Source organism: Oncorhynchus clarkii, chromosome 16, assembly GCF_045791955.1.
Source record: "Oncorhynchus clarkii lewisi isolate Uvic-CL-2024 chromosome 16, UVic_Ocla_1.0, whole genome shotgun sequence".
NCBI classification, from domain to species: Eukaryota; Metazoa; Chordata; class Actinopteri; order Salmoniformes; family Salmonidae; genus Oncorhynchus; species Oncorhynchus clarkii.
Window position 1 is genome coordinate 58,370,358 of NC_092162.1, and position 121,896 is coordinate 58,492,253.

Sequence of the window (121,896 nt, forward strand, 5' to 3'; positions counted from 1 at the left end):
GTAGATGATAATACAAGTTATACACATGGAACTATACCTATCCTTAATGCAACCGCTGTGTCAGATTTCAAAAAAAGTTCACGGAAAAAGCAACCCATGCAATAATCTGAGACGGCACTCAGAACAGTAGCCAAATTAGCCTCCATGTTGGAGTCAACAGAAACCAGAAAATACATGATAAATGTTTCCTTTGATGAACACCAGAATGCAGTCCTAGAAATCCCAGGTCCACAATAAATGCTTGATTTGTTTGAAAATGTCCATTATTTATGTCCAATTAGCTACTTTGGTTAGCGCGTTTGGTAAACAATTCCAAAGTCACAAAGCGCGTCCACTATAACGTGAAGAAAAGTCCAAAAGTTCCGTAACAGTCAGTAGAAACATGTCAAACGATGTACTGAAACAATCTTTAGAATGTTGTTTACAGATATCTTGAATAACGTTCCAACCGGAGAATTTGAATTACTTCAAATGAGCGGTGGAACGCAAGTCCTTCCCCTGTGAACGCGCCTGGTGAAAGCATGGTCCAGTCATGGCTGTTGACCTGTGTCAAACGACGCCCCTTCACATTAGAGTCTAGTGGAAGGCTTAGGAAGTGAAAACTCATCCGTATCTCGCTGTAATTTCAATGAGACCTTGGTTGAAAATATGCCACCTCCAGAAAAAACAGGAAGTGGAATTTCTCAGGTTTTTGCCTGCTATATGAGTTCTGTTATACTCACAGACATAATTCAAACAGTTTTAGAAACTTCAGAGTGTTTTCTATCCAATACTAATATGCAAATATTAGCAACTATGACTGAGGAGCAGGCCTTTCATCCAAGCTACTCAATACTGCCCCTGCAGCCATAAGAAGTTAACAATCTAGGCTACGGTTGATTACTGTATCTCAGAAGAGGAATTCAAGACGAACCAGCCAGTTATTCTTTTCAAATCATCGGTTGTCTATACGGTCCTTCTATTCAAGCTGGGAGGGTCGACATGGCTGATTAGCCTCCTCAGAATTCCACTCTCACAGAAAGAATGCAAGGGAACAGAACACTAAGAGAAAGGACACTGACGTTGTGTGGACAATCAGAGACTTACACCCGGTAACGAAGAAGGTGCCACCATCGGAGGAGTTCTTCGGCTATACCTCCTAAGAGGAACTCAGTCCAGGAAGAGATATGCAATGGAGACCTTCAACAAGTAATTACATCATTATAATTCTGACACATAAGAGCGGCAGTTCGGGGCAAGGTGTTAGAGCTAAACTAAGCATAGTTTACAAATGTATCCAAGTGTACTTTTCTCTCGTGCACTCTCTCTCTCTCTCTCTGTCTCTTTCTAAATCCCCATCTTGTGTAACATGTGTCATATTGTGTTGGTCCGTTAGGGACCTGTTTCCTTGTACTAAGTTCTAATCAATAGTCTAGATTGTATGTTTGTGTATGTGTATCTTATATTATCATTTAGCTTGTTGTGGTACGGAATTATTTAGTGAGACTTAGGTTGGTGCAGATTTACAAATTATGCGACGTTCAGGATGAGACTGTAGAGGAAATTAATTCATTAGCGACGGCTGTGAAATCGATATTCTGATATTCTTTGAGTTATATTGGCAAACGGAAACTCATTAAAACAGACTTTTCCCATGGTGCCCCAGGTTACTGAGTTAATGATTACCTGATTACATGATTAATTTAATCATGTAGTTATAAACATAGCTAATTATTTGATAAACAGCAGTTATCACTGCTTTACAACATATTTGGCGCCCCCTGTGAGGAATCTAAGATAAAACTAGGCCTCACTTTTGAATTCATTCCATAGCAATTGGGTAGCAAGATGCGTATACACCAATAATAGCTATAGGCAGGATAATTGTTGAGAGGGTAATGTGTGTGGTTTTTCCTTTTCACCCAGATACTGGTAGGGAGAGAACCACTCCTGTGTTGTATATCTGACGGAAGTCAGTTTGTATGGGTTTTAACGAATACTATGAGCTAGTGCATATGAACCGGCCGATGTTGGGCCACAACGTAGTGTTATTTCTGTCTATCGCTAGTAGTATTTTAAGGGAGGACATAGGGCGAGCCGATAGAAATTTGAGTAGATTTTTTTATTATTATTATTTATTTATTTATTTTACCTATATTTAGTCAAGTCAGTTAAGAACACATTTTTACTTCCAATGACGGCCTATGAACAGTGGGTTAACCTCTAGCGACGAGCAATCCCGCATCAGAGATCTTAAGTATAGCCTCAAGCTCATTAGCATAACGCAACGTTAACTATTCATGAAAATCGCAAATTAAATGAAATAAATATATTGGCTCTCAAGCTTAGCCTTTTGTTAACAACACTGTCATCTCAGATTTTCAAAATATGCTTTTCAACCATAGCTAAACAAGCATTTGTGTAAGAGTATTGATAGCTAGCATAGCATTAAGCCTAGCATTCAGCAGGCAACATTTTCACAAAAACAAGAAAAGCATTCAAATAAAATAATTTACCTTTGAAGAACTTCGGATGTTTTCAATGAGGAGACTCTCAGTTAGATAGCAAATGTTCAGTTTTTCCAAAAATATTATTTGTGTAGGAGAAACCGCTCCATTTTGTTCATCACGTTTGGCTAAGAAAAAAACCCGAAAATTCAGTCATTATAACGTCAAACTTTTTTCCAAATTAACTCCATAACATCGACAGAAACATGGCAAACTTGTTTAGAATCAATCCTCAAGGTGTTTTTCACATATCTATTCGATGATATATAATTCGTGGAAGTTTGGTTTCTCCTCTAAACCACATGGGAAAATGCATGCAGCTGGAGATTACGCAATAATTTCGACGGGGGACACCAAGCGGACACCTGGTAAATGTAGTCTCTTATGGTCAATCTTCCAATGATATGCCTACAAATACGTCACAATGCTGCAGACACCTTGGGGAAACGACAGAAAGTGTAGGCCCATTCCTTGCGCATTCACAGCCATATAAGGAGACATTGGAACAAAGCGCATTCAAAATCTGGGGCATTTCCTGTTTGAAATTTCATCTTGGTTTCGCCTGTAGCATCAGTTCTGTGGCACTCACAGATAATATCTTTGCAGATTTGGAAACGTCAAAGTGTTTTCTTTCCAAAGCTGTCAATTATATGCATAGTCAAGCATCTTTTCGTGACAAAATATCTTGTTTAAAACGGAAACGTTTTTCATCCCAAAATGTTAATAGCGCCCCCTAATGCATAACTGGTTAACTGCCTTGTTAACTGCCGGTCAGAGTGTCAGATTTTTACCTTGTCAGCTCAGGCAGTCGATCTTGCAACCTCTCTGTTACAAGACCAATGCTCTAAACACTAGGCTTCCTGCCGCCCCATATATGGATTCACCGAAGCAGTTAAGTATCTCTCCAGACCAACTGTGTATTTCTTTGTTCTCCGCGCGTTCCGGTCAACATTGTGAAACATATCGTTGAAATGTTGAACGTTGGGCGTCACTTAGTAAACCTGGTCCATTGTTGGAGGGAAATTTCCTTGTGCTGGGAAGTGGAATTCCCGCACAAGTGAAGCTAAGCATTGCACCAAGTGCTAAGCTAACAAAAGGGGGAGCAGACATGTTTGTTTTCCCCTTTGTTGAAAGTGAAATCGCGAGCCGGGTGGAAATCCCGTATGATTTCAGCTTGTGCTGTCAGTGACCTCTGGTGGTGAAGAATCACCAGTAATTTTTTTTTAAATACTTCAGGTTACACTGTATGTTATCCACCCAATCTCAACTGATTGGATATCATTGTCTCGTTCAATCTAATAAATAAGTTAAATTGCCATCCTACTTTTCTGGGTCATTAATTGGGATAATACACAAACTGATTTGTTCCAACCAATGAGACAAAATTCAACTTTTCCACATTAACTTAGATACAGCAACGCTTTCAGGTTAATTAGTGTCTTCACTGACATTTTCAACCTCTCCCTGTCTGAGTCTGTAATACCAACATGTTTTAAGCAGACCACCATAGTGCCTGTGCCCAAGAACACTAAGGTAACCTGCCTAAATTACTTCAGACCCGTAGCACTCACGTCTGTAGCCATGAAGTGCTTTGAAAGGCTGGTCATGGCTCACATCAACACCATCATCCCAGAATCCCTAGACCCACTCCAATTTGTATACCCTACCAACAGATCCACAGATGATGCACTCCACACCACCCTTTCCCACCTGGACAAAAGGAACACCAATGTGAGAATGCTATTCATTAACTACAGCTCAGCGTTAAACAACATAGCGCCCTCAAAGTTCATCAATAAGCTAAGGACCCTGGGACTAAACACCTCCCTCTGCAACTGGATCCTGGACTTCCTGACTGGCTGCCCCCAGGTTGGTGAGGGTAGGTAACAACACATCTGGCACGCTGATCCTCAACACAGGGGCCCCTCAGGGGTGCGTGCTCGGCCCCCTCTGTACTTCCTTTTCACTCATGACTGCACTGCCAGCCACAACTCCAACACCATCAATAAATTTGCTGATGACTCAACAGTGGTAGGCCTGATCACCGACAACAACCAGACAGCCTATAGGGAGGAGGTCAGAGACCTGCCCATGTGCTGCCAGGACAACAAGCTCTCACTCAACGTGATCAAGACAAAGGAGATGATTGTGGACTACAGGAAAAAGAGGACCGAGCACGCCCCCATTCTCATCGACGGGGCAGTGGAGCAGGTTTAGAGCTTCAAGATCCTTGGTGTCCACATCACCAGCAAACTAACATGGTCCAAGCGCACCATGACAGTCGTGAAGCAGGCACGACAAAACGATTCCCACACGGGAGAATGAAAAGATTTGGCATGGGTCCTCAGATCCTCAATAGGTTCTATAGCTGCACCATCGAAAGCATCCTGACTGGTTGCATCACTGCCTGGAATGGTAACTGCTCGGCCTCCTACTGCAAGGCACTACAGAGGGTCGTGCGAATGGCCCAGTACGTCACTGGGGCCAAGCTTCCTGCCATCCAGGACCTCTATACCAGGCGGTGTCAGGGGAAGGCCCTAAAAATTGTCAAAGACTCCAGCCACCCCAGTCATAGACTGTTCTCTCTGCTACCACACGGCAAGCGGTACCGGAGCGCCAAGTCTAGTTCCAAGAGGCTTCTAAACAGCTTCTACCCCCAAGCCATAAGACTCCTGAACATCTAGTCAAATGGCTACCCAGACTATTTGTATTGCCCCCCCCCCCTCCCCTCTCCACACCACTGCCACTCTCTGTTGTCATCTATGCATAGTCACTTTACCTACATGTACCACCTCAACTAAACGTTGCCCCCGCACATTTACTCTGTATCGGCACCCTCCTGTATATGTTGTTATTTTTTACTGCTGCTCTTTAATTACTTGTTACTTTTATCTCTTATTCTTATCCATATTTTTTTTAACTGCACTGTTGGTTAGGGGCTCGTAAGTAAGCATTTCACTGAAAGGTCCACACCTGTTGTATTTGGCACAGTTGACTAATTTGATTTGATTTGATTGCCAAGAAGACTCGAGGCTGTAATTGATGCTAAAACGTGCTTCTACAAAGTACTGGGTAAAGGGTCTGAATACTTATGTAAATGTGATATTTCCGTTTTTTTTTATTTGTAATACATTTTATAAAATGTTAAAAAAAACTTGTTTTGCTTAAAGTTTCTCTAGTGTTTGTGAGTTATTTACTTAGAAAAATAAGTACCTAACACTAGGGACAACAAAAGAGGGAAATGTAATTTTGTTAACCAAGTTAAATTCTTCCCAAATGTTCTGTACAGCTGTATTCAGACAACTCAACATTTCTCCCATCCAGATATATATATCCCACTTAATATACTATGCGTCTGATCTATCATGTCTTTAATATCTCAATGTTCAAAGTGTTGATTCCAACAGTCCATCCTCTTGAACAATAGCATCCTAATGTTCAATTCATATAAACATGGAAATTACTAATAAATCTATAAACAATGACAATAAAACATGAATAAAAAAATTAACAAATGATTATAAAACTTTAACTAAACAAACAAACAAATTAACAAAGAATGAACAGTTACCGCGAGGTGTACAAATTCAGAAACTTATGGCCTCCGAACTATGATCACACAACGAAATGCCATTCCAGCTGAAGCTGCGGTCTCATTCAATGGCAGATGGAGCAGCCTTAGTTTCTCCACTTTCCCCTTCTGGTTCCTAAGAGAGTGATAGCACAAGACTTGGAAAGCAACAAAAAGACCCACAAAACATAACATAAGGCTCTGGACTGCAAACCCTCGCTGGAGGCTCTGGACTGCGAACCCTCACAGGAGGCTCTGGACTAGGGGTCGTCGCAGGAAGCCTGGTGTGTGGGGCCAGCGTACTTAGGCGCAGCGTACTTAGAGTTCCACATGTTTAATAAATATGCAACTCACCAAAAACAATACAAAAGAAAAAGGGAGGGTTGTGAGGTTTACACACACTGTCTACGGTCAAATTATTCCCACCATTCCCACCATTATTCCCACCAAAGAAATATCCTCAGCCATATTCCATACACTGGCGACATCGTGTGGAAGCGGTAGGAACTGCAAGTATGTTCCTATTAAATTTCCAATGGCAAAGACAATATAGGGAAGAGAGATGGGAAAAAATAATAATAATTCTGAACAGTTAGTCCTCGGGGTTTTGCCTGCTACATAAGTTTTGTTATACTCACAGACATGATTCAAACAGTTTTAGAAACTTCAGAGTGTCTTCTATCCAAATCTATGAATAATATGCATATCTTATATTCTTGGCATGAGTAGCAGGAAGTTGAAATTGGGCACGCTATTTATCCAAAAGTGAAAATTCTGCCCCCTAGCTTTAAGAGGTTTTAAACCTCTTGAGGATAGGGGAGACGCTAGCGTCTCAACTGGCCAATTTCCAGGGGAAATGCAGAGCGCCAGATTCAAATAAAATGCTATAAAAGTCAAACTTTCATTAAATCACACATGTAAGATACTCAATTAAAGCTACACTCGTTGTGAATCCAGCCAACATGTCAGATTTAAAAAATGCTTTTCGGCGAAAGCATATGAAGCTATTATCTGATAGCCTGCAGCCATCCTCACTAGCAGTAAACAAAGGGGCTAGCGTAGCAAGCGCTACACAAAACGCTGAAATAAAATATAAAATATGCATTACCTTTGACGAGCTTCTTTTGTTGGCACTCCAGTATGTCCCATAAACATCACAATTGGTCCTTGTGTACGATTAATTCCGTCCATATATATCAAAAATATCAATTTATAAAGCGAGTTTGATCCATAAAAAAACAGCTTAGAAAAATGCAACGTCACTACAAAATATTTCAAAAGTTGCCTATAAACTTTGCCAAAATATTTGAAACTACTTTTGTAATACAACATTAGGTATTTTTAAACGTTAATAATCTATCAAATTGTAGACGGGGCAATCTTTATTCAATACATGAACGAAAAGAAAAATCTCTGCTCCCCACGTCTTGTGCAACTCACAAATGTGTCCCCTGTTCCGAGTTGGCCTGCTTCCTGTTAACCTTTTTGGGATAGGGGGCAGCATTTTCACTTTTGGATGAATAGCGTGCCCAGAGTGAACTGCCTCCTACTCTGTCCTAGATACTAATATATGCATATGATTATTACTATTGGATAGAAAACACTCTGAAGTTTCTAAAACTGTTTGAATTATGTCTGTGAGTATAACAGAACTCATAGGGCAGGCAATCTTCCAATTTCCCTGTTGCGCATTTGTCTGTAGATATCCCCATCGTTCCATTTGGCTGCAGATGAAAACGTATGCTCCGGTTGGATCGTTATTAGTTCACTACTTAGTTCGACCTGGAATATATATTTTTGAAGTTTTCGTCTGAGTTCTCCTGGACCAGCGCCAGCTTTTGGGCACGGGAGCTGAAAGTGCTAGCAAATGCAGCTAATTGGACACTAGTATTGGACATTATGGAACAAAACAACCATTTATTGTGGAACTGGGACTCCTTGCACTGCATTCTGATGAAAGATCATCAAAGGTAAGGGAATATTTATGGTGTAATTTCGTATTTCTGTTGACTCCAACATGGCGGAGAAATATATTTACGTCTGAGCGCCGTCTCAGATTATTGCATGGTAGGCTTTTTTCGTAACGTTTTAAAAAATCTAACACAGCGGTTGCATTAACTTCTTATAGTATAGGGGACGCTTGCGTCCCACTTGGCCAAAAGCCAGGGAAAATTCAGCGAGGCAAATTCAAATAAAATTATATAAAAATCAAACTTTCATTAAATCACACGTAAGATACTAAATTAAAGCTACACTCGTCGTGAATCCAGCCAAAATGTCAGATTTTAAAAATACTTTTCGGTGAAAGCATAAGAAGCTATTATCTGATGATAGCGCAACAGTAAACAAAGAGAGTAGCATATTTCAACCCAGCAGGTGCTACACAAAATGCAGAAATAAAATATAAAACATGCCTTACCTTTGACGAGCTTGTCACGTTCTGACCTTAGTTCTTTTGTTATGTCTTTGTTTTAGTATGGTCAGGGCGTGATTTGGGTTGGTTGTCTATGTTCCTTTTTCTATAATTTGGGATTTCTGTGTTTGGCCTGGTATGGTTCTCAATCAGAGGCAGCTGTCAATCGTTGTCCCTGATTGACAACCATACTTAGGTAGCCTGGTTTCACCTTTGAGTTGTGGGTGATTGTTTCCTGTTGTAATGTTTGTTTCACATTTCAGGACTGTTTTGGTTTTCTTTTGTATCATTCACTTTGTTATTTTGTTTTCTTTGGTGTTCAGTTTAATAAACTAAAATGGACACTTACCACGCTGCACATTGGTCCGATCTCTCCTCCTCAGTCCTTACTAAGTTATGTCCAGAATATCAGCAGTTTATTTTTGGATGCAATGTTCAGGTATTCACAGAAGTAAATATAGCATAACACAATCATCCTAACCGGAAAAATGTAGGCTACATTTGTCCTAGCGCTGAGGAAAGATTGACCCAACACAAGCAGTCATATTTTCTAACTCTCGGCTGATATAAACTACAATATGAATTAGCTAATAGCAATTACTATATATAATTAATCACATCACGGGTGAGCTCACCATTGATCGAAATAACTAGGTAAAACACTTTATAGAAATGTAAAGTAATCCGACGATTAGTTTCAACGCGCAGCCATGCATTTTTTCCTCACAGAAACCGAAGATAATAAGAGAAGAGGAGATGAGTTTGGTCTGTTTATAGTATGCATGTTGAAGGGGTGTGTCATCTACCGTAGTTCACATCCCACCATTAATTTCCAGAACTCTTACTCACCTCATTTTGTTATAACATCTTTGGTCAAACAGACGTGAAACCCAGAATGCATTATATGTCAACAAACATGGCTACACAGCTGGAATTAGCTTAGCTCATCATAATCAGTACAACCTTTAAAAAAGTATTTTACACACATATATGTGCCCATTACAATCTGTGCAAGAATCGGAATGCATGATTTGTCACCTAGAATTGAAAACATGTGAATAAAACCGTAAATACACAAATAATTGCCACACAAAACATTATCTGATTTATTGATACAAGTGGCGCGTGCCGGCAGTCAACCAAGTAACCTCCCACTCTGCACCATTCAGTGTTGTTGTTTATGTATGTAGCTAGTGAGCTAAGCTGTAGCATTAACAATGTCTTTCAAAAGGTGACAACTCACAAATGTGGAAATTCTAGAGATTTTTTAAAAATTCTGACAATGAGTCTGAGTATGAAAGTCAGGAATCAGATTCTGACAGTGACAGTGAAGAGCCCCCCAACCTTGTAGCCATTGAGAACCCCGAATCTGAATTTCCCTTGTCCACTGACAAAGTACCAGGTCCCTTTGAAGATGCTGGTGGTGATGGACAGTGGATGAAGTACAGGAGTTCTGTGGTAGCTGGAAGGCCACCAGTCATTTTACCCCTCCTGGCCCTGCTGTTTGCTTGGACGAGTCTGGAGTGCAACGCCCCTTGCCATTTCCAACTGAGGCAGAGTGCTTCAAGTTGTTTCTGACAGAGGAGCTGGTGAGAGACATAGTTGAGGAGACAAATCGCTATGCCTTAGAGCTACAGGAGAAGAGAGAGCCAGGAGTGAGGGGTAAACTCGCTAAATGGGTGACAACCACAATTAGTGAAATGTATACCTTCCTGGTGACAGTCCTTCTCATGGGAATAGTAAAGAAGAACTCCCTAAGAGAATACTGGAGCACAGATCCTATGTTTGCAACTCCCTTCTTTGCCACCCTCTTTTCCCAAGACCGCTTCCTAGTTCTGCTGCGATGCCAGCATTTCGTCAACAATGCTACTGCCATCCTAAGTGACCCGTTATACAAAATAAGAAATGTTCTCATCAGCCTGACATCAGCATTTGGTCGGGTCTTTGTGCCATATAAGGACCTATGCATTGATGAGTCCCTGATGTTATGGAAAGGCAGGCTGGCGTTCCGTCAATATATTCCCTCCAAAAGGCACAGGTTTGGAGTCAAGTTCTTTGTCATGTGCGACGTGAAGACAGGATTTGTCCAGGATATTATAGTTTACACAGGGTCCACCACTGACATCAAACATTATGAGGGGCTTGGGGTGTCCGGGTCCGTGGTGATGACCATGCTGGCTCCTCATCTCGGCAAGGGACACACTTTGTACGTGGACAATTGGTACCGCAGTCCCACACTCTTCCAGCATCTGCTCTCCAACAGCACAGGTGCCTGTTGCACAGTCAGGTCGAACAGGAAGAGGATGGCAGCATTTGGATGCACGAAGATGCAGAGAGGGGAGGTGGAGTTCCAGGAGAACGGTCAACAGCTGGCAGTAAAGTGGCATGACAAGCGAGACGTCCATGTCCTCTCCACTGTCCATACAGCAACCATGTCGGCCACAGGGAAGGTGGACCACCTGATGGGAGAGAGAAAGATCAAACCAGATTGTGTACTTGATTATAACCTCAAAATGGGGGCCGTGGATAAGGCAGACATGATAAACAGCTTTGTGGAATGCACTCGGGAAACGACCAAGTGGTATAAGAATATATTTTTCCATCTGATCGACACTGCTGTCCTCAACGGCAGCATAGTTCACCGCCAACTAACAGGTAAGAAGATTACTGAACAAGGTATTTTTGTAATTGGATGTACAGTTCACAAACAAATTCATTATGCAATTATAGTGACAATACCTCACTGCCTCATCATCCTCTCCCTTTCCTCATCCTCCCCACTCCCTCATAGGTAAAGTAATTACCTACCAAAAATACAGAGAGAACCTCATGAGAGAGCTGCTAGACGAGCACCACAACCCTCGGCGCCCATCCACTGGGGGTCGTCCTGCTGTAGACAATCCCCTACGCCTCACTGCACGGCATTTTCCCTGCAAAGTCCCTCAAACTGCTTCTCAAGGTAGTCGCACACGGAGGCATTGCAAAGTCTGCCTGTCTGGCGCCAGGAGAAGTAAGCAGAGGAAGATGACAAAATACATGTGTTTAGCTTGTGATACACCTCTATGTATTTCACCATGCTTTGAGGAGTATCACATGCTCAATCATTATAGAGCACATCTGCAGCAATAAGTGGCTGACTGACCTGACAGGTGACTTAACAGGTGACCTGCCATGATACCATGCCTTTAGAGATGGGGGTGGAAATGCAGTTGTTGTTCAGTCACTGCATGGATATTAAATATGGGTTATGCATATTCAGTTTTTTGTCCTCTAGTAAAACAAGTTGTTGAACCAACTACCAATACTGCAATAAAATAGATGACTATTACTTATTGGCATATGTGTTTTCTTGCTGTGTTTTCATCCAGTAAAACTGTTAAGGAGTGTACGTTAGCATACAAAAGCTGTCCTCATTCTTCAGCTCCAAAGATGTCCAGCTCCAGTTATGATATTGGCAAATAATGTTTGTGATTTCTGAAAGTACAGAATAAAGAAGAATTATTAATTAGAATACAATATAAGGATATAGCAATAAAACAATACTACAAAGAAGTAACATAATAAACACTGCTATAAAAAATAGTTTATTGCATTGACAAAATCACAGATTGGAGTTATAACAGTAAGAAACTAACTTTTGAGCTCCACAAGGGGGCAAGGCAGGGCAGAACAGAGCTATGCTGAATAGACCAAATAAACAAACCATGGTCATATTTTTTATTTATTTAACTAGGCAAGTAATTTAAAAACAAATTATTATTTACAATGATGGCCTACACTGGCCAAACTCAGACAATGCTGGGCCAATTGTGCACTGCGGGACAGCCAGTTGTGATACAGCCTGCATTTGAACCAGGGTGTCTGTAGTGACGTCTCTAGCACAGAGATGAAGTGCCATAGACCACTGCGCCACTTGGGAGTCATAAGGCCAGGGTAGCTTCAAAATACAACACAAGCTAATAGTTCTCTGACGCAACTAGCGTTGTTTTACAGAGCTAATAGAATAATGTAGCTACGTAAGCATGATTGACTATAACACCATAAAAATGTGTAACGTTACCTTGTGTGTCCGCAGTTATAAGGAATATATTATGAACCAGACATACAGTGAGCTACAGCAGAAACGGCATACGGAAACTATTATAACTTAACAAGGCACTTACTTTGATAGAAACGCAGCCTGGATTTGAACCAGGGAGTCTGTAGTGACGCCTCTAGCACTTATGTGCTGTGCCTTTGACCGCTGCACCACTTGGGAGTCATAAGGCCATGTAGCTTCAAAATACAACACAAGATAATACTTCTTTGACGCATTTAGCATTGTTTTACAGAGCTAATAGAAGAATGTGGCTACATAAGCACGATTGACTATAAGACCATAAAGGTTATAAAATGAGTAACGTTACCTCACGTGTCCGCGGTGATAAAGAATATACACAAATATATTATGCTCCATACATACAGTACGCTACAATAGAAATGCGGAATGGAAAATGTGAACACATGTGCAGATCCTGTTCTGACGGGAGAGGAGCATATGTCTGCAGACGTGAACTGCACAAACAATTGGCAAGTGCCTGGGGAATTTTGTCCGTGTCAGAAATGTCCCAAAAATGTAATTGTCCGCAAAAGTAAAAATGACTATTTTTAAGTGAATGAATGAGGAGGCCTAAATTCAAACTGTTTTTAGAAAATAAAATCTTGTTAGAAAATCGTTTGAAATTGAAGTTGAAACAACCAATAAATATAAACAGGCTGCGTGCTTTAGTTTGAGGGCAGCGTGGATAAAATGTACTGTTACGTATCAATCACATTCTGGAATGGAGAGAACATTGTAACATCACGTGCATAAAAAAAACTCACGCTGGGGCGACCGTTAGAGATATTTGGAACTCACGCATGAAAGGGATAGAATAGCCACACAGTCAGATAGGATGCTGGAGATAATTTTGATGGATAACACAAGAGGGCAGCTGTAGGTGTGCAACGTTTCAGACTGATAACTTCAGGAATGGGTGAGCTACATGACATTTAGCATGAAGTCACCCAGGTGTCCCACACAAGTTGCCCAAATGTACCCAATTGGCCGAATTGGTGAAATGACCTATAACTATATACAACAGTGCAAATAACTATATATACAACATATCAAAAAGCAATTCTAACACACACACAATTTTTTTTTTTTTTTACAAATATTAGATTTTTCAAAAAAAAATTAAACAGTACACCCTTTGGAAGTCCTCTACACAATATTTTGCTGCCTGTGCCATGTCCCATAGCAGTATCTTTCTGATGTAAAGCAGAGGCAAACTGAGTGGTGCAGGTCATGCGACACAGAACACAACGAAGCCTCCATGCTGTGCCCTTTTGGCCCTGAGGCACAGTCATGCCTGCAGTAATGAACTGTGGCATATGAACACCACTGGAGGCAGGAGTAGAGGGGACAGAGGTAGAGCGGGCAGCCTGGCACCGGGGGCTCCCATTCGGAGTCGCTATCACTGTGAAAGAAAGCATTTAAAAAAATATTTGTATTGTATGAGCCTTTTATCATCACATAAAATAAACAGAAATGTATTGTATAGAGCAGAGGGAACAGTCACTAAGGTGAAGTGCTGTTCCATTCAACTCCGGCCATTGTTGTGGGCCTGCCCTCCCCCGAACAGCACCCAACGGCTATTTCATATGGAAATGGAGAGAGGTAGCAGGCGCAGTGGCCATGTGTGTTTGCTGTTCTACTCCATCCATTTGAATAAAAAAATGGAAAATATATATATCTGACATGGAATATATATATATATATACATATATATATATATATATATATACATATATATATACACACACACACACACACACACCAAGACAAACCAACACACACACACACACACACACACACACAAACACACACACACACAAACAAACCACACATTTCATACTTATTTTCCACCATAATTTGCAAATAAATTCATTAAAAATCCTACAATGTGATTTTTTGTAATTTTTTCTCATTTTTCTCATTTTGTCTGTGATAGTTGAAATGTACCTATGATGAAAATTACAGGCCTTTCTCATCTTTTTAAAGTGAGAGAACTTGCACAATTGGTGGTTGACTAAATACTTTTTTGCCCCACTGTACAAAATAGGTTATTAAACATAAAATATATTAGATAAAAAATGTCAAATACATTTCAGGTATAATACTACATATTAACAATACAATTAAATTACCTCGGCTTTTTTGACGAGGGCTGCTCTGACGAATCCCGGAAACCGGGGACTCTTGACTTTTTTCACCAGGTATTCCAGATTCTGCCGGACCTGTCTCGTTGGAGTCTGAAAAAACATTTGTCATTGTTTTAACATATTCAATCATCAAAAAATGTATAAATAATAAAATATGTATAACTAATAATATATATATATATAATGGCTTCATACCGTGTACATGTAGCGCCATTTCTTGAAGCAGTAAGTTCCCTGCCAGGTAGCACTTTTCGGGAGGGGGTGATTCTGCAAATCCTGTTATTTTCTGGATTTTTTTTCTCATTTTGTCTGTCATGGTTGAAGTGTACCTATGATGAAAATTACAGGCCTCTCTCAGATTTTTAAATGGGAGAACATGCACAATTGGTGGCTGACTAAATACTTTTTTGCCCCACTGTATGTATTATTTTCTTTCAGACTTCTCCCCGGCATATAACAGCACAGAACCCCATACACACCTAGAGCACACGGAGGATTTCGGCTCACCGGACATTCACAATAAAACACCGAAACCGGAGGATTTCACTGTTTTAAATGACATTTCAGAGGTAGACAACCTGCTATTACGGGAGGCGGCCAACCTTCTTGATTCAGCCAATTCTTTGGTGGAAACACCCGAACCTGAAATAGAACAAGCTAGGTTTTGCACAGCCTTTTCCAGGGCTCTAAAATTCCAAAAGGTTTTGCTCCACAAACGAATGGGGGCTTTACTCGAGCGACAATACCATCAGGATCAATCCTTCTGGCATAGAACAATGCCACGTTTGTTAAACAGCAATCCGATTAAAAAACGCAAATACAGGTTCTAAAAACATATATGTATCATGTATCCTTCCAGAATACCACAAGAACACACATCATTAATTATCCAAATGGCTGAGCCAACAGACATAACTGAGACAGTTGAAACCCTGTTATCCCAGATATCACCCGAACTCCAAGCTATAATTAACCATATGAATGAGGCTGGGGTAACAGACATAATACCGATAGATGAAAACATATTATCCCAGATTCCCGCCGAACTCATAGAATAATTAATCGTATGAATGAGTCAGGGACGACCGATGAAAAACTGTTATCCCAGATTCCTGAAGCCCTCATATCAATAATTAACCAGATGAATGAGAGCATAAGATCTTCTACATCGGACCCCCCACAAACCCCGCCATTAACGCCCATGTCCGAAGAGTCTGAAACGCAATACGATGGTTTTGAGGAATTGGAAAATTGTCTAATTAATGAGGCGGGAGATGGTATTGATAGAAGTGTTCGGGTTGTGTACCGAATTAAATTCAGCAATACAGAGATTCGACAATTTTTCAATTTCACATGGGTGAATCAGAATCTTGATTATGCAATGTTTTATGTGATGATCCTGGATACTCCGAACGAACTGTTAGACAGGGCAAGAGATTATGGTGAACCTCGTGATGTCTTACAGTAGGAAATTTGTGGAGATAGCCTGCATAACACTGTATCTCTTATTTTACCCAAGGGCGAAGCAGATCTTGAACAATTTATAGCCCTGCTGGAACGACTTGTTCAATCTAATTTATCCATCATAGCTGATAGGACCCTCGAGCTTGTAGTGCAAATAATACATCAACCCCTGGGTGGCGTGGGTCAGAGAAGTTAACTAGATAGCCTAATACAATCAGAAATCATAAGCAATAAAAGGGCATATCTCATAAACGTTCACAATCCTGGTAATAAGCTATGCTTTGCAATAGGCCTAGCACATTTACTTAACCCTGGGTGTACTGATCTAGCGGCATTACACAAGGCTAGAGAGCTCCAAACGGCCGTGGGTCTAGGTATACCGGATGCGGGGGCTTTCTTGGACATAGTCCAATTTGAAAACTTTCTGAACATCAAGATTGTGTTTTGTACCACAGTAGAGCTAATGCAGCTCTCTTGAAATTCCAAAACAACCCACAACCTCATCCTCAGATTCTGTACTTTTATGTGCAAAACACCTACTATTATGCTATTACCAACATCATAGCGTTTTTAGGCGCACCATATGTGTCCATCCTGCCATACCGGCTACACCCGAAAGGGGGGGCACTCGTGCCATTATAACTGTTCAGTATGTCTGGATGAAAATTGTCCGATGCAGCACTGACACCCTGTACGGATTGTCCCCGCACATGTCGTTCGGCCTACTGTTACGAAAAACACAAAATTGAAACATGACACCCCAAGGCCTGTAAATCTGTAAGCAGTTGTGACATTAAATGTGAGATACCTCTTTAAAACCATTTATTTAATTCATAATATTTAGTACAGACCTTTTTAAAACATCTTATAATTAATCCAAAACAATTTTACTATTCATTTATTACAGACCATCCGTCTCCAATTCACCAGCGTCAAGACAGGCTCTCTTCTCCAAATCGGAGATAGTTAGGAGCAAGTCCATGAAATGTTTTGTAGGTTAGCAGTAAATCCTTAATCAGCCCTAGTTTAAACTGGAAGCCAGCATAGAGAGTCTAGCACTGAAGTAATATGATAACATTTTGGGGGTCTAGTCAAGATTCTAGCAGACATACAGTATTTAGCAATAACTGAAGTTTATGTAGTGCTTTTCTCCAGGTAGCCAGAGAGTATAGCGTTGCAGTAGTCTAATCTAGAAGTGACAAAAGCATGGATGAGCTTTTCTGCATCCTTTTGGGGCAGAAAGTTATAGATTTTTGCAATGTTACAAAGACGGAAAAAATCTGCCCTTGATAGGTTCATCAAAACAGCGATCAGGGTTCAGATTAACGCTGAGGTCCCTCACAGTTTTATTTGAGACGACTGTACAACCATCAAGATTGTCAGATCCAACAGCAGATCCATTTGTTTCTTGGGATCTAGAAATAGCATCTCTGTTTTGTCTGAGTGTAAAAGTTAAACATTTGCTGCCATCCACTTCCTTTTGTCTGAAACACAGGATTCCAGGGTAGACAATTTTGTGGCTTCACACTATTTCATCTAAATGTACAGCTGTGTGTCGTCCACTTAGCAGTGAAAGTTGACATTGTGTTCCCGAATGACTTCACCAAGGGGTTGAATATGTAGAATGTATAGAATAGAATATCTCTCTCTTTCAGACAGATAAGATCTAAACCAGGCAATAACTTGTCAGTGTAGCCGTATTAGGGTTTCCAATCTCTCCAAAAGAACGTTGTGAATGATGGTGTCCACACACACACACACACACACACACACACACACACACACACACACACACACACACACACACACACACACACACACACACACACACACACACACACACACACACACAGTATTGTACAGCTAACCTTGTGGGGACACTAACCTTAACCCTAACCCTAACCTTAACCCAAAAGCCTAACCCTAAACCTAACCCTAAAACTAACCGTAGCTCCTGACCCTGAACCTTAACGTAATTCTAACCCTAACATTAATTTTAAACCCCATAGAACTACACACACACACACACACACACACACACACACACACACACACGTTGTTCATTATGCCTGTGAGAACCTTAACACATACCTTACTAAAGGTGGATTTACTCTGGATCTCCTCAACTACTGTATGAACATTTACCTGTGACATCTGACCTCCTCACCAAACCTCCTTACCAAGTAACATTACAGAGTATATTTTTGTATTGATTGTGGTCGTCTAACAAGCAACTGGGTGATCAAAGGTTGGTGCAGTAGGTGAAAGATGTGTACACGCCTCACACATTGCACGGGCACACACTCTGCAGCCTAGTCTTTGGTCAGGTAAGAGTTAGACACACCCACACTGTTGAAAAGTGATTTAGACAGTGTGTTGAAGACTGTGCAAGTTTGAGGTCAAAGAAAAGACAAAGACACTATCTACCCCAGGACACTGCCCACTCAGTAGCCTATCAGGTGAGTAAGTGTATGTGTGTGCTTTGATGGAAGGTGGGTGATTGAGTATGTTTGGGGTCCGGTCAGGTGTGTAAAGGCATCCACATACATAGGTTGGGTTTGTTCCTAGCAGAACTTGGCAAGGTGAAGCAAACGCCATTCACATGAAAAACAAGAAAAACGTGGCATATTTACCGTTTGTATCTCTTGAGGCGGCTTGTCAACAACATAGCCAGTGCATTTCCTCAAAATAGTGAGAATTGATCTAAGCTCATTCAAGAAATCTGTAATTAATTTGGAAGTTTTTGCCGAGGAGGTCTTAGTTGAGTAATCTAACTAAGAGATTTGGTGCAGTATTTCTCAAGTAAAAATTTGCATGAAAACTAGTCTTCTGACATGGAATGACAACAAGCACTTAATACAAAAATCCCAACTGTTGACCAATCACAGAAAAATGTCTAACCTCAAGAAAAAATGTTTGCTTGAATAGCCGGGAAAAAAACAGACCGTGCGGGGTTGAACACCAAAACATACAAAAACGTCACAAAATGTTGTCATAATATATGCGTGGACTGTTTCGACTGGGAAGCATATGGTAAACTTTAGGTAAAGTTTGTTTGCTCAATCCTGTGTCCAGCAGCCATTGCAATGGTCAGCTGCCAACCAGTGGTGTATTTCTGGTAGTGTCAGTGCCCCCTGGTGATTTAGTATTGACATGAAATACTGTGAGGGAGAGCAGAAAAGCCCCTCAACTCTGGAGTAGATCCAGAACAAACCCGACCCTGAAAAGCAAAAGAATGAAGAGAGAATGGGGGAGGAGACAGGAAAGGAGGAGCACAGAGAATAAAAGAGGAGTCATTTTGTAAGCAGTGCATTCACCCTGAGGTAACTTACTCAGAGAGAACAGGGTAAGTAAATTATTTTGGTTTGTAGGAATTGCTTTCACGTGTAGTACGTGTAGTTTTAACTGTCATAATTTGAGAAATATTAAGACTTAGTCTTTGTTAATATTTGTAGGCGATCGTATCAAAGGAGCAATATTCCTCTCTATGTTTGAATAATACAGCCATTCAGATCACTTAATATATCCAAGCATAAACAATACTGTGGTGATCCTTGATCGAATACATGTCCCACTTTTACAGATGGAGCTGCCACCTCGACCAAAACTCTTTGACTTCCATGGAGTCTCCATGACCAACTACTTCACTGACAACTGGGACAATGTACAGAACTTCCAGGCCAGACCAGATGACATTCTCATCGCTACCTACCCCAAAGCAGGTCTCTCTCAGTCTGAGGTTGATGTTTCATTAAAGATTGGGTTTGGGTTTGTGAATGACTGTGTACGTTTCCCCTATCTGTATTCCTCTCTTAGGAACCACATGGGTCTCCTACATTCTAGACCTGCTGTATTTTGGCCAGACAGCCCCTGAGCATCAGAGACCCATCTTTGAGAAAGTTCCTTTTCTGGAGTTGCTCATTCCTCTTTACCCTCCAGGTTAGAATAAAGCATTGGAAAACTTAATCATACCTCTACTATTTAGTAATTTCTCTGTAAAAAATGTTGCTGATGTCTTCAAAGCAGTAACTAAAGTATTTCATATCCATCAAACATTATTTTGCATTATTATTTTGTTTGTCCTAGGAGTGGAGGTGCTGGACAACTTAACCACCTCTCCTCGCCTCATCAAGACTCACCTCCCAGTCCAGTTGCTGCCCAAGTCCTTCTGGGAGAAGAACTGCAGGGTACAGTATTTGTAACTTGTTCTCTATGTTCCTTCACTATATAACCACTATATATAAATGCAATCTCTCTCTCTCTCTCTGCAGATAGTGTATGTGGCACGTAATGCCAAGGACAATGCAGTGTCTTATTTCCACTTTGACCGTATGAACCAGGCCGAGCCAGAGCCAGGAGTCTGGAACAACTTCTTACAGAGATTCATGGATGGAAAGAGTGAGTGAAGGAGAGAATGAACTAGTGAATGAATGAGAAAGTGATAATAGTCCCCATTCACACTATGAATTTGTCTACGCTGCACTTCCTCAGTGGTGTTTGGTTCGTGGTACGACCATGTAACTGGCTGGTGGGAGAAGAAACAGACTCACTCCAAAATCCTCTACCTCTTCTATGAGGACATGGTTGAGGTGAGTAGAATGCTGATGCTAATTGTGTGTTACAGTATTATTAAGATGCATCTAATGAGCTCAGTGCACACATATGCTCAAGAGCCATTCTAACTGCTGCTCTAGGAGGTTAGCTGTTTCTTCATCCAATGTGTATGTGATCCTACAGGATACGGGGAGAGAGCTGGACAGGCTGTGCTCCTTCCTAGGTTTGTCTCCTTCAGCAGAGGAGAAGGAGAGGGTGAAAGGAGGAGTGCAGTTTGATAATATGAAGAAGAACAGCATGGCCAACTACTCCACCAACCCAGTCATGGACTTTAAGATATCCCCCTTTATGCGCAAAGGTGTGTGTGTGTGAGAGAGAGAATGAGAGAGAGAAATAAACATTAAACTGCTGGAGCTCAGCTCTTCCAGCTATCACAACAGACACACATGAACACACTGAGAGACACAACGTCGTCACAGACACCAACACATATGTGCCTGTACCTGGTGTGGAGACATTGGAATACTTTGTCCTGGATCTACTGAATGATCAAACTATCAATATATCTGTCTGTCTGTCTGTTTGTCTGTCTCCAGGAAAGGTTGGTGACTGGAAGAACCATTTCACTGTGGCCCAAAGTGAACAGTTTGATGAAGACTATAAGAAGAAGATGGAAAACACTCAGCTGCGGTTTCGCACAACAATTTAGGACAGTCTTCATTATCTAAAGCACTCTGCAGGTCTTAAGAACGTGACTGCATGTAAAAATGTAATAACACATAATACTGTAAGTATGAGCAGCAAAGACATACTGTCTAACTACTGTAAATAAACAACACCTGATTTCAATGTTTATTTTATTTCTCATGTTTATTTGAAACCAGATAAGAGGCAGCAGCACAAAAATAATACAACTTCATATATAAACCGAGTCAATGAGCAAATGAATGTTTTAATATCTCTACTACTGTACCTCTGCACTGTCACTACTGTATGGAGAGGAGAACGGATTGGTTTACTGTAGTATGGCACATACAGCATTGGTGGAGGAAACACCACAAACATCCCCACAACTGTTAGTCACTGATGAAGGTTCTCCTCAAACACATAATGAAATAAAGGAGGCAGAAGTTGCCCCAGATCACTGATACAGGGTCAAATATTCTTCACCCACCCTAATGGTTAAGGATAGAATTGGAGGTAGGGTAATATGATCCTGGACCTGTGGTTATAAGGATGATTTCTACAGTACCTCGAGAGAAACAGCAAAGTACACTGAAATCAGACGGGGTCAATGAAATGTAGACAACAACAGAATCCCACTGTACTGTACTGTAAATACCACACAAGTCAACCATTTCACATCACAGGGAGAGACTGCACTGACCCTGAGGAAGGCAGGAAACAGGAAACACAAGATCCTGTCACACAAGGACCCAGGTTGTGTTCAGTAGGACACGTTTGGAAGGATTTTGAAACAGAAAAAAATGCATGAGTTTCTTATTGGACGGCTTCCGGTAGTACCTCCCCATTTCACACCGTTTCAAAACATGTTCTCTCATTTTGTGCCTATTTTACTCAACCCGGGTCTCAAGTGGAAATATGGGATTGACTTCTGAGCTCCGTTCAAGATCACTGAACAGTTTTGAACAGTTTTGAAATGATGCAGCTCCAAATGAGGACGTGCCATTGCCACTGCTCTTTAACCACTAAACATTAAACACTAACCATTGCAGCAGTTCCAGGTACAGTTGTGAAACCTTTTTCAACAATTCTATCCCTGAACATCCTAAATTAGGGCTGGACAGTCACTGTTTCCAATATTCCTCCCCAAGCCAGCGCCATTTATCACTCTCTTAGTAGACTGTTCTATACTTCAGCAAAACCACTTTCGATTGTCCTCACAGTTAATACCTTTATTTACAAACAGAAAAAAAGAACCGCATTTACATACCTTCTTATGTCACATAATATACTTATGATTTTTTTCTGTAATAAAAATACTTCAGTCTAGAGTGCTCAGATCTAGGCTTATAGACATCTGTAAAGTACTACTATAGTACAGGAGCGTTGTGCTTCACAGTAGGTCAGCGTTGTGTAATGCAACACAGCTTAACTGTGTGATGCAATGAGTACAGCTAAAAATAACTCAAGTCCACGGTATACACTAATATGCTGCAACTGATCAAATGTTGTGGATATGTTTACACTGTTGCCAGGATTATTGAATGTTAAAATGCAGTCATATCCTTTGACGGGCCGTGATGATAGAATGTACCAGAATCAGCAGGCGAAATGTACAAAAATGTCTTAGAATGTCTAGTTTTAGCAGGAACTATTTTAGCTAGAGCTCCAGGCATCAGCCACAGCTACACAGGTCAACTTTCTTTCTGCAGTAGTATCTCTAGGCGGTTGCTTTCCTTATGTAATAAACATCACATTTACATACAAGGCAGACTGCACTGAAACAGCAACTCAGTTATGAGCCGATAACTAGCAATCCTATGTTTTTGGAGTGTGGACTTCTACGCTACTTTCCTGCTAGAGGAACTACGGAAAGACACCATTGTCAGTCAGGTAATGCGTTATTAATGTATTTTGAAGCATAACATCAAAACAACCACCGACATTATCAATGTTTATGGCACATATCCTAAAAACACATTAACGTATGTATGCATCAAGTTGACATATCAAGGACAGCAGATTAATACTATCAACGCAAACAAAGTCAATAAATTCATATAAAGACATTTTCACAGGGAGCACCATGGCTTTCATAAAAGTAGGAGCTACCACGTTCATATTTTACATACATCCATAAAACATGGTATCTAAGAAATGGATCCTCAGAGGGAATTGTAGGGATGACCAATAGATATTTTAAGGAATCCCTGGGTTGTCATCAATATGAATCCTGTGCCCATTCCTCTGTTCTCTCAAGACCACCTTAAACAGAAGTGTTACAAAGAGTGAATGTATGCGCTGCAGTATGTGAGGCTTGAAATGTAGCGAGTTCATCAAAGGTACACGTGTGTATCTGTAGGCATGAGTGTGTGTGTGTACTGTTGTTTGAACCCGTGCTCTATGCCGCAGAATCTGATTCCGGTTAGCAGCCTTTGAATCACTCTGATTTAGAGCAAACACTGGATAATGTCCCATATAAGACAACTATTTTAGTCAGGGGAAGCTTTTCTGTATTTTCCCTCAGTTTCTTAAAATAAGTCCTCTGTCCATGATTCACATGGCAGTTTGAATGTAGTTGAGTCAATGTTTATGATAAAGTCTATCTAGTTGACAAGATATAGTTAAAGTTATCACCTAAGAGTTAAGGTATTACTTAAGTTTGGTTCTTGATGGTTTTGTTTGGGGCTTGGTCATTGGTCCAGATGTCCTGGGTTGGAGTTGAGGGTTCAGAGGTTAATAATCTCACTGCTGACGCTGGCAGAGTCATCCTGCCTGTTGACCTCCAGGTAGCTCTTCCCATCCTCCCTGCCTGCCCTCCCACTCTGTGTCTCAGAGTCTGGGGTGAGGAACGGCCTCGTGTCGTCTCCTCCCTCGTTCCCGAGATGTCCCGTGGAGGTTCTAGAGGGGCGCAGGGAAACGGGACAGGACACTGAGGAAGGGACACTGACCCCCCCATCCCCGGCCCAGCGATGCCCCTGGTTAGAGGGCGTGGGAGGAGCAGTGACCTGCCTGCTGGGAACACTGCTGAGCACACTACCCCCCAGTGGCACAGAGAACTCTGTACGGGCTGAGCGGTCCTCGCTGCTGTCAGAGATCTGGGGGTCGCTGTTCCTGCGGAGCCAGGGCCCCCCCTGGCTGACAGCTGATCCTGGTGAAGGAGTGGGTGAGGGGGCACACAGGGGCTGGAACAAGCTGCCCCCATGGAGGAGGTGCTCACGGTGCAGGGCCTCATCAATGCTGCGGCCCAGATCAATGGGGGAGGGGGGTCGCAGGTCAAAATCATACAGAGACACCCCTGACTCTTTCTCCTGCTCCAGGCTGCCGCTCTGAGAGTGCTGTAGTGGCCGGCCTAACGGCTGCAGCCGCAGCAGTGACCCTGTGGACCCGTCAGACATACCCCTTTCTGCAGACCTGCCCCTCTGGTTGCGGCCTCGGTTGCTGTCCTTGACACAGCGCGGCTGTGAGGGTGGAGCCTCACGGTTTCTGATCAGGCTCTTACTGATGTCTGCCCCCGAGCGTTCCTGCCCTGCCCAGTTATTAGGCAGCTCCCCTGCCCCTCCTCCTACTGATCCTCCCACTCCATTACTTTCTGACTTCCCACAGGGCTTTCCTGTCAGGCTCTGGACTATCTTGGCCCAGCAGGTGTGTTTGTGTGTCGACCCAGAGGACTGTCCAGGGGAGGGGAGATCTACTCCCGCCCTGCCCTCCCCTGCTCCTCCATCTCCTCTGTCTCGGGCCCCCCGGGGCCTCCAGAACACCCAGGATCCCAATAGGAGGAGAGAAAAGGCCCAGGCCAGCTCCAACAGTCGGGCCCAGAAGTGCACCAGCCACCAGCCCCAGCAGAAGCGCCTCCAGTCCCCCAACATCCCGTATAGCCACAGGGTGGAGTGGACATGGAGGCTACAGCACAGCACCCCCAGGAGGGCACACACTGCCAGCACACGACCCAGCACCAACCCTGCCCTCCTACGCCCCGGCCAGGCGTTAACGGCCCTCCCCTCCTCTAGGACAGGTGGCTGGGCAGTGGGATGGCGGAGGCGGGGGAAGATGTAGCACAGGTAGCCCAGACAGAGAGCCAGGCCCCAGCAGAGAGACAGGGACTGCAGGGTGACAGGCACGGCTGGGGACAGGGCTGGGGAGAGCAGGTCAGCAGCCAGAAGCAGGGTGCACTGTAACACAGCCAATACAGCTACCAGAGGAGGGCGCTCCAGAGCAGAGGGCAACAGACTCACTCCTGTCCCCTTCATGGCCAGCAGTGCCAGGGCAGCCTGCGTCCACACCAGTAACGGCAGAGGGAGGTTATAGAGAGCAGTCACCGCAGGCCGGGGAAGAATCTTCCTTGTTCCGTAGGGGTCAATCATGAACAGGGTTGCTCTTGCTGCGCCCACCAGGAGTAGGAGGGCATTAGCCAGAGTCAGGGCACCGCGGTGAGGGCAGTGCATGCTGGGGGATAGGGCCAGGCCCAGGGCGGCTCCAGCCAGGAGGAGCAGGAAGAGGCCAGCAGAGCCGTAGACATGGAGCTCCCAGGCGAAGGACAGCGTCCTGCTCAGGTCATCCCACAGCAGAGAGGTGCCGTTGGGGGAGGGGAAGGAGCTGGGAGAGGGGGGGGGGGTGGAGGATGGGGGGAGGCGAGAGCCGCCCACGGCGATGGAGTGGTTCCTCTGTGCTAGGCGGCTGTCATTTTTGGGGATGTACCGCCCTCTGACAATCTGTAGAGTAGGAGTGATGAGGAGGGGGGTCGTCCCTGGAGGCAGAGAGAAATTATGTTAATGAATCATATTGAACTTTCCCAAAACATCTGACTGAAATGATTGACATTAATAATAAAAAAACATTTTCTTTAACAGAGCAGAACCTAGCTATAACAAGTGGACACATACAGTGGAAAATCTACCCCACTAGAGGAGGCTAATTTCCTATGGGAAGTGTATCGAGAGCGCAGCAGGTTCTCTTCCACAAGGCATCAAATAACCCAAAGGGAGTTGATTATTTTGACCTTCTATTCTCATACCAGGCCAAAGGACAACTCAAAGGTTGTTTTTCTCCAATGAGGGCAAAAATTACATAGAGCAATTGTGAAATAGTTTACCTCTCTCAACCCCACACAAGTCTCACCTACATTCCAAATAGTAAAGTATGTATCTCTCTCTTGTTATCACCCCCTCTGCTCCTCCCCTTCACCCGATAGTGTGTGTGGCAGGTAGATAGTATGTCGATATACACTTCATATACAAAAGTATGTGAACACCCCTTCAAATTAGTGGATTTGGCTATTTCAGCCACACTTGTTGCTGACAGGTGTATAAAATAAATCTAGCACACAGCGATGCAATCTCCAGCGATCTCCATAGACAAACATTGGCAGTAGAAAGGCCTTACTGAAGAGCTCAGTGACTTTCAACATGGCACAGTCATAGGATGGCACCTTTCCAACAAGTCAGTTCGTCAAATTTCTGCCCTGCTAGAGCTGCCCTGGTCAACTTTAAATTGTGAAGTAGAAACGGCTAGGATCAACAACGGCTCAGCCGCAAACTGGTAGGCCACACAAGCTCATAGAACAAGCGCTGAAGGACATAGAGCTTAAAAATCCTCTGTCCTGGGTTGCAGCACTCACTACCGAGTTCCAAACTGCCTCTGAAAGCAAGTTCAGCACAATAACTGTTAGTCAGGAGCTTCATGGCCAATCAGCCGCACACAAGCCTAAGATCATCATTCGCAATGCCAAGCGTCGGCTGGAGTGGTGTAAACCTTGCCGCCATTGGACTCTGGAGCAGTGGAAACGCGTTCTCTGGAGTGATGAATCACGCTTCACCATCTGGCAGTCCAACAGACAAATCTGGGTTTAGTGGATGCCCCAATGTACAGTACCGAAAGTAAAGTTTGGTGGAGGAGGAATCATGTCCTGGGGCTATTTTTCATGGTTCGGGCTAGACCCCTTAGTTCCAGTGAAGGGAAATCTTAACGCTACAGCATACATTCTAGACAATTCTGTGCTTCCAACTTTGTGACAACAGTTTGGGAATGCGCTTTCCTGTTTCAGAATGACAATGGTTCCTGTGCACAAAGCAAGGTCCATAAAGAAATGGTTTGTCGAAATCGGTATGGAAGAACTTGACTGGCCTGAGCAGAGCCCTGACTTCAACCCCATTGAACACCTTTGGTATAAATTTGAATGCCAAATGCGTCCCCGTAGCAATGTTCCAAAATCTAGTGGAAAGCCTTCCCAGAATAGTGGAGGCTGTTATAGCAGCAAAGGGGGGACAAACTCCATATTAATGCTCATGATTTTGGAATAAGATGTTCTAAGAGCAGGTGCCCACATACTTTTGGTCATGTAGTGTATGTGTGTGGAGGGTAGATAGTAGAGGTTGACCGATTATGATTTTTCAACGCCGATACCGATACCGATTATTGGAGGACCAAAAAAGTTGATGCCGATTAATCGGCCGATTAAAAAAATAAAAAAATGTATTTGTAATAATGACAATTACAACAATACTGAATTAACACTTATTTTAACTTAACATCAATAAAATCAATTTATCCTCAAGTAGATAATGAAACATGTTCAATTTGGTTTAAATAATGCAAAAACAAAGTGTTGGAGAAGAACGTAAAAGTGCAATATGTACTATGCAAGAAAACTAACGTTTCAGTTCCTTGCTCAGAACATGAGAACATATGAAAGCTGGTGGTTCCTTTTAACATGAGTCTTCAATATTCCCGGGTAAGAAGTTTTAGGTTGTAGTTATTATAGGACTATTTCCCTCTATACCATTTGTATTTCATTAACCTTTGACTATTGGATGTTCTTATAGGCACTTTAGTATTGCCAGTGTAACAGTATAGCTTCCGTCCGTCTCCTCGCTCCTCCCTGGGATCGAACCAGCAACACAACGACAACAGCCACCACATCGAAGCAGCGTTACCCATGCAGTGCAAGGGGAACAACCACCCCAAGGCTCAGAGCGAGTGAAGTTTGAAACGCTATTAGCGTGCGCTAACTAGCCAGACATTTCACTTCGGTTACACCAGCCTCATCTCGGGAGTTGATAGGTTTGAAGTCATAAACAGCGCAATGCTTGACTCACAACGAAGAGCTGCTGGCAAAACGCACGAAAGTGCTGTTTGAATTAATGTTTACGCGCCTGCTTCTGCCTACCACCGCTCAGTCAGATACTTAGATACTTGTATGCTCAGTCAGATTATATGCAACACAGGACACGCTAGATAATATCTAGTAATATCATCAACCATGTGTAGTTAACTAGTGATTGTTATTGCGTTGGACTAGTTAACTGTAAGGTTGCAAGATTGGTTCCCCCGAGCTGACAAGGTCAAAATCTGTCTTTCTGCCTCTGGACGAGGCAGTTAACCCACCGTTTCTAGGTCGTCATTGAAAATAAGAATGTGTTCTTAACAGACTTGCCTAGTTAAATATAGATGAAATAAAGGTGTAAAAAAATATATATATATTTTTTTTTTAAATTGGCAAATCGGCGCCCAAAAATATGAAAACTTGAAATCGGCCCTAATTAATCGGCCATTCCGATTAATCGGTCGACCTCTAGTAGATAGTAGGTGTTTGTTGACAGTCGTCAGCTCTTACAAAAGGCACCTCCCGGCAGGGCCCAGCATGGGGCCTACCGACTTAACCTGGATACAGAGTGTCTTCTCCTCTCCACAGGTAGAGTCTGGACCACAGATTAGATAACACGCATCAAAGTGGTGCACGCATCACACACACTAGCATGTCAGACGCACGCACACACACCGCACAATTAATTGGAGGTATCTTGAGGTAAAGACACACACACACTACACAAACTCAGAGTGACATTAAGCTGGTAAGGAGGGCTGAGTCATCAGCCATTTATATAATGTATTTTAATTGGAGCTTACTGCTCACTACTAGATGATGTAATTGATGAGAACATCTCTTTACATAATATAAAAAACATATAGTTCATTAATATATCTGTGGGAATGGAAAACTGCATGAAGCACGTGACACATACTGAGACCATCAAAGACCTGTCACGTGGAATAAATCAGTTATGTACATATGACTGTTCCCCCTCCCTTCTCTGTCAATCAATCTCACTCACTCTCTCTCTCACACACACACACACACACACACACACACACACACACACACACACACACACACACACACACACACACACACACACACACACACACACACACACACACACACACACACACACACACACACACACACACACACTCTGCATTTCAAGGCAAAACAATCAAACTAACAAAGATCCCAGAGCGCTCCACCTTAAAGCCAACAACACTCAAATCACAATCCCATTCATCACCTCCAACAGCCAGAGCTTTAGCACTAAGATAACACTGAGAGGGTGAACTACTACAACATACCACAACTTATACTGTCCAAACTGGAAATGTATTGGGTTTGGTTAAACATTAATCCCAGACAATTTGTAACCGTACATTCTCTGTCTCCCCCAACCCTCTTTAAAGACTAGCACACACGCACGCACGCACACACGCACGCACGCAAACACACACACACACGCATACTTGGAGAAAGAAATGAATGGTGATCAATAGTGGAACAGGATCATCTGAAGTAAAAGTTTGACCGAAAACACTCAGAGCTCTTTGAGCTCCTAACTCACCCTGAAGAACACACCATAAACCTGATGCACTGACTGACTGAAGGCTGACTCCAACATGTGTTACACGTCCTGGCTCTGTCTCTGTCTCTGTCTCTCTCTCTCTCTCTCTCTCTCTCTCTCTCTCTCTCTCTCTCTCTCTCTCTCTCTCTCTCTCTCTCAATTCAATTTCAATTTAAAAGCTTTATTGGCACGGGAAACATATGTTAACATTGCCAAATACAGTCTCTCTCTCTCTCTCTCTCTCTCTCGTCTATCAAAGACAATATTTGAGGCACGTACATACGCTAACTCTCACACCTACTCAGGAAAAACCACACACACAAATGGTCACACATGCGCAAACACACACTCACACACCCTCTCACATGTGTGTAACTTCCTTCTCCAAACTACACTCCCTAAGCAGCAGGACTCAGAACGTCCCAGATGTGCTGATCACATTTCACAGCTGGAGGCACTTGGACGTCCCCACTCTGTAACACACAAACATCAAGTGTTGCACACACACACACACGCACACACGTGTTCTGACACACTAACGAGATCAACACACTTGCCAATACACACCAAGTCGTTCAGTTTCAGTACACTCCTGGCAGACCAAATGGAGGGTTGTTTCAACGTGGCTCAAATGTTTGTCCCGATGGTATCTAAGAGACTGACTCCTGATGATGTCTAAGAGACCGACTCCTGATGATATCTAAGTGACCGACTCCCCATGGTATCTAAGAGACCGACTCCTGATGGTATCTAAGTGACCGACTCCCCATGGTATCTAAGAGACCGACTCCCGATGGGATCTAAGTGACCGACTCCCCATGGTATCTAAGAGACCGACTCCTGATGGTATCTAAGTGACCGACTCCCCATGGTATCTAAGAGACCGACTCCCGATAGGATCTAAGTGACCGACTCCCCATGGTATCTAAGAGACCGACTCCTGATGGTATCTAAGTGACCGACTCCCCATGGTATCTAAGAGACCGACTCCTGATGGTATCTAAGTGACCGACTCCCCATGGTATCTAAGAGACCGACTCCTGATGGTATCTAAGAGACCGACTCCCCATGGTATCTAAGAGACCGACTCCTGATGGTATCTAAGTGACCGACTCCCCATGGTATCTAAGAGACCGACTCCTGATGGTATCTAAGTGACCGACTCCCCATGGTATCTAAGAGACCGACTCCTGATGGTATCTAAGTGACCGACTCCCCATGGTATCTAAGAGACCGACTCCTGATGGTATCTAAGAGACCGACTCCTGATGATATCTAAGAGACCGACTCCTGATGATATCTAAGAGACCGACTCCTGATGATATCTAAGAGACTGACTCCTGATGGTATCTAAGAGACCGACTCCCCATGGTATCTAAGAGACCGACTCCCCATGGTATCTAAGAGACCGACTCCCCATGGTATCTAAGAGACCGACTCCTGATGGTATCTAAGAGACTGACTCCTGATGGTATCTAAGAGACCGACTCCCCATGGTATCTAAGAGACCGACTCCTGATGATATCTAAGAGACCGACTCCTGATGATATCTAAGAGACCGACTCCTGATGGTATCTAAGAGACCGACTCCTGATGATATCTAAGAGACCGACTCCTGATGATATCTAAGAGACTGACTCCTGATGGTATCTAAGAGACCGACTCCCCATGGTATCTAAGAGACCGACTCCCCATGGTATCTAAGAGACCGACTCCTGATGGTATCTAAGAGACCGACTCCTGATGATATCTAAGAGACCGACTCCTGATGATATCTAAGAGACCGACTCCTGATGATATCTAAGAGACTGACTCCTGATGGTATCTAAGTGACCGATTCCCCATGGTATCTAAGTGACCGACTCCCCATGGTATCTAAGTGACCGACACCCCATGGTATCTAAGTGACCAACTTCTGATGGTATCTAAGTGACCGACTCCCCATGGTATCTAAGTGACCAACTTCTGATGGTATCTAAGAGACCGACTCCCGATGGGATCTAAGTGACCGATTCATATACCCCATGTGACGCTTTTCCTTCTCTGTCTGCTTTCCCTCTCTCCCACTTCTCTCCTTCCTCCATCACTCTCTCCATCCATCTGGTTTACATTATTCACCCTGTGTACTTTATCTGCCCCACCTCTCCTCCTGCCTCACTTTCTCTTTCACTCACTACCTCCTTACTCTTCTCTGTCCTCCCTATTGCCTTCTATCGTTCAAACTTTCATCTTTTATCTATTTTTCTTCTGTCCTCTACTCTACATTGTCGCTATCCTATTCTCTCTGTCCATCTCTCCCTTTCTCTACTCCTGTGCATATTTTCCTGCCTGAGTCTACCCTGCACACCTTCTCCTCCACTTTCCATCCCGCCCTCTCTCGCCCACTCTGTCTCTGCCTCTTCCCTCCTTTGAGCCTGTTCCAGGGACTTCCAGGAAAAACTCCAGCTGCATAAATAATTCCACTTTAAATCCTCACAGGAAAAGGAAACGTAGGCGCAGTCACAGCTGCCGTTGTTTTCCACCCAGGAAACTACAACATCCCAAAGCCCCCTCTCTCTACCTGTCTTGGTCGACTGTTTGGTGGTACTTGTTGTAGTTCTTTCTGGTTCAGTTGCCTTTTTCGGTTGATTGGTTGTACTTGAGGAAGTACTTCTGGGTTCTGCTTTTGTTGCCGTCTTATTGGTTGTAGTTGTGGTGGTCACTCCTAGTGTTGTGGTTCCTTGAGGCGTCACAGAATTTGGCTGTTGATTGGTGGATGCAGGGGTGATGGGTCTGGGTAACGGTGATGTCACAGTGGGGGTCTGTCCTGCTATTGGTCTGTCTGTTGGCGTAGTGGCATTATCTGATATATTACCTGAAGAAAGAGTCAAAAGACATGAAGCAGCCTCTCTGCTGACAACAACACTAATGTCACTCAAATACTACTTAAGAGTTATAACAACATGATAAAGAACTCAGTGGTTATAGCATAGTACTCAAGCTTCAGTTGTGGATGAAGGCGTATTACTCCACCACTCATAGATTGAAACATATTCCTCATAAACATCATATTAGCTACCCTTTAGTTACTCACCTGTAACTACTCCTCCAATGAAGGTTGGCTGTGTCACCACAGGTACGGCTGTCACTCTGTCAGGTGACTGTGTGGAGAGGATCCTATTGGCTATTGTCAGCCCAGAGAGGCGGGGTTGAACAGTGAGGCTGACCATTGGGGTAGTCTGAGCTTCGGCCATCTTGGACACCAGACCTCTGCTGAACTCTGTCTGAGCCTGTGACCGGAACTGTGGCATCTCATTTAGTGTAGTCAACGCAACCAGTGACTCCCCCTTCACAATCACTGTAGGGACAAGTTCACTTCCTGATCCAGTTGCCGGCCAGTCATCCAAATCCTCTGGTATGATTGGTCCATCAGAAGTCCTACCCCTTGATGTTAATTGTTCATCACCTGAGGATTTGGTGAGTGGGAGAGCCGTTGGTCCCTTTGCAGATGAAACTCCACTTGGCTCTGCGGTTACCATAGTACCTGTCCAAGCCTCAACAGAAGTAGACTGGCTTTGGGTTGATCCACTGTTGAGTTTCTGAGAGGGGGAAAGGGGTTGATTTTGGTCTGTAGTTCTAGTGCCCATTTCCTCCCCAACCTGCCCCAGGTCAGAGCCCACCTGCCCCCCACCTGCTCTCTCTGTGGGCCAATCTCTGTTGTTGACTGGCACATCACTCTGGCCTCTGGGACGAGAGGAGGGAAAGCTGGGTTTGAGGGGTGTACTGATGACAGGGTCTGGAAGAGAAGAGGATGAGGTGGAGGAGCTAACAATCACCTGGCTCGTAGAGGGATGGAGAGAGAAGAGGAGGAAGGTGAGGGTGAGGAGGAGGGATGCAGTGGCCATGGTCTGGCTGTTGAGGGTGGTGATTTATACGGTCCGTCTGTGTGTCCGTCTGTCACACCATCCTCTTACTGAGCTCTGAAGACACAGAGAGAACAGAGAGATATGGATGAGGTTCACTCAGTGAATATTTCAGCAATAATTTCTGAGAATCTGGGAATTATCTTGTGCCCACCCCCGACAAGGGTTGTTCTGAGGCCCGAGGCGAAGCCAAGGGCCGGGATACAGCCCTTGGAGGGAGTTGTCACATGATAATTAATGGGTTTGAAAGCATTATTGCTGTTATAAAATGGTTGCCAATATATGTATACAAATATGAATGACATTTTTTTATAACAAATATTATTATGAGTACATTTGTTTTTGTTTTTTCTGAAGGTGCTATCCAAGTAGGCTGGTTGTTAGTTATTTTCTCATGTTTTGACCCCGTTTTTAATTTTAATAATTCTATTCATTCGACGTTGCTATGCTAAACAAATCAATGGCATGTAGCTAGCTAGCAGAGATGCAATGATGGTGAGAGACAAGAACCTCAATAAATAATGATTTAATAAATATCCAATTGACCTACATAGACCGCACTGTGCTGTTTAATGAATGAATGGAATTCAGAGTGTTTACGGTTCTTTCTTGGGTTAGCTAGCCTACTGGAATGGGAGTGATCACATTTGTAAAATGATACATTGTTGCACAGGTTGTAGAGCCAGACTGTTGCAAAACAAATAGTAGCATGGAAAAATAATGTGTAGATGCTTTTTTCCTGAGGGAGATGAAGTTTATGAATTTCCTGCCTGGGCTGCGAGACAGTGGATTGATGACATTAACACATGATGGTATTTTGCGGGATTTGTTGCCCTACAACTTCCGCATATCAATCAGAATCCAGGATGCAAACAACCAGTTTTATGATATCAAATCAAATAAACATGTGTATTGGATGCATACACATATTTAGCAGATGTTATTGCAGGTGTAGCGAAATGCTTGTGTTTCTAGCTCTAACAGTGCAGTAATATCTAACATTATACAATGGGTGGGTCTAATCCTGAATTGGTTAAAACCGAATTCCAGCCGGTGTCTATTTGACAACTTACCACCTGCTAAATCTTTGATGTTAAAATGCCTATTTACTCTGTTCCATCTGACTGCGCAATCGAAGGTGCCAAGATGGCGGCTTGAACAGACGCTTTTTTACCAAGCTCCGTACCAAACTTCAGAAAGATTGTGAAAAAAAACAAGTTTACAGTCATTGCTATTTTTATTTGTTCAAGATATAAGACCTTTCCTGTTACTGGAATAATAATTGGATAATTTATTTTGGCATGTCCATGCAAAGTCGTGTCAAAAAAAGAAAGGAAGAAGTTAGCTGTTCTATTGCTAATCAACAAGAGAGAAACGTGCTTATAGACAACTGCCGTAACTACGCTTGCCCTATGGATAATATCATGCTTTCGAATGCTGTTGAAGATGACGAATTCCCCTCTTTACCGGTTACTCCGTGCAAACCTCCACCCTCCAAAAAACCCAACATGAACTCTGACATCGTGGCTACCCTCTCCTTACTCATCAACTACAGCTCTGACGCCATTGAGAAAATGGTTGGCGCGAACACCATGGTTATCGAAGGCTTGAAAAAGACTGGAGTTTGCATGTGGTGAAATCAAGGATGTGAAAACGAGAGTGGCAAAAGTTGAAAAAAGTGTGGGAAAGAATAACAATGTCTACCAGCCAACCTCTCGGGGGAGGAGAAGATGGAACTAATTGAGTTACAAAATGAACTGGATAATATATATATAGATTAAAAGCAGAAGGAGACTTTATTAGATCTAGGAAAAAATTGGTTGAGGAGGGAGAACAGAATTCATCCTATTTCTTTAGACTTGAGAAATTTCACTCTAAAAACAACACTATCCATAAGTTAAACATTGATGGTGTTATTAAAGATGAAATACTGTAGCAATTTTTACAGAATATTGTATAGCTCTACGTTCTGTCAGGAATCCACAGATATGTTTTTTAACTCACTGAATAATGTTCACTCTAACAGTGATATAGAATCTAAACAGTGTGATGAACAAAGTTGAAGAGATTATAGAGTCTATCAAACATCTAAAGAACAATACATCACCAGGTGTTGATGGAATTACATCAGAATTTGACAAATGATTTTCTGAACAAGTGGCTCCCTTCCTATTTGAAGTATTTTTAGAGAGTATTAAAAACAATGTTCTCCCTCCTACAATGAGTCAGGGGTTAATAACACTGATACCTAAGCCTAAAAAATAAGTGCTGCTCATCGATAACTGCCGTCCAATTTGTCTTCTTAATAATGACTATAAGATATTAGCCTTACTACTTGCAAAAATAATTAAAGAAGTCCTGGATGCAATCATTGATGAAACACAGTCTGGCTTCATGAGGAACAGACATATTTCTAACAATGTCAGACTAGTATTAGACATACTTGACTACTCAGACCTAATAACTGAGGATAGCTTCATATTATTTTTAGATTTTTATAAAGCATTTGACACAGTAGAGCATCAGTTTCTCTTCCACTCCCTTGAGAGACTTGGCTTTGGGGATTTTTTCTGTAAGGCTATTAAGACTCTCTATGCAAATGGTAACAGCTCTATCAAATGGAAATATGACACCTCACCTAGATTTGAGTTAAAGAGAAGAATTAGGCAAGGTTGTCCTATCTCTCCGTACCTGTTTTTATTAATCACCCAACTTCTTGCAAATTCTTTAAATAATAGTCCTGTACAAGGTATTTCCATAACTGGTAAAGAAATTATTATAAGCCAGCTGGCTGATGATACTACACTTTCTCTGAAAGACGCTAACCAAATTCCCATATCGATCAATGTGATACAATACTTTCCCAAAGCGTCTGGTCTATACCTTAACATTAATAAATGTGAACTCAAAGCTGTCAAAGATTGTGTGACACCTTCATATTATGGTATTCCAGAAAAAGAAGAACTTACATATTTAGGCATAACCATTACAAAGGATCAAAAGTCTAGAAGCTTACTAAATTTTAACCCTCTTATTAAATACGCAGAAGAAGCTAAATCAATGGCTACATAGGGACTTTAAAAGGTAGAGTCCTAATAACCAAGGCCGACGGTATCTCTAGACTATCATATGATGCACTTATCTTTATATCTTGACAGTAAAATAAGCAAGGAGATAGACCAGATGCTTTTCAACTTTCTTTGGAGAAACCGTACCCATTACATTAGGAAAACTGTTGCAATGAACACTTATGAGAATGGTGGACTGAATTTTCTGGACTTATAAACACAATTTTTCTCCACACAGATATTATATATGGAATAATCGGGATATATTGTATAAAAATAATTATTTGTTTTTAGAATATTGGTTCCGAAATAATATCCTATTGGTGAGCCAACTGGTAAATGCAGAGGGTCTTTTACTCAGTTATAAGGAATTCTTATCACTTTACAAGGTCCCTGTAACACCTAAAGATTTTGCAATTGTTTTAGATGCCATTCCCTCAGGTGTTGCTTTGTTATTCAGGAACGTGTCAAGACCTGACCCTCAGAGCCTACCTTCTATTGACCCTGTTGACTAATCAGTAGGAACGATTTGTTTCTCTTTTGGTCCATTCAACAACAGAGCGATACGAACCTTGTTTCAGCAGGATGTTGTATCTATACCTTATGCCGTGCCTTATTGGAATGGATTTATTGATAATATCCGTTGGAAAAAAGTTTGGATGTTGCCACACACATACCTACTTGTTAACAAAATTAAGGAAGTTTCCTTTAAAATTATTCATAATTATTATCCTGCCAACCACTATATGAAGAAGTTTAAGGAAAACATCAACTCAAATAGCTCCTTTTGTAATGACCACCCAGAAATAGTGTTGGATCTTTTTTGGCATTGTGTTCATGTAAGAAAACTGTGGCAAGACATCAGTAGATTTATAATTGAACACATTTATGAAGATTTTACACTATTGTGGAGAGATGTACTGCTTGGATTCTTTACATACAATAGAAATAAGCAGAAACATTTTTATGTAATTAATTTCATTATTCTTTTGGCCAAATTTCATATACACAAATGTAAATTTACAAACAAAAAAACATTTTCTTACCCTACAAAAAGAAATTGATCTGTATTTTAAGACAGTTAGATACTCTACTAACAAAAAAAGCTAGAAGCATTGTAAGTGTATGCATGTCCCTTAAGGTCCTTGTGTAATTGTAATGTGATATTGTACCCCCAAGCTCGATTGTCCATTGTATATAATCTATATTTACTTATGTTCCCTCATGTACTTTCTGTATTGATTTGTTGTTAAAAAATAAATAAAAACATGTAAAATATAAAAAATCTGACTGCGCAATCCACTGTCTCATCAGCCCAACCAAGCAATTTCTAAACTTGATCTAGACATTATCTTACATTTCTTTTAGACTAACATTTCGTTTTCAACAGCTAAGATTTGTATAAACCTTGCTGTCTGTCCCTCCGACATTTGCAACAGTTTAAATATTCAAATTTGATCTCCACCTGTCCCATAGTAATGAACGTGTTGGGGGTTGGGACGAGGCAGGCAGTCAGGCAGCGTCTCTCAGCCAGTCGAAATCATGAATCAGCTCACATAATTTTTATGGATATATACAAAGAAATGTACATTGAAAAAAGGTACCACGAAACAAAGTGCAGCTAGTTTGCAGTCTTTCCAGCTCCAGTTTGAAGTGATTGTGTTAGCTGTGTTGTTGGCTAGCTCCTCTGAATAACAGAGTGTCCTGACGAGTGAGCACATTTTCTATGCCAGGCGAAATCGCGACTCAATAGCTCATTGTTATGGATGTATCCAAATAAATTTATCTAGAAAACAGCTGCAAAAACAAATGCAAATGCAGCTGCTTTAGTGTTATTCTGGCTGCACCTTTTGACGTGACTGTAAGTTAGCCGTAGATGGTTAGCTAGCAAGCAAGGGATAAGAACATTGCCAGCCAGTATGGCAATGGAACATTTAGGGTTGCATCCATAGATACAGAACAAAAAGACTGAACGACTGGGTCGCGTCTCTAGCAACCAAACTGGTAGAACGAACGACCAGCCGGCTTGGGTAGCAACCCTAGATTTGTGTCGGGACTATATCTTGTGGAAGGATGAAATCATTATTTCAATATGTTGGTAGCCCATTGTATAAAAGTGATAATGCCCTCGAAGCCGGTGTTTGGAGGATATATTGGCACGGTTTGCCGCCACTCGACTTTGTCTTAAGCCTAACAACAATATATCCTCCAAACAAAGGCTTCTTTGGCATTATAAACACACAACAATACACACAAACCTAAAAGTAAGAAAATGGAATTTAGAAATATTAGTGCGAGCAATGTCTGAGTCTGGTATATATATACAGTTGAAGTCGAAAGTTTACATACACATAGATTGGAGTCATTAAAACTCGTTTTTCAACCACTCCACAAAGTTCTTGTTAACAAACTATAGTTTTGGCAAGTCGGTTAGGACATCTACTTTGTGCATGACACAAGTAACTTTTCCAACAATTGTTTACAGACAGATTATTTCACTTATAATTCACCGTATCACAATTCCAGTGGGTCAGAAGCTTACATACACTAAGTTGACTGTGCCTTTAAACAGCTTGGAAAACTTCAGAAAATTATGTCTTTAGAAGCTACTGGTAGGCTAATTTACATAATTTGAGTCAATTGGAGGTGTACCTGTGGATGTATTTCAAAGTCTACCTTCAAACTCAGTGCCTCTTTGCTTGACATCATGGGAAAATCAAAAGAAATCAGCCAAGACCTCTGGTTCATCCTTGGGACCAATTTCCAAACACCTGTAGGTACAATGTTCATCTGTACAAACAACGGTACGCAAGTATAAACACTATGGGACCACGACGCTGTCATACCGCTCAGGAAGGAGACGCGTTCTGTCTTCTAGAGATTAACATACTTTGGTGTGAAAAGTGCAAATCAATCCCAGAACAACAGCAAAGGACCTTGTGAAGATGCAGGAGGAAACAGGTACAAAAGTATCTATATCCACAGTAAAACAAGTCCTATATCGACATAACCTGAAAGGCCGCTCAGCAAGGAAGAAGCCACTGCTCCAAAACCGCCACAAAAAAGCCAGACTACGGTTTGCAACTGCACATGGGGACAAAGATCGCACTTTTTGGAGAAATGTCCTCTTGTCTGATGAAACAAAAATAGAACTGTTTGGCCATAATGACCATCGTCATGTTTGGAGGAAAAAGGGGGAGGCTTGCATGCTGAAAAACACCATCCCAACCGTGAAGCACGGGGGTGGTAGCATCATGTTGTGGGGGTGCTTGGCTGCAGGAGGGAACACTAAAATAACACATCCTAGATCTGAATAAATGACATATTCTTATTAAATACTTTTTCTTTACATTGTTGAATGTGCTGACAACAAAATCACACAAAAATTGTCACACTCAAAATTAAAGTGGAAAACCACACTACAGGCTGATCCAACTTTGATGTAATGTCCTTAAAACAAGTCAAAATGAGGCTCAGTAGTGTGTGTGGCCTCCACGTGCCTGTATGACCTGGGCATGCTTCTGATGAGGTGGCGGATGGTCTCCTGAGGGATCTCCTCCCAGATCTGGACTAAAGCATCCGCCAACTCCTGGACAGTCTGTGGTGGATGGAGCGAGACGTGATGTCCCAAATGTGCTCAATTGGATTCAGATCTGGGGAATCCATAGCATCAATGCCTTCCTCTTGCAGGAACTGCTGACACACTCCAGCCACATGAGGTCTAGCATTGTCTTGCATTAGGAGGAACCCAGGGCCAACCGCACCAGCATCTGGTCTCACAAGGGGTCTGAGGATCTCATCTCGGTACCTAATGGCAGTCAGGCTACCTCTGACGAGCACATGGAGGGCTGTGCGGCCCCCCAAAGAAATGCCACCCCACACCATGACTGACCCACCGCCAAACCGGTCATGCTGGAGGATGTTGCAGGCAGCAGAACGTTCTCCACGGCGTCTCCAGACTGTCACATGTTCTCAGTGTGAACCTGCTTTCATCTGTGAAGAGCACAGGGCGCCAGTGGCGAATTTGCCAATCTTGGTGTTCTCTGGCAAATGCCAAACACCCGGCACGGTGTTGGGCTGTACGCACAACCCTCACCTGTGGACGTCGGGCCCTCATTACACCCTCATGGAGTCTGTTTCTGACTATTTGAGCAGACACATGCACATTTGTGGCCTGCTGGAGGTCATTTTGCAGGGCTCTGGCAGTGCTCCTCCTGCTCATCCTTGCACAAAGGCGGAGGTAGCGGTCCTGCTGCTGGGTTGTTGCCCTCCTACGGCCTCCTCCACGTCTCCTGATGTACTGGCCTGTCTCCTGGTAGCGCCTCCATGCTCTGGACACTACGCTGACAGACACAGCAAACCTTCTTTCCACAGCTCGCATTGATGTCCCATCCTGGATGAGCTGCACTACCTGAGCCATTTGTGTGGGTTGTAGACTCCGTCTCATGCTACCACTAGAGTGAAAGCACCGCCAGCATTCAAAAGTGACCAAAACATCAGCCAGGAAGCATAGGAACTGAGAAGTGGTCTGTGGTTATCACCTGCAGAACCACTCCTTTATTGGGGGTGTCTTGCTAATTGCCTATAATTTCCACCTGTTGTCTATTCCATTTGCACAACAGCATGTGAAATTTATTGTCAATCAGTGTTGCTTCCCAAGTGGACAGTTTGATTTCACAGAAGTGTGATTGACTTGGAGTTACATTGTGTTGTTTAAGTGTTCCCTTTATTTTTTTGAGCAGTGTAGATGGCTTCATGAGGAAGGAGAATTATGTGGATATATTGAAGCAACATCTCAAGACATCAGTCAGGAAGTTAAAGTTTGGTCGCAAATGGGTCTTCCAAATGGACAATAACCCTAAGCATACTTCCAAAGTTGTGGCAAAATGGCTTAAGGACAACAAAGTCAAGGTATTGGAGTGGCCATCACAAAGCCCTGACCTCAACCCTGAAAAAAGAACTGAAAAAGCGTGTGCGAGCAAGGAGGCCTACAAACCTGACTCAGTTACACCAGCTCTGTCAGGAGGAATGTGCCTAAATTCACCCAACTTTTTCTCCAAAAACCTTGTGGAAGGCTACCCGAAATGTTTGACCCAAGTTAAACAATTTAAAGGCAATGCTACAAAATACCAATTGAGTGTATGTAAACTTCTGACCCACTGGGAATGTGATAAAATAAATAAAAGCTGAAATAAATCACTCTCTACTATTATTCTGACATTTCACATTCTTAAAATAAAGTGGTGATCCTAACTGACCTAAGACAGGGAATTTTTTACCAGGATTAAATGTCAGGAATTGTGAATAACTAAGTTTAAATGTATTTGACTAAGGTGTATGTAAACTTCCGACTTCAACTGTATGTAAACATTATTAAAGTAACCAGTGTTCCATTATTAAAGTGACCAGTGTTCCATGTCTATGTACATAGGGCAGCAGCGTCTAAGATGCAGGGATGAGTAGCCGGCTAGTGATTATGTTCACGGCCTGGTAACATACACATCACTGTCTTTGGAATAAAATGTCACTTCCGCAGAGCACACATGATTACCTCTGCATATATCATTTACACATTAACTTGGTAGAGCTCTCAGAGAAAAACACATGCAACCACATAAGCAGCATACACACATGTACATATTATGCAACGCAAAGCTAGAGGGGCCAATACAGCATCAGAGGTATAGGGATATGTTTGTATCTCTCTGGCGTACTTGGGTTCATAGATATGGTCTTTGTGTGAATCTCTTTCTTTCTTTATTGAGGAGTTTTTGTATAGCATGTGTGTGTGTGTATGTGTGCCTATATAGAGGGGTGTTTATAGCTGTTCTGCTGTGCTGACTCAGAGGGCATGTCACAGAATTATCCCAGAGGTCCAAGCGGCATGACAGCAGCACGCACACAGAGGGGTGTGGTGTCGTGTGTAGTTACAGTGAGTCATTGACCCACATGTACATGCACACACACACACACACACATATGCACACACACATATGCACGCACACACACGCACGCACACGCACGCACACACATGCACACACACACACACACACATATGCACGCACACACACGCACGCACACGCACGCACACGCACGCACACACATGCACACACACACACACACACACACACACACACACACACACACACACACACACACACACACACACACACACACACACACACAGACCGGACTTTGGCCCACACCTTAAGCTGCATAATGCAGAAAGCCTGCAGAATGATCAGAGCAAAGGAGCTCAGATGGTTTCACTCCTCCAAGGCAGATGAGCACTATCTCTCTATCTTTATTTTTCTCTTTCTCATTGGCTTCTCCTTCTATGTGGACTATCTCTTTTTATTTCTCCCAGCCTCTTTATACAGTTTCTCTATACCTATATTACTAACACCATCCTCTGTTCAACTGAACCACCTGGACAAGAGGAACTCCTACGTGAGAGTGCTGTTCATTGACTATAGCTCAGCGTTCAACACCATAGTGCTCTCCAAGCTCATCACTAAGCTCAGGACCCAAGGGACTGAACAACTCCCTTTGCAACTGGATCCTGGAATTCCTGACAGGTCGACACACTGACGCTCAACACAGGGGCCCCTCAGGGGTCCATGCTTAGTCCCCTCCTGTACTCCCGGTTCACCCACGACTGTGTGGCCGCGCATGATTCCAACACCATCATTAAGTTTGCTGACAACACAACGGTGGTTGGCCTGATCACTGATGACGATGAGACAGCCTATAGGAAGGAGGTCAGTCACCTGGTAGTGTGTTGCCAGGACAACAATCTCTCCCTCAACGTCAGCAAGACAAAGGATCTGATCGTGGACTACAGGAAACGGAGGGCCGAGCATGCACCCATCCACATCGACTAATCGAGTGGGTCGAGAGCTTCAAGTTCCTCTGTGTCCACATCACTAAGGAATTTTCATCGTCCATACACACCAGCCCAGTCGTGAAGAAGGCACAACAACGCCTCTTCCCCCTCAGGAGGCTGAAAAGATTCACCATGGGCCCTCAAATCCTCAACAAGTTCTACAGCTGCAACATTGACAGCCTCTTGCAGAATACAGTGTTTGGTTTTCACCCGACAAAATGGCACCGATCTCATCCAAAAAGTTGACTCAAGTTCGCCAAAAAACACAGAGAAGCACCTGATGAACATCAAGACTCTTGGAAGAATGTTCTATGGACAAATGTCAAAAATATGACTTTGTGGGCGACAAGGGTCCCATTATGCCAGGCAAAAACCAAACACTGCATTCCACAATAAGAACCTTATACCAACGGTCAAGCATGGTGGTGGTAGTGTGATGGTTTGGGGATGCTTTGCTGCCTCGGGACCTGAACGACTTGCCTTAATAGAAGGAAGCATGAATTCTGCTCTGTATCAGAGAATTCTACAGGAGACTGTCAGGCCATCCGTAAGTGAGCTGAAGCTGAAGTGCAGCAGGGTCATGAAGCAAGACAATGATCCAAAACACACAATCAAGTCTACATGAAAATGGTTAAAAAGTAAAACATTTGAAGTTTTGGAATGGCCTAGTCAAAGTCCAGACCTAATCCCAATTGTGATGTTGTGGCAGGACTTGAAGCGAGCAGTTCATGCTTGAAAACCCACAAATATCGCTGAGTTAAAGTAGTTCCACATTGAAGAGTGGGCCAAAATTCCTCCACAGTGATGTGAGAGACCGATCAACAACTACAGGAAGCGTTTGGTTGCAGTCATTGCAGCTAAAGGTGGCACAATAAGTTATTGAGTGTAAGGGGTAATGACTTTTTCACACAGGGGAATTGGGTGTTGCATTAACATTGGATGTTAATTAAATAAATAAAATAAGCATTCATTTATTTTGTTATTTGTAAACTCAGGTTCCCTTTATCTAATATAAGGTTTTGGTTTAAGATCTGATAACATTCAGTATCCCAAATATGCAAAAAAAAGAGAAAATCAGAAAGGTGGCAAATGCTTTTTCACAGCACTGTATAATATACATATCTGTCTCAATTACCTCGTACCCCTGCACATCCAAATAACAAATCAACTCGGTACTGGCACCCCATGTATACAGCCAAGTTATCGTTACTCATTGTGTATTTATTCCTTGTGTTGTAATTGATGTATTATTTCTCTTTTTTTCTCTGTGCATTCACTCCAGGTCTGAATCAACAGCAGTAACATTGGCTGAAGGTGATGCAGTAGAAGACAGTGAACAGGATGCTCCTACAGTACATGATCACACAATCCTATCAATCATAGTAAAACAGTCTGTCTAATCCTCATACAGTCATCATGTCTGTCTGTCTAAACCAGGTGTGGGCTATTGAGTCAGAGGATGAGGTAGTGACTGAGGGGGAAGTTTTTCATAAGACCAGGGGTGAGCTTCTCTGGTATCAAGGGCATCTGGGTGTGGAACACAGCACCAACACACCTGATCAAACTAATGGCTGGGTTTAAGCAGGTGTATTAAATTAGAGCTGGGCTGAAACAAAAGCATGCCCACCCTGCTGCTCTCCTGGATCAGAATAGCTCACCCCACAGGTCTTATCAAAAACACTCCCCCTCCTTCATTCTGGCATCCGCTAACTCAAAATCCCATCCCCTACCCACGCAACCAGTTACTGTAACTCAGACTAGGGAGAAGCTACCCATGGCACAGATCTAGGACCAGCTTACCCTCACCAAATCCTAACGTTAACCCTTAGAGAAGAAAACAAAACACGGATCAGTATCTCGGGCAACCTTATCCTACTCGTTATGAGTCATTAATTCCCCTTCTATACTAATGCCTCATTCTCTTAAATCATGTAGAAGAACAAACATATGTGCGCTAATCCTGACATGTGTGTGTTCTGCACATGAACAACACGTGTGTGAAGTGCTTATGGGAGTGACATACGTGAGTAAGTATGTGTAAGGACACCGTGTGTGTGTGTGTGTGTGTGCAGGTGTGTACACCATCATGGGAGAGTGAGCATGTGTGAGAAAATCTATGGGTACATGTGAGGAATTTAAATCTTAAAAGGGTCAATCTGCAGTTCAAACAATAACAAAGTCATCCTGACACTGTTTCAGTAAACAGCTGAGGGATAGGGCTGGAGAAATGTAAACACCCTCAAATTCAAAGACCGAGCTATGGGCTCCTGAGTGGCACAGCGGTCTAAGGCACTGCATGTCAGTGCTAGAAGCGTCACTACAGACTTTGGTTAAATTCCAGGCTGTATCACAACTGGCCATAGGGCAGCGCACAATTGGCCCAGCGTCGTCCGGGTTAGGGTTTGGCTGGGGTAGGCCATCATTGTATATAATCATTTGTTCTTAACGGACTTGCCTAGTTAATTAAAGGTTACTTTTTTTAAATAAAAACATTTAAATGCAAGGACTAATCATTCATGATATCAAAATTATAATTTTGACCACATGGTGTTTGTTTACAATTACATTATTTAACAAAGAGTAAAACAAGTTCATAATTCTGGTTCTGATGGGGTATGACAGTTGAACTAAGCTCATGAGGCATTTATAAGTTATATTCTACAAGAATCTGTTACGTGTGCTGCCACTCCGGCCTCTAGGTCACCAGGCTGCTGATTATTGCGCACACCTGTCACAATCTTCCCGCGCACCAGCGCCTCATGACACTCACCTGGACTCCATCACCTCCTTGAATACCTGCCCTATTATTGTCACTCCCTTTGGTTCCTTCCCCAGGTGTTATTGTTTCTGTTCCAGTTTCATGTCTGTGCGTTGTTCGTGTTTCTTGTTTTATATTATTTTTCATTCATTTATTAAATGATTTACTCCCTGAACATGCTTCCCAACTCCCAGGGCACACGTTATAAAATCAATGGCTATATTTCATGAATTGAAAAGTCACAAAACACATGTAGCAATCACAGATTGTCCCTGTAACTGAGATCTTGCTAATAGCTTGTGATGCTCAAATACTCCCATATAGATGTTAAAGAAAGCTGAGAAAACAGACTAAGAAAGACAGAGAAATTTATGGATTTAGGGCAGGATAGTGAGAGAGAAGCACAGAGAAAGAGAGCGTAAGTAAGAGGTATAAGTCTCCATCTCCACCTCGTCACAGTAGTTTTGCTGTTTATTTTCTTTCTCCCACTCAACCATCTCTTTCTCCCAGACTCCAGCCTTCTGTTGGCCAATCCACCTCTGATGAATCACTTTGTTTTACCCCCCCCCCCCTTCCCTCATTCTGGCGGTGTTATTTCAACATGGTTGTATTGTACTCCTGCGGGAGGAGATATAGGGCAGTGAAGATAGAGAGATAAACAGAAGAAGAAAATGAGAGAGGGAGGAGGGTTGGGAGAGATGCATGGAAAAAGGTGATGGTAGCTATATAACGAAGCAGACAGTGGAAGGTACAGAGAGGGGGAGTGGAAAGTATGGAGAAAGAAAGGAAAATAAACGATAGACAGAGAGAGGGAGAGGGTGAGGTGAGCATTAGGGATATGATGAAGCAGAGAATGTGGGCGGCAGAGAGACACGGTTTCAGGGGAAACTGACTCAGTGATGCTGGTATGTCTTGACCATAGCAAATTAGTCTGTGTGTATGTGATTGAGTGAAAAATAAAGTAACAGAGACAGGAGGGGATAGAGAAACTGTGAGGGGGCTAGAAGTGTGTACAGTCTCTAAAGTTGTGATGAGGTGTGTGTCAAGATGTCACTCTGGGCAGCCTGGAACACAGTGGAACTGAGCCATCTCACCTTATCACAGGGTAAAACTAGCAACCTGCCAGTTGACTTTAAACAAACTGACAGATGAAAAATGGGCCTACAAAAAAACATTTCCCCTCGATGGTAGTCTTACTACTGCAATCACAGTTCATCCAGTGTGAGTGTGTGTGCGTAGGTGGTGGTCCTGATTTAAGACACTGAGGGTCCTTAGCCAAATGGGATTCATAGAGAGGAGAAGCACCCTGCTGCTTTATCTGAATCACTGTCAACATTAATCTCTCTCTATCTCTCTCTCTGTCTCTTTCTCTCTCTCTCTCTCTCTCTCTCTCTCTGTCTGTCTGTCTCTCACTCACACACACACAATACTACAGCATCTGTGAGTGTCTTGTGTCTTTCTGTGAATATCTGTAGAGGGCAAATGGGTGCAGGGAGGAGGAGGGTATTTATATCCTGAGATCTGCCCCTTGAGGCAGAAGAACACTAAGTGCGGGCAATGGAATGGAGGAGGGGGGTATGCCGTCACTCTCACAATAACGTCTTTATCCATCTACAGGAAGGCCTGAGGACAATATAATATAGTAGAACAACATGCAACAAGCTGCGGATTGCCATACATACAGATATGTATTGCATGACACCACTACTACTACTACAAGTAAAGTTACACTTCTCTCTGTTTGTAACACTTCTATTACCGTAACTGGACTGCTAATGATAATACTATTGATTCTACTAATATCAGATGCAAAAATTAAACAGGTGCAAAGCAAACCCTTATTTCCAAAAAAGAATGGCTTCCAAAAACCACAGACAAATATCAGGAACTGTAAAGTTAATTCCTTAAGCTCAAACTAAACTGAACCTAAACCAAGCCACATAATCATAGCAAGCCAAAATACCTCTACAATTCTGAAAGAAATCTCTGTTCCAGATTCAACTGAAATGACCACATTTCATAGCCACTTTTGACCTACACATTGCCCAGACTGACATACATACACACACACACACACGCGCACACACACACTCACACAAACAAACTCTTTCTCTATATTTCTTGCACACACACACACACACATTTATGCCAGATTCCAGAGAGTCTGAGCATCTTAATTTGAGTGAATATTTCCAGAAACAGACACTATCCTGTTTGTGGACAGAGGGATCGCTGAGTTCTCCCCAGCAAGCACCAGTCTGAACGGTGACATACTGGCCTTCATGCATGTGTGTCTGCATGTGTGTGTGTGAGCGTGTGAGTGAGTGAGTGAGTGAGTGAGTGAGTGAGTGAGTGAGTGAGAGAGTGAGTGAATGGGAGTGACTGTGGGGTCTCGAATGTCAAGGTGGCCCTCTAATAAACAGGATTAAAGAGTCAGACTGAATTACGTTAGAACCTTAGAACAGGAAGGCCGGAAGTGGAGAATGACAGAAAGAATGGAAGAAAGACAGAAAAATAAAGTTAAATCTGGAGAACGAGAGTGGGAAACAGAGGGGCAGAGAGAGAGGAGAGGTAAGAGAGAAATAATGATCAACGAACTGATAGCATACATGCGGAGAGAGAGGTTGAGAGAGTGAGAATAATAGGGGAGGTTTATAGCTCAGAAACAGATAGAGAAAGAGAGACAGAAATAGAGCACTCTAGAGAGATATGCCATGGAGGGACACTGAGCGGTTCCAAAGTCCAACAGAACAGTTAAAGCGGCAGTGCAGTCAAAAACTAGATTTTTCCTGTGTTTTATATATAATTCCACATTATGAGGTTGGAATAATACTGTGAAATTGTGAAAATTATGATAATGCACATTTAGTGTAAGACTGCTTGAAATGTTAGCTTGTTTGGCTCAGTGGAGTTTTTGGATTTAGGTTAATAGGCCAATAACAAAGAGTTAGACCTCCCCTCTGCCAATAACAGCTAGTTTTCAGGTTACACATCTCTCCCATTCAGCTCCTCCAATTAGACCCCTTTCTCAGACCACTCCCAGACAGTCCTAGCAAAATTCTTGCTTGATAAATTGCATTTAGTTATTTTTGTTTATTTTTGACCATTTTAATTGAAACAATTATAGTAATGTACTTTATTGTTACCCAAAAATTATTTGATATTTAGATAAAATTTAGGGGAGAAGGGAGAGGTGAGTGTGTGTGTTTGTGGTATGTATGTATGTATGTATGTATGTATGGGGTAAAATAGGTTAGAGGGGGTCTATATGATCCTTAAGATTCCACCATCTTGCAGAAATGTAAACAAACCACTCACTATCAAGCCAGACCATCCCTCCTCTGACACACACACATACACACTAACTTACTAATTTATTCCCAACAACTCTGATTACCTGTAGCGCATTATCTCTGTCTCAATACCTTGATGAGAAAACCTATAGTTATAAATACATTAAGCGTTTAAAGGATCCAATGATAAGCACAACATGCAGTATTTGTGATAACTGGCATGATAAGTTATCTCCAAAATGAGTTCATAAATACCTGGTGAAAGGAACTCCATTAAACCTATAAACACACCATCATGAAACCTCTATTCAGCCATGCACTAAAGGTCGTTGACCCTGACCCTCTGTCAGGGGCTATAACCCTGTCCAATGTGACTTGGACCACACAGAAGGGTCACATGAAAAGCCTTAGAGACGTGTCCATTGGTCCACTGGGTTGGGCTTGTTATTGTGGCTCCAGAACCAATCATCTGACTCCTGCCTTCATGTTTTGACCTCTGGATGAGGTGGACACCCAACTACATCGGAGGCAGACATCTTCTCTGATGTTCTGCCTCTTCTGAGACAGGCCACAGTTCAAAGGCCAAGATTGACTCTGACAGGGAGGTATTTTAACTGCAGTTAGACACCCACTCACGCATGAACACACGTACAGACACACAAAGGTCAAATACGGGTTGCCTTTGTAACACTAATGAGCAAAGCATAGAGGATCATGAAACCCCAAAAACACATTTGTGAATACCAACACTATAGTTCAGATGTAAATACAGACAGAGCAGAGACACACACAGAAAACACACCCTGATTGGCAGACTCTTAACTGATGATAAAAGCTGAGAGTAGTGGAATAGTGAGGAGGCTGCCCATCCAAAGTACTCTTATAATCTCCACTCGGCACAGCCTGAAGAGGACTGGCCACCCCTCAGAGCCTGGTTCCTCTCTAGGTTTCTTCATAAATTCCTGCCTTTCTAGAGTTTTTCCTAACCACGGTGCTTCTACATCTGCATTGCTTGCTCTTTGGAGTTTTAGGCTGGGTTTCTATATAAGCACTTGGAGACATTTGCTGATGTAAAAAGGGCTTTCTAAATACATTTGATTGATTGATGAGTCATCCATATGGATCACTTTCCCTGTAGAATGTTACACTATCCACAGCATAATGCCAGATCACAAGTTCTGTGATCTACACATTTTGCAGTCTTTTGTTTTTGGTTCTAGGTTTTGTTCTCTGTTCTGTCTGCTCTATGTTCTGCCTGCTCTGTGTTCTGTCTGTGCTCTGTTCTGTCTGCTCTGTGTTCTGTCTGTGGTGTGTCATGGTGCTTGGTCAGTAGGTTTTGGGGTTGGTTGTGAGTGATGTTTTCTGTCGGGTAGCCTTTTTGTTCTTGAAGGTTTTGTCAGTCAGATATGGACAATTCAACAGTAACAGTTGTATGGCTTGGTTAAATTTTCAATCGTTAGTTTTTGTTTGACATCCATTTTAAAGTCTCAACATCATTATTTTACCGTGGAATTGCCCATATGTGAACTATCTGTCCTGCTGTTGATGGGTGATCTGTCTGCCCTGTGCACTTTACTATCTGAAGAGGATTTCCCTCCCACTATCCTGCCAGCTTCACACCCCACTCTGGCCTAACATATGACAGAACGATAAACTCTTTACAGATTAAACCATAAAAGTTTGCTTTGATATCCCATACCTTCAAGGTGGTCTGGAGTGTATGGTCTGCACGCCTCTTTCTCTAAGATAAGAGTAGGTATCAAAGCAGGCAGTAAATCCTCCCGGAGAAAAATGCTATTCTTGGGGTTGACATTCTGTTATTCTAGTCGGTGGATCGACGTGTTTTTGTTTCTCTTTGCAATCCAAGTGGTCTGGCAGGGCTCTGTGTTCAAGCCAGTAGCTCTTTGGAGCAGTTTGCCGCCCGTTACGATCCAGATTCGCAGTGGCACCCCCCTCTCTCCCTTTATCCCTCGCTCAGCTGGATTCAACCGCGGCTATCGTTGAAGTCCTGATGAGAAACAGGTGAATCTAGATTCTCCAACGGCCCCATACGCCTACCATCTGCCTCGGGCCTTGGTTGGGCAACCCTTGTAAACACACTCACAAACACAACACGCGTGCCAGTTTGAGGACAGACCTCAGGCGCACTTTCAAATGAGCAGGCTAAACACACAGAAGCACTAATGGGGTGTGTTGTGTGCCCATGAACGTGTTGCTTGCTCTTTCAACGAACACTAAACTATTTGAATAATCGTAGTCCACGACCAGAATCGAGATCTCAATAATCCCTTTATTGCGTGTCCAAACCGAACCCTTCTCCTCTTTCCGATTGTAAATTGGGGATCTGGGTATGTCATGTAATTAAACATGAGTAGGTCGTCGTGAGGAGAATAGTCTGGTGTTGTAGCCTATCTGGTATCATCGCATCATTGGGAAGAGAGGCTCGTCTTTCCTACCCGTTCTTTCCATACGACAGGCTACAGACTTGACGATGCTGCCAATCTTCGCAACTGGTTTAGAATTTCCGCAGCAGCCTGTGTCCCCACGGTCCCCGCCTGCTTTTTGCCTCTTTCACAGATTACCAACAATATAAAAACGACTGCATGCAGCAGCCACATAAATATTTAAAGTTCGACTTTATTCATTCATATTGACAGGATATGGCATACATTGCGCACCATAGGCCAAAATGTATAATACATTTATAATAAAAACGCTATATGAATATGATATATTTAAGCGCACATTCATAGCCTGCAGGCCTATCGCATCGTCTTCGTTCATACAGTTTTAATGTAGGCTATTCCCATACTCGCCTTTCTTCATTCAAAACCTACCTGTGCTCATATGTCCTGTCCTCAGATATGACGTCGTCTGCATCCGATTATGACTCGGGCATATAGCAGCGGGCACGGATGCGTATCCACACTGATGCGTATCCACAGCCTCCGGTCTCGCGCTTCCACCTCTGGTGAGCCGCAAACTATAGGCTAAAATACGGAAAGTCAGTCTTCTGTCGATATTGATTTAAGACTACCTCAGCCAGTTCTCTCTACGATAAACCAAACCAGCAGGAGCAAGCACGGGAACTCACGCCCCTTTAAAATTGCTCCATCTCTCTCTCTCTCCCTCCCTTCCCTCTCTCTCTCTGGCTCACATGCGGATCAACACGATTACCTCCAACCGCCCGAAGCGGTTACTATTACACAACTGATCTGCTCAAGCACCGAGACCCCGGGCCCACCAACAAATTAGCCGAAATTTAGATTCCAGCCTTACATGATGGGATGAATACCGACGTTTTTATTCCACTCATAGTCAGAATATTGATTTTCACTCTCTCCCCCCTTCTTGTGCGCTCTCTCTCAAAGAAACGATAAAATGCCAGGTCTTTGTTTTGCTATCTTTCAACCTTTTTTATTATTATTCATAATTACATTCTGTTTGTACGTATTTTATGCTATCAGCATCTGGTAATGCGACTGTAAGACTGCATGATGAGGGTGATAATATTGACACAGTGTGATAAAATAGTTCTGTAGCCAGCTATTTAACCTCTAGGATTGTCAGATTCTGACCTTCAGTTCAGAGAGGTTGTTGCAGTAAATGAAGTAGTTATGAGCTGCTGCTGCCACCCCAGTAGTTAGGAAGTCATAAAACATCATGTGAAAGCTGGCTTGACACCTAACTGTTCCAGCTACCAGGAGAAAGGCTTGTTTGTATATGAAGAGAACCCCAACCTGAGATAATGTCTAACTTCCAAATAAGGCAGGTTGAGAATGGTGCAGGCCAGGAGAGACAAAGGGGTTTGAACAAACTGCGTTCTCATAGTGAAACTCTACCCTCCTCCTCCCCTTTCTTTCAGTCATGGAGGGGAGAGAGGCAGGCAGGGCTGTTGGTATTTCCCTGTGCCAAGCTCTGCACCCTGGCTCCATGCCACCCTCTCATAGCCCCCCCCTCCCAAACCTTCCGAGGATGGGTGTGTCCAGGTGATTCAGGGAGAACCTAGCGACTGCTTAAAGGAGCAGGGGAGTTACAGATGACACACACACACCTGTAGTCATGTGTTTATCAGTGTTTACCTAAGCTGTCCATGGACTCTGTGTCAACAGTGTTCTATTCAGTGCAGGTTTTTTTTAACAGTGATAAGAGTAGACCCTCACCCTTCCTCTAGTCCTCCAGGCTGAACTACATTATCTGTCCTGCTGCACCCCGGATACAAGGCCTGTGCACATGTACTATCCACAATGCCAGGCAGTGTTCCACTGCCACATAGACTGTAAACAAGCAACCCATACACACAATGATGAAGACTTCAGAAGGAAGTCACAGATAATCAATTGACTCCCATGTCTAAGTGATATGCTCTCTCTCTCTCTCTCTCTCTCTCTCTCTCTCTCTCTCTCTCTCTCTCTCTCTCTCTCTCTCTCTCTCTCTCTCTCTCTCTCTCTCTCTCTCTCTCTCTCTCTCTCTCTCTCTCTCTCTCTCTCTCTCTCTCTCTCTCTCTCTCTCTCTCTCTCTCTCTCTCTCTCTCTCTCTCTCTCTCTCATATTACTGCTCCGAGAACAAGGACCTAAAATACCCTGTTTAGCTCTAAGGATTTTCCTAGGACCATTACATTAGTACTGAGCCAGCAACAGAGAGGCTTGGGGTGAAGAGTGCAAATGACATTCAAAACGCACAGAGAGACAGGAAACAAACAAACTCAGACAAATCCTACATCAAGTCAAGCAGGTACAAAAGATTTCTCATAGCTTCACAGCTGCCCGGACAGACGAGGCAATCGCACGCATCATTTAGGCTGTTATAAAATACTTTGGAATAGTTACTATTTATTATATCCACAGCATTTTTTCTCTCCAATCAAACACAAGAGTTGCATTTATGAATGTGTCTGTGAGACAATGACTGTGTGTGTTTCTGATAAGATTTCTGCAAGCAAGCTACTTGAAAGTGTACAGTATGTGTACAGTATGTGTTTTAATGTATGATTTAATTTGAATGACTCCTACAGGAACAGCTATAGGAATGACCACAGCACATAAAGGCTACGCTATAGGAATGACCACAGCACATAAAGGCTACGCTATAGGAATGACCACAGCACATAAAGGCTACGCTATAGGAATGACCACAGCACATAAAGGCTACGCTATAGGAATGACCACAGCACATAAAGGCAACCCTATAGGAATGCCCACAGCACATAAAGGCTACGCTATAGGAATGACCACAGCACATAAAGGCAACCCTATAGGAATGCCCACAGCACATAAAGGCAACCCTATAGGAATGACCACAGCACATAAAGGCTACGCTATAGGAATGACCACAGGAATGTGTATAGTGTGAATGGGAGACTGTGTTGCTGTGTGTTTAGCGTATGACCGGGGAATTACCCAGCTACGTTCCCTGGCTAACAAGATTACAGTAATCTGGTCCTATCACTGGGCCTGTTTCAGCTGACAGCCTAAAATCACCCAAAAGGCCCCAATGAGTCACCAGCCCAACACAGGAGTCCATCTGTCTGCCTGTGCGATAAACGAGAGAATATCTACACTGAGTGTGAAACATTTTAAGAACACCTGGGCTTTCTATTACATAGACTGACCAGGTGAATGCAGGTGAAAGCTATGATCCCTTATTGATGTCGCTTGTTAAATCCACTTCAAATCAGTGTAGATGAAGGAGGAGAGACAGGTTAAAGAAGGATTTTAAAGCCTTGAAACAATTGAGACATAGTTTGTGTATGTGCGCAATTCAGAGGGTGAATAGGCAAGGCAAAAATATTTAAGTGCCTTTGAACGAGGTATGGCAGTAGGTGCCAGGCGCACCGGTTTGTGTCAAGAACTGCAAAGCTGCTGGGTTTTTCATGCTCAACAGTTTCCCATGTGTATCAAGAATGGTCCACCACCCAAAGGACATCCAGCCAACTTGACACAACTGTGGGAAGCAATGAAGTCAACATGGGCCAGCATCCCTGTGGAACACTTTCAACACCGTGTAGAGTCCATGCCCCAACAAATTTAGACTGTTCTGAATGGGGGTGAAATGGGGGGGGGGGGGGTTGTTCACTCAGTGTCCATGTGTCTCACATGGAAATGTATATCAGAGAGAGGTAGCGGGAGAGAGAGAGATTTCACTTTTGTATATTATCTACCTCACTTGCTTTGGCAATGTTAACATATATTTCCCATGCCAATAAAGCCCCCTGAATTGAATTGAATTGAGAGAGAGAGAGAGAGAGAGGTAGAGAGAGAGAGAGACAGAGAGAGAGAGAGAGAAAGAGAGAGAGAGAAGAGAAGGATTGACAGAGAACGAGAGGACTACTGGGAGAGACAGAAGGATAACCTAAGCCATATTATAGACACAGGGAGAGATAGAGAACATGACAGACAGATAGTTAGAGGGGTACAGTACATGCTTCAGGAGGTCTAGAACCAAACATGGTTTGCTTTCCGGCACACTTGAAGCCATATGTGTTCTTTGTGAAATGTCCTTGAGCTGAGAGAGGGAGTTTGTCGGTCTGAAAACACAGAGACAAACTGTCACACAGAAATTCACAGCCTCATGTTAGCAAACATACCAGTAGTCAGACACAAACAGTCAGGCAGGCAGTAGATCACACACCTTCCTGGAACAATGAGGTAGATGCATACCATTAGGACTTCTAGACTGAAACCCAATGGAAAAAACGTTGTCCTGCCAGGAAGCCAAACACATCTACCTCTAAATCAGAACAGATCTTTCCTTCCAAAAAAAGGCATGTAAATAACACTGCAGCAGCAGGATAAAAGCAATCAGATTAGGACCCATATTAATTTCATTGATGTGATAAACCCTTGCTTATTAGCCCTAGCTCAGGCTTCTCATATGCTAATGTATAACCACAGAGGAGTCAGTGGGGAGCTTAGCACCAAAATACCTCCACTGGCTCCGGCCTCTCTCTGGTTGTCTAGACACTCAGGGATAATCCCCCACTCTGGGCCCCAAAAAGAGAGATCTGTATAGGGGTTGCTCTCCCTCTCCCTCAGTTTCCCCCTCTCCCTCCACCAGCATTGGGTTTCATCAGATCTGGAAGGACAAGAGGGGTGTACCCCATTCCAGTCTCTGTACAGTATGATACTATACACATCTCAGTGTCTATTTAACAGAGGATAAAACAAATATTGCAGCTGTTATTGTTTAATAGAATAGCTATCATGTGTCTTGTATTATTAGACAGAGGGGAGAGGAACAGTAGGAGACAGACAGACAGACAACATGGAGGCATACTCATACAGATAAATCAACACACATACATTTCTTGCATACTAAGACACTCGGTCTCTCTCTCACACACGCATGCATTCAAGTACATGCGTGTACACACACACACACACGTCTTGCACACACACACACACACACACACACACACACACACACACACACACACACACACACACACACACACACACACACACACACACACACACACACACACACACACACACACACACACACACACACACACACACACACACACACACCATACTCTTTCTCTGTAACACATCTCCACACACACAACCTTCTCTCACAAACCTCACATGTTTCTGCGCAGGGAAGCAAACACACCCCTACTGCTGCACATCTGGCAGTGGACACAAGCCCCTCTTTGTGCTGGGGCTCTGGGAGTGTGCCCCCTGGTGGCTGAGGAGAGTAACACAACAGCTTCAGGGGACCAGCATCTTCTCCTTTCAGCATACACACTATAGACAGACAAGACACACACTGGGACATATCACTTACGCAACATACAGGGTTGTAGGGCTATTTTGGTCATAGCGGGCAAATGTGTTTGTGTTCACGTTGCAGATATCGCCTATTTAGTGGACCTACGCCAATCCCCCCTTTTCTCCTCTATCCATCCCGCTGTTTTTTCCCTCCTGTTCTTCCACTCCTATTTATATCTGTGTGCTCTCTCTCTCTCTCTGTGCCCTAAAGCTGGACCCCGGCTCCTGCCCAACTCAACTGGACTGGAGATGAAAGCTGACTCACTCACACATTAACACACACATGGCTGCACACACCCCTTAAACACACCACACACACACCCCTTATATACACACACACCCTTTATACACACACACACCACAAACACCCCTTACACACACACACCACAAACACCCCTTATACACACATCGCTTACACACACACACACACACACACACACACACACACACACACACACACACACACACACACACACACACACACACAAATAACCTATGTATGCAGACATACACACATATGCAAGTACATATGTATGCTTACATAAGTAGCTTAGGCTACCCATTAATGAACACACATATCCATTCAGTATAGATGACGAATGTTATGTACTTCAATTACAGTGTCTTGATCTATGAATGTCTTGATTTTTGAGTGACACACTCAAATCCATACACTCTAGCCAGGTCTGTTTGTGCTGTAGCTAACTGCAAATGGTCTGACAACAAACATGACAGAGGAGTTGGCTAAAAAAAGATCTACGTTACATACAGGTTATATTACAGTCAAACTCTCCCAGTGACTCCCATATAGCCCACACTATCCTAGACACCAGTGACAGCCCAGAGTGACATACACACTTATAGCTCATAGCACTGAGGGCAGATAACTGCAATCCCAACTATAAACAGACATGCTGACGCACCTGACTAATGCCTATAGATACATGTACAGACACCATGGCATTTCACAGCTGGCCGGATATACTGCTTATTTTGGACAGACTCACAGATATGCACAGTAAACATATAGAATCGTCAAGAGAGATTGAGTGTGTATTGCACCAGTAATGGACAACATTTTTGGACATACGAGCCTGCACACGTCAACACCGCTAAATGCATTGGCACATAGGCTACCCTGAGGGCCATTGAATACTTAATATAAGCTCAGCAAACAATGAAGTATAAAGTAGAATAATCTTTTAACAGTGACTGACCTGGAAAAATCACATGATACTATGATGCAGAATCTTCCCATATCTTATTGCCATCTAGAGGCCACCTCTGACGCTCTGCACCTTTTCTGTCTGGGTCATAGAGAATAATAGGGATATAATATATGTCCCATTTATCCAACTAGAGTCCTCTAACTCTATGGTCTAAGCATACTACACTGATGGAAAGACAAATATAGGGGATCAAAGAAGTGGGATTATCCACAAATAGACTTATTCAAAATGTGTGCATAATCTCCAAACAACACTGACAAAGGAAAGTAGTCCAAAACCTGTTAATTTCAGTATAAAAATGAACTGTTACAGAGTCTGTGTAGTGGTCCATTAATCTAGAAAAGATATGATAAACACACGGTTTCTATGTTTGTAGTTCATATGTAGAGACGGCAGTGGAAAATGACACATACCTATAGGGCTTCATTCACAGACAGAAATCGCAGTAAAATTAAACACCAGCCTTCAGTTTAGAGCTGAACATAAATGTATGACAGATAATGTGAGAAGTCTGGTTCAGAGTGAACTCTATTTTATAGCATGTATCACATTTATAGCTCTGTCTTACATCATTCTACAAAGTGATCAGGAACAATCTCCACTGACAGCGACCTTGGTTTGCAGTTAATCATGTCATGAACCTGAAGAGAACAGGTAAAACAGTCAGACTCATAGCCTAGTTGCTCCAGAGAGGTGTGCAAAGAATGACATACATTCAGGTTAGCTTCCTGAAATAACATAAATCACCAACACATAACTTCTACTGACCTCACTCCACCTCCTCCTTCACAGACATGTTCACCTTTCTATTACACATTTTTTTAAATTGTCTTGTTTATTCCCTCTCCCTCTGCCTTTATCTTGACCTTCTCCTCCTCCTCCTGTTTCAGAGAGTGTGTTTCTTTCAGCTTCTGGAACTTCTTCAGGTCGGAACAGAACAACACCTGAGAGAGTGACAGTCAAGCTCCATTGACATTAATGCATGATTTATTGAAAGTTCAAGATACCGGTGTCTCAACTTGGATGGATAGATTAGAGAAAGAGAGTGAGAGAGAGCAGAGAGAGGAAGTGAACAGATGAGTGGATGGATTCTGACCACCAGTTATTTTTCTCACCGAGTGTGCCCAACCAGCATAAGGACCCCACAGCTGCCTGAAGAAGTCCCCTGTGCAGAAACAAAATCAGTCAATTAGTGATTGGTAATATTCAGAAGGACACTGTTAAAGCCTGTTAAACACATCCTTGTATCGTGAATCCTCACCTATTTGACGGTGGACCTTGTCTGTGAGGCTCTTCTGCCCGTTGCCCGCCGCACAACTGTAGTCTCGTTTTGCGATTTGCCACACGTGTGTATCCACAGGCACAACACAGGCCTTTTCCAGAGACATCAGACACACACAGTCTGCCACCTACAAGGCGAACCCAGGTAACACTTTCTATGCTTGTGAAGAATACATGTATAGTCAACCTGGTCTCAGAGCATTTAGTATTATTCTGTACGTAAATCCGAGACACTTCATTTAGTATGATACGTTAAGTTTCGTATGGATTGTATTAATTTGTGGATGTGAATCAGTCATTTCGTACATGTTACAAATTACAAATGATATTATGTTACAAATTTGCAAAACGGACAATATGTTGTGAATTTGGAAAATGTATGATATGTTACGAATTCTAGCTAGGTGGTTAGCGTCAGCGAGCTGGCTAAAGTTAGCTAGGCTAAGGGTTAGGGTTAAGTTTAAGAGTTAGGTTAAAGGGTTAAGGTTAGGGGAAGGTTTAGCTAACATGCTGTGTACTGTCGGTGCAAATTAGCTAAAAAGTAGTAAGCTGTTGAAAAGTTGCTAATTAGATCAAATTCTAGAGTTGTCCATGATCAGATTCAAACTTGCAACCTTTGGGTTGCTAGACGTTCGCTATCCATACCAGACGTAACATATCATACAAATTTGAGTTTTACTATGTTATGCCTACATTTACTATGTTATGCACCCTTAATTGTCCTGAAGGGTTGAGGCATACCTTGGGGCCTACCCCGGGCAGGGTGCGCAGTGCGTCACGTGCCTGCAGGTAGGGGGCACTGCGGAGCCCCTGGAGCCAATGGGGCCCACCGTGAGAGTCCAGGATCTGTCTTGCACTCTGCTGCAGGAACCTGGCCCTGTATCCAAACCCCAGGTCCCTCAGACAAGCCTCCACACTGTTGTCTGTCAATCATATCAGAGGACATGTCAGAGCCCAAAACATTTGAAAAAACAAAGGATTTGAAAGAGAGAGATAGACAGATGTCAGACAATCAGACAGAGTAGTGTTGGTGGTAGTGGAGGTGGAACCTGCGAGTGCATGCAGGGAGGGGAAGTCGTGGTAGCTGGTCTGGTCCAGCTGACACAGAGGGGTGCCCAAGGACTGGCACAGCCTCTCCACCATGCCCTGGATACGAGAGATGTGGTTGTTAGAGGTGCAGATGAAGGAGAACAGGCACTCTGTGGGGTCCTGACGCAGCATACGCACACCTGGGGAAGAGACAGAACACACACACTGTAAAGTATGAAACGCACATGCACGCACACACACAAGAGACATAATAGATAAACAGTATTACAACACGAACCAACTTACCTGTGAAGATCTTGGCAATGCTGTTAAAGTGTGGGTCGGCTGCTCCCCAATCTCTGTACAGATCCCCCAGCTTCACCTTCAGCTGGAAATAATCATTCAGCAGCTCTTCCTCCTTCCTGTCTGGGGTCACAGCCACTGGCTCCCCCTCTTCTTCCTCCTTCACCTCTATCACTCCCTTGGATCTTTTCCCTGACCCCTTTGACCCCTGGAGCAAGGAACCTGCCCTCCGCTTCCTCCCATCCCCTCCTATGGTGTTGGGGCTATTGTATGTGTGGTACCATAGTGTGTCGTCTGTCTGGGTGAGAGTCCACACTCGTCCCCCCATCACTCCGGTCCAGTGGCCATCTCCTGTCTCTCGCCAGCTGGCAGGGAAAATGGGGAGGGACGACAGAGGGTTAGGATAAATGGTTTGAGAGGTAGTGAGTGAATTAGAGATCATTTCAATACTTGCTAATGCCTTTGGCAGAACCCTAGGTTATGTAAGACGTGGCCTGCCATTGCTCTATAGAATCAGCGAAGCAGTGGTCAAAGGAACTCACCGGAAGCTCTGTCCGCAGCCTAGTGTGAGGTCCAAACGGAGCTCTGATCGTGAGCAGGCCAGGGAGCGCCATGACTTGGTCCCCGCCGACAGCAATGCATGCTGGGACATAGTGCTGGATCACTCACCACATACTGTAGTATCAGAGATATCTGATGAGATGAACAGTGGAGTATATCTGATGAGATGGATAGTGGAGGCAATGAACTCTTCGAAATAAGGGTTCTTCGCCTGTTCCCATAGGAGAACAATTATCCTATGGGGACAGCTGAAGAACCCCTTTAGGTCATAGATGGCACCTTTTTTTCTAAGAGTGTAGCAACAAAATAAAATAAAATGTTATTTGTCACACTTTGTAAACAACAAACTAACAGTGAAAGGCTTACTCACAGGCCCTTCCAAACAATGCAGAGAAAAAGGAGAAATAATAGAATAAATACACAATGAGTAAAGATAATATGGCTATATACACAGGGTATCAGTATTGAGTCCATGTGCAGGGGTACGAGGTAATTGAGGTACATACATATAGGTAGAGTGACTAGGCAACAGAACAGATAATAAACAGTAGCAGCAGAGTATGTGACGAGTCAAAATAGTTTGTGCAAAAAGGGTCAATGCAGATAGTTAAACAGTTAACCAATAGCTACCTGGACTAAATATTTAGCAGTTTTATGGATTGGGGGTGGAAGTTGTTCAGGGTTCTGTTGGTTCTAGACTTGGTGCATCGGTATCGGTTGTCGTGCGGTAGCAGCGAGAACAGCCTGTGACTTCCTCATCCTCTGACACCGCCTGGTATAGAGGTCCTGGATGGCAGGGAGCTCTGCCCCAGTGATGTACTGGGCCATACGCACTACTCTCTGTAGCTCCTTGTGGTCCAATGCCAAGCAGCTGCAATACCAAGCGGTGATGCAGCCAGTCAAGATGCTCTCGATAGTGCAGCTGTAGAACTTTGAGGATCTAAAAGTCCATGCTGAATCTTTTTAGCCTCCTGAGGGGGAAGAGGATTTGTCATGCCTTCTTTACAACTGTGTTGGTGTGTGTGGAAGCATGATAGGTCCTTAGTGATGTGGACACGAGGAACTTGAAGCTCTCGAACCCGCTCCACTACAGATGAGTCGATGTGGATGGAGCCGTGCTCGACCCTCCGTTTCCTGTAGTCCACGATCAGCTCCTTTGTCTTGCTGACAGTGAGGGAGAGGTTGTTGTCCTGGCACCACACTGCCAGGTCACTGACCTCCTCCCTATAGACTGTCTCATTGTCAGTGGTGATCAAGCCAACCACCGTTTGTTGTCAGCAAACTTAATGATCGTGCATGGCCAAGCAGTCATGGGTGAACAGGGAGTACAGGAGGGGACTAAGCATGCACCCTTAAAGGGCCCCCGTGTTGAGGGTTAGCATGGGGGATGTGTGTTGCCTACCATCACAACTGGCCACTAGGAGCGCCGCCTCTGGATGTACATTTTCTTGTTTGCTCATTGAGTGCGGTCTTACTGGCAGCTTTGGTTTGTGGTGGTAAATAGAAAGCTACAAAAAACTATAGATTAAAACTCTTGGTAAATAGTGTGGTCTGCAGATTATCATGAGGTATTCTAAAGTGAGTAAAACCTCAAGACTTCCATAACATTAGAGATTGCGCACCAGCTGTTGTTAACAAAGGGACACACACCTCCCCCTTAATCGAAGCTGCCATTCAGTCTTGGCGATGCATAGAAAAAACAGCTAGGTGTGTCTCCCTACAGTCCTTCAGGTCTTGTTGATAGGATAGTCTTGAACTGAGCTCGTCAGTTGGTGCTATAGTGATTGTGGCTACGTTCGCCAATATAATGGATGGCAGAGGCTAATTATTTACTCACCGACATAGTCTTGTCACATAGAGAAATCACAAGAGAACCATCTTTGACTCAATGCATACAAAGTGCACAACACCATCATCAGTTTTTCATACAATAAAAACAGTGGAGTTAAGATCAGAATTAATCTTGGATTGTTAGTCAATTAGTCAATTACTGCACCCACACTGCTCACACGCGCCAACGAGCATCTGCGTTGCCAAGAGCTAAACTATAAGTCTTTCCCATTTCTGACGCAGATCGCGCTGCAAGTTCTGCCTCTCCCATCTCATCATTGGTTTATAGAAGCAGGTACCCACTTGCCATCTCCTCATTGGTTATACCCACGTGGGTGATTGAAAGACAAACGGTTTTACCGGTCGTCGTGGTAATACTATGAATGTTTAGATGCCAATCACCATATAAGTTCAAAGATGAAAAAGCCTGGAAGGCGGAGAGATGACTAGAAACGATTTGGTTGACCGTTTTATGTATGGATTAATTGTCAGAGTAGAGGACCTTGTGCATTTCAGGTAAAATAACAACTCAATGTTTATATCCAAGGACAAATTAACTAGCATGTGCAAGCTAGCTAGCTAAATTGCCATACATGTATGATGCTTTTCGACCTGTCCACAAATTAATGTAATTGGTTCAGAGTTTGTTTTGATATTTTAACCTGCGTGTCATTGATCGCGTTTGGTGTGGGGGGACAAAATAAATGTATGCACAATGGCGCACCCACGCAGCCAGTTTGGGTTCCGTGTAAGAATGAATCTGTCAGTAACGTTAGCCAGTTAACTTTTTTTTTTCACCAGTTAGGCCAGTTGAGAACAAGTTCTCATTTACAACTGCAACCTGGCCAAGATAAAGAAAAGCAGTGCGACACAAACAACAACACAGTGTTACACATGGAATAAACAAATGTACAGTCAATAATACAATAGAAAAAATCTATATACAGTGTGTGCAAATGAGGCAAGATTAGGTAGGTAAGGCAATAAAGTTGTATGGCATTGAAGCTCGTCTGGAGGTTAGTTAACACAGTGTCCAAGGAAGGGCCAGAAGTATACAGAATGGTGTCGTCTTCGTAGAGGTGGATCAGAGAATCACCAGCAGCAAGAGCGACATCATTGATGAATACAGAGAAAAGAGTCGGCCCGAGAATTGAACCCTGTGGCACCACCATAGACTGCAAGAGGTCCAGACAACAGGCCCTCCAATTTGACACACTGAACTTCTTCTGAGTAGTTGGTGAACCAGGCGAGGCAGTCATTTGAGAAACCAAGGCTGTTGAGTCTGCCGATAAGAATGTGGTGATTGACAGAGTCGAAAGCCTTGGCCAGGTCGATGAAGACGGCTGCACAGTATTGTCTCTTATCAATAGCGGTTAAGATATTGTTTAGGACCTTGAGCGTGGCTGAGGTGCACCCATGAGCAGCTCGGAAACCAGATTGCATAGCAGAGAAGGTACGGTGGGATTCGAAATGGTCAGTGATCTGTTTGTTAACTTGGCTTTCGAAGACCTTAGAAAGGCAGGGTAGGATAGAGTGTCTCCACCTTTGAAGAGGGGGATGACCGCGGCAGCTTTCCAATCTTTGGGGATCTCAGACGATACGAAAGAGAGGCTGAACAGGCTAGTAATAGGGGTTGCAACAATTGCAGCGGATAATTTTAGAAATAGAGGGTCCAGATTGTCTAGCCCAGCTGATTTGTAGGGGTCCAGATTTTGCAACTCTTTCAGAACATCAGCTATCTGGATTTGGGTGAAGGAGAAATGGGGGAAGCTTGGGCAAGTTGCTGTGGGGGGTGCAGGGCTGTTGACTGGGGTAGGGGTAGCCAGGTGGAAAGCATGGCCAGCCATAGAGAAATGCTTATTGAAATTCTTAATTATCATGGATTTATCAGTGGTGACAGTGTTTCCTAGCCTCGGTGCAGTGGGCAGCTGGGAGGAGGTGCTCTTATTCTCCATGGACTTTACAGTATCCCAGAACTTTTTGGAGTTTGTGCTACAGGATGCACATTTTTGTTAGAAAAAACGAGCCTTTGCTTTCCTAACTGCCTGTGTATACTGGTTCCTAACTTCCATGAAAAGTTGCGTATCGCGGGGGCTATTCGATGCTTATGCGGTACGCCACAGGATGTTTTTGTGCTGGTCAAGGGCAGTCAGGTCTGGAGTGAACCAAGGGCTATATCTATTCCTGGTTAAAAAAAATTTGAATGGGGCATGCTTATTTAAGATGAGGAAAGCACTTTTAAAGAATAACCAGGCATCCTCTACTGATGGAATGAGGTCAATATCCTTCCAGGATACCTGGGCCAGGTCGATTACAAAGGCCTGCTCGCTGAAGTGTTTTAGGGAGCGTTTGACAGTGATGAGGGATGGCAGTTTGACCACAGACCCATTACGAACACAGGCAATAAGGCCGTGATCTCTGAGATCCTGGTTGAAGACAGCAGAGGTGTATTTAGAGGGCAAGTTGGTCAGGATGATGTCTATGAGGGTGTCTGTGTTTACGGATTTGAGGTTGTACCTGGTAGGTTCATTGATCATTTGTGTGAGATTGAGGGCGTCTAGCTTAGATTGTTGGATGGCCGGGGTGTTAAGCATGTCCCAGTTTAGTTCACCTAACAGTACGAGCTCTGAAGATAGATGGGTGGCAATCAATTCACATATGGTGTCCAGGGCACAGCTTGGGGCTGAAGGTGGTCAAAACAAGCGCAACGGTGAGAGACTTGTTTCTGGAAAGGTGTATTTTTAGAAGTAGAAGCTTGAATTGTTTGGGCACAGACCTGAATAGTATGACAGAGCTCTGCAGGCTTTCTCTGCAGTAGATTACAACTCCGCCCCTTTGGCAGTTCTATCTTGTGGGAAATGTTATAGTTAGGGACGAAAATTTCAGGATTTTTGGTGGCCTTCCTAAACCAGGTTTCAGACATGGCTAGGACATCCGGTTTGGCAGAGTGTGCTAAAGCAGTGAATAAAACAAATTTAGGGAGGAGGCTTCGTTGCCTAACGTTACCTGTCTAGCAACTTGTGTAATAACAATGATAGCTAACGTTAGTGGAATAACGTATTGTAATGAAACAGACAGGGAGCAGGCCTTGAACCCTCGACCTTCTAGCCCGAAGTCCAGCGCGCTATCGACTGTGCCCCAAAAGCATGCTCGTGCGGCAGAGTCGATATCTGTGCTTATAAACCCAGGGTCGTTACAGTATACTGATTACTTCGGCTCTTGCTCTGGTAATAACTAGTTAAGTTAGTAGTTAGCTAGCTAGTCTACAGGCTACTAATTAGGTTAGCTCCACATGCTGAGTCACCTCAAAATCATAGTAGAGTAGCTAACATATTACGCAAATCTATGTTAAAACCAGCTTGTCATTACAAGAAGTTATAGCTTCTTACTTTGAGAGCAGATGTTTACACGTATCTTCACTCCCTGGATGTGTGTGGGCCTATAATGACTTTCCCGGTGTTTGACTCTTGTGAATGGAAAATAAAGATTACGCGGAGTAACCTTTCCTCTTTGACTAACATACTATATTTGTCACTACGTTCTTACATTAACAGCCAATTTGACTTCCTAGTTAATATTTCAACATTATTCTGCGTATTAATGATTTTTCAGGAATTACTCAAACTTATCATTTCATTCGTCTACTGTCTGATGCAACCAACCAACACATTTGTGAAACCCCCCTCCCCTCCTCAGGAGCCTCCTGATATCAACACAACCAACGATTGGCTCGTTGAGAGAGCGTAAAATAACGACTGCAACAAACACTATTCATGATTGGTCCAAAAGACGCGACATGATTGGTTCATATGACTGTCCTTTCATTCTTTCCGTGATTATGAAGTACCCCCGCCCCTCCAGACAAATGATTTTTTGCAACGTGTTTGGCTGGTGTAAATTGTAAAAGATGGCGGATCCGTTGACACTATTCACTTCTATCGGGCTAAGTGAGCAGAAAGCTAAGGAGACTTTGAAAAATGATGCCTTATGTTCTTCCCTAAAGGATGCTATTGCACAGGTATGACTTCAGAGATTGGGAAAAGTATTAAATCTTGGCAGCTCGGGCGTGGGTGTATATGACTTGTATTGACAGGATCATAATTCCTCTAACGTTAGCTAGTTTAGTAACGTTAGTCATTTCACTGACTCTTTTTGGCTGTGGCATTTATTTCAGTCAGACAAGTTCATCCTTTGATATGAGTCTGAGTGAATACATTCATTCAAACGTATTATTGACAAATCAAGAATAATAGTGACAAGAAAAGACCTGATAGTTCACTGTAAATTTTCACATACACATGTTATAGGCCTGCCCCTTTGAATTTTCTTTGGAGTCCTCTTTCTAGTGTACCCTGTCATTAGAACTCATCTTACCCTGACTTGCCCAGCTAAAAATAACCCAGATCTCCACTGTACTGCACTTGTTCTTGTAAGTAGCAATCCAGACTATTCAATTGACAGCTTTCCTGTCAGTTCATCTCCAGGTCTAGTTGACTCTAGGACTTGGTATTGGCCCAACACGGGTTTCAATAGTGTTAAGTGGTGTCGACATAAATAACACTATTTATTCCAACTGGTTGATTTCCACAGGCCCAGCGGGTGCTTGGGGCGGCAGGAGTGGACAAAGCGACAGGGACCCTCCTGTACACAATGACCTCTCGTCTTCGAGACCCCAAACGCCTGGGCTTCCTCACAGATCACATCGCTCAACGCAAGATCTGTACAGAGCTGCAACTGGCAGGTAGACAAACACACGTTTCCTGACATCACTGATTAATGTAGTTGACTGTATGTCATCAGCATTTTGTCTCGTGGCCATTTCTGTCTGCCTCTGTCTCTCTCTCTCTCTCTGACACACACAACACTTTGATTTTGGCTCCTCTCGCCTCTAGCTGCTTTGGAGTTTGTGAAGAGCCATCCCCAGGACCCTATCAACCAGCAGGAGTTTGAGTCTTTGTGTGGAGTGGGAGTGGTCATAACACCAGAGCAGATAGAAGACAAGGTGAGGACATGAGCTTATTTTGACCTGGAAAAACATCTGGCTTTAGCCCTAACTAGAGGGCTCAGAGATGTCCTGTTTACCCATAATGCTGCATGCAATGTTGTTATGTTGTAAACATAATCTCTGTCAAGTGATGATTATTAACAGTTGCTAGGTAGTCTGAGGGGTTTGACTAACAGTGGTATGTTACAGGTGGAAAAAGTGATCAAGAAGCACAAAGACCAGCTGCTGCAGGAGAGGTACCGTTTTAACATGGGACTGCTCATGGGTAAGAATACAGCCCTGATAGAATATTGATTACCTCCTCTGGGACTGGAGGAAATTAATATCTGTGTTGGTAAGGAGGAGAGGATGTCAGTCTCATTGAGAATGCCTCTGTCTTCACAGGGGAGGCTCGTGGTGGCCTGATGTGGGCTGATGGGAAGATGATCAAAAACGAGGTGGACATGCAGGTGTGTGTAACAATACATTTATGTTTGTCCTCTGAAGGCATTGTGTATATCAACATAGATATACTGTACCTCAGATGTGTGCTTATATTGTGACCTCGTTCCCTCTCAGGTCCTCCATCTCCTTGGCCCAAAGACAGAGGCTGACCTGGAGAAGAAACCCAAGGTAACATTTCACACAGCTCAACATAGCTGTCTATAAAATAAATGTGCAATCATATTTCACACGCAAAAGCGCAGATCATTTTACGAATGGATCAATCCATTATGTTACTGCATAATCACATAGGAGTTATTCATTTAGTAAATTCTATGTGCAGGCTCAGAAGGCTAAGGCTCCAGATGGTGAGGTGAAGGAGGAGCTCACAATGAATGGTAATGACCTGGGGACTCAAATCAAATCAAAATCAAATGTATTTATATAGGCCTTCATACATCAGCTGATATATCAAAGTGCTGTACAGAAACCCAGCCTAATAAAGCTGCTCTGGGTTAAGTGGTCAGGGGTGTTGACATACTTGTGTGTGTAGGGGAGTTAAAGATTGAGGGCAGATCGCTGATGGATGAGCTGAGAGGAGTGGCCTTGAATTTCCACAAACCAGGTGAGATGGAGAGACACTTCATCCATGACCAATTTAAGTATACTAGCTTGTAACCCCTGGCCCCTGACCTGTTTCTCCAGGAGAGAACTATAAAACAGAGGGCTATGTGGTCACTCCTAAAACCATGGACCTGTTGAAGCAGCATCTGGAGTTCACTGGAGGACAGGTATGGAGATAAGGGAATGTCACAGGTGGGATGACCAGAATGCATTTAAGGTTCATACTGCCTGCAGGTGGAACTGTTGATCACTCACTAAATGATCTCTCTCTTGGTTTTTCTCTCGCCTGTCTATATTACTGTAGATTCGAACTCGTTTCCCTCCAGAGCCCAACGGTATTCTTCACATTGGTCACGCCAAAGCCATCAACTTTAATTTTGGCTACGCTAAGGTATGGCCCTGACACACTCCACACACCAGCACCACTCTTAACCACTACCAGAAAGCTAAGTATAGCTTGGGCTACGTTTAGCTTATTGGTAAAGGCTAAGGGTTGATTTCATATGGGGTACTTGACAGAACCCAATTGTGTGTTGCCCTCTCTTCATATCTCCTTGTCCTCTCTCCCTCCTCAGGCTAACGATGGGATCTGCTACTTGAGGTATGATGACACTAACCCAGAAAAGGAAGAGGAGAAGTACTTCACTGCCATCAAAGACATGGTGGAGTGGCTGGGTGAGTGTCCGTTGTACAACTTTACCCTAACATCACAACAACACTGGCATGGCATCCAGAGAATGGTTTAGCACTGACTGGTAATGCCATGCCATAGTCAACCATAACACACTGCAACATCTGTATGTGTGTGTCTCAGGTTATAAGCCTTATGAAATCACTCACGCCTCCGACAACTTCCAGAGACTTTACGACCTGGCAGTGGACCTCATCCGTAGGTGGGTGACGCTATCTGTGTTTCTCTTTATTCTCATATGTGTGGAACAATTTGCATGTGTGTGTCTGTGTGTTTGCTCATCTCTCTAGGGGCCATGCCTACGTGTGTCACCAGCGGGGGGAGGAGCTGAAGGGTCACAACCCGCCCCCGTCGCCATGGCGAGAGCGTCCTGCTGAGGAGTCATTGGTGCTGTTTGACAGGATGAGGCGGGGCCTGTTCGCTGAGGGAGAGGCCACAGTCAGGATGAAGATAGTGATGGAGGACGGCAAGATGGACCCCGTGGCCTACAGGATCAAATACACAGCCCACCATCGCACTGGGGACGCATGGTAACACACACACACACACCACAGTGTTTCTTCTAACAGTTCAATATACTCATCACAGTTCTAACCCCTCCTGCCTTTTTCTTCACAGGTGTATCTATCCTACCTATGACTACACCCACTGTCTGTGTGACTCCATTGAAAACATCACCCACTCACTCTGCACCAAGGAGTTCCAGGCCAGGTATGCTGTGTGTTGTAGTTGTTTCTGGGTCAACTTTCCTTTTAAGTTGTTGGTTCTTTAGAACCTTTGATTCTCTTAATATGCTTGTGTGTGTCCTTCAGGCGGTCATCGTATTTCTGGCTGTGTAATGCTCTGGACGTGTACTGCCCTGTGCAGTGGGAATATGGCCGTCTGAACCTCACCTACACCGTGGTCTCCAAGAGGAAGATCATCAAACTGGTGGAGGAAGGAACTGTCAGGTCAGCATTACACACACGTACACAACTATTTGTTTCTATAGCCAAACTGTAGGCTTGGGCAATACACCATATACCAGGGTATTTTGAAACGGTATGATCCAGCTCAGGGCTCCATCTATACATTTGGTTTGCTAACTTGCTAGCTAAGTGGCTAGTTGTCAAGATCAAGCTTCTTGATTACAGCAGAGACATTAAATCTCCTCCTGGATCAAGATCCCTGTTGCTTAACTTGTTTTGGTTGTTATTAGCACCTTGCGTGCACATACGGTAATAGCGTATGATGGTATGAAAATCTGGATTTCTCCCAACCAAACTATTTGTTTCCAGAGCCAAACTACATTATTTGTGCCAAAGTAACTATCTGTGTGTGAGAGAGACTTCCACTGACGGTTTGTGTTTTGCAGGGACTGGGACGACCCTCGTCTCTTCACTCTAACTGCTCTGAGGAGGAGGGGCTTCCCATCTGAGGCCATCAACAACTTCTGTGCGAAGGTACGAGAGAGGGATAGGGAGATGGTGGAGTAAGCAATACTATTGTTTGAATGTTTTATTCCATCTTGCCAGGTTGGAGTGACTGTTGCCCAGGCAACGATGGAGCCCCACATGTTAGAGTCGTGTGTGAGGGATGTGCTGAATGACCACGCCCCCCGAGCCATGGCCGTCCTGGAGCCCCTCAAAGTCACCATCACCAACCTGCCTGAGGGCATACGGGTATGAAAACACTCACACAATCACTTTTGCTTCAAGGATTAGTGCGAATGCGAACCATTTATTTATCTCCTCTCCTAGAATGATGTCCGTGTGCCTGACTTCCCAGCCAATGAGTTCATGGGCAGCCATGTTGTTCCATTTACACGCACCATCTTCATCGAGCAGAGCGACTTTAGAGAGGTAGGTGACAAGTTGTGTGGGTCTTAGTGCGCATGCTCTCAATACAAGGTCTGTGTACTTTGTAAGTGTGTGTGTGTTAACCCTGCTGCTCTCACACACAATCTCCCTCTGCAGATGATGGAGAAGGGCTACAAGCGTCTGACCCCAGATCAGCCAGTAGGCCTGAGGCATGCTGGCTATGTCATATCTGTACAGAAGGTCATCAAGGTGAGATGCTTCTCTCAGATTGAAAGACTACAAAAAACAAAGAACCATGTTAAGACTATGAACCTACAAACATGCCTGTTTGTCCTGGCAGGATGTTAGTCTTCTTTCTGTCCCCCACACCTTCTGTCTTCTCCCTTTCCTCTCTGATTCTCTCACTTTGCTATTATCTTCTGCTTTCTTACTCTGTTTCTCCCTCGCTCTCCATCTCTCTCAGGATGCCCAGGGCAGGGTGGTGGAGTTGGATGTGCATTGCTGTAGTTCCAATGAGGCTGCAGAGAAACCTAAGGCCTTCATCCACTGGGTCAGCGAGCCCCAGAAGTGTGAAATCCGTCTATACGAAAGACTGTGAGTCACTGAAAAAGCTTTGCGTGTGTGTCTGAGAGAGACACGTCTGTAAATATATCTGTCTGCTAGGTGTGGAATGATTTCTCTCTCGCTGTCAATTTTTTTCCGTCTGTTACAGATTCCTTCACAAAAATCCTGAGGACCCGTCTGAGGTGCCCGGCGGCTTCCTAAGTGACATCAACCCTGTGAGTGTGTCTAAGTGTTACTGTCATGGACACACACAACCTCCGCACATACTGATTAAGGAAAGAAGACAAGGAGAGGATTCTTGAGTTGCACTCATGTCGAAATGTTTCCTATGTCCTCTGTCCCCCAGAACTCCCTGCAAGTGATTGACAGTGCCTTGGTGGACATCTCTGTGAGCAAGGCAAAAGTGTTTGATAAGTTCCAGTTTGAGAGAGTGGGCTACTTCGCACTGGACCCAGACAGCACAGCAGACAAGGTACGGTCCAGAAACTGAATAGTTGATTGACACAGGTGGCAAAAAGGAGTGAGAACTGGGGTGTTATTAAATTGTTTACTTTGAAATGTAGAATGTAATCTTATGAAGTTGGTGACCTAAGAGAAATTTCCATAGAGCATGAGCCAGAGGGTAACGGCAGCTTTCCTCTCCCTGCAGCTCGTCTTCAACAGAACGGTCACCCTCAAAGAGGATCCCGGGAAGATGTGATTGGGCGGAATGAGATCAAGCTGGACTGCCTGCTTCCCATGAGCCCTCAAACATGTCTGAATCCCAAATCAACCCCTGTCCCCTACACCTGACATGATTTAGATCTGAAAGTATCAATGGGTGTAAGCAATGCTCTGTCTTGATAGACCTCTGATAGGCTTGGACTTTTTGCCATATTGAATAGACCTATCCAATCCAGATCTACAGATGTGCTTAGGAGTCGATTTGAAATCCAGAATTGTGGTTTTCGGGCATCTTTCAGTTTAGCATTTGCACAGACTTGGAAACTGTCGCAAAGTACCTTCTTTTGAGGACCACAACTCATTTATAATTGGGGTAATAAGGGTCTTACTGTAAGTTTGTATGATGTAAACCCATCCTGTCAAGCTCTGAGTCCATAGTCAAACTTATCATCAAGCTTAGCTCTGCTGATCTCTCACAACATAGATGCTTACAAATGCAACATTTGGTGACACATTTGAGAGGAAACCATGAATAAAACCATGAAAAACAATTGTAAAGTAGATATTACAATGTGTCTGAGTCAGTGTTTACCTTGGGTTAATGTAGGTGTGTTTCTTAATCAACTTTAACAGTGAAAGTTAAATACAAAAATTAATTTTAAAAAGCAGTGAAAGGGATGACATCACTCACTCTCATACTTTGACACAATCCACTTAAAGTCACACTTGCATTGTGGGAGGAACACAGACCACTTTTTGAGGAAGTAGAGTGCATGCGAATTAACTCTTGCCTGCCCAGAGCTGTCCCAGCTCCACAAGAATAATTGGCACATTTCCTGTGGTCTCCCTTAAGAGAACTAGGCAAGATACCAGTTAGAAGCTCTTTAAGGTGGACTGGGACAGATGCTGTTTCTAAAACACAGTACCCACAGTCATTATTACCCTGCTGCCAGGGTTCTTCACTAAAATAATGTTACCTACCTACAGTGCTGAGCAAAGGTTATTTTCAAGTTTTTGGATGTGGAAAAGATTTAAATGGAAAGTGAGATTTATTGTAAGGTTGTTCCTCATGAGCAGCACACAGCCTCATGAACAATACATTTAATTCACACTTTAAAGCAATTAGATTGCTATTTAATCTTGAGTTATGCTTCATCTGGAAGCGTTTTTGTCACGAGGTTGTGATACGTGTGGCATGTTGCACTGCATGTCCCCTTTAAAATGACCGTCACATCAATTTATCGCGGAATCTGAAGAGGGCAATCTCGCGTTAGCAACACGCCGCAGTAGAACGCCATCTGATTGGACGAAAGGTTGTGCTGTTGTAAAATGGCGCCCAGTGAAATCTGACTGCAAAATAAAAGGAAAAATAATAAACAAAATAGCAAGAAACCGTGAAAAATCCAAGTCTAAAAGATCACTGAGACAATTTGTATCTCTCTTATGCACAAGAAAAACGCTGCTACTGGCTTGTGGAGCTGCATTTCTGGGCGGATAGAGAGTGGATTTGGTCGGCCTGGGAGAAGAGAGGTAACAGTAAAGGCAGGGAGGAGAGGAGCGAGCTATACTGTTACTGAATTTAACACGTTTTATACTGACGTTCTATTCGACACATTATCTATTTTGTGCTTTCATTAACATGGCGTATTTGATTTGCTCAAGACCTGCATATTCTGTTTGTTTAGTATGCCGGTAGGGAGGAAGGGACTCCACGGGAACGAGCAAAATACCGTAGTCCGCTAACGTCAGTTAGCTTGTAACGTTAACTAGCTACAGTAGATTTACAGCACCCGTATTTCGCCTTTAGCAACAGTAGTTAATTTACACTTGGCATTTGTTCAGTATCAATGACAATATGAACAATTACTTAATTCACACCCAGTCAAATGTGAGATTGTTTCATCTTCGTTCGGTGTTCTCGCAACCGACCTGCTCGAGCGAAGAACCAGGACAAGACCTACCTGGTGAGCGCACGCCCTGACCTCGACTGTCACTGAACAGTTTTCATTGTTCCGACTTCCGAGTGGATTATTTAATTCCTCTGAGTTGATACAACGCTTTTGCAGCACCCCCCGAATCCCGATACCCCATGCTAGCAGAATTAACATTTAGCTTCTGTCAGATGTAAACATTCCTGCCTTCAACCTCTCATAGTCCTGTCCGGACAAAACGGAGTCTAAGGCCACCTAATACCGATTGGTAGTGATTGAACGGCCACAAAAGTTACCCCCTTGTCTGTCAGCAAATATTATTTTCCTAAAACGTTAATTTCCGTCCAAAATTAAAGCTATTTTTTTTGTGACAGAACTGTAGTGTACCACAACCCTATTTACATATTCATTGTAACTTATATTCATTGTAACCTTTGTCTAAATATGTGAAAACGGCACGTTTCTATGATCTGTGATAAAAACATAAGGTCCTAAAAAATGCTTCTCTGACATCACAGGGTAGGATTAAAAGTAAGAAACTGATTTTCAAAACCTGCAACGATATATTTTTCTTGCTCCCCACATCAACTTATATCTCAGTTTGAAAATCAGTTGTTTTTTTTAAATGTTTTGGCATTTGATGTTTTCGGGTAGAACTTTTTAACTTGATTTATTTCTATAATATGTAGAAATGTGCTTTTTTTTTTGCATATTTTGGAGTTGCCCTTTAAGCCTTCATGACAGTAAGTAGATTACTGCAGGTTTAAGGTAAATAACTGACGTGTCTTGTCTATGACAAACACAGGCACCCCATCCTATCCTCTGTAGAAGAGTAGCGTTGGGCTGTGATGAATAACATGGAGGGTTCGGGGGGCTCGTTTGAGGATCTGGTGAGGCTGAAGGCCCGCAGTGTCCCCCAGCATCGGATGAAGGAGTTCCTGGAGTCCCTGGCCAACAAGGGCCCTGAGGCACTGCAGGAGTTCAATCATCAGAGCGGTGCTACCGCCACAACCACTACCACCACTACGGTGTACCAGCAGGGAGCAAACTGCATATACACAGACAACACCGAGGTGGCTGGGTCACTGCTGGAACTGGCCTGTCCGGTAAGAGACAGAGTGAGGAAAAGAGAATGTCGAGTTTGTGAAAGACGAGATGGATTTGGTGACATGATCCATATTATAATAAAACCACCCTGTGCTCTACCTTCAGCAACAGCAGGTACAGGGGTCCCAGCAACAGGTGATGGCAGCACAGCAGCAGCTCTCACCAAATATGACCACAGCCATGCACCAAGGCCAAGACATAATACAGGTATAATCATCTACTATTTTTGTCTTTCTCACTCTCTCGCTCTGTCCCTGCCACTCTTCTAAAAATGAGTGCCAATTATTGCTGAGAGCCTATGACTATCCTGGTTAACTGAAATGTATATGTCTCCTGTAGGTGCAGATCGGGGGGCAACATCAGGGCCAAGTGGTTGGGGTGGGGGGCCAGGTGCTGCAGCTGCCCTCCTCCTCCAATCAACAGCTACAGGGGGTCACCACAGCCCAGCTAATACAGTCCGGGGACCTCACAGAAGAACAGCACCAACAGGTAAACACACATTCCAGTTGGTGTACACATATACTTTACGGATAATGTACAGTGCCTTGCGAAAGTATTCGGCCCCCTTGAACTTTGCGACCTTTTGCCACATTTCAGGCTTCAAACATAAAGATATAAAACTGTATTTTTTTGTGAAGAATCAACAACAAGTGGGACACATTCATGAAGTGGAACGACATTTATTGGATATTTCAAACTTTTTTAACAAATCAAAAACTGAAAAATTGGGCGTGCAAAATTATTCAGCCCCCTTAAGTTAATACTTTGTAGCGCCACCTTTTGCTGTGATTACAGCTGTAAGTCGCTTGGGGTATGTCTCTATCAGTTTTGCACATCGAGAGACTGACATTTTTTCCCATTCCTCCTTGCAAAACAGCTCGAGCTCAGTGAGGTTGGATGGAGAGCATTTGTGAACAGCAGTTTTCAGTTCTTTCCACAGATTCTCGATTGGATTCAGGTCTGGACTTTGACTTGGCCATTCTAACACCTGGATATGTTTATTTTTGAACCATTCCATTGTAGATTTTGCTTTATGTTTTGGAGCATTGTCTTGTTGGAAGACAAATCTCCGTCCCAGTCTCAGGTCTTTTGCAGACTCCATCAGGTTTTCTTCCAGAATGGTCCTGTATTTGGCTCCATCCATCTTCCCATCAATTTTAACCATCTTCCCTGTCCCTGCTGAAGAAAAGCAGGCCCAAACCATGATGCTGCCACCACCATGTTTGACAGTGGGTATGGTGTGTTCAGGGTGATGAGCTGTGTTGCTTTTACGCCAAACATAACGTTTTGCATTGTTGCCAAAAAGTTCAATTTTGGTTTCATCTGACCAGAGCACCTTCTTCCACATGTTTGGTGTGTCTCCCAGGTGGCTTGTGGCAAACTTTAAACGACACATTTTATGGATATCTTTAAGAAATGGCTTTCTTCTTGCCACTCTTCCATAAAGGCCAGATTTGTGCAATATACGACTGATTGTTGTCCTATGGACAGAGTCTCCCACCTCAGCTGTAGATCTCTGCAGTTCATCCAGAGTGATCATGGGCCTCTTGGCTGCATCTCTGATCAGTCTTCTCCTTGTATGAGCTGAAAGTTTAGAGGGACGGCCAGGTCTTGGTAGATTTGCAGTGGTCTGATACTCCTTCCATTTCAATATTATCGCTTGCACAGTGCTCCTTGGGATGTTTAAAGCTTGGGAAATATTTTTGTATCCAAATCCGGCTTTAAACTTCTTCACAACAGTATCTCGGACCTGCCTGGTGTGTTCCTTGTTCTTCATGATGCTCTCTGCGCTTTTAACGGACCTCTGAGATTATCACAGTGCAGGTGCATTTATACGGAGACTTGATTACACACAGGTGGATTGTATTTATCATCATTAGTCATTTAGGTCAACATTGGATCATTCAGAGATCCTCACTGAACTTCTGGAGAGAGTTTGCTGCACTGAAAGTAAAGGGGCTGAATAATTTTGCACGCCCAATTTTTCAGTTTTTGATTTGTTAAAAAAGTTTGAAATATCCTATAAATGTCGTTCCACTTCATGATTGTGTCCCACTTGTTGTTGATTGTTCACAAAAAAATACAGTTTTATATCTTTATGTTTGAAGCCTGAAATGTGGCAAAAGGTCTCAACGTTCAAGGGGGCCGAATACTTTCGCAAGGCACTGTATTTTAACATCTCTCTCTCACAGCTGCAGGCCCAGTTGATGGCAGCGGTGGCGGGTGGTCAACAGATCCAGATACAGACGGTGGGAGCTCTCTCCCCCTCCCAGCAGCAGGGCTCTCCCCGGGGAAACACCATCCAGACCACCTCCCCCCTCCAGCCAGCCAAGAAGCGTAAGGTGGACATGCCCATCACAGTGTCCTACGCCCTGCCTGGTCAGCAGCTGGCCACTGTGCTAGCAATCCCCCAGGGTCAGGGACAGCAGCAGAGCTACGTATCTCTGAGGCCAGACGTGTTGACTGTAGATAGCAGCCACCTGTACAGTGCTACAGGTACCATCACCAGCCCCACTGGAGAGACCTGGACCATCCCAGTCTACTCTGCCCCGCCAGGGTCACGTGATCAGGGCGGTGTCACACACATCGCCATCCCCCAGGAAGCATACAGCGCTGTGCAGGTTGGTGGGGGGACTACAACGACAATGGCACACACTACGCCAACGCAAGTTACGATCGGCTCGAGTCATGCAGTTTCCACGATGACGGGGTCGTCGGTGGGTCATGAAGAAGTGCAATACCAGACAGTGGCGGCCAACTCTCTATTCCCGGCCCAGTTCATGCACGGGAACATCCACATCCCTGTGGCAGTGCAAGGGTACGGCAACACCACGCAGTCGCTCATCTGGGACCCCCAGCAGCAGGTGCTGCACACACAGGGAGGGGTGCAGGTCCAGGACACACAGCAACTACAGGTCACTTTATTCAGTAGCTACAGATTATAATTCTACAAGCCCCAAACATCTATATCAAGATTGATATAATTTATAATCCTGATTTAATTTCTGTTTAGAGGTCTTAACTTGAATGACCTGGTCTCTTGCTGCATTTGTTTTGCATACTGATAGCCCTGGTGTGTCTGCGCAGGGTCAGACCATGGCAGTAGCAGAGATGGAGGGCCAGGGGCATACAGAGATGATGCTTCCCTGTTCTCTGAAGCCTGAGGAGGGGCTTGACGTGTGGAAGCTCTGGGCCCAGAGGAAGAACGCTGAGCTGGACAAGGACGAGATCAACAAACTAGCTCCCATTGGCCGTAAGTACACTCACACTCACCTTTTTTTGTCGGACAGTATGTCTACCCCCTCGCTAGCCAGCTCCCCATTGACTGTTTATACTTGTGTGTGTCTGTAGGCCGGCAGGCACTGAGGTTCCAGGAGGACCTGGTGTCGTGTGCGGTTGCTGAGCTCAGTGTGGGTCTGTCTCACATGTGCCAGGAGGCCCGAGGGCTGGAGGGAGAGACTTATGGGGCTGACGTTCTCTATTACGTCTTCCTCTGCATACAGAAGGTGCCCCACACACACACAGGAATATAGTAACTATAATGGAAGCTACTGCATATTTTCTAACTATCTTTTTACTCTCTTGTCTTTCCTGTCTTTCTCTGTAGTATCTGGTTGATAATGGTCGTGTGGATGACGTGTTTTCAGACCCATACTACGGGCGCTTCTCCCAGTGTCTGCATCGGATACTGGAGCCATGGAGGCCAAGCGTCCATCCACTAGGTAAGAACAGAAATCGGTATAGTCCATTAGAGCCCAACCATACACATTGTACATATCACCTGTATGAATTAGTGATGAATAAAACATGTCAGGTGTTTCATGTTTTTTGCTGTTTTATCACTTCCTGGCCCAGGTTACCTCATCGCCAGTCAGGTGACAGAGGAGATGCTGTGGGAGTGTAAACAGCTGGGTGCCCATTCCCCTGCAACGCTACTGACTACGCTGATGTTCTTCAACACCAAGTGAGTAAGTTACACACATATACACACACACACACACACACACAAAATGCATGTATCTAACACCTGTTTGTCCCCCCTAGGTACTTCCAGCTGAAGACTGTGGAGCAGCATCTGAAGCTGGCCTTCTCCAAGGTCCTGAGACACACCAGGAAGAGCCCCAACAACCCCAAAGACAAGTGCACCAGCATCCGCTACCTGAAGCCTGTTGGCCAGCACCAGATAGGACAGAAAGGTGAGTGGTCACCCAGCCCCAGGACAGGAGAACCAGGGGTCAAATACTGTACATGGCTCTTTGTGACATGCAGAAACTTGGTGGTAACCTTTAACCCCTCTCCCGTAGTGACAGATGACATGTATGCAGAGCAGTTGGAGCACCCAGAGAACCCTCTGCGCTGCCCCATCAAACTCTACGACTTCTACCTCTTCAAATGGTGAGTTGAGGGACAATGAGTAAGGGTGTGAAGGAAACAGTTGAAGGGTACATAATGCCTCTGAATCTAGCCTGATATTTGTAGAACACTAATATACAACTAGGGGTGTGAACGTTAAATTTTTTTTAAACTAAATTTTATCATTAACATTAAGAAAATCCCTAACGAATGAAATTTAAATCACAATTCAGTTATCACAAAACTACCAATAACCGGTCCCGATCATCGTCGTAATGGGATTTATTCGATTTTTTTTTTACCTACCTAACGCAACAATGCTGTGACGTTAAAAGGGGATATGCGTCTTTTAAATTATTTGTGACGGATATAAAGTGCTCCGCACGTAATCGTCCTTAACAGTTGGAAAAGAAAGTGCTGATTACAGAAATGATTGCAGCCATTGCCAATGACCTATTTGAGTTGTAATTTGCTAAATGCAAGCACCATTTGAGCCATGACTCGCACTGCTGAAACAGGTGCATCTTTCTCATCAATATCACTGTTTGACATTTACTCCCGTTTCAACATGGTGTTATTTACTTTATAATGGGAGTTGGGGCATAAATTTAGCAGCATTAGAATGCAAAAATTCTTCTCCTTTTAATCAGTAGATGGAAGGCCCTAAAAATTGTCAAGATTCCAGCCACGCAAGTCAGACTTCTCTCTGCTACCGCACGGCAAACAGTGCCGATGCACCATTTCTGGTGCAACAGGACAGTGAACAGCGTCTATCCCCAAGCCTTAAGACTGCTAAATAGTTAACCAAATAGCTACCCGGACTATTGCGGTAGAACTTCATTGCCCCTAGCAGTCATACCACGCAGTAGGATTTCCCATTATATTTTAGAATGGAAAACTGATAAATGGCAGTTAACATGGACTTTTTTTTCCATTTGTCACATAATACTAACCTCTCTCTCTCTCTCTCTCTCCTTCTCTCTCTCAGTCCACAGAGTGCTAAAGGCCGCAACGACGCCTTCTACCTGAACCCTGAACCCGTGGTGGCGCCCAACAGCCCCCTGTGGTACTCCACCCAGCCAATCAACAGAGAGCAGATGGAGCACATCCTCGCTCGCTGCCTTATCGTGAGAGAGATCCAGGAAGCTGTTGCCAACATACACTAGCAGGACTGGAGGAGGGGAAAGACCATTGACTTAAACATCGCATCATTATGGCGTCGGTGAGAGCATGGGCAGGGTCATTGAGGCCATCTCTATTTTGAAGTAGTACATTTTCTTCTTCTTCTTCTATGAGTTGGCAAACGAACTGAAAGGGTTCCTACTGCCACCCGGAGTGTGGTGTTTGAACAGTATAAAGCCAAGGTTGTAAAGCGATTTACTGCCAACTGCAGTTATGGAATGTTTATTCACGAGTAGGCCTATAATTCATTGGTCCATCCCTCCTGACGGCTCAAAAATAATTATAACTTCACACATTATCCAAGGGATTGTGATAATTTTCTGGTAAAAACATTAGTTTGCTCCCCTTATCTTAATTTGCTCCGTGGCAAGGTGGCCAAGTGTAGGGTCGTCACTAGTTAACACAGCCACAAAGTCATAAACCCTTTCTATTTCAACATGATCTTAAAATCTGATTTTAAACCCAACTCTCACCTTAACCACACTGCTAACCTTAGCCTATCCTTACGGTAAAAAAATAAGCTACTTTTTGTTTTCATGAATTTGTATGTATGATATAGCCAATGTTGACTTTGTGACTGTTTTTATCTAGTGGAAACTCAAGTGTAGGCTACAGAGAAAAGCTGTTTGTTTCTCAGATGACTCTCGATTAGGAAGAACTTTGCAGCAGGTGTTTCTGATTTAATAAATATTGCCATGTTGGTGGGCGATAACATTTAAATAAAGCCCAGCCCCGAAGTGAAACAGGGTGAAAATAATTTGCACGTCACCTCATAGAAAAAGGCATGTAAGCCTCATGGAAACGTCCGAAGTTACACATTTGGATTTGTCACTTCAAGCCCAAATATCATACTTTGACTAAAACGATGATTTATTGATTCACATCGTTGTGCAACGTCATGGGTAAGCTCTGGCAATTGTCTTTCACCCCGAAAAAGTGGATTTCTATTGGTGTGGGCGTTTTAAATGTATGTATATGTTAATTGTCTGTGTATAGCAGGATTTCCCAACCCTCTCCTCGGGGACGAACAAATGTTTCAGATTTTTGTTGTAGCCTTAAACTGGCACACCTGATTCAATTAGTCTGCTAATCATCAACTCCTTGACTAATTTAATCAGTTGTACGAGTTTCTGGCTAAAATCAAAAGTTGAAACTTCTGGTGGTCCCTGAGAAGAGGATTGGGAAGTACTAGTGTATAGCGCATGCAGTGTACAAAACATTAGCAACACCTTCCTAATATTGAGTGGCATTCTACAGGGATGCTGGCCCATGTTGACTCCAATGCTTTTGTCAAGTTGGCTAGATTTCCTTGATACACATGGGAAACTGTTGAGCATGGAAAAACCCAGCAGCGTTGCAGATCTTGACACATTCAAACTCATGTGCCTGGCACCATACTGCCCTACACTGTTCAAAGGCACTAAAATCTGTTGTTTTGCCCAATGACCCTCAAATGGCACACAATCCATGTCTTAAGGCTTATAAATCCTTCGTTAACCTGTCTGTTTCTACACTGATTTGAAGTGGACGTAACAGGTGACATCAATAAGGGATCCTAGCTGTCACCTGGATTCACCTGGTCAGTCTGTCATGGTCTGCCCCTAGGCCTGACCCTCACTGGCACACAATCCATGTCTTAAGGCTTATAAATCCTTCGTTAACCTGTCTGTTTCTACACTGATTTGAAGTGGACGTAACAGGTGACATCAATAAGGGATCCTAGCTGTCACCTGGATTCACCTGGTCAGTCTGTCATGGAAAGAGCGGGTGTTCCTAAAGTTTTGTACACTGCGCATCCCAAGATGCATACTTAACTTTCATCCATACAGAGAATACCGCTTGCGAGCCTTAGGTTGCGTTTACACAGACAGCCCAATTAGATTATATACAATATAAATTTTTTCACTAATAGTTTTTTTGACCGACCAGATCAGCTCTTTTGCCAATTATTGGGCAGAACATCAGAATAGGGCTGCCTTTGTAAACTCGGCCTTAGATACAACCTTTCCATCAAATATTTTTGCCAAAGGAAGTAGTTGCAGGTTAATGCGTCATGAGTCTTGTCCTGTTGGCTAACTTTGTTTTCCCCTTAGATAGGCCAACTGCAGTCAAAATTGGCTATATTGTCATAATTCAATTTTTTGGGGTCTAATTTGAGTGTTGTGGTTAGGTTTAAAATCAGATGTTATGCCTTTGTGGTTGTGCCAGCGAGTAACCACTGCAGAGCTGCATCCAGAACAAGATTCATTATGAAAAACTAACCTGTGATTTTTTTTTTCTTTTTTTTTCTCCATTTAAGCATTACTGTTGTAATTATTTTCTGTTCACCAACAGACTGAGGGATATGCATTTCTCCTGTTTTATTCTGTAAAATACATGTTTTTTTTATGTTGCTGTTAACTAGACACTGCTGCTTCTTTGTCATTGTCATGAGTACCCTCTCTTTGTTGCATTTCCTCTTTCTTAATAGTTTTCCTGATCTCATTGTTGCCCAGCTGTGAACAGGTGTGTGTGTGTATATATGGACTCACCTGCAAGTTCACAACCAGGATGGGCTTTACTCTTTTGTTTTCCTCTCCTTCTCTGTGTGATACTGGACTGAACAGACCTGTGATGACCTTACTGAACTGTCTGAAGGCACAGTGAACTGACTGAATGGTGCTCGGGCTGTTGTGGCCCCTAATGGATTATGGCAGGCAGTGAATGAAAGTGTTCCACATAAACTTGTCATAAGAACAGACTTTTTCTTTCTGTTAAATGTTTTGCTACGTTGTGAGCTTCTGAATGCGACCCAGGCTTACAGTCATTGTTGACTATTAAACCACTTTCTTACATGGACCTCATCCATAGAGCAAGATGGAGGACTCCTCTTTGCATCTGTGCCATTATGACAATATCCATTTTGAAATAGTCCATTTTCTTTACTCATCCCTCCTGATGACTGGGTAGGACATGACTCCAACAGAGTCAATAGCCAATGAAGTTGGAGGTCCCACCCAGTTGACTACATTAAAATGGTGGAAGCTCTCAATGATTCTGCCTATGCTAATACAGCCTGTTAGCCCCTAGGTCTTTTGTTATTCTCTGACCTCAATACAGTGCATTACAGCCTGCAGCTACCGTAGGAGGGAGTCTAACAGCATTAATAGTACTTGATAAAGTAGTACACTTGGTAGCATGTGTATTATACGTCATAGAACCAGGAGTTTTCCCTGGCCAGGATATAGGGTCTGATAACTCCTGGCTCTAATTACAGTGGCCTGAGCAGGAAAAACTCCTGGCCCCAGTGTACTGTTCATGATGAATGAAACAGATGTGGGTTTTCATCTACTGTTCTGTTTATTTTCTATATTTCAAGGTCTACTTTATGTTATGTCAGAGCCTTATGGAGAATGACAGTGCCTCTGCGATTTTCAAACATTACCTTTCGTGCAGTGATTCACCACGTGTTTGTGTTTTTCTCTGGAGATAACGTGAACAATAGTGCTTAGTTTCTGCACAAAGTAGTTTAATGTTTTTCATATCATTTTCCTAATGTAAATCAAGGGTCTAAATTGTGGTAGAGGCTGTTTTTCACCGAGAAGATAAACAAGCAGTGAGAGACACATGTAGCAATGTTGTACTACATCGTACAAATCTTGTTCCAGCACACTACTATGCATTTCAACATTGCTGCAACCTTATACATAGGGACAATCTTGGTTTTGCAGTCAGGCATTCATGAGAATAGATGCGTCTCAGCACCATTTGTGATCAAGTACATATCTCCCCCATTACCTCAGGCCTTAGTTCTTCATGATTGGTAATCCAGTCTGGAGGAACAGGTTCAACCGGAGAGGCATGTTCCTCCGTATGTCTGCCGGACTGATCCAGGAAGTAGATGGATCCGTTGTTGCGGCTGCCTCCTTTGTGTGTTTTGTCACACACACATACAGTAATCTCATAGGGCAAGTCCCCTTCCCACTCAGTCAAAGGCCTTGTTATATGTAATCACACAACGTACAGTAGTCCCTAGGTCGGGACATCTTCCCTCAACCCCAGGTGTGTTGGAGAGGTATAAATCAGCCCATTCCCACTTGGCAAAGTTTGGATGTGTGGTTTCACTTGTAGATACATGTTTGTGTGTACTATTGTTTGTTCAAACGGAGTTAGCCCCTCCAGGTGTGTGACTGAGTGAAGATGAGGGTGTGGCTATAGATTGGTGTGTAAATGCGGATTAAGGTGTTGGGTGCGTGCATTTGTGCGATTAGTCCTCAGTGTGTTTTTGTGGATTAATATGAATAGAGGGGGGCAGCAGTCTTCTTAGCAAGTTCCTAGGGTTGAGCAGCTGTTGCACGGAGCTCTGGGTTTGTGGTTGGGTTTGGACTGGATGGGGTGTGTGCTGTTGCCGCCTGCGCCTCCCCCTCGACGGGTTTCCCTGACCTGATCGCCCTGAGGTGGTGAGGGGGTGATCCTGCCCCCGATCAACATGAGCAGGGCCAGCATGACTCTGTACTCTGCTGAGATATTGAGAGTTCTGATAGCCAGCGGAATCAAATAGCACAGTGTAATATGATACTGTCTGTTTCAATAGGCATTGTTACCATCTGAAACATTAACATTTGCAAAAAAGATAATACTTGAGTGTTTGCTTTGTGTTCTCACCTTAGAGGTCCCACACTCCCTCCACTCAGCCAGTGCATTAGACACTGATGAACCAGTATATACTGCTCCTGGGTACATTCAGTGAGGGAACACAACATTGAGAACATTCTGCAGCTAATGAAGATGACATGAACATTGTGATAAGCTGAGCTCTTGACCTGGGGGGGTCTTAGACTAACTTGCCAGCAGAGAGGAGCCTTCAGCTGCCCTATCCTTTTCTGAGGGGTTATATAGCCTCACATTGTACTAGTAGGTCATCAGGAACCATTATCACAACTTAATAAATGGGGAGGCTAGAGACAAACTACTTTCAATGCAGCATCAAAAGAAGTTTGTCTCCAGGCCTTCAGTGTAACAAGGATCCTAATGAATCACTGTCCTGGGGCAGGGTTTCTATCCCAACACAACTGATTCAGCTAATCATCAATATTCTCAGTAGTTGTGGACTGACCAGGTTCTGGACCATCATGACTCTGTGCCGTCTCAGGTCCTGCACGGCGGCTCTAACATCAGGCATGATGCCACGCACACACAGCTGCATCAGCCATAGCAGAGCGACAAACGTCCCAGACCGCCCCACACCTGCACTGAGAGAGATACCAGCAGCATTTAAGAGGTGTAATCGGCACAGAGAGATACAAACAGCATTTAAAAAGAGGTGTAATCGGCACACATACTTTATATAGAGATATTGTCTCAACTGAGATTCATACACACAGATATCTGCAAATATTAAGGAACCACCACAATGACTATGATTGAAATGTGACTCTGGCATTCAGCTATTTTCAGTTAATAAACAAAAAAAGACAGTGCTGCACACTGTATACTTGCAAATGTATTTTTTTTTAAATGTTTCTGTCACAGAAATATCAAGGCCAAAAATCTAAGTAGAGGTTAATAAATAATGACACAGAAAACAAAAAGTGTGAGACAGTTTGCAAGCTAGGTGAGTTTGGGTGAGAGGTCATACCTGCAGTGTACCACTGCAGGCCCCAGAAGGGGTAGAGTGTCCAGATGCTGCCTCACATACTCAGTGAAAGCACAGAGAGAGGAGAGGTCATTGGGTACACCCTGGTCTGGCCAGGCAGCGTAGTAGTAGTGTGTTACTGTCCTCTCTACGGGAAAACCGTGCTGAAACGACACACACTATCAGCACAACCACACTACCAGAACAACCACACACACACACACACCAGACAAACTCACTATCTACCACTCAGACACACAATTCATCTTGGAAATAGCCTACATCTGTTGACCAGTGGCTGAAACTAATAGTCTTTGTTGCAATAAAATAGGACAACTAGGAAATGACAGGACCTAGGCCTCACCTGTCGTAAGTGAATGGTGGTGATGAAATAATCTGGACGCCGTTTACGAGACACTGTGGTAACCTGGACCATTCCGTACGACACCGTCCCTTGCTCCATTGGCCAGTACTCATCACACAGCACCTGGAGAAACACGGTCAACACGTTGTCTAACTAATAAAAAGTATAGACACTACTGTGTGCACAGCAGGAAATGTGACACTATGACAACTCTGTGCAGCACCCACATCAACAGGGGCAAGAATATGCTTACGAAGACTTTTCCATAACTTCATGGGTGGCAACGAGGCCAATATAAAACCAGAAGAACTATGCAAGTTTACGGGTCAAACTTGATGCTGTGAATGTAGTCAACATGTTACCCATGAACGTTTAATACATTTGAGAATTGTTCAGTGTCCCATCACCATCAAATCCCTCACTCACCATGTCCTTCTGTTTCAGGGCGGTCACCATGACGATGATCCTAACGTTCTGCTCCCATACCATCCTCCAGAAGTCAGCGATAGTGCTGCGCAAAGGACCCTGGGTACAAATGAAGTCTCGCTCCGTACATCCACCCTGAGGAGCAGACAGACAGACCGCAGACTTGATGAATGAATGAATAGACAGACAGACATACAGCGACAGACGGACAGACAGAGTACTCACAGGGACATAACTAGCGTTGATATAATCTGAGTGTAGCTGGGAGTCTAGCAGGGACAGCCTCACTCGACTGTGGTCATCTGAAACCACAGGGACCATTAATCAAAGTGATCAGAAAATGGGAAGCATTACCACACATGGGATAGATGTGAAGATAATGTTTGTGCTTAGATACAGCAGGTCATATTATCATGGTAATAAACTATTACTCAGAGGTAGCATGTGGTGGTGCCCTGATATGGTATGTACCATAATACTCACAAGGCAGTATGTAGGGGTATCTGTTCTTCTCTCTGTTGGCCTCCAGGTTTCCAGCCCTGGTAGTGAACTCTTTACCAACATCATTCAGCTCCTGAACAATGAAAAAACAGCAACTGAAGGGACACTATGAAAGTGGGACTTTACTGCCACAGCAGACACTGCACAAAGTCTCCAAGGCTCAATAGTCAACTCCAGTCCTCCAGGACCCCCAACAGTACACATTTTTGTTGTAGCCTTGGACAAACTCACCTGATTCAACTCATTGAGGGCTTGATGATTAGTTAACAAGTTGAATCAGGTGTCCTTGTCTGGGGCTACAACAAAAATGTGTGTTGGGGATACTGGAGTTTGGAAACACTTCTGGATTACAGAGCCAGGGTATTACTCAATAGACGACTGGTTGAGATTGGTTTACCTCAAACTTCTGCCAGAAACCACTGTTGTCCTTGGCAGCGAGTGATTGACAGCGCAGATGGAATTCCTGTAGTATATGTGCCCGTGAGAACATCCGTACCCTATATGTAAATATGGCAACAATACTCAGTCAATCAACACTCTTTAAACAACTCTTTAAATTGAGCTCCAATTTTACTCAGTGGCATTTTTCCAAGTGACTACACCCAGAATGTTTTTAATGCCATCATTCCATTAGACTTGAGGAAGCAACAATAGGCTAAAACAGTTCTAACAGCATTCAATCAGCCAATCAATAGTTACTTTTCTCTTCAATACCATTTCAACAAAGACTCAAGTTATTCAATCCAGTCACTCAATGACATTCAAAGTTCCTCACCTCATGTTTTGTTACAGGTGCAGAGATTAGGCTTTAAGCTTCCTCTGGTAACCAATAACAGGAGTATGTAGCGTAGAGGGGTTCAGACTTGTGGGGTTTTGTTGCGTAGTTGTAGAACAACAGACCAGATGATTGCAGTGCCCAATCCTGGATGAGAGGCTTCTGCATCACTGATCATGTGGAAGAAATAGCAAAGCCTCTGTGATTACTATGCCTTGGTCAAAATGGTTTAAAAAAAAGTGTAACTTGAATGTAGAACTAAACTGAAGTTACTGACCCTTCCCTCGCTAGTTAGAGGAATTTGGCTCACCAAAAAGACCATGTCACACCAAACACAAACACACAACAAATACTTTCATAAAAACATACAAATATACAGATGTGCATTAATATAGAAAACAAATGTTGGGCGGCACCGGAAGTCTAACATTCTTACACAAGATGGTTTGAATTTGTTCAAGGAGCTCGAAGGCAGTAAGAATGTCTCATATTACACCATTTTAATATATATATATATATATATATATATATATATATATATATATATATATATATATATAATTAACACTATAGAACAAAGTCAAATATAGCCTGCAGAATAAGGTTGCAGAATCAACTGCTAGCACCCAAAACATTTTCTGTTGAACACTGTCTGACACAAACAAAAGACGCATTCATCACCAACCTGAGAACACTAGAAAAACCTACACCAACAGGTCTACAACACAAAACAAGTGTACAGCCCAGAAGGGGTGAGCAACACCAACGTATTATTTCTTATTTTACTATTACCTTTGTAAGTGTTCCTTTAAGTAAGAGTTTAGAGAGCAACCAGGGGCTCCCTTCCCTTCGATGTGTTCTATCTTGTCAAGTTACCTTGCCCCAGTTATCCGAACCACCACATTTTCTTTCTCTCTCGCTCTCTCTCTGAAAGTGGCAGGGAGAGAGGGGTGGGTTGAGACAGAGACTAAAGGGGCGGAGAGAAAGAAACAAATACTTAAGGAAGGTATGTGGCCGTGGATAATGTGTTTATTTGATATTCTTTAAGACGATGTATTGTAATACTGCCACATTTAATCCCACTCGTTGCTCATGAATGGTACCTATAAAATGTAATAATACTTCAAATCCTGCTAGGTAACCTGTCTGTACCACTCCTACACAGTAGACTTGAAAAACAGATACCACTGGTCTTAGCAATATCCTTATTAATTATATACTTATATCACTTATACAAATACTAAAACAACTTCTAAGAATTCTTACAAGAAAGACATTATGTATTGCTGCTGTGAAATGCAGTTAATTTTAGTTTCATATGGGGAACATTGTTTATTGAGACCATGAATAGAAGGAGAGGGTCATTAGTCCATAGAATTAGCATTCATTCTAGAAATCAAAATTCTAGGTAGTCAAGGTTACAGCATCCCAATGATTTTCAATTGTGCATCTCATTCTAGTAGAGAAAGTGACCATGGCATGACTAGATACAATTAAGACATTTATAATTGTATCTTTAGGCAAGTCAGTTAAGAACAAATTCTTATTTACAATGACGGCCTAGGAACGGGGGGTAGAAGGACAGATTTGTACCTTGTCAGCTCAGGGATTTGATCATGCAACCTTTCAATCGAAAGGTTAGTCCAACTAGTCCAACGCTCTAACCACTAGGCTACGCTGCCACCCCAATGAGTGCCTAATGATAATTTCCCCAAGGTTTGTTGGTGGTTTCTGCTTATAACCCGTGCTCTTCCAACCTCGAGCTCATAATGGATCACGAGAAAAAGAGCAAAAGGTCATACAAGCCACAGCCTTGCGGAGGTATTGAGTTACCGGTATACCTAGGATTATTGCAATGACCTATTTCCTCATGGTTTGACAAGGATGTCCAATACAATCAAAAGCATTCAAGATAAATGTTAATGATTTGTGTTTGATATGTCAGTAGTTACCAGTGTTAACAGGAATCTTGAATGTCTCAAATTGAACAAACTGAAGATGGTAAAAATGTCAGTAGTGAATGTCAGCAGGTACACTGCATTACCAAAAGTATATGGAACAACTGCTTGTCGAACATCTCATTCCAAAATCATGTGCATTAATATGGAGTTAGTCCCCCCTTTGCTGCTATAACAGCCTCCACTCTTCTGGGAAGGCTTCTACTAGATGTTGGAACATTGTTGCGGGGACTTGCTTCCATTCAACCACAAGAGCATTAGTGAGGTCGGGAACTGATGTTGGACAATTAGGCCTGGCTCGCAGTCGGCATTCCAATTTAGCCCAAAGGTGTTCGATGGGGTTGAGGTCAGGGCTCTGTGCAGGCCAGTCAAGTTCTTCCACACCGATTTTGACAATCCTTTTCTGTTTGGACCTCGCTTTGTTCACAGGGGCATTATCATGCTTAACAGGAAAGGGCCTTTCCCAAACTATTGCCACAAAGTTGGAAACACAGAATCATCTAAAATGTATGGTGTAGCGTTAAGATTTCCTTTCACTGGAACTAAGTGGCCTAGCCCAAACCATGAAACACAGTCCCATACCATCATTCCTCCTCCACCAAACTTTACAGTTGGCACTATGCATTGGGGCAGGTAGTGTTCTCCTGGCATCCACCAAACCGAGATTCATCTGTCAGACTGCCAGATGGTGAAGAGTGATTCATCACTCCAGAGAACGTGTTTCCACTGCTCCAGGGTCCAATAGCAGCGAGCTTTACACCACTCCAGTCGACACTTGGCATTGTGCATTGTGATCTTAGGCTTGTGTGCGGCTGCTCGGCCATGGAAACACATTTTATGAAGCTCCTGACGAACAGTTATTGCGCTGATGTTGCTTCCAGAGGCAGTTAGTGAGTGTTACAACCGAGGACAGACAAGTTGTATGCGTTACGTGCTTCAGTACTCGGCTGTCCCGTTCTGTGAGCTTGTGCGGCCAATCACTTCGCAGCTGAGCTGTTGTTGCTCCTAGACTTTCCACTTCACAATAACAGCACTTACAGTTGACCGGGGCAGCTCTAGCAGTGCAGAAATGTGACAAACTGACTTGTTGGAAAGGTGGCATCCTAGGATGGTGCCACATTGAAAGTCACTGAGCTCTTCAGTAAGGCCATTCCATTGCCAATGTTTGTCTATGGAGATTGCATGACCGTGTGCTCGATTTATATACACCTGTCAGCATTAAGTGTGGCTAAAATAGCCAAATCCACTCATTTGAAGGGGTGTCCACATACTTTTGTATATACAGTGTATCTCCCCTATTGCATCATAGTATAGTAAGTGCTGTGCACAGAAATCGAGACTTTGTGAGGTGTTTTTTTTTCTTCGCCTTTATTTAACCAGGTAGGCCAGTTGTGAACAAGTTCTCATTTACAACTGTAACCTGCGAATAGCTATGTTCTTCCAGCCTCAGTTACAAATTAAGTCAAATAGGTAGATTCAACAGTGCCAACAATGTCAAAGAAACACACTGATTAATAATCAGATTAATAACCATTTATTACACTCAACATTGCATCATCAGACAAATTATCTACAGTAAGAGCTCACAGTGTGTTACATGTTGCAACAGGTTGACTCATAACAACACTTGTGTTCCACTGCCTAGAGAGCATTAAGGGCAGTGAGGAAAAGTAGAGGTCCTCTGGGGAAGGGGCCATCCTCCCAACCTGCCCAGAAGATAATATATGTCATTTAGCAGACGTTTTTATCCAAAGCGATTTACAGTCACGCATGCATATACAGTTGAAGTCGGAAGTTTACATACACTTAGGTTGTAGTCATTATCATTACAACTCGTTTTTCAACCACTCCACACATTTCTAGATATCAAACTATAGTTTTGGCAAGTCGGTTAGGACATCTACTTTGTGCATGACACTAGAAATTAATCCAACAACAGTTTACAGACAGATTACTTCACTGTCTCATAATTCCAGTGGGTCAGAAATGTACATACACAAAGTTGACTGTGCCTTTAAACAAAAAATTATGACATGGCTTTAGAAGCTTCTGATAGGCTAATTGACATAATTTGTGTCAATTGGAGGTGTACCTGTGGATGTATTTTAAGGCCTACCTTCAAACTGCCTCTTTGTTTGACATCATGGGAAAATGAAAAGAAATCAGCCAAGACTTCGGAAAAAATTGTGTAGACCTCCACAAGTCTACTTCATCCTTGGGAGCAATTTCCAAACGCCTGAAGGTATCACATTCATCTGTACAAACACTTGTACGCAAGTATAAACACCATGGGACCACGCAGCCATCATACCGCTCAGGAAGGAGACGCGTTCTGTCTCCTAGAGATGAATGTACTTTGGTGCGAAAAGTGCAAATCAATCCCAGAACAACAACAAAGGACCTTGTGAAGATGCTGGAGGAAACAAGTACAAAGTATCTATATCCACAGTAAAAACGAGTCCTATATCGACATAACCTGACAGGCCGCTCAGCAAAGAAGAAGCCACTACTCCAAAACCGCCATAAAAAAGCCAGACAATGGTTTGCAACTGCACATGAGGACGAAGATCGTACTTCTAGGAGAAATATCCTTTGGTCTGATGAAACAAATATAGAACTGTTTGGCCATAATGACCATCGTTATGTTTGGAGGAAAAAGGGGAGGCTTGCAAATAAATCATTCTCTCTACTATTATTCTGACATGTCACATTCTTAAAATAAAGTGGTGATCCTAACTGACCTAAAACAGGGAATTTGTACTAGGATTAAATGTCAGGAATTGTGAAAAACTGAGTTTAAATGTATTTGGCTAAGGTGTATGTAAACTTCCGACTTCAACTGTAAATAGTTATCGTTCTCTCAATCTGTGAACACACACAACCTCTTTTATTACTGCGCACTTACCCTGACTTTTTATTGTCTTCTGGCTTACTTTCCACCATTTCCTCCTTCTGCTGCACCTGACTGTCTTTCTCCTCCTTCGCTTGATTATTGTAGTGTCTGATATCTAGATGTCCAGGTTGTTAAAGGTGTACATACGGTCTCTTATACTTCCGCCTCATAAACATAATCTTGTTTCCTAACTACGTTTCAGTTATAGTTTCACAAACATATTCCCTTTACATAACTCAACTCCATTTATCATCAAGTCCGCATCATCACCCACCTGTTGGGCCTCTCCTGCCTCTCCCTGGAGGAGCTTCCTGCCGGCTGCTGTCAGGTGGGTGATGGGGGCCAGACGGGAGCTGCGGCGGAAATGGAGGTACTCTGGCTGTGATGCTGTACTAACCAGCGGAGAAAGGCCGGTCCGGGCAGACAGTGACATCTGGACTGTTCTCCTTCCGTGGAGGTCCTGGAGAATGTTGTTGATCATGATGTCCCACAGAATCCCTATCTTGTCCAGTATCTCCTCAATATGTCTCTGATAGACCAACTCCAAGCCTTAAAGCAGGCCCTAAACGTCTTCTGGTCCTGGGCTTCCCTATTTCTGTTCTGCTCAAAGTCGTTCTTCATATCTCGCTCAATATCAGCCATCATCAAGCACATCTGCATCTTCACCTCCTTCTGTAGCCGTGGTGCCAGGATAACACCCTCGCCCTCAACGTGATCAAGACAAAGGAGATGATTGTGGACTATAGGAAAAGGAGGGCCGAGCACGCCCTCATTCACATCGACTGGGCTGTAGTGGAGCAGGTTTAGAGCTTCAAGTTCCTTGGTCTCCACATCACCAATGAACTATCATGATCCAAACACACCAAGACAGTTGTGAAAATGGCACGACAAAGACTATTCCCCCTCACGAGACTGAAGAGATTTGGCATTGTTCCTCAGATCCTCAAGTTCTACAGCTGCACCATCGAGCAGAATCACCGCCTGGTATGGCAACTGCTCAGCCTCCGACCACAAGGCACTACAGAGGGTAGTGCACACAGCCCAGTACATCACTGGGGCCAAGCTTCCTACCATCCAGGTCTTATATACTAGGAGGTGTCAGAGGAAGGCCCTAAAAATGGTAAAAGATTCTAGCCACCCTAGTCATAGATTCTCTGCTACCGCACAGCAAGCGATACCGGAGCACCAACTCTAGGTCCAAACGGCTTCTTAACAGCTTCTACCCCCAATCCATAAGACTCCTGAACAGCTAATCTGCTAGGCTGCTGGGGTTTTCATGCTCAACAGTTTCCCATGTGCATAGCCACGGGACGCAGCGGTGCTGAAGGTGCTGCAGGACCCCCTGATGAATCTGAAAAATAGCAGTTATTACAGCCTTGAGTATTCTTGGGTATGACGCTACAAGCTTGGCACACCTGTATTTTGGGAGTTTCTCACATTCTTCCTGCAGATCATCTAAAGCTCTGTGAGGTTGGATGGTTAGCGTCACTTCACAGCTGTTTTCAGTTCTTTCCAGAGATGTTCAATCGGGTTCAAGTCCGACATCTGTCTGGGCCGTTCAAGGACATTGAGACTTGTCCGGAAGCCACTCATGGGTTGTCTTGGCTGTGTGCTTAGGGTGGTTGTCCTTTTGGAAGGTGAACCTTCACCCCAGTCTGAGGTCCTGAGCGCTCTGGAGCAGGTTTTCATCAAGGATCTCTCTGTACTTTGCTCCATTTATCTTTCCTCAGATCCTGACTGTGCATGATGCTGCCACCACCATGCTTCACCGTAGGGATGGTGCCAGGTTTCCTCGAGACGTGACGCTTGGCATTCAGACCAAAGAGTTCAACTTGGCTTTATCAGACCAGAGAATCTTGTTTCTCATGGTCTGAGAGTCCTTTAAGTGCCCTTTGGCAAATTTCAAGCGGACTGTCATGTGCTTTTTTCTGAGGAGTGGCTTTCGTCTGGCCAGTCTACCATAAAGTCCTGAATGGTGGAGAGCTGCAGAGATGGTTGTCCTTCTGGAAGGTTTTCCCATCTCCACTGAGGAACTCTGGAGCTCTGTCAGAGTGACCATCGGGTCACCTCCCTGACCAAGGCCCTTCTTCCCCAATTGCTCAGTTTGGACGTGCAGCCAGCTCTAGGTTGAGTCTTGGTGGTTCCAAACTTCTTCCATTTAAGAATGATGGAGGCCACTGTGTTCTTGGGGACCTTCAATGCTGCAGACATTTTTTGGTACCCTTCCCCAGATCTGTGCCTTGACACAATCCTGTCTCAGAGCTCTACGGACAATTTCTTCGCCCTCATGGCTTGGTTTTTACTCTGACATGCACTGTCAGCTGCGAGACCTTATATACAAAGGTGTGTGCCTTTCCAAATCATGTCCAATCAATTGAATTTACCACAAGTGGATTCAAGTTGTAGAAACATCTCATGGATGATCAATGGAAACAGGATGCACCTGAGCTCAATTTCGAGTCTCATAGCAAAGGGCCTGAATAATTATGTAAATAAGGTATCTGTTTTTTTATTTTGAATACATTTGCAAACATTAAAAAAAAACTGTATTTGCTTTGTCATTATGGGTTATTGTGTGTAGATTGCTGAGATTTGTATTTATTTTTCCATTTTAGAATAAGGCTGTAACGAAATGTGGAAAAAGTTAAGTGGTCTCAATACTTTCCGAATGCACTGTATGACTTTGGATGTTTCCGTGAGGCTTACGTGCCTTTTCTATGAAATGATGTGCAACAGATTTTAAGATCATGTTGAAATAGAAAGGGTTTGACTTTGTGGCTGTGTTAACTAGTGACAACCCTACACCTGGCCATGGAGCAAATTAAAATAGGGGGAGCAAACAAATGTTTTTACTAGCAAATTATCATAATCCATTGGATAATTTGTCAAGTTTCAAACATTTTTTAGCTGTCATGAGAGATGGGCCAATGAATTATAGGCCTACTCATTAATAAACATTCCATAACTGCAGGTGGCAGTAAATCGCCAACCTTGGCTTTATGCTGTTCAAACACCAGTGTGAACCCTTTCTGTTTTTTGCCAACTCATAGAAGTAGAAAATGTACTACCTCAATATAGAGATAGCCTCAATGGCCCTGCCCAATGCTCTCACCGACGCCGTAATGATACGATGTCTAAGTTAATGGTCTTTCCCCACCTCTTCCAGTCCTACTAGTGTACGTTGGCGGTTGGCAACAACTTCCTGGATCTCTCTCTCACTATGAGTCAGCGAGCGAGGATCTACTCTCTGTTGATTGGCTGGGTGGAGTACAATGGGGCTGTTGGGGGCCACCACGGGTTCAGGTAGAAGGCGTCATTATGACCTTTAGCACTCAGTGGACTGAGAGAGAAGGAAAGAGAGGTTAGTATTATGTGACAAATTGAAAAAAATGTTTTAGTGTTTAAACTGCCATTTATCGGTATTACATTTTTATCATAAAAATCCATGTGAAAATCATATTGCGTGGTATGACTGCTAGGGGCAATGAAGTTCTACCGCAATCATACAGTAGGCTTAGGCAATTGCTTTGTGGCTGCTCAAATGAGTATGTGAAATTTTGTCCCTAAGACAACCGTTCATTCACGTTTACTCCGATGATCCTCTGCGGCATTAGCGACTCATAACAAAAAATTTACTTAGCCAAGTAATCAATATTATTTTCACTATATTCTCTTTTCCCTCCTTGGAGCTGTATGAGCAAACAAAAATACTCGTCAGTACGCCCAACCTAGAACATTTCTCCGCAGCCCGTGTGTATCAAGAATAGTCCACCACACAAAGGACATCCAGCCAACTTGGCACATCTGAGGGTGGCAATGGCTTCAACATGGGCTAGTATCTCAGGGCTCTATGGGGTGTGATTCATGCCAGAATTAAGCCACGTGAAGCTACTGATACCTCACCTAGTCACCTAACGTCTTCCTAGCTCCATAAAATAATGCCATGAATTAACATGGATTGTCAAAGGAGACAAGTTTGTTTCAAAGGAGTCAAACTGCTGACTCGTTCACGTGACACGTACACGTTATGTAAACGTAGTGTTCATGTGGTGTTCACATTGCTAATGTGTGTTTGCGTGTAAGTTTATTATGATGTTATGTCTACATGTGTTACGTGTTAGTTTAAGTGTCTGTTTAGTTCATACATTTCATTTGTCGATTTAGCTAAAATAGGCCTATCACCGCAATGCTAAAATAATTAGGCTAGTTGATATGGCAGCCACCTTTACTGTGTAGATATGCCCATTTCTTGCATCAATACAAACCCCAAGGGCTTCTTGGTAGCCTAGTGGTTTGAGTGTTAGGCCAGTAACTGAAAGGTTGCAAGATCGAAGCTGACAAGGCAAACTTTTTTTGGTCATTTTGCCCGAGCAAGGCAGTTAACCAACTATTCCCCAGGCGCCGAATATTGGATTTCAATTAAGAGAGGTTGGGTTAAATGTATTTTTTGTTGGTCCTGTCAATGTTAAGTGATCACACATGCCTCAGCACACATAGGTTACTTTGCCTGCTTGCAAATGTGTGCTAAAAGTGGGGATGCTTCATAGTATTTCTGATTATCTTAACTCACCACCATCAATTAATTTTATTTTTCACAGATATCCATGGAACCACGACTGCAATATAGGCCTACACTCAGATAAAAAGGTGCTATCTACAAACTAACAGGATTCTTCCACTGTCCCCATGGGAGAACCCTTTTTGGTTCCTGGTAGAACCCCTTCTGTCTCCAAGTAGAACCCTTTTGGGCTCCATTCCACAGAAGGTTCTACCTGGAACCAGAAAGTTTTCTCCTTTGGTGACAGCCAAAGAATCCTGTTGGAACCCTTTTCTCAAAGAGTATACTCAACAAGTTTAGCCTGTTAAGTTCACACCATTTGATTCTGTACTCAAACATCTGCCTGGTATTCAAGATAACATGCAACATAGCACCACCACCTTTGAAGGTGTTTGTCAACCTCTGCTCACACTTAAATCACAGTGCTCCAAGAACCTCCACCAGGGTAGTATCCTGTAGTATCCTCAAACGGTCAAAAAGGAGACACGAGGCACCACACACTCATTTTAGATCCCAATGGGTCTTTATTTTCATACTGTATGCTCTCACTCTCATTACTGTCTCCTTTGCCATCTTCTCAAGTCTTTACTTGGGACTCCATCCATACACACACACAGATTCTATAGCATCTTGCTTACATTTCTCACATTTTAGGCATCCAGCTGAGGCCTTGGATGGATCATGTACAGTCATTTTTAGTGTGGTGGCAAAGTAGTTGAACAGGAGAAGATGATGTGGTTACTTGTGGAGGGAGAACAGTGAGGGTGGTGGGTTGAGCACCTGCAGTGAAGCTGATTGGTTCACATCTTGACTAAAAGAGAGGTTTAGAAATTCACATCTTGGCTCAAAGAAAGAGATTTAGAAATTTGTTTGACATTACCATAGTTCAACAGCTGAAAAGCCATCATTAACATACTCCCAGAGATAGCAAGACATTCAGTATTCCCTGAATGAAGTAGCCTACCCATCCTCATTTACAATTGTATTCGTCAGTGAAATAAATGATACTATAACACATTCAATTACATTATTAATGTAGACTGCTCCTGTATCTACTTGGTACAATAACGTAATCATTGAATGAAATAGCGTACCCATCCACATTTACAATTGAATTGATCAATTAGATAAATAATCATAGCACACACAGTTACATTGGTGTAAAATAGGCTACTACTGTATCCACACTATATTAGGATACCGTTGTGATATTGTCAGGCCTGATTTTAGGTCTTCGATCGAAGTAGCATGTTCTACATTGTTTCTCTTCTTCAGTGAAAAGTAGTTATTTCATTTACAATTGAATTAATCCATTAAATAAATAATACTAGCACATCGAATTACGTTATTGTACACTAGCCTACTCCGCTATCGACACAGTAAATAATATTTCCTATGTGCTTTCGACAATACGTTATCAACGAAAAAATATTATTTTTAAATAAACCAAATTTGCCTTTATCACAGTAGGACTAAATATTTCCTAACGACATCACAACTTAAATATAGCCTACTTACTCCTTACTCCTCGAAAATCGCTTCTGCCACTTGTAAAAAAAATTAACAAAATAAAAAACTAACAAATTAATGTCTGTCTTGCTGCCGAGCTCTCAAATACCGTGCCAGTCTCTCACTCTATGAATGGTCACTCCAATCCGGATTCCTTGGGACGTCCTTACCCTAAACTAACACTAACTTTAACCAATTTACATTTATACTTGATAGAGGTATGGACATCCCAAGGATGCCAAATAGCACATACCCTCCGGGAAAGTCTATGAACTGCTCTATTGACTTAAGGGACATCCCAAGGATTCTGAAATAGCACCTATGAACTCCTCTGAAAGCCGTGGACACAACTCTTATTGGTTGTCTGATGTGAACTGATAAAACAGTCTGTGATTGGCTAACAACATTTAGATCTGTATACAGGGAGATAAAATAAACATACCATGCCATGAGGTGTTGAGGGAAAGACTGATTATCTATAGATTGGGCATAATCTTTTCTAGGCCTTTAGCGATAACAGGAAATACACAAGCCGTACGCTACACTATAGTTCAAGGTGGCTACGTTGGAATGTCTGCTTGCAAGGGAACAATTGTACGTTTCTAACATTTATGGTTGAGATTGAATTGATATAAATATAAACTATGCACATTATGACTTTCATTAACACGCGATGCAGGCGTCACGCAGACGTTGGTATCATGTCATGTCAGGTTGCCTAGGCTTATATATGTCCCTTATCACCCCCCATGGAGGGCAAAAGGAGGTGTGACTCAACATTCGGAAGGTGTTCCTAATGATTTCTACACTCTATGTAACTTACTGTATTTTAAATCACAGGTTTTGCCAATGGCTGCTGCTAAAACTGACATTGCATTCATTGATGAAAAAATAGAGTTTTAAACAAGCTTTGGTTTTTTCCATTTGTCTGATTTGTGGCTTATCTGGGGTGCACCACTATACAACAAGTGGGTAACATCAAAATGTGATTTCACCACGCCGTGATGTGATTTGATTTCCCACTCATCTTCTGGGCAAGACACGCCCCACTGAAGTGCTGCGATTGGCTTTAGTCCTTAGGTCCTTAGTCTCAAGAATCCTCCTGATTTGTCAGCTGAAGGGCGCACCAGGCAGGGTTTCACGCACACCGTGATAGCTTGCTAGCTAGTAGAGAGACAGACTACTAATGAACTGAGGGGACAGGCAGACTAATTTATTTTTATCACCACCGACAGACTCAATGTCTGCGTCTTATAATAAGCATACCATAGCCATTTATTGACTTATCTGAAAGATCAATGGCACTCATGAAACAAACAGATTTAGCATGTAAAATAAATTATTTTATTCCATCAAACTCTGACAAAACATTGACATTCAAAATAGTAATTGGATCAATCTACTGTATAATCACACAATAATAATTAAATACATACTGTACATTCATTATTTGGATCAATCAACTGTACAATGTTACATTAATAATACAAATAATTACTTAAGGCTGTGAAGTGAAATATTTACACCAAAACTCTGCTTTCACCAGGGTCTGGAATCCCTGGCTCAGTTGTCCCTAAATAAACCATTCTGTGAGCTTCTGGTAGATGTGTAGCATTGGTCAGTTGCAACGGGTCTTTTCTGTGGAGTCGGGGTTGTCTTTCACCTTGTGAAAACAAGTTTGACAATACAGACAACTCCCGAACAACGATTACAGTAAAAAAGTGTATGTAATCTCAACAGGCCCTGATGTTTTTGTGGTTCGTCCTGCAGACGGATTTGTCGTCCATCCAACCTGTCCTTCCTGTGTGCGACCGATGTTTGGTTGCGCTGAGATTTGAGGCACTGTATGCCTGGAGGCTCACTGGATGGCACTGGATCTCTTAGCGCAGTTCACCCTGCCACATCGGCCAAACATGCATCACATTTTTGAAGGGATGTCTTACACAATAAATCTCAACTGATTAAAAAAATATATATTTTTGATTTACAACATTTTAATTTGTGCCTATATGCAACATTTTTGCTCTCATTTCAGATGTTAGTGGCAAGAAGCTGCTGTTCTGGTACTGGTGATGGATGATAATGGCAGTCTGGTGCTTGCATGGATCACCTTTTCATCCCATTGGACAATTGCACATCTCCATATGCATGTCCACTATGTAGATCTGGCCAGGTGAGGACGAGCGCTTCACTTCAAAGTGCATGTCATTGATCTGTGAATAGACCACCCATACATAAAATGTATGCACGCATGTCTAAGCCGCTTTGGCTTCATAGTAAGCTGACAGACGAGTGGTCAAGAAGTCAAAGAGCTGGGGGACGTTATTAGCATTTGTTCGAGGCAGAATTTTATCCTTTAAGATCCTCTTGGCTGATTCTGCAAAGTTGTTAGTGCCGTTTCCTCTCACTGGCACAGGGCACAATATTCTCTGCGGTAGTAGAGCTTTTCCAGGTCGTTCTTGAAGTGCTGATACCTGCAAAGTTGAACACAAGATTAAATTAAAGGATAATTTGATGTATAAAATGAATGTACATTAAACATAATGAATTATTATTATTATTATTATTATTATTATTATTATTATAATATACATATACCAAGATAATGCCCAAACCCCTGTCAGGAAATGAACCAAAATGAAATTAATTGTATATGCATTCAAACATCCTTTGTAACCCATAAGGCATATGCTAAACTGAAGTACTGTGCACGTGTGGTCCAATGAGTAAAAAACAGTAGTACAACCTTTCCTGTGGTAGTCCTCATGAGAGCCAGTTTCATCATAGCGCTTGATGGTTTTTTCGACTGCACATGAAGAAACTTTCAAAGTTCTTGAAATGTTCTAGATTGACTGTGCTTCATGCCTTAAAGTAATGATGGACTGTCGTTTCTCTTTGCTTATTTGAGCTGTTCTTGCCATTATATGGACTTGGTCTTTTACCAAATAGGGCTATCTTCTGTATACCACTCCTACCTTGTCACAACACAACTGATTGGCTCAAACACATTAAGAAGGAAAGAAATTCCACAAATTAACTTTTAACCAAGGCACACCTGTTAATTGAAATACATTCCAGGTGACTACCTCAAAGCTGGTTGAGAGAATGCCAAGTGTGCAAAGCTGTCATCAATGCAACGGGTAGCTAGCTACCTTGAAGAATCTCAAATATAAAATATATTTTGATTTGTTTAACACTTTTTTGGCTACTACACGATTCCATGTGTTATTTCATTGTTTTGATGTATTCACTATTTTTATACAATGTAGGAAATAAAGAAAAACTCTTGAATGAGTAGGTGTGTGCAAACGTTTGACTGGCACTGTATATCTGAGGATACATCATCAATTATTACCTTTTCTTGATCCTATCTGAGTTCGCCATCTTCAACAGCTGCCCGGGAAACAATATGGCGTAACTGTCGCAGTTTTGCTCATTTATTTCGCTTCACCTTAGTCAAAACAAAGCGCTCGAGGTAAAATATGACTCGGCACCGTAGTCAAAACCGCTCACATGACTCGAACCTAACGACCAGCAGCCAATTGCAACACTTCAGCGGAGGCGTGTCTTGCCCAGAAGACGAGTGTGAAATCAAATAACGCCATCTTGTGTCCATCATTGGACAGTGTTTGCTGGTTTCCACTAGTTACCACAGCCACAAAGTCTAAGTGTATGATTTATTTTTTGGAGGTCTTAATTTAAGTTTAGGGTTAGGCATAAGTATAGCAGTGTGGTTAATGTTAGGTTTAAAATCAGACTTTAATAAGATAATTTGAAATAGACAGGGTTTATGACTTTGTGACTGTTGTAACTAGTGATGACCGCGTTTACAGGCGTTGTGCCAAAAATCTCCCCCCAACAGAATTCCCCCCTTCGCTTGAACGCGCACGCACTCAAATCTTCATTGCTGCGACTTGCTTGCTAGTTGAGATTTCTGATCACGTTAGGCTGCGTTTCATTAATTTGTTTCGGTTTGAACGTGGGGGAGACACTAATATCTGCAGTTTTCCCATGTCCTATTCATCTAGTAGTTGTTCTGAAATGTTTATTGCTTGCCTACATTTTACTCCCTCCTCTATGTTTAATATAACACACATACATTAATGATTAATTTCGGTTGCCTATCCTGAAGTAAAGTTTGTTCTATAGAAAGTATTAAGGTATTAAAGAAATTAGAGGGGGAGGGGAGAATTTCGGCAGGCAAGAAAATGGCCTTGCCGAAATCCCCCACCCCCCTTCTAATTTCCTTAATTTTGTGGCTAAAGTCAATTACTTTCTGTGGCACACATCAGAGTCAAATACTTTCTATAGAACAAACTGCACGATAGGCAACCGACATTAATAATTAATATGTGTGTTACATTAAACATAGAGAAGGGAGTAACATTTAGGCAAGCAATAAACATTTCAGAATAATTACTAGTCGAATAAGACATGGGAGAGATGAATTTTGGCAAATATATTTATTTATAGACTAATACACAAATAGCCAAACCGAAAACTGCAGACATTACTAGTGCCTCCCCTGCACCAATCCGACATAATAAAAAAAAATGAAATGCAGTCTAACGTGATCAGAAATCTCAACTAGCAAGTAAATCGCAGCAATGAAGAATTGAGTGCGTGCGCGTTCACGCGAAGGGAGGGGGGAGATTTTCGCCACAACACCGGAAACCTCACAAGTCGCAGGCAGGTTTGACTGCAACGCAAGTCACAGGTGACAACGTCAGATAGCACAATATGGCTGGGACAGACCTTTATGGGCATTCATTTGTTTATTGTTTTTTTCAAATGAGTTTTTAAGGGAACCTGGTGATAGGACAGGCTCATTTGTACATAGGCCTTTGTGTGCGGTCTCTCTTGAAAGTTTTCCTACATAGACTTTTACAACAAGAAGTTGAATGCCCCGGACGGACGGCTTTCTGCATTGTTCGCATAGGAATCGAAAGTTAAATGACGCTGTCACGAAATACATAAGGTAGGTGGTGATAATGAAACGAACCTGACAGAGCAACATAACAGCCCACACCTGATCAGACGTGTGTTGCTGGTAACGACTGAATGAAAACAACAATTTCACTGGAACTTCTAAATAAAATAAATGGATACACGGCCATACGAGACAACGCAGGGCAAGGTAAATATACCCGCTATTCTTAAGACCGACTGACCTGTGTGATCATTCCTACTCTGGTTTGTCTCATTGAAGGAAAAACATCCGTCAAGCTGTCAGCTACCTTATTTTGTCAACTAAGTGTTTTACCAAAGAAGTGCACCATTATCATGTAATTATGTAATCCCCTACTCAAATCCACTTCCTGATTGTTTCATTGTGAAGGAAGTGTACAACCAATGCACTGTGTTGTTTACAACTGAAACAAACAGGCATAGTTGTGGCTCGGCTAAAACTATTGTTATAAGACATATTACTAAATAATTGGTCATCATAGCACAATCAAACATTGCACATTCTCTTTGTACTAGCAGTCCCAATCCAGACACAAATGCATGAGTTACACCTCCACTAAAACACTAAAGTCTGAAGTATGATTCAACTTTCACTTTCCAAAGCTCCACCATGCCACACAGAGAATGCAATGAAGAGTCACGTGACAAGAGGCCACACGAGGGACCTATCAAACATGTCACTGCGGTATCAGATATATAATCACTCAATCAATTTAACTGAAGTTACATGTGAGTCATTTTGTGTAATGCCAGGTTCAGCATGGTCCCAGTCCCAGATTTGTAGTTGTTTACTTTAGCCAACTCTTCTGCCATATTCATTCTATGGCATTTGCTGCATACAGATCTGGATACCAGGCTACAGCGAGCTTACAGTGGATACAATTTCTCATCATGAACACTAATTAGCTTACTCTGTAACATTTTCAGGAGGAGAAACGACCTTTGAGAAGAATGAGAAGTCCGCCTAGACACAGAATAACTGGTTCGTTTAGGCAGAGGTTTGGAGGGAGATTCAACAGACCACGGTAAGACTTAAGGACATTTCAGAGAAACCTTGTGTAGCCTAAGGTTTGTTCTTGGTCATTTCAACATTTCCACACATTCACCGACTCACAATACTCTCACTCACTCATTCACGCTTTTTACTTTCTGCTGTTTTCCTTACTGTACCGATTCATAAGGGACGATCATTCATTCCGGAAGCCCCGCTTCAGTTTTGGGTTCCAGAGATACCACTCCTTTACCCCCCGCTCATGGTTTCACTGGAGAGACCAGTCCGGCCCCCCTGGGCCCCTAGGCCCACCACAAGACCCATCAGGCCCCAACAGCCAGTACAGTGACCAGAGGAACATGGACAGGAACTCCCCCGCCAAGTCCTCACCTAAAGGACACACCAGTAGGTTTACACTCATGTTGTGTTTGAGGGGAGTTTTGACCAAATTAATTAACCTGTGGCTACAGGGTAAGCGTATTACCGTCTATGCCAACATGAACCAGATCTCTTGGCAGAATTCATAGTAGGGGCTAGGGCTGCACAATTAATCAGATTCACATCGAAATGTCAATATTGACATGTGAAATATTCATATCGCAATACATATTTTGAAACGCATCTCAGCCGCGTAATGGCCCCTTTTTTTTTTTACTTTTCAATTTTTTTGTTCTCTTGTGGCTGTTTCCCGCACCAAGACCGCCCCCGTCAATCAAGCAGGGCAGTTCCTCTTCCTCGCTGTTAGATCATTAAAAGTTTGTGTGCTGTTCTCTTAGATCAAATGCAGTCAACCGATTGGTCAAAACAAGAACGATGTTGCTTTCTACTTAGCTTCTCAATATGTCATCCTATTTCTAGGATTCCAACAGTTCACCCAAGTGTTTTGATCTATATCGCACGAAAATCTAACATTTGGTTTTTTTAAAATCAGATCTTACCCTTATCGGGCAGCCCTAGTACATGCAAAAAATATATATAGGTATTTTAGGAATATATATATCACTTTACTTGTGTGAACACTAGAGTGCAGTATGAGCAAACAGTGTTCATGTCAACTCAGACAGTGAATATATTAGCTACATTTGGAATGTGTTTTGCTCATCAGTATTCCTGGTGGTTGATAGTCACCAAGCAACAACCTGACAATGTTGCATAATACTGTCTGCACACAGCATTGGTAGATATTATAATGACAGTATTATGAATACAATGAAATGGCAAAGAATAGTATCCTACTGAAAAAGTGCCAATCATTCCAACCTTCATTAAACACCAGTGTATTTATGTCACCTCTTATGTAGAGTACATAAGATAACAGCTGCTGAGCATCAAATTATAATATCATTTATTAAATACAGTACTCTATTGGGCATATATTTAAAGGAATACTTTGGGGTTTTGGCAAAGAGGCCCTTTATCTACTTCCCAGGAGCCAGATAAACTCGTGGATACCATTTTTATCTCTCTGTGTCCAGTATGAAGGAAGTTAGAGGTCATTTTGAGAGCTAATGCCAACTAGCGTTAGCGCATTGACTGGAAGTCTATCTGCTAGTATGGTAGTAGATACACATAGACTTCCAGCCATTGCTCTAATGTGAGTTAGCAGTGACTCGTGAAACTACATCTAACTTCCTCATTGCCAAAACCCCGAAGTATCCCTTTAAGTACTGTACTGTAAATATTTCTGATCATCAAAGTTCGCCTCATCACGTTAGCATTAGTATCATGAAGAATAAAAGTGGTTTAGTAAGACTGCAATCGGTGTGCCTGTAAGTCATCAATTAGTTATTATGCTTAAGCCTCATTCTCTATCATGTTTGAAAGTGTTTTCTTGAATAACTTTGCATTGCCTGAAGACGACCCAGGTCATATCTGCAATAGAAACCATCATTTCATCTTTCATCTCCTTGCTTTTGTTTAAATTAGCTGTATCGCTATTCTCAACCGTGGTAGTGGTGGTGCTTGCTTTTTCTCCTATTTTAATCAGCTGCTATGTCTCTGCGCAGACTGCAGTACTGTGGAGGTGTGTGGGTGTGGGTGAGTGTGTGAGGAACAGGTTGCTCTATGTGCCTGAGAGATCTGCTATGATGGTGACTCATTTCTATAGTGTGTGTGTGTTAGAGATGGAAAAGGAGAGAGATATAGCTAAAGAAAACAAGGAGAAAGAGGGAGTGAGGTACCAGGCAGACAGCCAGCTCTGTATACAGGTAATGAACCATAACAAAGCTATCGCCTCACATACCCACACTGCAGTCAAACGTTGCGAGGCAGACTTCGCAAATCACACCCAATGCTGAAAGAATGCTTAACGAAACATTAATTTTAGCCCCTGCGTGCTGCCTATAAACAATAACTCTCCCGCTGATGGCAGATTGCAGCCAGAGAGATGGAGATGGGGAAGCTTAGTCCTGAATTATACCTTCAGCTAGAGGTGCTAATGGGATGTTAGTTTGGCCCTGAGGACACTGGGTAGATTGAGTAGTCCCAGCATCAATCACAGATATTAGAGTTAATTGAGAGATATCAACTGGGCCAATCAAGGATATTGGAGTTCCTCACAGATGTCAGCTGCTGTAGTTTAGCTCTAAGTTATCCCCCATCTGTTCTGAGTTGTAGGTGTGTGTTATGTTGAGTGAGGGCTTGTGTTGTGTTGTATTGTTGTTTGAAGATGTGGTTTGTCTGTGTGATGTTGCAGGTGCTCTCAGGTCTTCTGCAGGTGCCAGCAGAGAGGAGAAGCAGCCTGTGTCGTTCACAGTAAGTCCACATTCCACCACTCCTCAGCCTCGTTTGGGATCTGGGGAGTCTGTGCTGTTTAAAGTAGGGAGGGCACACATCCTGTATTTGTTGTCATGCTCCGCTAGTGTATTGCGGTGACTGAACTTGTAAATCATCCCCTCTCTCTTTCAAAACTACGTGTAGGTAGGCCTCCTTCATAAAAAAAAAAAATTAAAAAAGTTTAACCAGCAGGGTTTGAGTAGGTTCCTTTCTAAATGTAATCCGTTACAGTTACCTGTCAAATTGTAATCAACAATGTAACTTTTGGATTACCAAAACTCAGTAATGTTATCTGATTACTTTCCCCTTAAGGGGTGTGGGCTCGTGGCTGTCACAGCCACAAAGTCATAACATCTGATTTTAAACCTAACCTTAAGCACAGTGCTAACACTAATGCCTAACCCTAACCTTAACTTTTTGTTTTCATAAGTTTTTACAATATAGTCAATTTTATTTTGAGGTTATGGTTAGGCATTAGTGTTAGCAGTGTAGTTAAGGCTATGTTTAAAATCAGATTTTAATGACTTTGTGGCTGTGCCAGCCACTAACCTGGGCGTTACAATTTTGAAGACAAAATTACCATTTGAACGACATCAATAGCAGGTTAATTCAATCTTATAGTTTACATAGTTGGCCATAAATGGATGTTGATTTTACTTTATGGGTTGGTTATGTAGGGTTCTTCTAACCCATTGATTTTTACTACAGATGATAATACAATTAGGCTATATCTTCACATTAAAAAAACAGTGTACATTTCCAGTCATTCCAATTAATTAAATATTCCTTGATCCTCAAGAATAGGACTTGGAAATGTATACTGATCAAAAATATAAACGCAAAATGTAAAGTGTTGGTCCCATGTTTCATGCGCTGAAATAGAGCATTTCTGGGAGCTTTCATGTGCACATAAAGCTTATGTGCGGAGATGTGTTTACATCCCCATTTCTTCTCTGCCAAGATAATCCATCCACCTGACAGGTGTGGCAGATCAAGAAGCTGATTGAACAGCATGATCATTACACCTTGTGCTGGGGACAATAAAAGGCCACTCTAAAATGTGCAGCTTTGTTACACAACACAATGCCATGCAATTGGCATGCTGACTGCAGGAATGCCCACCAGAGCTCTTGCCAGAGAATTGAATGTTCATTTCTCTACCATACACTGCCTCCAACATTGTTTTAGAGAATTTGGCAGTACCTCCAACCAGCCTCAAAACCACAGACCATGTGTATGGCGTCGTGCGGGTGAGCGGTTTGCTGATGTCAATGTTGTGAACAGAGTGCCCTATTGTGGTGGTTGGGTTATGGTATGGTCAGACATAAGCTACGGACAACAAACACAATTGCATTTTATTGATGGCAATTTGAATGTACAGAGATACCATGATGAGATCCTGAGGCCCATTGCTGTACCATTTACCCGCCGCCGTCACCTCACGTTTCAGCATGATAATGCACGGCCCCATGACACAAGGATCTATACACAATTCCTGGAAGCTGAAAATGTCCTTGTTCTTCCATGGCCTGCATTCTCACAGATACAGTGCCTTGCGAAAGTATTCGGCCCCCTTGAACTTTGACCTTTTGCCACATTTCAGGCTTCAAACATAAAGATATAAAACTGTATTTTTTTGTGAAGAATCAACAACAAGTGGGACACAATCATGAAGTGGAACGACTTTTATTGGATATTTCAAACTTTTTTAACAAATCAAAAACAGAAAAATTGGGCATGTTATATCTTTTGGGCGTATTATTATATCTTTATGTTTGAAGCCTGAAATGTGGCAAAAGGTCGCAAAGTTCAAGGGGGCCGAATACTTTCGCAAGGCACTGTATGTCATCCATTGAGCATGTTTGGGATGGTCTAGATCAGCGTGTTCCAATATCCAGTAACTTCTTACAGCCATTGAAGAGGAGTGGAACAACATTCCACAGACCACATATCACATATCCAGACCACGTATCCCAAAAACTAAGGACTAATTAGCCTAATTTATTTTGTCCTGGAGGACTGATTGGGCTCATTTCTTCGAGTTGAAAAATAAACGAAAGCAAACTGAGTAGTCCCTTATATGTAACTGATTACATATAATCCATGATCCCCCCCCTTGCTTGACTGCTGCTTCAATTTCTCAGAAGTCACATGTACCACACTGGGAGGTATGCACTGCAACAAATGTACTTATATTGAATTTAAGTCTGAGTGCATCTCTTTGCCCATGATGCTCGCTGTCAAAATGTTTATTACACACACACACACACACACACACACAGCGTCTTTCAAGGTCCTTCAAATCAAAGATATAAAAAAAAGAACCTCAAACATTTGAGTAATCTTGGCTAGTCTGCTCTGTAAGAGTATTTATATGTGTGTGTGTGTCCTCTACGCTCTTGGCTATGATGGGAATTGGAAGGACAGAGAGAGCACAGGTGCAGCATAAAGAATGGAATTGAAAGTTGGATGGTCTGACTTAGAGAGAAAGGAGCAGAGCGAAGCACAAGGTTGTCTCCTTCCGTTTTACCATGCTGATGATTCAAACGGAGGCTTGCTGCCTGCTAACCTTGAGAAGATACAGTAGAGGGGGAGAGAGAGGCTCGTAATGAACTCAACAACAATCAGGTGGGCTCTGAATGGCAAATGTGCTAAGGTCTTAAGGAATACAAAGGGAACATGGACTTCCTGATGGGCCGCCCCCAGGTGGTAAGGGTAGGTAACAACACATCCGCCATGCTGATACTCGACACGGGTGCCCCTCGGGTGTGTGCTCAGTCCCCTCCTGTACACCCTGTTCACTCATGACTATATGGCCAGGCACGACTCCAACACCATCATTAAGTTTGCTGATGACACAACAGTGGTAGGCCTGATCACCGACAACAATAAGAAAGCCTATAGGGAGGAGGTCAGAGACATGGCTGTTTTTTTGGCATGGGTCCTCAGATCCTCAAAGTTCTACAGCTGCACTGCTTGGTATAGCAACTGCTCGGCCTCTGACCGCATGGCACTACAGTTGATAGTGTGTTCGACCCAGTACATCACTGGGACCAACCTTCCTGCCATCCAGGACTTCTATACCAGGTGGTGTCAGAGGAAGGCCCTAAAAATTGTCAAAGACTCCCACCACCCTAGTCATAGACTTTTCTCTCTGCTACCATATGGCAAGTGGTACCAGAGCTCCAAGTCTAGATCCAAAAGGCTTCTCAACAGCTTCTACCCCCAAGCCAGAAGACTCCCGAACTGCTAATAAAATGGCTACCCAGACTATTTGCATTACCCCCCCCCCCCCTCTTTTAAACTGTAAACATTATCTATGGATAGTCACTTTAACTCTACCTACATGTAAATATTACCTCAATTGCAGAATTTTTAGATTTGAAACAATTTTACTGTTCATAAGTAGTGCTTTGCTTATAACTGCTTGTAACTCTCTCTCCCCTGTGTCTGTAGTTGGCTCAAAAGAAGGAGAGATCCCATAGCAGAGAGGGAGAAAGAGAGAGGGATAGAGGGCTCCCCTCCACCGTGAGCAGGGCCGCAGCACGAAACAGAACCATCCAACAGAAGAGGAAAGAAATAGAACAGGTATAGTACAGTGAGCTCTTATATTGCATATCATGTTTCAAATGATTTGGAGGAACATTTGAGAAACATTTGAGAAAAACATGAGTGAAAGATGAAGGACTAAGAATATAACATCAGAAGAATACAATAAAGTACATCAGAAAACAACTTTCATCCTGATAACTCAACTGGATACTAACATGCTAAGAGAGTTTCTAGCTACTAGCTACCTGCTGTTAGCTAACAAAAATGACAATAAAAAACAGCAAAGGACCGGACAAAAGACAGCAAAACAAGTACCTAAACTTACACGAGAAAACAATTCAGACAGAAAACAAGAAAGGTGGGCTTTGTTTACATTGAGAAATGCCTAGCTACAACTAGCAAAGTGAAAACATCTACTGTATCCATCTGTAATTAACTAAGATGGATACATTTTTGACTCGTTTCAGGAAACTAGATGTATGTCGTGTGTCACTACTCCACAGGCGAGGCATTTGAATGCATCTTTTGGCACAAATGCCTTCTGGAACGTGAACTTTAATGTGCCTTAAATACAAAAGTGTATGCCATCTGTAAATACAAATAAAATTGGTAAATTACGAGCCTAATTGGTTTAGCCATGGATAAAAACAGGAACCTTCCCACTAGCTGGGATAATGGATGGGCTGGATATGCCAAGAGATGAGTTCGGATTGCGCTTGCCATGTAGCACGCTTCTGTCTATAACATGAGCTTAGTATGTGTAGGTGATCCTTTCTAAAGCGGCTTTTTTGAAAGATGATATAGAGAACCACGCAAATGTTGCTACGGCTCCACTTTCTAGGAGGACCGAGTTATGAAATCAGTGGAATCTCCGGGAGAAGCAGAGTATGTCAATCTTTTGTTTCGGTTTTCCTGTCTGACTAAAGAGAGAACACAGAAGGCTGTTGTATAAAACACCTGTCTGGATTACATCTTCAAACTAAGGGCAACCATGGCATCAGTGACAGAAGCAAACATCCATGTAAGAGAGTCTAGCTAGCTACATTTTCAGATATTGTACGTTTCTAATTGGCTCGCTAGCTAATGTTACGTGTCTGATCTTTGTAGTAATGTTATTCGTGTCTCAGAGCCATTTGCATTGCTAGTTATAGCATAGTGTTAGCTAGGTAGCTAACATTGAACCTAGCTATTAGCTTTAGCTACCTGTAGATTCATGCAGGGTAGTAACTGATGTCATGCAGCCTGTCATTTTTGTGTTTATACTTTTTCACAATGACAATTTTGATGTCGGACGACAAAGAATGCTCATGATGTTGCTGCGACAACTGTATTCAGACATGTCGATACAAGTAATATAAACCAGCCTTTAGTCTTGAAATCTTTGGTTGTACACTACCGTACTCATTGTTTAGCACATGGCCTCACGTGAATCCTTAAAGGGATGGGTGGGGCTGGGGCTTAAGAGGGTGTGAACGATGCTGAATGGGTGTAGATAAAGAAGAGCTCTCCAGCAAGTGTCCCAAACATTCAAGGGCCATTTTCTCAAAAGTGGGGTTACAAGTTTGTCAACTTTCAAAGCAGAATTACTTCGCATTTGTTACTCAACTGCAGTGTATGATATACCATGTTATTATTCACATTATCCAATGTGAAAAACACAATTTCAAATGTTGCCCCATAAGACCTAATTGAGTCGGTCAGTCACATTTACCCAGCTCAGCAACCTTGCATCAAATATGCAGAAGGTATTGCCAGTGAAGCAGGGAGGAACAAATATAAAGCAAAGGTTTTAAAAGAGCACCCTGAGAGCAGACTATATGCAACAAAAATACAAAGATATCAATGTGGAGCTTCTTTTTTTCACAGAACATCCAAATACTTGACAAACAAACATCTTAAAATGTCTGGAAACAAGACAACCCCAAGATTTGATATTAATATATATAGTTGAAGTCGGAGGTTTACATACACTTAGGTTGGAGTCATTAAAACTTGTTTTTCAACCACTCCACAAATTTCTTGTTAACAAACTACAGTTTTGGCAAGTCGGTTAGAACATCTACTTTGTGCATGACACAAGTAATTTTTCCAACATTGTTTACAGACAGATTATTTAACTTATAATTCACTGTTTCACAATTCCAGTGGGTCAGAAGTTGACTATGCCTTTAAACAGCTTGGAAAATTCCAGAAAATTATGTCATGGCTTAAGAAGATTCTGATAGGCTAATTGACATAATTTGAGTCAATTTGAGGTGTACCTGTGGATGTATTTCAAGGCCTACCTCAGAATTTTTTTTGTAGACCTGCAAGTCTGGTTCATCCTTGGGAGCAATTTTCAAACGCCTGAAGGTACCACGTTCATCTTTACAAACAATAGTGCATGAGTATAAACACCATGGGACCACGCAGCCGTCATACCGCTCAGGAAGGAGACGTGTTCTGTCTCCTAGAGATTAACGTACTTTGGTGCGGAAAGTGCAAATCAATCCCAGAACAACAGCAAAGGACCTTGTGAAGATGCTGGAGGAAACAGGTACAAAAGTATCTATATCCACAGTAAAACGAGTCCTATATTGACATAACCTGAAAGGCCTTTTTCAACTGCACATGGGGACAAAGATTGTACTTTTTGGAGAAATGTCTTCTGGTCTGATGAAAAAAAAAAAAAAATAGGACTGTTTGGCCATAATGACCATCATTATGTTGTGAGGAAAAAGGGGGATGCTTGCAAGCCGAAGAACACCATCCCAACCGTGAAGCACGAGGGTGGCAGCATCATGTTGTGGGGGTGCTTCGCTGCAGGAGGGACTGGTGCACTTCACGAAATATATGGCATCATAAGATAGGAAATGTATGTGGATATATTGAAGCAACATCTCAAGACATCAGTCAGGAAGTTAAAGCTTGGTCTCAAATGGGTCTTCCAAATGGACATTGACCCCAAGCATACTTCCAAAGTTATGGTAAAATGGCTTAAGGACAACAAAGTCAAGGTATTGGAGTGGACATCACATTGCCCTGACCTCAATCCCATAGAACATTTGTGGGCAGAACTGAAAAAGAGTGCGCGAGCAAGGAGGCCTACAAACCTGACTCAGTTACACCAGCTCTGTCAGGAAGAATGGGCCAAAATTCACCCAACTTATTGTGGGGATACTTGTGGAAGGCTACCCGAAATGTTTGACTCAAGTTAACAAATTTAAAGGCAATGCTACCAAATACTAATTGAGTGTATGTAAACTTCTGACCCACTGGGAATGTGATGAAAGAAATAAAAGCTGAAATAAATCATTCTCTCTACTATTATTCTGACATGTCACATTCTTAAAATAAAGTAGTGATCCTAAAACAGATAATTTTTACTAGGATTAAATGGTGGGAATTGTGAAAAACTAAGTTTAAATGTATTTGGCTAAGGTGTATGTAAACTTATGACTTTAACTGTATATATAATTTTTGTGCAAAATATTGAATAGGGTAATTTTACCAATTGCACTATATGGATGTGAGGTTTGCGGTCTAACCTGTAATTACGATTAAATGCATTGGGAGAAAAATCTTAATACAGAATTCTGCAGAATTATCAAAAATAACAAATAATGCATGCAGAGTGGAACTCAGAAGATTACCTTTTTAATTGTAAATATAAAGAAAATGACACATTTTTGCACCGTTTGAAATTAAGCCCCAAAACATCCTTATAATTCAAAGCACTGAAAATCCAAGAGCGGAACCCTGAACAGAGACCCCTGTGTCAGCTATTAAAAAAAACACTAAACAACCCTATTATCCAAACACACAGGGAAATCTATCAAATTTTTACAGAAATTAAAAATATTTGACAAATTGGAAAAATGTAACAAACAGAAAAAACAAAATCACTATTTGGCCCTCAAAATAAAATAGAAATTGGCAGAATGTCTCTATTCTGTCAGAAATACGAAACAGAGACAGATCCTGACCAAATACCACCAATTGGCTATAGAGAAGGGGAGACACAAAAAAACATGGCTACCCAAAGTGGGGTGTCTATGTGGTCACTGCACAACAGGGGAGGTAGAGACATAGAAATGTTTTCCTCTTCTGTAAGAAATACTCAAAAATAAGAATTATTTTTTCAAGAAAATTCTCAATCAAATCCTAACTTCTCTGCATTTACTAATGACATAAAGCTGTGAATTATTCTGGGTGAGGGTGAAACCACAAATATTACTGCCCTATATGATTGCCATGGCCTGAGGGACATCCCACAACAATTCATTCCCTGAAGTATTTACATTGTATATAACTTACAAGTAATACATAGTGTAACCATCATTCATGTTTGTTTATTTATTAGCCGTTGTTTATTTTATAATCATATTTTTATTTAATTACATTTATGACTGAAGATTACACAATACAGCAGCAGTAGTGTTGTACATGTATACATTATTATATATGTACTATTATTACTACTGAAATTAACTGTATTTCACTATCTTCATTGCATTGTACTGTATTTACTGAAATGCTGTACCACTATACCGCTTTGGCAATAGCTACAAATTGTATTTCATGCCAATAAAGCAATTTGAATTTGAGAGAGAGAAAAGAAAGAAAGAACAGAGACGATGAGGTAGGATTATGAGAGTGAGGGGAAATAGAGAGGGAGGGAAAGGAGAGAGAGAGAAAGAAAGAGAGTGGGGGGTTGTGGAAAAGGAGATTTGATAACTGCAGTGCCAAAACTAATTGAGTAACATTGCGCCAGAGACACGTCTAATTTATTATAATTTTTTCTTCATTGTAGCAGCTGAATCAGTTGAATAGGTTATCATTCATGATTAGAGCCAATACATGGTGAGGTTATAATCTGCTTGTACATCCCTGGGTAGTTTACCTGCAATCACTCGCAGATGGAACTTCTGTTATTGTCAGGTTGTTTGTCCAGGTTTTTTAATAAATAAATCTTAATCATAATGAGTCATCACATGCGCACGGTGCTGTTTTCTTTGAATAGCTTTTAATACACGTGCTTTAATAGATACGTCACAGTCAATGTGACAGAACATCACATGAAGCGTTGCCAGTGGGAGGTGTGTTGTGTTGTCTCCATCCACTCGACTGATGAGAAGGTATCTCTCGCTCTTCACATCTCCATGGTTACTGGAGATGGTAGGCTCCGTGAGAGAGTAGTCTCAAAACAGGTAGCTGATACACCCATCCTTCAAAGATCCACACAGTGCCCTTTCATGGTGTGTACTGTCGTGTGAACAGCTGTCTGTGTGTGCTGCTGCCCTGGACTGCTAATCCACTCAGTGGTAATGGCAAACACATGACGAGACCTCTCGCCCCAAGCATCTCTCCCAGAACTCTCTCAATCCCTGTCTTTCCATCCTCTCTTTCATGCTCTCTTGCTTTCCATCCTCTCTTTCATCCTCTCTTCACACCCGCTCTCTCTCCATCCTCTATCTCTTGTGATTTTCCTTTCTCTTCAGCCCAGCTTTTCTCTCTCTCTCTCTCTCTCTCTCTCTCTCTCTCTCTCTCTCTCTCTCTCTCTCTCTCTCTCTCTCTCTCTCTCTCTCTCTCTCTCTCTCTCTCTCTCTCTCTCTCTCTCTCTCTCTCTCTCTATATATATATATATATATATATATATATATATATATATATATATATATATATATATATATATATATATATATATATATATATATATATATATATATTTATTTGTTTGCTTGCCTTGCTCCTCCTGTGTCTGAAGGCTCATATCTGCAGCATTCCTCTGGTATTAGAGTGAGCTGAGGTGTCTTTAGACCAATCTGTGCTATGCTCCTCACTGGAACAGGAGCCACAATGCAAAGAAACCTCTCATGTGCAATGAAAATATGTTTGTGTTTGTCGTGCTGGTGTACAATTAGGATTGTGACACAGCTTAATGTGGTTTAGAAGATGCGTGTACAGGTTTGTGTTTTAGGACTGTGATGCACAGTTTAAATGTGATGGTGGAAAAAGCTGACTGTCTGTGTGCTATACAGGTGTACCGTCAGGACTGTGACACGTTTGGTGTTGTGGTGAAGATGCTGATAGCCAAAGACCCCTCCCTGGAGCGGCCCATCCAGTTGTCTCTACAGGAGAACCTCAGGGAGATTGGCCTGCGCTGTGTAGAGGCCATGCAAGAGTTCATTGAGGAGTATGACACCAGGGAACCATCCACAGTGATACGCACACATGCACCTTTGTCTTAACCTGTGTAAGTGGCTGGCTTCTCTACCAAAACACAGATTGTGGTGTTTTCATGTTGATTGGGTATGTAAACTTGTGAGCTGGTCTGTCCTTGATCAGTCAGGCCAAAGTCACTCCTGGTGCTCAGCCTTCTGGAAGCTCTGTGTCTGCTGCTGAAACTCAATTTATGTTTGTCAACTTTCAATATTGCTCGTGATGATGTAAGATATAGCTATTGCACTTGTGCTTCCTACCAAAGTGTAGTTCATGAATTCCAAGCCCTGTCTTTTTATTGAAAATGTATTTATGACATGATTAATACATGAGCTATAATATTTTTTATATACTATGTTGATATACAAGGGGGATTTCTTTCAATACAGTTTCTATTTACACAACCTTTGGATATTCCCGGAGCATAAAAATCTGTTCTTGAAAATTAGGTCTCTCTGTTTTTGATTGTCTTGTAATGTCTCATGCTGCTGCTCCCTACACTCCCTGATCTACAAATCTCCCTGATCTACAAATCACCCTTCTACACACATCACCCTAATCTACTAACACCCTGATCTACAAATCACCCTGATCAAATCAAATATTGGTCGCATACACATATTTTGCAGATGTTATTTTGTGTGTGTTCCTAGCTCCAGCAGTGCAGTGATATCTAACAATTCACAACAATACACAAATCTGAAAGAAAAAAATGGAATTAAGAAATATAGAAATATTAGGACGAACAATGTCGGAGTCCGGAGTATAAAAATATGTGTGCATATATGCAGTACCGGTCAAAAGTTTGGACACACCTACTCATTCAAGGGTTTTTATTTATATTTACATTTATATTTACAACGTGATACATATCGGGGTGAACAGGCCGTGGCTGGGGTGATGTCCTTGATGATCTTTTTGGCCTTCCTGTGACATCGGGTGCTGTAGATGTCCTGGAGGGCAGCAGTGTGACTCGGTGATGCATTGGGCAGACTGCACCACCCTCTGGAGAGCCCTAAGCTTGCGGGCAGTGCATTTGCCGTACTAGACGTTGAAGTGGGTCTAAGGAGGCTGAAGAAATTTGGCTTGTCACCTAAAACCCTCACAAACTTTTACAGATGCACAATTGAGATCATCCTGTTGGGCTGTATCACCATCTGGTACGACAACTGCACCTCCCTCAACCGCAGGGCTCTCCAGAGGGTGGTGCGGTCTGCACATTGCATCACCGGGGGCAAACTACCTTCCCTCCAGGACACCTACAGCACCCGATGTCACAGGAAGGCCAAAAAGATCACCCCGATATGTATCGCGTTGCATGAGGCAAATGGTGGTCACACCAGATACCGACTGGTTTTCTGATCCATGTCCCTACTTTTTTTGTAAGGCATCTGTGACCAACAGATGCATATCTGGATTCCCAGTCATGTGAAATCCATAGATTAGGGCCTGATGAATTTACCGATTTCCTTACATGAACTGTAACTCAGTAAAATCTTTGAAATTGTTTCATGTTGCGCTTATTTCTGTTCAGTGTACAGGGCATTTGGAAAGTATTCAGAACCCTTGAGTTTTTCCACATTTTGTTACTTTACAGGCTTATTCTAAAATGTATTAAATAGTTTATTTTCCTCCTCAATCTACACACAATACCCCATAATGACAAAACAAAAGCATTTTTTTTAGAAATATTTGCTAATTTATTTAAAAATAAAAACTGAAATATGACATTTACATAAGTATTCAGACCCTTTACGCAGTACTTTGTTGAAGCAACTTTGGCAGCGATTACAGCCTTGAGTCTTATTGGGTATGACTCTACAAGCTAGGCACACCTGTATTGGGGGAGTTTCTCCCATTCTTCTTTGCGGATACTCTCAAGCTCTGTCAGGTTGGTTGGGGAGCGTTGCTGCACAGCTATTTTCAGGTCTCTCCAGAGATGTTTGATCGGGTTTAAGTCCGGGCTCTGGCTGGGCCACTCAAGGACATTCAGAGACTTGTCCCGAAGCCACTCCTGTCTTTTATTGGCTGTGTGCTTAGGGTCGTTGTCTTGTTGGTATGTGAACCTTTGCCTCAGTCTGAGGTCCTGAGCGCTCTGGATCAGGTTTTCATCAAGGATCTCTCAGTACTTTGCTCTGTTAATCTTTCCCTCAATCCTGACTAGTCTCCCAGTCCCTGCCGGTGAAAAACATCCCAATAGCATGATACTACCACCAACATGCTTGACCGTAAGGATGGTATCAGGTTTCCTCCAAACGTGGCGCTTGGTATTCAAGCCAAAGAGTTCAATCTGGGTTTCATCAGACCAGAGAATCTTGTTTCTGATGGTCTGAGCGTCTTTAGGTGCCTTTTGGGAAAGTGGGCTGTCATGTGCCTTTTACTGAGGAGTGGCTTCCGTCTGGCCACCCTACCATAAAGGCCTGATTGGTGGAGTGCTGCAGAGATGGTTGTCCTTCTGGAAGGTTCTCCC

The 121,896-nt window shown here is 42.9% G+C and overlaps 8 protein-coding genes across 24 annotated transcripts; 5 read left to right on the plus strand and 3 right to left on the minus strand.

Moving 5' to 3' along the window:
* Positions 1-10,170: 10,170 nt before the first annotated feature.
* LOC139367357 (piggyBac transposable element-derived protein 4-like) lies at positions 10,171-11,932 on the plus strand. Its single transcript, XM_071105559.1, has 3 exons — positions 10,171-11,125; positions 11,262-11,429; positions 11,892-11,932. The coding sequence occupies exons 1-3, from the start codon at positions 10,171-10,173 to the stop codon at positions 11,930-11,932; spliced, it is 1,164 nt and encodes a 387-aa protein (XP_070961660.1).
* Positions 11,933-18,499: 6,567 nt separating this feature from the next.
* Positions 18,500-21,583, plus strand: LOC139368828 (cytosolic sulfotransferase 2-like). Of its 2 annotated transcripts, none has more exons than XM_071108226.1 (8): positions 18,500-18,639; positions 19,764-19,902; positions 19,997-20,119; positions 20,267-20,367; positions 20,452-20,578; positions 20,672-20,769; positions 20,918-21,092; positions 21,331-21,583. In XM_071108226.1, exons 2-8 carry the CDS (start codon positions 19,764-19,766, stop codon positions 21,441-21,443), a joined length of 876 nt encoding a protein of 291 aa, XP_070964327.1. In that variant the 5' UTR covers positions 18,500-18,639; the 3' UTR covers positions 21,444-21,583. The 2 variants fall into 2 exon arrangements, with proteins under 2 accessions (XP_070964327.1, XP_070964328.1); XM_071108227.1 differs by lacking the exon at positions 18,500-18,639 and adding an exon at positions 19,444-19,526.
* On the minus strand, positions 21,584-53,135 carry LOC139368824 (proline-rich transmembrane protein 3). Of its 4 annotated transcripts, none has more exons than XM_071108220.1 (5): positions 52,832-52,979; positions 33,903-34,046; positions 33,161-33,810; positions 32,648-32,941; positions 21,584-26,165 (listed from the first exon to the last, which is right to left on the minus strand). In XM_071108220.1, the coding sequence occupies exons 3-5, from the start codon at positions 33,711-33,713 to the stop codon at positions 24,148-24,150; spliced, it is 2,865 nt and encodes a 954-aa protein (XP_070964321.1). In that variant the 5' UTR covers positions 33,714-33,810; positions 33,903-34,046; positions 52,832-52,979; the 3' UTR covers positions 21,584-24,147. The 4 variants fall into 4 exon arrangements, with proteins under 4 accessions (XP_070964321.1, XP_070964320.1, XP_070964318.1 ...); XM_071108219.1 differs by lacking the exon at positions 52,832-52,979 and adding an exon at positions 51,694-52,506; XM_071108217.1 differs by having other exon boundaries at positions 33,161-34,046; positions 52,832-53,135.
* Positions 53,136-58,797: 5,662 nt separating this feature from the next.
* On the minus strand, positions 58,798-67,677 carry LOC139368826 (8-oxoguanine DNA glycosylase). Of its 3 annotated transcripts, XR_011627020.1 has the most exons (9): positions 67,389-67,666; positions 62,151-62,301; positions 61,612-61,973; positions 61,326-61,505; positions 61,018-61,199; positions 60,257-60,404; positions 60,111-60,160; positions 59,764-59,939; positions 59,511-59,636 (listed from the first exon to the last, which is right to left on the minus strand). XR_011627020.1 is itself a non-coding variant. In XM_071108222.1 (8 exons), exons 2-8 carry the CDS (start codon positions 62,258-62,260, stop codon positions 59,817-59,819), a joined length of 1,155 nt encoding a protein of 384 aa, XP_070964323.1. In that variant the 5' UTR covers positions 62,261-62,301; positions 67,389-67,677; the 3' UTR covers positions 58,798-59,816. The 3 variants fall into 3 exon arrangements, 2 of the variants coding, with proteins under 2 accessions (XP_070964323.1, XP_070964324.1); XM_071108222.1 differs by having other exon boundaries at positions 58,798-59,939; positions 67,389-67,677; XM_071108223.1 differs by having other exon boundaries at positions 58,802-59,939; positions 62,151-62,283; positions 67,389-67,667.
* A 156-nt stretch (positions 67,678-67,833) lies between these two features.
* LOC139368825 (glutaminyl-tRNA synthetase 1) lies at positions 67,834-74,336 on the plus strand. Its single transcript, XM_071108221.1, has 23 exons — positions 67,834-68,017; positions 68,590-68,740; positions 68,892-69,001; positions 69,194-69,269; positions 69,389-69,453; positions 69,563-69,616; positions 69,771-69,825; positions 69,981-70,052; positions 70,133-70,218; positions 70,356-70,442; positions 70,627-70,726; positions 70,866-70,944; positions 71,033-71,272; positions 71,361-71,453; positions 71,555-71,692; positions 72,097-72,184; positions 72,257-72,403; positions 72,482-72,583; positions 72,698-72,790; positions 73,005-73,135; positions 73,254-73,320; positions 73,452-73,577; positions 73,755-74,336. Exons 1-23 carry the CDS (start codon positions 67,907-67,909, stop codon positions 73,803-73,805), a joined length of 2,322 nt encoding a protein of 773 aa, XP_070964322.1. The 5' UTR covers positions 67,834-67,906; the 3' UTR covers positions 73,806-74,336.
* Positions 74,337-75,051: 715 nt separating this feature from the next.
* On the plus strand, positions 75,052-86,954 carry LOC139368818 (transcriptional regulator QRICH1-like). 6 transcript variants are annotated; one of them, XR_011627019.1, is made up of 13 exons: positions 75,052-75,298; positions 76,505-76,805; positions 76,912-77,013; positions 77,146-77,295; positions 78,999-79,721; positions 79,894-80,059; positions 80,158-80,312; positions 80,414-80,528; positions 80,662-80,774; positions 80,851-81,002; positions 81,111-81,201; positions 82,148-83,877; positions 84,042-86,954. XR_011627019.1 is itself a non-coding variant. In XM_071108200.1 (12 exons), exons 2-12 carry the CDS (start codon positions 76,548-76,550, stop codon positions 82,323-82,325), a joined length of 2,199 nt encoding a protein of 732 aa, XP_070964301.1. In that variant the 5' UTR covers positions 75,052-75,298; positions 76,505-76,547; the 3' UTR covers positions 82,326-85,081. The 6 variants fall into 6 exon arrangements, 4 of the variants coding, with proteins under 4 accessions (XP_070964301.1, XP_070964300.1, XP_070964303.1 ...); XR_011627018.1 differs by having other exon boundaries at positions 80,662-80,770; positions 84,042-85,952; XM_071108200.1 differs by having other exon boundaries at positions 80,662-80,770; positions 82,148-85,081.
* On the minus strand, positions 85,658-90,956 carry LOC139368819 (receptor-type tyrosine-protein phosphatase V-like). Of its 5 annotated transcripts, none has more exons than XM_071108208.1 (11): positions 90,903-90,956; positions 90,022-90,191; positions 89,644-89,743; positions 89,229-89,319; positions 88,971-89,047; positions 88,746-88,880; positions 88,320-88,442; positions 87,959-88,119; positions 87,437-87,572; positions 86,986-87,053; positions 85,658-86,837 (listed from the first exon to the last, which is right to left on the minus strand). In XM_071108208.1, exons 2-11 carry the CDS (start codon positions 90,024-90,026, stop codon positions 86,588-86,590), a joined length of 1,146 nt encoding a protein of 381 aa, XP_070964309.1. In that variant the 5' UTR covers positions 90,027-90,191; positions 90,903-90,956; the 3' UTR covers positions 85,658-86,587. The 5 variants fall into 5 exon arrangements, with proteins under 5 accessions (XP_070964309.1, XP_070964306.1, XP_070964307.1 ...); XM_071108207.1 differs by having other exon boundaries at positions 86,464-86,840; positions 90,814-90,929; XM_071108205.1 differs by having other exon boundaries at positions 86,461-86,840; positions 88,746-89,047.
* A 14,621-nt stretch (positions 90,957-105,577) lies between these two features.
* LOC139368820 (uncharacterized) lies at positions 105,578-119,871 on the plus strand. 2 transcript variants are annotated; one of them, XM_071108209.1, is made up of 6 exons: positions 105,578-106,076; positions 106,835-106,932; positions 107,089-107,303; positions 109,594-109,652; positions 113,130-113,261; positions 119,246-119,871. In XM_071108209.1, exons 1-6 carry the CDS (start codon positions 106,041-106,043, stop codon positions 119,453-119,455), a joined length of 750 nt encoding a protein of 249 aa, XP_070964310.1. In that variant the 5' UTR covers positions 105,578-106,040; the 3' UTR covers positions 119,456-119,871. The 2 variants fall into 2 exon arrangements, with proteins under 2 accessions (XP_070964310.1, XP_070964311.1); XM_071108210.1 differs by having other exon boundaries at positions 105,601-105,917.
* Positions 119,872-121,896: the final 2,025 nt, after the last annotated feature.

Excerpts from the sequence above, each read along its gene's own strand:
- LOC139367357 (XM_071105559.1), top strand. The coding sequence starts at position 10,171 with ATGTATACCTTCCTGGTGACAGTCCTTCTCATGGGAATAGTAAAGAAG. Across the intron at positions 11,126-11,261 it reads AGTTCACCGCCAACTAACAG|GTAAAGTAATTACCTACCAA; the intron begins GTAAGAAGATTA and ends ACTCCCTCATAG. Across the intron at positions 11,430-11,891 it reads CCCTCAAACTGCTTCTCAAG|CTCCAAAGATGTCCAGCTCC; the intron begins GTAGTCGCACAC and ends CTCATTCTTCAG.
- LOC139368828 (XM_071108226.1), top strand. The coding sequence starts at position 19,764 with ATGGAGCTGCCACCTCGACCAAAACTCTTTGACTTCCATGGAGTCTCC. Across the intron at positions 19,903-19,996 it reads CGCTACCTACCCCAAAGCAG|GAACCACATGGGTCTCCTAC; the intron begins GTCTCTCTCAGT and ends TTCCTCTCTTAG. Across the intron at positions 20,120-20,266 it reads CATTCCTCTTTACCCTCCAG|GAGTGGAGGTGCTGGACAAC; the intron begins GTTAGAATAAAG and ends TGTTTGTCCTAG.
- LOC139368824 (XM_071108217.1), bottom strand. The coding sequence starts at position 33,971 with ATGGCCACTGCATCCCTCCTCCTCACCCTCACCTTCCTCCTCTTCTCT. Across the intron at positions 32,942-33,160 it reads CATTGGAGGAGTAGTTACAG|GTAATATATCAGATAATGCC; the intron begins GTGAGTAACTAA and ends CTCTTTCTTCAG. Across the intron at positions 26,166-32,647 it reads CAAACAGTCGACCAAGACAG|GGACGACCCCCCTCCTCATC; the intron begins GTAGAGAGAGGG and ends CTCTGCCTCCAG.
- LOC139368826 (XM_071108222.1), bottom strand. The coding sequence starts at position 62,260 with ATGTCCCAGCATGCATTGCTGTCGGCGGGGACCAAGTCATGGCGCTCC. Across the intron at positions 61,506-61,611 it reads CATTGCCAAGATCTTCACAG|GTGTGCGTATGCTGCGTCAG; the intron begins GTAAGTTGGTTC and ends TCTCTTCCCCAG. Across the intron at positions 60,161-60,256 it reads CAAGGTCCACCGTCAAATAG|GGGACTTCTTCAGGCAGCTG; the intron begins GTGAGGATTCAC and ends GTTTCTGCACAG.
- LOC139368825 (XM_071108221.1), top strand. The coding sequence starts at position 67,907 with ATGGCGGATCCGTTGACACTATTCACTTCTATCGGGCTAAGTGAGCAG. Across the intron at positions 69,454-69,562 it reads AAAACGAGGTGGACATGCAG|GTCCTCCATCTCCTTGGCCC; the intron begins GTGTGTGTAACA and ends GTTCCCTCTCAG. Across the intron at positions 70,727-70,865 it reads AGACATGGTGGAGTGGCTGG|GTTATAAGCCTTATGAAATC; the intron begins GTGAGTGTCCGT and ends TGTGTGTCTCAG.
- LOC139368818 (XM_071108199.1), top strand. The coding sequence starts at position 76,548 with ATGAATAACATGGAGGGTTCGGGGGGCTCGTTTGAGGATCTGGTGAGG. Across the intron at positions 80,771-80,850 it reads CTGATGTTCTTCAACACCAA|GTACTTCCAGCTGAAGACTG; the intron begins GTGAGTAAGTTA and ends TGTCCCCCCTAG. Across the intron at positions 81,003-81,110 it reads GCACCAGATAGGACAGAAAG|TGACAGATGACATGTATGCA; the intron begins GTGAGTGGTCAC and ends CCTCTCCCGTAG.
- LOC139368819 (XM_071108205.1), bottom strand. Across the intron at positions 87,573-87,958 it reads CCTGCAGTGGTACACTGCAG|TGCAGGTGTGGGGCGGTCTG; the intron begins GTATGACCTCTC and ends TATCTCTCTCAG. Across the intron at positions 86,841-86,985 it reads GGGAGTGTGGGACCTCTAAG|CAGAGTACAGAGTCATGCTG; the intron begins GTGAGAACACAA and ends TCAATATCTCAG.
- LOC139368820 (XM_071108209.1), top strand. The coding sequence starts at position 106,041 with ATGGATACACGGCCATACGAGACAACGCAGGGCAAG. Across the intron at positions 106,077-106,834 it reads ACGAGACAACGCAGGGCAAG|GAGGAGAAACGACCTTTGAG; the intron begins GTAAATATACCC and ends TAACATTTTCAG. Across the intron at positions 109,653-113,129 it reads AGCAGCCTGTGTCGTTCACA|TTGGCTCAAAAGAAGGAGAG; the intron begins GTAAGTCCACAT and ends CTGTGTCTGTAG.